Source organism: Pipistrellus hanaki (assembly GCF_964339955.1).
Source record: "Pipistrellus hanaki genome assembly, chromosome: 6".
In the NCBI taxonomy this organism is placed as follows: domain Eukaryota; kingdom Metazoa; phylum Chordata; class Mammalia; order Chiroptera; family Vespertilionidae; genus Pipistrellus; species Pipistrellus hanaki.
In genome coordinates this window covers 15,769,356-15,913,534 of record NC_140508.1, presented here as the reverse complement: position 1 = coordinate 15,913,534, position 144,179 = coordinate 15,769,356, and the positions used below count along the sequence as shown (strand labels likewise).

The following is a 144,179-nucleotide window of genomic DNA, read 5'->3' as shown; positions in this document are numbered from 1 at the left end:
TGTGGAGGACAGGCTGTGCCATGATATGACCACTGCCAGACCTTCCTGCTAGATTCCCTCCCAAGTTTTTGGCCTGTGTCACCAACACCATGCTCTTATTCCTGGTGTTGTTTTTTGGGTCACTGCTGTGTAAGAAGTGGAAGACACAAATATTTCCTAAGAGACTAATGTAAGAAAGAGATGTTTGTAGTCTTTACATTGAGGAGAACGGAATGGGAGCAGGGAACAGGCTGCAGAGACGGCTCCCTGCATAACAACATGATCAGCACGCCATAGCCACATCCCAATCGAAAGCAGAGCAGGGCCACTTGGTATGTCTGCATCGCAGCCTGAGGCTGGGCTGAGTTCTCACAGAGGATTATAGGAAGGGTTTGGTCTTGGAAGTCATCCCTGGCCACTTAGGACCCTGCACAGAAGCACATTATTTCTGCCACTCCCTGCCACCCCTCCTGCCTCGCCGTCCACTTTTCCAGAGCTTCAGGTTGTAGTTTGCAAAACCAATCCCAGGATCAGGGCCTTAAATTTGGTCAGAAATTTTGGGCTCCACTTTTGGCAAAGGACCATGGAAGTGGCCTTTGGTCTACTCCACAGGACATTCTGGTCCAACCCTGTGTTTTTCAGAAGAATTTGCTGAATTTACAATTGCTAGCTCCAGAGCTGATAGTGGCTGGGTGTGAGTCAGCAACTCTAAGCACAAAGCTCACATTCACTGGGACACATATACCCTTCACTTTAGCTACAGAATTTGTTCGTAATTTGCATTAATACTTGAGAAAAATCTTCTCTATATAGTTTTAGCCTTACTTGCTTTGGCTCAGTATATAGAGAGTTGGTCTGCAGACCAAGGAGTCCTGGGTTCGATTCTGATCAAGGGCATGTACCTCAGTTGCAGGCTTCTCCCCTGCAGGAGGCAATCAATTGATGTGTTTCTCTTACATCGATATTTCTCTCTGTCTTTCCCTCTCTATTCCACTCTTTCTAAACTTCAATGGAAAAATATCCTCGGGTGAAGATTAAAAAAAGAAAAGAAGATTAGATTTAGTTAGCCTCCGAGTTTCACTCATTACTTCCCATGGTGCAAGATGACCCGTGGTGGTTCAGTTAGTAAGAGATCAGCCTCTGTTCCGGATCATACTCCTGGACCACTGCTCTGGTGTTCAGGAAATCTCCTTGGTTCTGGAAACAAATGCAGATGTCTTGTCCTAGTACCCCTATTTCTAACACAGCCCATCTGCATACAGCCCCTAGGGATTCAGCTGTTTTTTGAAGTCATAATACTTAGAATTCTGTCCAACACCCAAAACAATGTGTCCTTTTGTTATACACTTTAGTGGTGGTTTCTGATCTCTGGGATGCGGGAGTCCAGAAGCCTGTGCGTCATCCCGAAGCCACTTAAGCCACATTTCCTGCCTCTTGGGAGTGTGAATGCCACATCTGTCTGGCCAGCTGTGGACACTCAGTGAAGGCACACATTTCAAAGAAGTGGAAACTGCTTGGAATCACAGCAGATCTGGGGTCTTGGGTTTCCTTTGTGTGGTTGAAACTCCCCATAAGCCTTTGGCCAGACTTTTTAGCAAATGACTTGGTCATCTTGGGACAAAGTCCTCCTCAACACGGGTTGTGACTTTTAATCACCTTGTCTAGTTCTCCTCTGTTTGATTCCTGCTGAGAGAGCCTCCAAGCTTCCAGCAACAACCCCAGGAGGTACAGGGCTGAGTGAGTGAGGTGGTGGTGACATCCCCCTTCAAACCTACCAGCAGGGAGCCACTAGGGTGGACACGGCCAGTTGTATGTTTGCCAGGGTCCTTATCAACCTCAGGAATATCCTCCCTGGATTTTGGCTTTACTGCATTTATATCCCCTCAAGAGAACGGACCTTGGCAGAAGCTGGTGTAGGGGGTCGGGGAGAGTCTATGTAATGCACGGGCAGGTGGTCTCCACACACCTATGAAGGAGTGAAGAGGATGCCCTAACCTCTGAGGAAACAGGGCAGCTTCAGGCAGAGAACCTGGGTCTGGATACCCCACAATCCCCCAGTTGTCCCTGGAGCACCCCTGTCTCATGCTCTTTCCCTCATTGAGCCAGGTCTGCCCAGAATCTGCCACACCTACGGCTCACTGTGCTCTGCAATCAACCAGCGTGCTTACAGTCCCTGAGCAATGATGTGCATTGAAATTATATATTATAGAGAAAACCTTTCTTTGTGTAGAAAAAGATATAAAATGAGTAATTTTTTTTACAAAAATAAGTTCATTCTGTAATCTATTTTTCTCACCTCGCAATTTATAATTTCTTAATTGGTACCTGAATATATTGCAAAAGACTCAAGCAAAATGAAAATGAGCAGAATCCCCTCCCGATGGGCATCACATTCACTTATGCCCCATTGGCTGTGATTTCATGCTGGTAAACAGTACTGCGGTGGACATCTTCCTGAGGCCTCTGGCATGCACTGATTTCTCCACAGTGGACACGGAGAAGTAGAACTCCTGAGTCAAAGATTGTGTGCATCCTCTACTTTAATAAATAAATCAAAATGTTCTCAAAATAGTTGTACTGATTTGTTCTTCCCAAATCAGAGCAGCTGTTTTCCCACACCTGCTAACATGTGGAATCATCACACATTTACTGTCTCCCAGACCAAGAGGTGAAAATTATTACTTCATGAATTTGAATTTCCCTGAACACCGTTGATGTTTACATTGGCTGGTGAGTTTTCTCTACATATATACCTCAGACATATCCTGGCCCTTATGTTGTTAGCCTTTAAAATCATTTTTTAAATTTTATTGTTGAAAGTATTACAGATTTCTCCCCTTTTTTTCCCACTGACCCCCTCCACCCCATACTCACTCCTCCCAGGTTTTCACCACACTAGTGTTTGTGGCCATGGGGTATATATATATATATGTATATAAATTCACCAGGTTAATCTCTCCCCACCACCCCTGTCTTCCCTCTGAGATTTGTCAGTCTGTTCCACGTTTTTATGTCTCCAAATCTATTTTGTTCATCAGTGTATTTTGTTCATCAGTGTATTTTGTTCATTAGATTCCACATATGGGTAACATCATGTGGTACTTGTATTTCTCTGATCAGCTTATTTCGCTTAGCATAATACTCCCCAGGTTTGGACAGTTACATGGAAAAAATAAAAATGAAAGTAGACCATTAACTTACACCATATACAATAATAAACTCAGAATGGATAAAAGACTTAAATGTTGATGAACAAAAACAGACCCGGAAGCAGGGAAGCATCTATCAGATTGTCAAACCTCAGAGGGAAGGTAGGGGAGGGTGGGGGGAAAGGGGAGAGATCAACCAAAGGACTTGTATGCATGCATATAAGCCTAACCAGTGGTCACGGACAACAGGGGGGTGGGGGATATGTGGGGAGGGGATTAGGGTGGGAATAGGGGGATGAAGACAATTATGTGATACCATAATCAATAAAATAAAATAAAAAGACTTAAATGTAATCCATGAAACAAAAACAAAAAAATTAGAGTAAGCCATAGGCAGCAAAATCTCAGACATCTCTCATAGCAATATGTTTATGGATACATCTCCTAGGGCAAAGGAGAGCAAGGAGAAAATAAACAAATGGACTGCATCGAAATAAAAAGCTTCTTCTACACAGCAAAAGAAATCATCAAAATGAAAAGGGAGCCCACTGTATGGGAGAACATATTTAGCAATCCAATGGGAGTTAATTTCCAAAATATATAAGGAACTCATACAATTTAACAAAAGGAAGACAACAATCCAATTTAAAAATGGGCAAAGAATCTAAATAGACACTTCTCCAAAGTGGACATACAGAAGGCCAAGAGATATATGAAAAATGCTCAATGTTACTAATCACACCCAAGAGAAGCAAATTAAAATCTTTTTTTAAAATTCTCAGCTGAGAATGTTTCATTCATTTTAGAAAGGAGAGAGAGAGAGAGAGAGAGAGAGAGAGAGAGAGAGAGAGAGAGAAATCTGCTGCCTCCTGTACACACCCCAACCAGGGAATGAACCGCCAACCTTTTTGGTGTATGGAACAATGGTCCAACCAACTGAGCCACACAGCTGGGAATAAAATAATTTTTGAACTATTTTAATAGCCTGTATTAAATGTGTATATCATGTAGGTATCATATAAAATGTAAAAAACTAGAAAAATAATGTCTTATAACTTTGCTTATAATGCCTTTAATCATAAGGATAAATATTTATTTATTTTTATGTAATCCAAACTTTCTTTTTTTCATAATAATTTTTATGGATTTGCTTTATTTATATCAATGTTACATGCATTCCAAATACAGACTGGTTTTTATACTTCTTTCTCAAAAATACATTCCACAAATATTAATAATATAAGATATAAGAAGGATTGAACTTTCTCCAAAGGTATATCTAAGTATTGTAATTGAATCGAAGTATTATTATTGAATATACCAAAATTCCCCACGTATTTGAAAAGCTACTTTCACCATATGCCATCATTATGTGGTATCGAATGCACGCATGCCAAAACCACATTGTGTTTGCTCTTTTTCCTCAAGTGTCATTTCTATTGGTTGAGCCCAATGCCTGTCTTTTATGGGGCCAATGTGCTCACCTATGCACTTGGGGATCCTTTCCCTTCAGCTGTTGTGCTGACTTCAGCCTGAAGCAGGAGCTGCACTGCAGGTGCTGGATGTAGTTGAGATAAGAATGCTGCCTTCTTCCCTCTGCTCCCTACTGGGTGTATGGGTGCCTATTGCTCTGTCCCTCGCCCCACAGTTAGTATCTCATTGAGGAAGAGGCTGACCAGCTGGGGCTTTCAGATGCAGTTTCCCACATAAAACTCCCTGAAGGACATGGGTGGCTCCACCAGCTTCTCGAACCTCTGAGCTGGGAACCTCCAACAGTTCCTACCTCCGAGGCTTTGCCCTTCAGAAAATGGTAGAGCTGTGGCTTCCTCTCTGCTTTCTCTCTCATAAATTCCTCAGAATTGCAGACCCAATGTCATTTTCCCACATATAAGAATTAAAGTTTGTTCTCATCACTCATGTTTTCGGCTTTGGATGATCCAATCTTCTCATCTGCTGGAACATGCAGCTCTGCATGACCATCACGTAGACTCCCACCTATATAAAGTGTAAAATGTATTAAACAGTGTATCCAATACATGTCAGTTCTGTTTTTAATATTTTAATCATTATCATGAACATCAGTATGCACATATCCTGGATCACTTGTTATTTCTAATGATAAATTCTTAGAAGGAAATTCACTGGGTTAAACTATACGGCTATGGGTATTGCACATGACCGTAGATATTACCAACTCATCATCCAGATTAGTTGCATCTGTTTGCATTCCCACCATCTGTGGAGAAAACTTTTCTTACACCTTCACCACTCAATTAGGAGTACCTCTTCACTTTATTTTATTTCTTTTCTGCCTAATGGGTTTGACCGAAGTCCAGGCCCATTCATAGACGTTCTGATGCATAGTCTTGGGGTGGAGGCAGTGGTGTTGATAAATGTTGAAAACTGGCACTCCAGAAAACAAAAAATAAAATCCCAATTTGTAGGGTTTGCTGATTTCTGTGGTGTAAATGCTCCCACTGTGGCCAGGTTACCAAAGTGATAGCACTGAATACAGTAGGGAAAAGATATGCAGAAGCCACCACTATATAGTATTCTGGCCACATAGACAAAAATAGTAACATTAAATTTAACAGCATAAATAATGGAAAATTTTAAAATAGAAAGTGATGCATGTGGAGTGATTGTTACCTTTGTTTTAATGTGGTTTATTAACTATGTGTTTATATAATTTACTTTTTTTAAATGCTTTTATTGATTTCAGAGAGAAAGGAAGAGAGAGAGATATATAAACATCAATGATGAGAGAGAATCACTGATGGGCTGCCTCCTGCACACCACCTACTGCGGATTGAATCTGCAACCCAGGCATGTGCCCCTAACCGGAATCGAACCCGGGACCCTTCAGTCCACAAGCCTTCTACACACTGAGCCAAACCAGCTAAGGCCAATTTACTTTTTAAATAATACTGTAGTTAACAACTGGCTCACAAGAATCCTAAAATGTGAATAGCTGTTTCTCCATGAGCAGATCCATGGGGGCTCCGGCATGCCCAGATGGGCCAGAACTGTCCTTAAACACACTGACACCATGTTCTGATGCTGCATCTGGGAGAGTGCAACACCCTCTTTCTGCTTTGAAACACCATAACCTCCACAGTACACAACACAGGACAAGGAGGCCACTCTGAACCAAGCAAGGACATACCTTCTCCCACAGCTGCTAGGGAATCTGGAGCCTATGCAGGCCAGTTCCTGTAACTGTGATGCCTCTCCCAGCTGCCCTTCCATTGTATGGTTTCTGGTAACTGTTAAGATCTGTCTTTAATGCGCCAAGTCCTTATGCAGGGGAGAATCTGAAAATAACCATATGCCAAGAAAGTGGCTTTATTTTCATGTGAGCAATGACAGAAAGCTAAAAGAAAAGCTGGGATGGCAGGGAAGATCACCACCTTAAAATAGAGGCGCCGTTGAAAATGCATAGAAAGTGCTGAACAGATTAAGCGCTCAATTCATGGCGACTCTGAGCGTCCTAGCTAGGGCTTGCTGAGGAAACGGCCACAGGTTAAAGTACCCAGCAGTGCGCATCCTCATGCATGCCACTCTGCATTTGCCATTAATAACAAGAACAACTTGGGAAAATAAATTTGAGCCTTTGGCCTTGGCAGCCTATTCCAAACATTTCCATCCTGATCTTTCACACAGTTCACCATCCTCTGTCACAGTGTCACTCATCACTGATAAGACCTGGGAGGCATTGCTGAGCCTGGGAGCATAGATTTAACGGACACAGAAACAGTTGCCTCTGGCACCAGTGAAACCAGCAAAGATGGGGGAGAAGGTGGGCCCAGCCACTCCGGTTTCCTCCAGGCCCCGCCCTTCCTCCAGGCTGAGCACAATGGGTACCACACTGATCCTAGGAGAAAGAAGCTCATTTCCAGGCTGGGCTCCAAGATATGCCTTTTCTGGCTCCTCCACGAGGCATGGGTCCCAGTGTCGGTCCAGGGGAATGCTGGCCACTCATCTCTGATAGAAAAATTAAGCCCTATCACTTACTAGGGCAGAAAACCCATCCAGTTACTTAAGTGAACAGCATTTCCATCTGGACAGCTTTTCTTCACATCCACATGGCCGACATCAAAGGCTGCAACCACACAGGCTTCGTGGTTTCTACAGATGTTTAGCAGAGCCTTACTTCATCTTGGTGCTCACAGAGCCCATGGCCCTAAATTGGCTACATTTCCATCCTCAGTCTACACATAAATAACCTGAGGCTCAGAGCAGCTGCTAAAGAGGTACAGCTAATTGTCAAAGCCTGGACTCGGATCCATGCAGGCTCAGCACTCCTTTAACTGCCCCATGCTACCTACTGAGCTGTTCCTATCCTGTGTGCCTTGGTCAGAAGGGGATACTGCCATCCTTCCCTGCGAGAAGGGTCCCACCATCATTCATGCTCACTTCACAAGGGTTACATCACAGGTTTCTATGACATTATACATATTTGTATCTGAGGATCAAGGGGCAGTGTTTCCCAATGAAGAGAACTTGGACTTGATCATATGTGGGATGCAAAGCTGGTATAAAAACCACAAATCAATTAGGTTGATACACTACATAAACAAAATGAAAGATAAAAATCATAAGATTATATCAATAGATGCTGAAAAGCATTTGACAAAACCCAATATCCATTTGTGATAAAACTCTCAGCAATGTGGGGATAGAGGGAACATACCTCAACATAATGAAGGCCATATATGACAAACTCACAGCTAACACCCAATTCAATTGTGAAAAGCTAAAAGCTTTTCCTTTCAAAAGAGGAATAAGACAAGGATATCCACCTTTACCACTTTTTTTTTAATATATATTTTATTGATTTTTGAAACAAGACCATTTTCTTACAACATACACAAGAGTAAAGATACTCAACATCAGTAATCATTAGCAGATTACTGATAGAAAAATGAGAGCCATCTAAATTAAAACCACAATGAGATAGCACCTCACACATGTCAAAATGGCTATACTATATATATAACATATATAACAAAAGCCTAATATGCAAATTGACCGAAAGGCAGAATGACCAGTCAGCAGGGGGCAGGGCCAGTGAGCAGCGGCACCAAGCCAGCCAAGGTGGGTGCCAGCAGGCAGACGGAGGGGATGGCAATGTGAGGGGCGGGGCAGGGAGCGGCACTCAGCTACAAGCCAGGCTGAGGGCTGGCGAGCACAGTAGTGGTGATGGGAGCCTCTCCCTCCTCCACAGCAGTGCTACGGATGTCCAAGTAATGGCTTAGGCCTGCTCCTCCAGGCCTATGCCATCAGTCAAACATCCCCCGCAAGGACTGCTGAACTACAAAAGGGCACAGGGTAGGCTGAGGGACCCCACCCCCACCCCTGAGTGCATGAATGTCGTGCACTGGACCTCTAGTCATCAATAAATCAACAAACAACAAGTGTTGACGAGGATGTAGAGAAAAAGGAGCCTTTGTGCACTGTTGGAGGGACTGTAAATTGGTGTAACTGCTATGGAAAACTGTGGAGTTTCCTCAAACAATTAAAAATAGGACTACCACCGAAACCGGTTTGGCTCAATGGATAGAGCGTCGGCTTGGGGACTGAAGGCACCCGGGTTCGATTCCGGTCAAGGGCATGTACCTTGGTTGCGGGCATATCCCCAGTAGGGGGTGTGCAAGAGGCAGCTGATCGATGACTCTCTCTCATCGATGTTTCTAACTCTCTATCTCTCTCCCTTCCTCTCTGTACAAAATCAATAAAATATATTTTAAAAAAAATAGGACTACCATATGATCCAGCACTCCCCGGCACCACTCCTAATTCTACTGTACATGTACCTATCTCCCTGTTCTCCCCGCAATAATCCAGTACTGCAGTGTTTCCCAAACTTCTCTCATGATGAGAATCACCTGGTGGAGTTGTTAAAATACAGATTCCTGAATCTCAGCTAAGAAGTGCTAAACTAGAATTTTTGGGAACATATAGGTAAAATTGTATACTTAACTTGTCACAGTTGAATCTCAACTAAGAAGTGCTAAACTAGAATTTTTGGGAACATATAGGTAAAATTGTATATTTAACTTGTCACAGTTATGTTCCCAAAAATTCTAGTTTAGCACTTCTTAGTTGGGATTCAGGAATCTGAATTTAACAACTCCACCAGGTGATTCTCATCATGAGAGAAGTTTGGAAAACACTGCAGTACTGGATGGGGGAAGGGAGGGGTGCGAATCCCCTTGGAGGAGCAATGCTGTATGTGTGAAGCTGTAGCTTCCTGGGGAAGTTTCCCAGGCAACCATGCTCATAATATCTGGCTTCCCTTTGCTCTCTTCTCTTTATTCATATCAATAACTCACTTGAAATAAATTTTGCTCAAAATGTGTTCTTTAAATGTTTATAAGAGAATGGGGCAGAGGCCTTTTAAGCAAGTGGTGTGAGTGAAAACAAAAACCAGGGAACCAGTTTCAGGAAAGGAAATCCTTTGGGAGCTGGGAAAGCAGTCATTAGGAAGAAGGGATTGGAGTCATGGGACAGACTGGAGGGGCCTTGGGCTCCGGGAGTCAGAGGAGGGTCCAAGGGACTGGACCAGGTGTCCTGAGTAGATCCTGGGAAAGGATCTGGGGTGTTTATCTAGGGCGTCACTTGAGATAAACTTTAACCATGTGGGACATTCAAGTAGTTGCTAGGAAAAAAGACTACACAAGCAGGACCAAGTGACAGGCTCTAGAGGGACCAGAAGCTTTAATTTACATTTTAAGTGTATGAAAAATAATTCAATTAACTGCTGGAAGAATTATACCACATGAAACAGATGCAGTTGCAAATCACACAGCTTTTTTATTACTCACACGAATTCCTGAGTGGCTAAGGGTACTAGCTTAGTTAGGGATCCCCTTGGTGCTGTTCTCTGGGGTCCGGCAGCTGGGCTGGGCTGATCCGGATGCAGGTGGCCGACGTTCCTCTCCCAAGAGCTTGGTCACATCTCAGTCAGGGATTACTGGCCATTCTTCTGTCATCTGTCAGGAAGAGGAGTGAGGAGCAACATCGCTTGCCAGACCAACAAAGGGACGGGCCTTTGTGATGTCTCAACAGGCGAGAATCATTGGCTGGCCGGGGTTCATATTTAAAGCTTGTTTGTACCCATAGCAGCCCAGGTGGCAATCAATGATTTACATCAATGCACATATGTTAATCTTAAACAAATCATAAAAGTGTTTATCTTGACAAGTCACCCTGAGTCAGTTAAAATCCTTTTCTCTGGTGTACACACACTTCAGGGCAGTGGGGAATTACACTTTAAGTTTTAAGGAAAGTTAACGCAAACATTTTAAAACTATTCTAATATTCTTTAAGCGTTTTTAAACATTTCTGTATTTTCCTACATCAGGAGAAGGCATGGTGACAGGAACAGCACAGAGAACTGCCGGGACATGGCTTCTGTGGCACTAACCCATTGCTGCAGGAGGCAGTGTTTGGTGTAAGCAAAGCTTTTTGTTTTCTTTCTTTGTTTTTCTTTTTCTTCCTAAGGGGGGTTGAGAAAACATTGGGTTGAGAGTGGGAATTGGGGAAACTGTTTATTCTGTGCAGCTCTGTACCATTTCCCAGCTTGCAGGCCTGTGCCAATAAAGTCAAGAGATTTAGGAAACAAAATAACTTACCTCAAAGCACAAAGATAGAGCCTGCAGGTCAGAGACAAACAGCCTTGCCCCTGGGGCTTCCCTCCTTCAGAGCCATTATCTTTTCCCTGGTTCCCTAAGCAATGTGGTCCTGCCATTCCACACCCTTTGGCCAGAGACACAGACGTCAGAGAGAAGGAACTTTGGTGCATCATAGGTTGGCTTTGAGGCAGCACATGCTTTACTCATATTGGCAGCAAAACATCGCTCCAGGAACAACCCGTGGGAGTGACACCACCTCTTTGCCCAAAGCCCTGAGGCGCCGTGCCTGAGCCAGCACTCGAGGGCCCTGGGGCTGCTCTGAAAATGACGGTTGCCAGGGCTACAAATGTTGCCCACAGTGCTGTCTGCTCCACCTGACAGCAGCACAGGCCTGTCAGGAGGGGCTCAGCAAAGGTCACCCGAAATGAGAGGCGGCTGTTGAACTGCCCTGGCCTGTGCCCAGACTGAGACTGAGTCAGTAAGTCACCAGGCAGTGTGCTTACGTTTGTTCTTTTCTGCTTGTTCCTGTCTGTTTTCTTCCTCATTTGCAGATCTCATTTCCCAACTTCGAACCTGAATCTTTTACATCAGCAACCAACTCGGTTTTTAATATATGAAACTTTTTGAAGTTACTCAAATAGGGAAATGGAAGGGTTTGGAGTATACCACCCTAAGACGTGACACTTTGGCATAATTATTTTGAGCTAAAGATTCAACAGATACAGGGGGAGGGAGTGGGAGGAAGAGAAGAAGGTTATAGGGGGAATTATGACAGTGGAGGGGACCTGACTTGGGGAGGTGAACACAATACAGTGTACAGATGATGTGTTGTGGAGTTGTGTACCTGAAACCTGTATAATTTTGTTAACTAATATCACCCAAATACATTCAATAAAAAGGAAACAAAAAATAAAAGGCATAGTCTATTATAATTGTTTTTGCTATCCCAGGTAGTTATAATTTCAGACATTTTTAGAAAACATTGATGTAGTATTATTTATAGTCTTGGGTTTTTTGGTGTATTTTTATGGTTTTAGAGAGCGATGGAGAGGAAGAGAGAGAAAGAGACAGAGAGAAAGAGAGAGAGAGAGAGAGAAAGAGAGAGAGAGAGAGAGAGAGAGAGAGAGATGAGAGAGAAACGTCAATTGGTTGCCTCCCGTGCACACCCCAACTGGAGATCGAACCCACAACCTGAGTATATGCCCAACCCAGCAACCCTTCATTGTATAGAATGGCACTCAACCAACTGAGCCACACAGGCCAGGGCTAGTTGTGGTTTCTTATGTCAATTTGCTATAAAACTAGCTACAGACAAAAAAAAAAAAAAAATCAACACACAGACAGAAGTTGTACTGGAGCTCCTCTTATCTGAATAAAATCAAAAACTTCTGAGAAATGAGACTAACGAGACTGCCTCAAATCCCTCTCCAGGAGGTTTTCCAACCAGGAAGCAGACAGAACGTTGGCCCCATGAGCCAGCAGAAGCCTGACTCCCCCCATTTCCATCCCACTGTGTGCTGTCCCTGGCAGCTAAAACCTCCCCTTGTCCTGTCACTCTCCACACAGCAGGACAGTGCTCTCATTAACTTCACTGGCCGTGGTGACACAACACTCACACTTTCAGGAACAAAGGTTTTGTTTTTTCCCCCTTAAAAGGGATTCCTACAATATCCAAGATTAAAAAACACCGCCTACTCAAATATTCCCTCCCCGGGCGACTCATTGCAGTGCCAACAACAGCTCTGCACCTCCCCACTCCCTGGCCTAAGGTGGCATCATTACCAGGGTCCATCTTAGCCAATGGATGCTATCTGAGCCACACGCCACTGTTGTTGGCATTGGTGGCCGGCCCTTCATGCAGCCCAAAAGTGAGTCTCCTGTAGACTGGGATGTGAGGCTGTCCAGCCGTTCTGATGGCGCCACATCTCTCCTATCAGCCTCACTTCACCAGACATTTCTACCATCAGAGGCTCTTTCATAGATTAAAGTAGGTCATCACCCTCAACCAAATGGCAGGACAGTGAATGAGAAAGATGGAGAATGGAATTTATTCTGTGTTCCAACCATGTGCTAGGCACTTAATCCTCCCACAGCTGGCCAGAAGTAACCAGTTTTCCCCACTCTACAGATTGGGAGGCTGAGGCTCAGGCAGGTTACATTTCTCACCAGGGCCACATTGCCAGTGTATGGAAGAGCTGAATTTAGAACTCAGATATGTCTAGCTTGTTTTACTGTGTTATAGCTAATTCATATCCACATACCTGTGGATAACTTGATTCACTAGAGCAGTGGTCGGCAAACTGCAGCTTTGAATTTTTAGGGGGGAAAAACCCTGATGAATAAGAGAGAGGAGAGGAGGTTTTGAAGAAGAAGGAAGAACTCTAGGAGTATGAGGGAAGAAACCTTGGAACACTGAGAAATATCTCAGGAAGGGTGTCTGAGGGACACAGAACAACCTGCTCCAAGAGGGGACTCATGGGGAGGAGAGCCGGTGCAAACCTTAAGAAACAAAAAATATCTGAAAGATAAAAATAAATGTAAAGCCAATGTTGAGCTGTGACAATTCAAAGAAGTTTTGCTAATGCCTCACATAATGGTTTCACTATTGTTTACATGAATTAGCTGTTGAACTAAAAGAGAATCTTTAAAAATTTAACAAAACTTCCAACATTTTCCACAGTGACAAATTAGGTCTAGCTCTTAGGTAAACACCAAATGTGTTCTGTTTGTGTAAGGAATATTTAAATAAGTACATGTTTAAAATGAAAACAAGCCCAGCCAGTGTGGTTCAGTGGTTGGGCGTTGACCTATGAACCAGAAGATCACTGTTCGATTCCCAGTCAGGGCACATGCAAGGATGTAGGCTCGATCTCCAGTGTGGGGTATGCAGGAGGCAGCCAATCAATGATTCTCTCTCATCTTTGATGTTTCTATTTCTCTTCCTCTCTCTTTCTCTCTGACATCAATAAAAACATATTTTTAAAAAATGAAAACATGTAGTTTCCCAAATTATATTATTCAGTTTCCCAATAAATAAAGATCATCCCTTTCATGTTAATGTGTCATGAGAATCTCGGTTTAGTCAGAAAATAGATTGTCAATCAAGTGCCTTCCCCTTTTTTTTTCTCTCTCTCTCTTTTTTCTTTTTTTTATTAAGGTATTATATGTGTACATATCTTACCATTGCCCCCACCACCCCACTCCCATACATGCCCTCACCCCCTGTGTTTTGGTCCATTGGTGATGCTTAAATGCATGCCTACAAGTCCTTCGGTTGATTGAAGTGCCTTCTTTACAGTCCCTGCAGGCACCAAGCTCAACAACCATACCCTTGTATTTCCCTAAAGGGATAAAGGAAATTTCAGGTACTAATGGGTTTCTGGGACTGAATGGCCCCTTTCACAGGATGGCCTATTAAATTTCTTATTTAAAATTTTTTTTTTCAGAATGTATAAGTCTGCAAGGATCTCAGAAAAAAACAAAATTATGTTCTTAGTCTCCAGACCAACTGAAGAAAGTATTAGAAAGCAGCTCCATATTCAGAAAGAAAGGGGTGTAGGGAGGAAGAAAGAGGAGTGGAGATAGGGGGAGGAAAGGAAAGAAAGGAACTCATTTGACTCCTCTCTTGGACATTATATGTGAGAATTCATATTAAAAAATTAAATAAGGAAATGTCAGTGGATTCTTTTAGATTTAGATATGCCAAATATTCAGATGTTTGACATTAGAGAACTAAATTAAATTTCTACTTTACTTATGGAGGCAGCAGTGTACTAGGAAAACTATAATAACATTAAACTTTTGTTGAGATTCCTGAAAAAAAAAAAAAAGTACCTTAGGCTGGGTTCTCTCAGAAAAGATACTGAGACAAGGATGTGGGGCAAGTAGACTATTTGGCAGACATCTTAGGAAGCAGGAGTGAGAGTGGGGACCTGGGCCTGGCTGAAAGAAAGTAAGAAATTACATGGTGTGGATATTGCCTTTGAGAGGGTTTTAAATCCTACAGAGAAAGTAAGTATAAGGGAGAAGAAACAAGGGACTGAACTTTAGAGGAGATGTGAACCATGATCAGGGAAGGGTTTGGGGGGACATCTGGAAGCCTTTCTCAGTGGCTGTGTGTGTAGACCACATCAAATGCTTTAGAGGTAAAAGAAAATAATTGAATTCAGTAGAACCAGTGACTTGGTGGTCACCAGGAAGTCAGGCTAGACCAGTTGTGTATATGTGTGTGTGTGTGTGTGTGTGTGTGTGTGTGTGTGTGTCTTGTGGTTGGTTGAAGAAGGGATTTCTCTATCCATAATTTGCATGAAAATATTCTTAAATGCTATTTAAGATCAACAAGTGACCTACCACACTGAGTTATATTCTTAAATTTCTTTTTTCAATATTTTTATTGTTCTTGTGGTAAAATACATATAACATGAATTTACATCTTAATCATTTTAAGCACCAGCATCCATCTCTAGAATTATTTCCATCTTGCAGATCTGAAACATACCTTTTAAACAATATCACACCCCCTGCACACACCCCATGACCCCCGTAACTACCTTTCTGCTTTCTGTTTCTATGAATTTGATTACACTAGTTTTCTCATATAAGTGGAATCATACAGCATTTATCTGTTTGTGTCTAACTTATTTCACTTAATATAATGCTCTCATGGTTCATTCATGTTATAGCATGTGTCAGAATTTCCTTTCTTTTTAAGACTGAATAATATTCCATTGTATGTATTATCACATTTTGTTTACTCATTCATCAATGGACACTTGGTTTGCTACCACCAATTGGCTGTCTACATATATAAAAGCCTAAACAACCATTATGACTGGTCTCTGTGATGCACACTGACTACCAGGGGGCAGATGCTCAATACAGGAGCTGCCCCCGGTGGTCAGTGTGCTCCCACAGCCAACTTCCATGGTTCTTCCCCCTCCCCAGCTAGCTGGCCCAAATAGGCCCCAATTGGTACTGGGTGAGACAGCCCCAATTGGCCCCAATCACTGGCCAGGCCAAGGGATCCCATCCATGCACAAATTCATGCACTGGGCCTCTAGTTTTAAATAATACTGCTATTAACATAGATGTACAAATACCTCTTTGCATACCTGTGTTCAATTATTTGGGGTATATACGCAGAAGTGGAATGGTTGTATCATATGATAATTCTCTGTTTAATTTTGAGGAACCAACAAACTGTTTTTTACAGAAGCTGAACCATTTTACATTCCCATCAAGAGTGCACAGGATTCTATTTTCTCTAAATATTTGTGAATACTTGTTATTTTCTGAGTTATTGTTTTTTTGGGGGTGTGTGTGTGTGTATGTGTGTGTGTGTGTTTGTTTATTTAGATAGTAGCCATTCTACTGGTGTGGGATGGTATCTCATTGTGGTTTTTAATTTGCAATTCATTAATGATTAGTGATGGAAGCATCTTTTCATGTACTTGTTGGCCATATTTATATCTTATTTGGAGAAATGTTTATTCAAGTCCTTTTCCTTTTAAATCAGGTAGTTCGGTTGTGTTGTGAAGTTTTAGGGGTTCTCTATATATTCTGAATATTAATCCCCTATGAGATGTATGATTTGCAAATATTTTCTTTTATTATGTGAGTTTCCATTTTTACTCTGTCTATAGTGTCTTTTGATGAACAAAATTTTATTTTATAAAGTCATATTTGTCTATTCCTTCTTTGGTGTTATATCCAAGAAATCACTGTAAAACCCAGTGCCATGAAGTTTTGCCCTGTATTTTCTTCTTCTAAGAGTTTCATAGTTTTAGCTCCTGCAATTAGGTGTTTGATCTATTTAAGTTATTTTTTATATGATATTAGATATGTAAATGGTATTTTTCATGAGTATATCCAGTTTTCCCAACACCATTTGTTTAAAAGACTGTCCTTTCCTCATTAAATAGTCTTGGCACACTATCAAAATAACCATATTTGCAATAGTTATTTCTAGACTTTCTGCTCTATTCAATTGGTCTGTATATTTGTTTTTATGCCAGTATCATATGACTTTGATTACTATATCTTTGTAGTAAGTTTTTTGTTTGTTTGTTTGTTTGTTTGTTTTTAATATATTTTATTGATTTTTTACAGAGAGGCAGGGAGAGAGAATAGAGAGCCAGAAACGTCGATGAGAGAAAAACATCGACCAGCTGCCTCTTGCACACCCCCTACCGGGGATGTGCCCGCAACCAACGTATATGCCCTTGACCGGAATCGAACCTGGGACCTTTCAGTCCACAGACCAACGCTCTGCCACTGAGCCAAACCGGTTTTGGCTGTAGTAGGCTTTGAAATAAGAAAGTGTGAGTCCTCCAGCTTTGTTATTATTTTTCAATATTGTTTTGGCTATTTGGGGCTCCTTGTGATTCCATGTGAATTTTAAAATTAATTTTTCTATTTCTACAAAAACAATATCATTGGAATTTTTATAGGGATTCATTTGAATATACCAGTCACTTTGGTTAGTATAGACATCTGTACTTAACAATGTTAAGTCCTCCAACCCATGAACATAGATGTCTTTCCATTTATTTATGTCTACTTTAATGTCTTTCAGCAATGCTTTATAGTCTTCAATGTACAAACCCTTTGCTTTCTTGGATAAGTAAATTCCTAAGTATTTTATTCTTTTAAATGCTATTAAAATTAAGTAAAATATTTTATTTAATAATTTAATAAATGGAATTTTATATTTTATTCAGTTTAATTATTTTTAAATTTTTCTTTTAAGATTGTTTATGGTTAGTATATAAAATTATTTCTAATTTAGGTGTGTTCATTTTTTATCCTGCTCCTTTGTTAAATTCATTTATTTATTCTAATAGCTTTCTATTTAATCTTTTAAGTTTTTTACATATAAAATTCTATTATCTATAAACAAAGACATTTTACTTTTTCCTTCCTACTTGGATAGCTTTTATTTCTTTTTCTTGCCTAATTGTTCTGGCCAGAACGTCTAGTACTATGTTGAATAGAAGTTATGAAATCTAGCATCCTGACTTGCTCGTTATCTTAGAGGAAAAGCTTGCAGTACCTTGACTATTGAGAGTAATGATTATTACGAGTTTTGTTATTTCAAGGTAATTTCCTTCCTCGCCTAGTTTGTTGAGTGTTTTTTATCATGAAATAGTGTTGAATTTTGTCAAATGCTTGTTCTGCTTCAATTGAGATGACCATGTGTTTTGAGTGGTTTTGTTTTTTGGTTTTTGCTTCATTCTTTTATTTTCCCTTTAGCACTGCTTTTTTATATATATATAGTTTATTGTTTTTTTACAGAGAGGAAGGGAGAGATATAGAGAGCTAGAAACATCGATGAGAGAGAAACATCGACCAGCTGCCTCTTGCACACCCCCTACTGGGGATGTGCCCGCAACCCAGGTACATGCCCTTGACTGGAATCAAACCTGGGACCTTTCAGTCCGCAGACCAATGCTCTACCACTGAGCCAAACCGGTTTCGGCTAGCACTGCTTTTTCTTCATCCTATATATATCCCTCCCTCTTTCTCTCTCTTCCCCTCTTTCTCTATAAAATCAGTTTTAAAATTTTTTCAAAGATAAGGTCATACTAGAGGAGGATGGGTCCCTAAATCAATGCTCTGCACCCTTATAAAAGGGAAAATTTTGACACAAAGACACACAGAAGCTTACACACAGGTAGAATGCCATGTGGTGGGGGAATGCTGAGGATTCCAGCGAGCTGGGGAAAGGCTCGGAACAGCGTCTCCCTCCCAGCCCTCAGAAGGAACCAACTAGCCAACACCCTGATCTCCAGTTTCCGGCCGCAGTTGGTCAAAGGATGTTCTGTTGTTTGATCCATCCGGTCGGTGGTACTTTGTTATGGCAGCTAGCAGCCTCATATATGGTACATTTATTTCAAAGAAAAGCTTTGTTTATGAGCAGGTTTATGGGATGTTGGCAAGCAAAATAAGCACCCAGTCAGTGCTTGGTCTCATTGAACCTTGACAATACCCCAAGTGTAGACAATTCGCCTCACAGGGCTCCACGTGAGAGACTCAAGATTTAGAGAAGCTCAAATGTCTCCATGGTCACATGGGTGTTGAGCAGAGTAAGGTCTCAAACCCACACTGCCCGACTGAGGGCTCATGTGCTGAACTGAGATGGGGACTTTTAAACATTCCTCATACCACTCAATGTGTTTGCTGCACATTACCAGCCAAAACAAAACAAACACAACAAACATAACAGCAAAGATGAGACCTTTCCCGGAAGCTGGAGAGGAATCTGCAGCCTCTACTTCCCATCCCCCTCAGCACCAGGGGCCAATAGACATGAGTGTTTGCCACATGCAGGCTGCTCTGAGGACCTCATGGAATTTTCTGCTGCATCTTCTGTGGCCTGGGATATGGGTGCTGTTATTAGTGTGTTTCACAGTCGCAGAAACCAAGGCCTTCAAGAAGCTGTTTCCCATCTCCTTCTGTGGAAATGAGCCCTCCAGAGAGGGGAGGAAGGTGGGAGGAAGGCTGGTGGCTGGGCAAGAATCCTTACCATGAAGTCAATTAATTACCTGAGGTGGGTGAGTGGATGCCAAAACCAGCAAGAAGAGAATAACCACGTGTACCTCGCTATATGAATTCATTGTTATCTTTAGGTTTTTCTTTGAGGAATAGAAAATGGTGCCCGAATAGGCAGCGATGTCGTGCACCTCCTCCTAGGGCCAGGCCAGAAAAGCAACTAAATCGGAAAACATCCACCCTGAATTAACAAATTAGATTTTTCCTTGAAATGAGGCTTTTCTCAAATGCCATTGGGAGACTGTTATGCCTTATCACAATGTGAAGAAATGTCATGTCTCTCCCAGCTCTTGCTCTTCAGAGCCGCTGTCGCTGGAAAAACCAGCTGTCACCATCATTGAATTTCTGACAGCAAGTAAAGCCTGATTACTGCTGTACATCAGCAAAAAGTTATTTCTTTTACCCAGCCTACTTAACCCGTTCGGCATACCTCCAGAGAGGCTGTTTGGTTTAGGAACTGTGGAGACAGTGGGAGAGAGACTGGAACTCACAGGGAAGTGGGCAGTGCATGCTGGGTGGGACACAACCTTGCTCCACGCCAGCGAAGCTGCTTTTCTGGTTCAGCTTTTATTAGCAAGAGACTTGTTTCCTCCCATCCCACCCACATGCAATGGATGCCAAAGGAGCATTTAAAGAATGCCATTTTATTGGATTGTGAATGGGTGCAGCCACTGTGGAAAACATGGTGGGGCATCAAGATATTAAAAGTAGGACCACCATCTGACCCAGCACTTCTGGGTATTTATCCAACAGAAAGGAAAATAAGGATCTCCAAGAGAGCTGCATCCCATGCTCATGGCAGTATTACCGCAATAGTCAAGACATGGACACAGCCTACCTGTCTGCAGGGGGGGAATGGACTCAGAAGCGGCAATGCACATCTCAGCACGTTATTCATCCAAGAGAAACAAGGAAAGCCTGTCATTTGTGACAACATGGATAACACTTCAGGCCTTGTGCTAAGTGACATAAGTCACACAGAGAAAGGCAAATACTGCATGCTATCACTTGTATGTGGAATCTGAAGTCAAAGTCATAGAGCAGAAAAGTGGTTGCCAGGACCTGAGAGTGGAGGAAATAGGGAGAAGACTCTAAAAGAGTAAAGAAAAAAAAGAAAGAAAGGAAGGAAGGAAGAAAGAAAGAAAGAAAGAAAGAAAGAAAGAAAGAAAGAAAGAAAGAAAGAAAGAAAGAAAGAAAGAAAGAAAGAAAGAAAGAAAGAAAGAAAGAAAGAAAGAAAGAAAGAAAGAAAGAAAAGAAAGAAAGAAAGAAAGAAAGAAAAGAAAGAACCACTCCAGGCACAGCAACTGGCCTTCCATGTTCCCAGAGAGTCAGACATTGCTGGGGGCTGCAGGAAGGGGAGGTTGGGGGGGCACTGGGAGCAGGGAACGGAAGAGCCCAGCCTGGCCTCCGTGCTGGCAGGCAGAGCAACACCAGGAACCTGAAGAAGAGACCAAGTAGTTCCAGAGAAGCTGAAGAGGCGAAGCCCATGGTGGGGGAAGGGATGCTGGGCCTCAGTGAGCCCAGCCCTGTTCACCATCAGAACTTCGTGCTGGTGTTTACACCTGTTCCAAAGGAGAAGTGTCTGTCAAATGAGAAAGTGAGCTGGCGGCTCCCTGTAGCTGCATAGAAGCCACAGGTCATTTGGACACTGATAGAGAAAATGGCAGCCCCTGCTTCCCCCCTCCCCCCCCCCCCCCCCCGCGCCCCCTCAGGCATAGCCTCAAAGTCCCCAGCCAGGAAACCAGAGGAGGAAAAAGGCTCCTGTCCCAGTGTCTTCTAGTCCCTAAGCAGGACACCAAGATGACAACCTCAGCCCCATAATGCTGCTCACAGACCTCCACCCCCAGGCTTGTTCTCGAGGTTCTCCTTGGAAAGCGACCTGATGTGGAGGAAAGGGTAGGGACCTTGGGGTCAGACCTGTGTTAAATGAACCAGTTAAGCTCTCCCAGCAGCATTTCTCCTGTGAGTAAAATGGAGCTCATTTCTCTCCTTTGCAGGGATGTGGTAGCAAATGAAGATACACATGTAAAGCACCTGCTTACAGGCAATACCATTATGTTCTTACTCATGCTTCCTTGTCTTGAGAGAGAAGCCCTGTATGCCAGGCCTGGCACCCTGGTCACTGATGTGAGAGGACTGTGACTGGAGCTTCTGGGAGGTTCTAGCATAGAACCTGGGTCCTAGGATAGAGCTGCTAAGTACTGATCTCCAGCTCAGACCTCCACCACCTGCCACCAGGTCTCACTGCAAGGCCCAGACCACCACTGGCATCTCCCTCAAAGACCCCTAGCCACTCCTCACACCCCCAAGGTCTTCAGCCAGGACTGATTCTGATCATCCACCAGGCCTTACAGGTCCCTTTAGCTCTTGGTTTTGCTCCCTCCGTTCAGTACCATTTTGTTGCCTCCACAGCCCTGGGCTGTCTCTACAAACAGCAACACCCTGTATGTGGAAATAAAAGTTAGAATGCCATGTTCTCATAGGGCTGGAGAGGACTTTGGCCTGGATAAAAGCCCTTTCCAATAGTGTTAATAGTAGGAATGAGGTAAGCCATGCTGCAGAAACAAACAACCCCAATATCTCAGAAGCTTAACACAGAGAGCTTTCATTTCTTGCTCACTTGGTTCTTCAGGGGGACTGTCCTTGTGCAGTGACCCAGCATTCAGGGGGAGGGTTTTATTAGCTCTTCCATCTCTACCAGCAGCCTCTTCCATGGCTGCCATAGTTGGGGGGGGGGGGGGGAAGGTTAATTGGGGTTTGATAGCCTGGGATGACTTCCACCAGACCATGGGCCCTCACCAGAAAGAAAATCAGAATTGGATGTCATACTGAGTAACATTTGCTTTCTGCCAAATGAAATTTTATACAGAACCCATAACGGGGTACTTCTCTGTTTTAGAGAGAAACAGGGGAGCATCCTCTTGAAGGCTCATTTCCTCCAAGAAGGACTAGCCTCAATCCTCCCCCCCCCCCCTCTTTCTCTCTCTCTCTCCCAGAGGCACAATCCCATGCCAGTCCACACTCACCCTCATTTGACACATTTGGAAAAGACCAGCAAAACTTAGGGCCTCCTAACCATCACACAGCCTCTTGTTGGCAGGATAGAACTGGAAACATCCCAAATATCTTCTGTGCTCTAGGACTGATCCATAGCATTTTTTTTAAGGACAAAAGAATGAATGAAAGCCTCCCCCATAATGGACTTTAAGCCAAATACTATGCATATGATTACACGATTTTATGTAAATTGTGATGCAGGGTGAGGAAAGGAAATATTATAGTATATCCACATCTTAAAAAGTCTTTGAAGTTCTCATTAATACTTTGAAGTTCTCATTAGTACTTTAGAAATTCATCTGATTTTAGAAAATGTCAAAGGAAAGTGCCTGATAGCAAGGGTTAAGTACAGAAACAAGGATTAATCTCTACTCATTAATAGGATGCTGAAGTGACCTTTAAACTAAATCAAAGTCATCTCGTTGAAGAGAAGGGATTCTTTAGGAAGTTCTCCCACCCACAGCTTCCACACTCACTCCCTTGCCAATGGAGCCCACGGGCCATCTCCCTACTCCCTTCATCCTTTCTCTGGCCAAGAATAGGCTGCATGTCCAGAGGAAGCCAAACATCTGTGCAAACTTGTCAGTCTCCATGGGGCCCAACTCAAACCCATATGCTTCCCTTGCAAGTGTCCTGCTTCTGGGGAAAGCATTGCCACTCCCCACACATCTGTCTCCCAATTCTACTGCCTGGTCCTCTGCAGCCCGCCTGTCTCTGCCCCCTGTCCCCTGCCCAGCCCTATCCTCTCTGTCCTCTCCGGCCCGGGGCTGGCTAGGCTGCAGTCAGGAGCCTCCTCTATAGTCTCAGTCCCTTACAACTGCTGCCAGACTCACCTCTCCACAGCCCTGCTCACATGAAGCTTCTCTCCCTTCCAAAGCCTCCTGCTGGGTCCCAGGCAGAGACCTCCTGCTCCCCAGATGTGCTCAGAACCATACACATATATAAGCATACACACAGGCACACACATGTATATACATACACTTATATACATATCTTATATAATAGAAGCCTAATATGCTAAGTGTCCAGTTGTCCGGTCATCCGTTCAACCAATCAAAGCATAATATGCTAAGGTCGCTCAACCGCTCACTAGGACATGCACTTACCACAAGGGGGCAGACACTCCGACCAGTAGGTTAGCTTGCTGTGAGATCCTGCCAATCCAGACTGAGCGAGACAGGCCGAACATATTCTAGAACCCTTCCCCGGTCCCTCCCTGGCTGGCCAACCTCCCACATCTCTCCTGAGCCCTGATCATGCACTGGTGGGGTTCCTCGGCCCTGCCTGTGCCCTTTCTCAATTCAGGATCCCTCAGGGGATGTCAGAGAGCTGGTTTCAGCCTGATCCATCAGGACAGGCTGAGGGACCCCACTGTTGCACGAATTCATGCACTGGGCCTCTAGTATAAACATACATACAGACACACACATATGCATACCCATCTAGGTGCACACATGCAAGGTCCTAGGTAAACGCCAGTTCTACTTGGAACTGTTGTATTTTATTTTTAACATTTTTTAGTAAGAGACAAAAAGGAACTGACATTTTGTGGCACCTACTAGGTGTAGGACACTGGACCAGGAGGTGGACATACATTCTTTCATTTCTCCTAATTTACATTTTTTGAAATTGAGTGGCTTTGACTTAATCCAGGTTTTTATCATGGGGAGCATCACTCCTGTGGGTTATTATATTTTTGGTTCAATGGTATTCTAGAATGAGTTTAATATTGTTGCTGTGGAAAACATGTTGTTTTGTGGTGTTGAAAGAAAAGAATTTCAAACATGACACGTGTGGAGAAGTTTAAATGTGATGGCAAGCTTTGCCCAAGCCAGTGTGCTCAGTGGTTGGAGCATCGGCCTGCACACCAAAGGGTCACAGGTTTGACTTCTAGTCAAAGGCATGTAACTGGATTGTAGGCTCGCTCCCCAAACCGTCAGGGTGCGTGCGGAGGCAACCAATCTATGTCTTTCTCCAATCGATGTCTCTCCATCTCTCCCTCTCTGTTTCTCCCCCTCCCTCCCTTCCACTCTCTCTAAAAGTCAATGGAGAAAATATCCTCACATGAGGATTAACAAACAAAAAATAAAAATAAATGTGATGGCAAGAATCTGTTGAGGTTAAGGGAATTAATACACCCTCAGAGATATGGAGGGTGGGCAGGCTCTACCAGCAACTCTTACGAGTTCCTATTAATCCATCCTCCATTTATTTTTTTGGTTCTTGGTTAAAAAAAAAAAAAAAAAAAAAAAAAAAAAAAAAAAAACAGGTGCCAATCAAACCATCCAACCCAACATCCTGATTCTACCCAGGCTTAAGTCAGGCCCTTTCCCCAACCAATCCCTTTCCTGGACCTACTAGGGTTCCACACCCTCTAGGCAACCCAGGTTTGCCCTGGCTGGTCTATGCCTCGCTAGGTCTTCCCCTTAGATCTCACTGCTCATGTCCAAAAGTAGAAACACCACCCCCTGTGCTATCTTAACTTTCACTGTGCATGTCAAAAAGTCCTGGAAAGTTATCTGGTTTCCACTGCACAGGTGCCCGGCAGAGGAATGTCCCTTTCTTCTCTCTCCGGGAATCTGGTACTGAGCCCGCAGCACCCCAGCAAGATTTTCCTGTCCACTCTTGGGACTAAGTCTCCTTCATGACAGTGCCCTAGTGTGTGAATGAGTCCATTGATGCTATAGCTTCCTAGGAATGCTGTCCTAAAATCGGCTTCTGTTTCCTAGTTTATTAAGATTAATGCTTGACTCAGCTCCTTAATTTATTAAGCTTAGCATTTGTTTCCCTTTGCTTCCTTCCTTATGTTAATAATTAGCTAACTAGCCCTAGATTATTTGGCTCAGTGAATAGACGTTTCAGTCTTCAGACTGAAGGGTCCCAGGTTCAATTCTGGTCAAGGGCACATGCCCAGGTTGTGGGCTCAATCCTCAGTAGGGATCGTGCAGGAGGCGGCCAATCAATGATTCTTTCGCATCATTGATGTTTCTATCTCTCTCTCCTCCCCTCATCTTTGAAATCAACAAAAAATAAAATTAATTAGCTAACTACACTAACAGTATGGTTGGAGGGAAACATCTTGGAGCTTCTTCCCTTGCGCCTTTCCCCAGTAGAGACCCTGGAATTAGCTGACATGGAGCTCCATCGAGAAGATCTGGTAATTCCCATGTCAGAAGGTTTTTTGCTACTGGGTCGCCTCTCTGCAATCTGACTGAGAGCAACGGGATTCTGTTCATCCTCCTGCTCCCGCCGAGACTGAGCATTGCCAGAAGCTGAGGGAGGCCCAGCTTCCTTTCCTCTCACCCAGTATGGGAGGGGGTGCCCTTTAGGCTGGAAAGGGAGGGCCAGTGACCCGTGGCCTTCCATGAGCAGGTCACCCACTTCCAGCAAGTCCTTGGCAAGAGACAGTGCCGCTTGCTAAACCCTGCTGCAAACTGTTGTTTAGCTAAGGAAACCATCTGTTCCTAACTCTGGGAACAAGCACTAAAATAAAAGTAAGACGCAGCCCATCCAAACAATCAGGACTGCTCTGGAAACACACTACTGTCTTTAACCCAGCTACTTGACCTCCTGTCTTCCGAAATATGGGAGGAAAATGCTTATCATGATAGTTTATTACACTTTCAGCACATTTCTCCTGCATAGAACTTGTTCCCAACCCACATATAGAGTTAGCTGTGATTTGCAAAAAAAAACAAACAAAACAAAAGAGAGAGAGAGAGAGAGAGAGAGAGAGAGAGAGAGAGAGAGACAGAGAGAGAGAGAAAGAGAGAGAGAGGGAGAATGTTCTGTGCCAATGTGCAGGGATGTGGGATGGGAGAACATACTGTGTCCCAGGTGGAAAACAGCCTGGGCATGGTGCCCCAGCCTCCAATCTATGGACACCTAACACTGCATTGGAGATGGACATCAAAAGCCCCTTCAGCTCATGAGCCCCATGTTTCTCATGGCCTCCCCAGGCCTCATCCCAGCCCACCCACCACCGTCCTTCTCATGGAGCTGCTCCACTGGGGGCCTCACAGTAAGCTTCCTGCCCAGAGGTGGCGCCCTCGCTCCCATAAAATTGTTTAATGTCTAATTAAATCTCCAGGGTCAGAGCCACAGGCTAAGGCCTCGTGGCTGAGTATGTTGGAAAGGAAAAAGATGTTGTCCAGACCACAAACCACGACTTTCCGAAGAAAAGGAAATTGAACGCTAATGGAAATGCCCCTTTTTCTATGAAAACCCCACTTCTTTTCTTAGGAAATGATCAACAGTAGCACAGTACAGGGTTCTGGCTAGGAGATTCACATGGTTCCTTAGCAAGCTCCCCAACGAAGTCTCCCCAGTTTTTCTTCAGTCCAGAACACCCCACAGGTAGAGGAGCTGAGGAGCTGAAACACCTGTATGGACTGGAGGTCTCTAACTTCCTGGGCACCTCAGCCCTCTTGCACTTCCCTGTGGCCATTCATGTCTCATCTGCCAACTGCCCTCTCTCATCCTCCCTGACATCAGAGCACCAGGCTCAATCTCTTCTGCTTGCTCTCTCGCCCCAGTCCATGTTTCATTTCCCATCCATATGTGACTCCCAAATTGTGCTCCAGTCCACCCCTCTCCCAAGCTCTGCACAAGCCTCTACCTTCCTGCTCAGCCTCCTCACACAGGTGTCCATCAGCAGCTCCAACACATTCCTCACTCTTACTCATCCCACTGGCCTCCCTCAACCCACCACCCATCATTTAGCAGCAACTCCATCACTGCTGCAGCTTGGTGCTATCTTGAGTCTTCTCTTTCTCTATGTCCAAGCATCACCACAACATCCACTGTGACCACCAACTCCAGCTCCATCCTCACCTTCCTGGATTCCTGAAATATTCCCCAGTTAGTCACCTGACCAAGAAGTCTAGACTCCTCCCAGCAACCCGGTGTTCCCCTTAAACTTTTCTATTCAAAGCCTTGCAATGATGCTAATTGTTTCTTTGGGGGAAAATCCATGTTCCACCCTGGCTGGTGTGGCTCAGAAGTTAGAGAGTCAGCCCACAAACCAAAATATTGTAGGTTTAATCCCCAGTCAAGATCACATACCTGAGTTGTCAGTTTGATCCCTGGCCCCATCAAAGCACATGCAAGAGGCAACCAATTGATGTCTCTCTCTCACATCAATGTTTCTCTGTCTCCACCCCCCTCCCTTCCCTCCTTTTCACTCTCTCTAAAAATCAATGAGGAAAGGTGAGGATTAACAAACAAAATGCCATGTTCCTTAGCAGGTGATTTGGCCCCATGTCCAAACTTACCTTGTTTCCCCAAAAATAAGACAGTGTCTTATATTAATTTTTTCTCCCAAAGTTGTGCCAGGTCTTATTTTCAGGGGATGTCTTATTTTTGGAGAAACACGGTATCTCCTTGCTTTCCCTTCTCCCCGCCTCCAATCACATCATGTCAGTCTTTGTTGACTCTCAGATAATGTAAGCAGGATCTCACCTCCGGGTCCTTGCTCAGCTATTCCCAGATATTTCCATGGCAGGCTTACTCCCTTCCTTCTGCTCAAATGTTACCTCCTCTAGGAAGCTGCACCCACAAGGTGTGATCCCTGATCTGCTGGTCCTTTATTTTCACCAACAGCATCTCTTTAATAAATGTAGTGGCCAAGAGAAGCCACCTCCTAGATGGGTCTTCCAGAGTGAAAGGAAATTTTAATTTCCCAAAATTCAAAGACAACGTGTAAACAATGCTTATCAGTGGGCAGTTTTTTCCTTCTAGTAATTCTAAGGAAGCCAGCTTCCCTGAAAACCCTCCAGTGAGGAGAGAAGCCATAGTACCGAATGGCACTCAGAAAATATGCCTGAGGCCTGCCCCTTATCTTTGGCTCCTTTGTGTCCACACAGCCTACTGTCTGTACTGCATTTTGTTCACGTGTCCCCTCTCATGGTCAACTGGTAGGCTCACTCTAGCTCAGGTTCATGTGGATTCACCTGAGAAGGGCCGTACATTGCTGTTTTGAGGGTCTGTGCCCTCCCTGGGAGTACGGGCCTTGCTCCTGCCCACAGAAACAGCCCCTTTGCTCCCCCTGCCTCCCTCTCTCCCAGAGCCTGAATGAAATACTTCTTGGGACTCCAACTTGCCATACTATCAATAATGTCTATGAAGGGTATGTCTCTACACAGGGCAAGTGTCTCCATAGCAATATTCACTCATCTTTCTCAAATATATTACTTCTTTTTTAAAAATATATTACTTCTGAACTAGAAGTGTCTCCAAACATATGAACCTTGTATTGTCCTAAAATCCCAGTAACTGGAGTATTCTTTTTCTTACTTTGCTAAAAATACTTACAATTCTTCTCCAAAGATGGAGAAAGGAGATGAGATGGCTTTGCATGCTTTTTAATTGGCTTGTGGCAGCAGTAAACAGTTTGAGGGCCACAATACTCTCTGGGCGTATCACTCCTACTATGTGGAGCCATACTAGGCTTCCTACAGATGAGGGGCAGGGGGCTTTCATGGGTTTCAGAGCCCTAGGAACCTGGCCTACCATGAAACTGTCATCACTTCACACTCCAACCACCTCAGAGGCCCAAACTTGTTCTGTGGTTCTCCTGTGTAAATGTTATCACCCCATCCTTTCCTGCTACCTCCCATTCATCTTAGGGTCTCAGTTTAGACCTCCCTGCCTTCATGCAGCCTTCCCAATACCCCAGGCTGCATGGGGGTGCATATTCTGTGCCTATCGCAGGCACGGTTTGCCCATACCCCTGCACCTGTTCTGAAGTGCCCTATTGAGTATCAATCTCATCACTCCTACCTCTATGTCCAGACTCTGAGCCTCCTGGGTCCAGGATGTGTGCCCACCACTGTAGTGCTGGCACCTGGCAAATGCTGGCAAGGGCATATTTTCAAAAAATGTTGAGTCCCCTAACAAAAACCCTCTGATGAACTCCCAGGCCACCCGTGAGCAGACAACACTCTAGGATGCTTACACCCCTTGGAAGGCTGGATTTCTCCTGACCAGGAGCTAGCTTCTCTGACTGGAGTGCCCAGAATGTCCTTCACAGACCAAGGCTCAGCCTCACATGCAAATACGTCTGCCCAGGCCCATTCTTCCATTGCTACACTCAACCTGGACCATGACTACATTGCTTAACACTCAGACACATTTTCCCCAGGAAACACTGAAGGCTTTCAGAATACTAGGTACTTCAATTCTCTGGGGAATTGTGTATTGTGAGGGGACAGGTGGGATGGTGAAGCATGATTCAAAACACAAAATTGTTCTTCCAGACACAAGTGGGCAAAGGTTGGTGCTGAGCCAAGGTTATTGCCTCTTCTAGATTTCTCAGAATGATGAGGCTAGTGTCAGACCACCCATATATCTTTAAGTGAAGCCAAAACAAATGTGAGAGTTGCCTTACATATGGTTGCCAGTAGGTGCTTTCCATGAGGTGAATTTCATTAGAGCTTACCCCCAAGCTCCTGGCTGGTCAGGCAGGGTGTCCACTGAATGCTGAAGCCACTAGACCTTGTCCACCTATGGAGCATCTCCAGCTACGTTGTCATATGTTTCATGGCTACCATGATTAATATCATGAAGGCTTAGTACCTCCAAGGAAGGTAAGTCTGGCCTGATGTCAAAGCTGCACATTTGCCACATGTTTTCTGGGCCTATTCATGTATTTTCTTTAAACTCTTGAAGAAATGACGCATGGGGCTGTCCTTATATGGCCTTTGACGGAAGAACTGTCTTCCTCAGAAGTCCAATTGTAAACCAGCACTCAGCCAGGAGATACAACACAGACAGCATGCGTCAATTGCTCACTTAGTGAACCCATCCATGAGAAAGTGCATTTTCCTGACCTCGATCCAAGCTAAGGCCAGATTATTCACTGCTACTCCAAGAAAGAACAGGGTCACTCAAGGCTCTTCCGGATCCTGGCTGACCCAAACAAACATGCTGCTCTTGGTGAACCCAAAACTCCTGCCTCTGCAGGATTGCTCCGTGGAGTTGAGTGTTTTCAAACTCCATGTCCAGGCTCGGTTCACAGTGGAAATTGCTCAAGACTTTTGAGCAAATTTGCAGAAAAACCAGGAGTCTGATCAGCACTAACGTTCCCATCTTAGTAACTCAAGTTCATCTAACAAGGAAGGTGTGCCAGGTGAGAAGCAGTATCCATCCCTCCAACCAACTTGCAAACTCAGTGATATCGCCCTGCTTCCTAAGAAAGCATTCTAAATCCATAACACCTTCACTAGTTATGAAGAGTGGGTATCTCGTTCACCTGTAGTTTCTTGACAAGTCCATTCTAGACCATTTCTGCATGGCCACTCACACATCCAAAGCCATACACTCCCATCTCCTTTCAGGCCTTCCCCACCACCAGGGGGTTCTGTTTGCAAACACAGAATCAGAAATTGGCTAACCCTGGCAGAAAGGCAAATTTAATGGATGCTTATAAAAGCCCCAGAATGGACATAAGTTTGAGAACCACTATCTTACGTGCTACTTTGGGGTCACTGATGCAGCTGGGAGGCTCTAAGAAGCCTTCCTGATTAATGACACCTGTACTGAGACCTGAGGATGAAAAGCATGGTCAGATGAAGAGAGGTTAGGAAGATCCAATAGATTCCTCCCCTCACCTCGGCCTCCTTCAGTTCTGACCAGCTCTCTTGCAGGAGGCTCTGGTAGCGATAGGGAACCAGATAGGCAGGCCTGTGTGACCTGAGGCAGCTGAGCTGTCTTGTGGAAAGAGCACTTCTTCGGGAATCAGGAGATAGATGGGAATTTTTGTTCAGAGCCCCAAGAATGAGACAAAACAGCTCTGGGTCTCAGGTCCTTCCAGATAAGGAAGTAGCTATTCTAACTTATGTCTTACTGAGCAGCAGAGAATTCAGGCTGTCCTCTGATTGCAGCTTCATAAAAGGATAGCCAGGTTTGCAGAGCAACCTGTTTCTTGAGCATCTAGAAAACCTAGCTCATATCCTAATGAACTTAACACTAAGGTTCCTGAGTCCTACAGCAATCCTAAGGCAGAGTTGCCCAACTCCCCTTTAGCCTGTCCCCCCAAATGTCTCTGGGCTTCAAAACTCTTAGGGTACAAAGATATATAAATGTGCCAATAAAATGGCTTCAATACTACCCTCCCCCCCACACACACACACACACCCTGAAGACCCACACTATCTGGACACTGGAGCAGGGTCTGGCCCTTATAAACTGGACTCTACAACTCTATATGCACACGGTCACTTGGTCCCCGAAGGCTCTCTGCCTTCACTCACATTCTACACAGGGATCTACTGTAAAGTGAAGCATTCCCCAGCTTTTGGCCTTACTCAAACTGGGTCCACATGACTGAGTTCAGATGTCATGACCTCTTCTCTAAGATCTGCCAATCAAATTCCTCCTTCCTCCCCTGGTTGAAAAACCAAAGCCCCAGGAGATCCAAGATGGCAGCCTATTAGATGGGAGCTACACACACCTCCTCCCAGGAACAAACCAAAATTACAACTTAATCACAGAACAAACATCCAGAAGAACCAACTGAAGACTAGCTGAACAGTTTTATAACCTAGGATTTTTTCCAAAGAAGCCACACCAAGATTGGTAGGAAAAACGGAGAACCAAAAAAGACTAGCCTTGTTCATATGGGCAGCAGCTTAGTTTCCAGAGAGATATCTCAGCTTGGTGGTGGTGGAGGGGGGGAGGGAGGATTCTTCTTGAGAAGCATGGGTATCAACCACACGCCAGACTTCCCACCTCAGAGCATCAGAACAGGGAAGAGGTACCCACATAACATCAGGATGTAAAAAGCAGTGACATTCTGGATGTCAGGGAGAGACAGAAGTCCTTAGAGACACAGGTACCCTCTTAAAGGATCAATGCACAAGATTTCATTTACAGACACTCATCCTGAGTTCCAGCAGAGGGAGGGCAGAGCAAACTAGAGTCCCATGAGGAGAGTCTGGAGCTTGTAGCTTTTGGAAGAGAGTGGAAGGAATAGCTTCCAGAATTCCTGTGCTCACTTATTCTCCCACTGCAGGTGCCATCTTTCCTGGGTGGATCACTCTACTCTATATGGCATCAGCCTGAGGGAATGCATGAGCCCCACCCTCTGGTCTCCCTCTCCCTTACTCTGGGGAACTTACACTCTACAAGGAGTCAGCTGCCTTGGCCAGGGTGTAGAGACTGAGCAGATTAAAGGAGGTGTTAATTACTGAATTGTATGGCTTTGAAGCAGGAGCCATTCCCCCTCACTTGCCTGGTTCTATGAAAAGATAAAGAAAATTGACATGCATTTAGCCAAACTCATCAAGAAAACATAAACAAAATTGACAAACCTTTATCCAGTCTCATCAAGGAACAAAGAGAGAGGGCCCAAATAAATAAAATCAGAAATGAAAGTAATCAAAGAAATACAAAGGACTGAGCACCCATTGCAATCTCCCTCCTGAGAGCCTGTTTGCGCCTTTCCTATCCACTCTCCCTCCCCGTCCCTGCCCTAGGCACCTTACAATTAGCTTCCTCACTCCCTTCCTTTATCTCTGAACTCATTTCCTCAGCCCATTTCTTCTAGGAATTACTTCTTCTACCTCTGTGATCTACCTAATAAATGTTCCCTTACATTTTAGGTCTTGGCTCTAAATTCTTTCCCAGCCATAGCCCAAGTACTGAGGTTTGGTCCAACCACATGGGTCAGATACCAGATGCCGTTCCCATAGCCTACAAAAAAGCATTGGGCAAGTTGCCCAAACATATAGTGACTCAGTTTCCCCATCTTTGTGTCATAGGGCATTTTGGCACCCAACACTGCCCCTGAGGAACCTTTCACCCCAGTGAATGCCCATGCGGGTGGTGTGAGCCAAGGTCAGTGTTATGGTTATATTAGTGTGATATTTTATTTATATTTTAAGGATTTAAAACAGTGTGAGAATAATTATTTGTGTGATTTAAAATAAGAATGAAAGAAAAAAGAAAAAAAAGAAAAAAAGGAAGATGGCGGCGCTGGGTAAACACTCCTAAACAGCCGCGGGACACAACAAGTCCAAGAAAAAACTATAAAACAAACGTCTATCTCCCAGCAAACAAACAAAAGCTGGCTGAGAGGAAGCCCTACATCTAGACTGAAAGAGAAAGAGGAGAATCCAGGGCATATGCGCTGAAAAACTGAAGTAGGAGGGGTGATACAATATGGGTTGGCAGAGGATCCCTACGCGCAGAGGGTGGTGCTTTCTTCAACCCGAAGAGAGACAAGCGATCTCTCTGAAATCCAGTTTCTGTGGAGAGGCTAGACTGTCTGCCATCTGGTCAGAAAGTGAGGCTGGCTTGCTTGCAGAGCTGAGATTGTTTACTGTGCTGTGGTGCGAGATGCAGGGAAACACGGGGACACCATCCCAGAGGTGGCCCGGCAGCCATTGCTGTTGGCCATGCCCCAGCCTAGTGACGCCCTGAGACTCCACCCTAGGACTCCACCCCTCACAACACATCCAGGCTACAGGCATCGAACTTTGCATATGAATGGCCCTCTCTGGTGCAGTTTAACAAAATTGCAACCTGGGGCAAACAGATCCAAGGAGGACAGGACTGTAGTTCATGCTAGAGCTTCTGCGACAGTACTGGCCTCACACTGTAGCTGAACTGTATCTCATTGAGACCCAGAAACCAGAGTTCTAGTGCACAGTTTCAATCCCTCACACCCATAAGTGACACATTCGGGAGTCGGTCTCAGTGATCACCAAAGCCCCACTGAAACAAGGTGTGTCTTCAGTGCAGCAGTTCTTCGCACAGCGGATCCTCACAGACAATTGACCTGGAGGTCAATTCCTCCAGTATACCAACAGCAATCAAGGCTTAATTACACCAAGACTGTGCACTAAGCCCACAAAGGGATATAGCAAAAGCGACCACCTCAAGGTAATTGGAGAAGCTGAGCTACTGATCCCTATAGGCCACCGACCACATAAAGCCACTCTATCAACACAGGGAGAGAACCAAAATGAGGAAACACAAAAGCATGACACGAATGGAAGAGATGGAGGAGAATAAACTAATGGATGACACACAGTTCAGAATCACATTTATCAATATAAGATTACTCAAGAATCTTCTAAAAACCGTTGAGAAACTTGATGAGACCTCCAAGAAGCTTGGTGAGACCTTCAAGGACCATACTGAGAATACCAAAAAAAAATGGAAAAGGACGAGCCAGAAATTAAGCATACACAGTCTGAAAAAAGAATATACAGAAACTCAACTATAGATCAACAAGTCCTAAGAATCAAACCAAAGAACTGGAATATAAGAAAGCAAAAATCATCCAATCAGAGAAGCAAAAAGAAAGAAGAATCCAAAAGTGTGAGGATAGTGTAAGGAGCCTCCGGGATGGCTTAAAACGTACCAACATCTGGGTTTTGGGGTGCCAGAAGAAGTGAGCAGAATATTGAAGGATTAATGGAAGAAATAATGACAGAAAACTTTCCCTACCTGGTGAAAGAAATAGACCTACAAGTTCAGGAAGCGCACAGGATCCCAAACAGGAGGAATCCAAAGAGGAATACACCAAGACACATCATAATTAAGATGCCAAGAGCAAAAGACAAAGAGAAAATCTTGCCGAAACCGGTTTGGCTCAATGGATAGAGTGTCAGCTTTGGGACTGAAAGGTTCCAGGTTTGATTCCGGTCAAAGGGCATGTACCTTGGTTGTGGGCATATCCCCAGTAAGGGGTGTGCAAGAGGCAGCTGGTCGATGACTCTCTCTCATCGATGTTTCTAACTCTCTACCTCTCTCCCTTCCTCTCTGTACAAAATCAATAAAATATATTTAAAAAAAAAAAAAAGAGAAAATCTTACAAGCAGTAAGAGAAAAACAACTAGTTACCTACAAGGGAGTACCCATATGACTGTCAACTGATTTCTCAACAGAAACTATGCAGGCCAGAAGGGAGTGGCAAGAAATATTCAAAATGATGAACAATAAGAACCTACAACCAAGATTACTCTACCCAGCAAAGCTATCATTCAAAATTGAAGGTCAGATAAAGAATTTCACAGACAAGAAAAAGTTAAAGGAGTTCATCAACACCAAACCAGGATTACATGAAATATTGAAGGGTATTCTTTAAGAAGAGGAAGAAGAAGAAAAAGGTAAAGGTAAAAAAATTATGAACAACAAAAAGGCATCAAATACATACCTACCAACAAGCGAATCTAAAAATCAAGAGAATAAAAAAAAAATCTGAAGAACAAAATGGACTGGTGAATATAATAGAATCAGGGACATAGAAAGGGATTGGACTAACAATTCACAGGGGGAAAGAGGTCTGAGGGGTGTGGGAAGAGATTGGATGAAAATCTTACACCTATGGATGAAGACAGTGGTGGGGGTAAGGGTGTGGGGTGGGGTTGGGAATCAGGTGGAGGGGAGCTAAGAAGGGGGAGGAGAGGAACACCTGTAATAATCTGGACAATAAAGATTTATTTTAAAATACATAAATAAATAAATAAATAAACAAACAAACAAATAAAATAGGAGTGAAAGCATTTATTTTTATGAGTGATTCATAGTTTAAGTGTGAATTGTATTTCTGATCTTATTCTGATTTTATTTTAAGTAAAAGAAATTATTTGAAATGTATTTAAGGCTTAGTATAAGTAACTCCCAATTTGTGTGACTTGAATCCATTTTGTAAAACTTAGTTTTAAAGTGACTCTGAGCCCCAACTGTGTGAACGCCCTAACATGTGTTTATCTGGAAAGTTGTTACTGTGTGAACGCCCTAACATGTGTTATCTGGAATGTTGAGAAGCGAGGCAAAAAGCACCTGGAGAACCCCGATAAGACACACTGAAGACCCATTGGTTACACCCAGAAGGAACAAGGGAACACCCAGAAATGGCCATAAAAGAAGGAACCTAGAGGCACTGGTCAGAGACCACAAGGGCTCCTCCACCCACCGTGTTCTCTCCGCTTCCTTCTCTCCCTGTCTGAAATACTGCGTGAAGCTCTGCCCGAGTGAGCTGTCACTCTGCCTGTGAGCCGAACCTCTGAGGCCTCGTTCCTGACCGTGACGCTGCAACAGTGTGTTCCTGTCCAGTGTGTGTGTCTGTCTGCGCGGATCTCCAGGTGACCTGCCTAGGCTTCTGGAAACCACCAGGACTCTGGTAAATAAACCGTGGGATTTGTGCATCTTAATATTTGTCTCTGTGTTTAGTTTATGCTCGGTCAAATTTAATCAAGTACTTTGGGCAAATCCATATAAGTCCAATCCTTTGGCTGAGGGACCCCAGTCACCTGTGCATACGTTCCTACCTGAGGGTGAGTTGGGGCAGTCAGCTTCCAGCCTGCCTCCTGATTCAAGGTACAGAGCCCTGTGCACTTTGCTTAAGGCTTGAGGCTGGCATCCTAGAATTCTTAATAATTTGGAACAAGGGTCCACACATTTTCAATCTGGGATTGTGTAATAAATTCTACCTGGGGCTTTGGTTTTTTGTTGTTGCTTTAAACTTTTTTTAATTTATTGGTTAATATGATTAGAGGTTTTAGGTGTACAATTCTATAATATGACATGTGTATATTGTATGTTCACCATCCCAAGTCTAGTTTCCTTCCACCACCATTTATCTATCCTTTATCCTCTTCTACTTCCCCCAAAGCCTATCCTTCCAGTAATCACCAAACTGTTGTTTTTGACTATGTATTTTTTAATTTCTTTATTGATTAAGGTATTACATGTATTTTTAAATGTTATTTTATTAACCCCTCACCTTTTCACCCAGCCCTGAAAACACTCTCTCCTCAGACAATTGTCAATTTGTTCTCCATCTATGGGTCAATTTCTATTTTGTTTGTTAGTTTATTTTGTTCATTAAATTCCATATACAAGTGAAATCATGTGGTAATTGTTTTCTTCTGACAGGCTTATTTCACTCAGCATAGTGTCCCTTACCTCCATGAGTACAGTCGCAAAACATAAGATTTCCATTTTTTATGGCTTTGTAGTATCCATTGTGTAAATGATCCATAGCTCTTTTATCCAGTCATCTACTGATGGGCACTTGGGTTACTTCCAAATCTTGGGCTATTGTAAACAGTGCTGTCATGAACATAGGGGAATATATTATTATTTTCAAATTAATGTTTCAGGTTTTTTGGATATATTCCCAGAAGTGAAATCACTGGGTCAAATGACAGTTTAATTTGTTGAGGTAACTTCCTACTGCTTTCCACAGTGGCTGTGTCAACCAATATTCCCACCAATAGTGCATGAGGGTTCCCTTTCTCCACATCCACACCAATACTATTGTTGATTTATTAATGATAGCCATTCTGACATGTATGAGGTGATATCTCATTGTGGTTTTAATTTGCACTGCTCTGATGATTAGTGACACTGAGCATATTTTCATATGTCTATTGACCATCTGTAAGTTCTCTTAGAGAAGTGTCCATTCAGGTCCTTTTCACACTTTTTAATTGGATTGTTTTTGTTTTTTGGTGCTGAGTTTTATGTTATATATAAATTTTGAATATTAAACCATTATCAAACATATCATATTCTCCCATTGAATGGGTTGATTTTTCATTTTGTTGATGAAAAACTTGCTGTGCAAAACTTTTTAGTTTGATGTAGTCTGTTTCCTGCTACTTTACTTAAGTTCATTGATCAGTTCTAGTAGTTTTTGGTGAAATCTTTAGGGTTCTTTATATTCAGTATTATGTCATCTGCAAATAATGACAGCTTTCCTTCTTTCCAAATTGGTTGCCTTTTAATTTTTTTAAAAATATATTTTATTGATTTTGTACAGAGAGGAAGGGAGGGAGATAGAGAGTTAGAGACATTGATGAGAGAGAGTCATCGATCAGCTGCCTCTTGCACACCCCCTACTGGGGATATGCCTGCAACCAAGGTACATGCCCTTGACCAGAATCGAACCCAGGTCCCTTCAGTAGCCAAGCCAACACTCTATCCATTGAGCCAGACCAGTTTCGGCTGGTTGCCTTTTAATTTTTAATCTTCAAATTTTTAATCTTGTCTGTTTGCTGTAGCTAGGACTTCCAGAACTATGCTAAATTAAAGTGGTGAAAGTGGACATCCCTGTCTTGTTCCTGACTTTTAAGGATAGCATTTGTAGTTTTTGCCCATTGAATATGATGTTGGCAGTGGGTTTGTCATACATAGTTTTTATTATGTTGAGGTATGTTCCCTCTATTTCCACTTTGCTGTGAGTTTTTCTCATAAATGGGTGCTGGATTTTATCAAATGCTTTTTCTGTGCGTCTGTTGATATGATAATGAGATTTTTATCCTTCATTTTATTTATGTGTTATATCAAGTTTATTGATTTGTGGATATTGTGCAGCCTTACATCTCTGGAATGAATCCTACCTGATCGCAGTGCATGATTTTTTAAAATGTATTCCTGGATCTAGTTTGCTAATATTTTATGAAAATTTTAGCCATCTGTGTTCATTAGGGATATTGGCCTATTAGTTTTCTTTGTAGTGTCTTTATCTGGTTTTGGAATTCGGATAACGTTGGCCTTATAAAATAAATGTGGGAGTCTTTCCTTCTCTTGAAATTTTTGGAATTGTTTGAGAAGAATAGGAGTGAGTTCTCCTTTGAATATTGGGTAAAATTCTTCTTTGGCAGTGATGAGAACAGCACCGGGTGTTTGTCTTGTGGGGTCAGGTTGGACCTTGCTTTGTTCAGTAACCTTGCACTTGAGTTCTGGCTAGGAAAGAATTCAGAGCGAAGATTAAAACTCTAAGAGAGCATTTATTTAGAAAATTATAGAGGTGGAAGAAGTGAGTAGTAGAAGAAATGGACTCAGGAAACAAGTTACAGAGGCAAAAGAAGGGTAAAGGTTCATGCCTGGGGAGGGGGGGAGGGGTGGGCAGTGGGCAGTGGAACAGGAATGTGCTGGGTCCTCTGTCGTAAGCGTTTTAAGGGTGAAGATACTAAGGAATCCAGGGGAGGATCACAATAGAATATTCATCAGCTTTTCAGGTGTGTCCTTTCAGGGTTGTAGTCTCCAACCCTGGTTGTAGGCACCAGCCAAGTGGAACATTTAATAGTCAATGCAGCTGGTCTTGAGGTCAGCCATGGCATTGCTTATCTGGTTTTGCTGCTTTTCTGGGCCTGGTGCTGAAATATAACTGAGGCCTAGATGTTATCTCTAGGAAGGAAAGATCAGGGGGTCCAAATCCCATGACAGTGATATGTAGGGGAGGAAAGGTTACCCTGGGGTGAGATCCTTATTTTCCCAGTTTTGCTTATTGCTAGGCCTCCGGGGCTTACCGCCATGGTGACCTTCTGTACCTGGCCCGTTCTCCTTGCTTTGTTCATGTCTAACTGCCTACCACACCCCCACAGGACAGATAATTCTGGAAGTGTGACAGGCACCTCTCACAGACACCAGTGAGGTGCTATTAGACTGCCCCCTCAGTCAGTGGGAGAGGGCTGTCCCCAACCTCAATCCTGCTCTTCTCCCATAAACTAATTTAAATGAGAGACTTCAGATAATATTTGTGTTGTGAAATTTATTAAAAGTGAATTTATTAAAAATTTAAAGAAAGCGAAGTTACCAAAAAATTAAAGCATGCACATTTATTGAAGAAGCAAGGCAAACAAATGTTTGGCTTAAGAAGCACAGACAAGCTCTCAGCTAATCTGAAGAGCAAGTGGGATAGGGGTTTGAGGTGTTGTATACCCTCCTGTCTGTAGGGGAATTATTTTATTCCTCTGCTAGATAGCATGGTACAGAGTAACTCTAAAGGTTCCCCTATTCCTTGTTAAGGCTTTTGCACAATTTACAAGAAGCACTTGGCAAGTTCATATAGGAAAACTGAAAACTGCAGGCTTCACAGTTGAACAAAAGGATGAGCTAGACTGCCCTCTTCTGTCCTCTCCTCCCTGCTGTTTTAACAGCATCAAGATGACTTGCACTTATTAGTCACTGTAGTCGTCTCTGATTAGTTTGAATTAAAATCACACACACACACACACACACACACACACACACACACACACACACACCTCCGCTCCTGCATTTTCTTGTGAGGAGAGGTTTTAACGCTTTGTTCTTAAATAAGGTCCTGCTATAAGTGGCCAGGAAATCTTTTTGGCTTTGTTTCATTTTCCTGTTTCAGTTTCCCTATTCCTCCTGCCCTGAAATTTGCCTAGCTTCTTACTGTCCCATAACAGAGGGACCTTCATTATTTTTCTACAATATTTCTGCTGTGTTCTAAGCCCAGCATGAAAACCCGCTCCCATCAGCCCAAGCCCTCCTGAGAAGCCACGAGAACAAAACACCTGATGCGTTTGCTCTGCAAACTGCTTGTATTTGAATTGATTCCACCTCAAACCTTTTTCCCATCTGCTCTACTTCTCTAAATAAGCAACAGTTAAGCTAACAAGTGGAAGAGTATAAAACCAGAAGGCTCTTTCCATGTTCTTGGTGCATCCAGCCCGCAGGCACCGCACCTGTCTGGCTGCATTCTGTCCAAGCACTGGCCAGCTGCACCCTTACCGCACCCCCACAGGGAGAGGATGACATAGATGGGCCCAGAGACCCCAGCTGCCTTGCTCTGCAAGCTGAGGCCACACAGAGAGCTGAGGAGGGTGGGGCCTTCTGGTTTTTATTAAGTTTCGGCAAGGCTAACCACTCAGACTTGTTCTTGTCTGCAAATTTCAGACAATCCTAATGTCCACCATGCTATGGATGGCATTACTCTCGAGAAGGAAGAGGAGAAGAAGACAGAGGGGATAAAATCATCTATCACAAAGCCCAGTCGTTGGCTTTCTAAAAGGCACCTGAAAATCAAATTATGGACAGTCAGGTTTACTGACAGGAGTGTTGAGTGATAGTGGCAGCCAAGCTGAATCAAGTTATGCTAGTATGCTCCTAGTCTTTCTCCTGTCCCTGCCCCACCCAGTCAGGCTTTGTTTTGTAAATATTGATTTTCTATCATGTTAAGTCCTTGGTCATCAGAATCAAAGTGGCCATAGTTTTCACATCATCACTTTGGTATGAAATCCTCACTTTTGGTTTTTCATCTTTTAAGATGAAGCCCAACAAGAGAGACTGATATCTGGGATTAACTGGGGAAAACTCACCTTTGCATTTCCCCCAGAAAATTAGAGACTGATGCACCAATTAAGTAAACCAACATGGGGTGATGTTGTGTGTCCCCCAGACGCCCCTTCATTCTTCAGCAGCTCAGGGTTGGCTGCCAAAGGTTTCACTGCTGAGCCTGCTTTTGCTGAGTCCCCTCACCCAAGGACAGCCACATTGTCCTAAGATCTTCTATGAGGTCCAAGTTGTCTCCCTTCCTATGCATATGTATTTCATTCATTCAGTCAGTCAATCAGTCATTGGTTCATCATTAGAAGAGGTTCCAATGTACGATGAGCCTGCAAAAATCTGGTGACTGTCAACGTAAGAAACATTCAAACCTGTGGAGAATTTTTGTGAGTTTATTTAAGCCAAACTGGTGACAATTGCCAGGAAGCAAAATCTCAATGGATGGAGATAATGCTCCAGAGAATGGAGTTATGCACCTTATTATATACATTACAATAAAAAGAGAAGACATAAACGGGTTTTATGAAGTCCATTCATGAGTAGAGAGGCAGAAGAAAGCAAAGCAAGGAAACCTCTAGGGTTTATATATGTCTATCATTTATAGACATATACAATACTTCTTTTTTTAATATTGATTTCAGAGAGGAAGGGAGAGGGAGAGGGAGATAGAAACATCAATGATGATAGAAAATCATTGATTGGCTGCCTCCTGCATTATCCCGGGGAGTGAGCCTACAACCCGGGCTTGTGCCCTTGATTAGAATCAAACCTTGGACCCTTCAGTCCGCAGGCAGATGCTCTATCCACTGAGCCAAACCAGCCAGAGGGACATATATTTCTTTTACATAAATGGCTACAGGATAGTTAACAGTCAATAATGAACTCAATAATGATGAGGGGATTTATTGTGTCTGAAGATTGGTGCCTGTGCTTTCAGGGCTCCAGAAAAAGGAAATTACTTGAACATTCCAAAGATATGTTACCATAGCTACAAAAAGACAACAGACTGGCTTACTTAAGGTAAAAATTGACCTTAGGGAAGATTTGTAGCCTAGGACTTGACTACCAACCATAAACTGCTTTTAGGTAAAAAGTTTTCATTTCAGGCCATTCTTTGTGGTTATTTTAGGTCTCTGAGTGTGTAAGGCCACCACACAGGCCTCCTCTGAGCTTGTCAGGTTTAGTATGCAACTTCTTTTCATCCATGTGACAAGGGTGGAGGATGAGGTGTGCAGGAACTGAAGGTGGGAAAGGAAGAAATAAGAATGTAATTAACCAGGTTGCAGACACACATTGAATATTCAGTAAGTCCTTGTTGGATTATTCATCTATTGATGGAAACACTTGTAAATAACTAAGGATTGACTGTGCAGAAGGCAAAACGGTCCTACTTTCATTTCCCCTAAACTAGAAGAGTCTCACAGAACTATGTCTCCAAAACCAGTTGAATATGACTTGAATGCTTCTATTTTACAAAATACATTTAAACCACAAATTTCCACCTCGCACTATTGAAATTTGGGACTGGGTAATTCGTGGTTGTGGAGACTGTGTGATTCCCGTATTATTTAGCAGCATCCCTGAATTCTACACACTAGATGGCAGTGGCACCCCTCCCACAGCTGTGAAAACTGAAGATGTCTCGGACACTAAGAAATGTCTTTTAAGGGGTAACATTGCCCCCTTGAGAACCACTGATTTAGAGTGACACCCAGAGGAAGTAAATATTTCTTCAGAGGTTGAGCTTCATCCTGTACACTGAAAAGTCACAATTTGATTCCTGGTCAGGGAGCACATCCAGGTGGTGAGTTTGATTCCCTGTGGGGGTGTGAACAGGAAGCAAACGATCTGTGTTTCTCTTCCTCTCACTCTCCCTTCCTCTCTAAAATCAATTTTTAAAAAAAATTTTTTAAAGAAGTAACAGAAAGATGGCACAACCTCTGGGACTGCCCTTAAAAGAGGAATTGTCGTGTCCCTCCCACACCCCTTCTTCCCCCTATTCCCTTCCCTTCCTTGGTTGGGTACACCTAAGGCTGCCACCGGGGATCAGGAAGATGAGGAAGGAGGATTATGGGATGGTGGAAAAGGAGGAACAGGAGACCTCCAGTTTATCTCACCTGCCCCGGGCTGTTTCAAGATGCTAATGCAACTTCTTTGTTAAGGCCCTCTTATCTAGGGTCACTGTTAGAGTCACCAATCTAGGTCGTAATGAATTCTGGTTCCAAGCAAACAGGTCAGGCTGAGGAAGAAGGGACACACAGATTCCCAGGAGCTTGGCCCAATATCCAGGGGACACCAAGATTCCTGGTTCCAACTCCCAGGTCAGGCAGCATAGTCACTGGGAACCCGGGGTTTTCCACAGCTCACACCCAAGGGAAATGGACAGTGTCCTCTCTCCTGTTGTACTGACAGTGGCAGCAGCTGGATGCTCTAAGAACCGAAGGGTTTAATCCCCCAGCTGCAGGGAAGTTTGTGAGCAAGACTCTCATCTGTCAGCCCTCCCTGGCACTGCCTCAACTGGTGAGAGCCATGGCAGCCCCAGGGCTGGCTGAGGAATCATGGGAATGCATCTTTGGGGCCCTGCTTCTCCCCCTGCTCTGCTCCCTGCCCTTCTTGCACAAACTTTGGCCCATTAATTCCATCTCAGGGACTCTCCAAGGGAACCAACCAGACAGACAGACAGCTCTGTGTCATAATGTGTTCGGAGCACCTTAAAACACTCCCTCCTTTCATCCTGCAAGACCCCTGTCCCACATAGATCCCGGAAAGGATCTGGGGCATTTATCTAAGGCGTCCCTCTTGATAAACTTTAACCGCGTGGGAGCTGGGGCATTCAAGTAGTTGCTAGTGAAGAGGCTACTCTATGCCAGCAGGACCAAGGGCAGGCTTAGGACATAAAAAACCAGAAGCTTTACTTTAAATTTTAAACATTATGCAAAATAATGCCATTAACTGCCAGAGGAATTACACCACATAAAACATATGCAGTTGCAAATCACACAGCATTTTATTACACAAATTCCTGTTGCTGCGGGTACAAGCTTAATTGGGGATCCTTGTGGTGCTGCCCTCTGGGGTCCAGCAGCTGATCCAGATGCAGGGGGCCGGTGTTCCTCACCCAAGAGCTCTGTCGCATCTCAATCAGGAGTTACTAGCTGTTCTTCTGTCGTCTGGCAGGAAAGAGGAGCAAGGAGCAGCATGGCTTGCCGGACTAACAAAAGGACGTGCCTTCGTGGCTATCTCGACAGGCGAGCATTGTTAGCTGGCCGGGATTTATTTTTAAAGCCTACTCCACACCCGCAGCAGTTCAGATGGCTATCAGTGAATTACATCAATGCATGCATGTTAATCTCAAACAGGGCGAGGGCTCCATGTGGTTAGGGAGAGTACATCACTCACACAAATGGTTATCTTGACAAGTCACTCTGACTCAGTTCAAATCCTTATCTCTGGGGTACACTCACTTCAGGGCAGTGGGGAATGTGTCCTCAATATAAATACTTTAAGTTTCAAAGAAAGTTAACTCAAACATTTTAAAACCTTCCTAATATTTTTAGGCATTTTTAAAAACATTTTTAAAACTTTTCTATATTTTACTACAACATCCCCGCAGAGGGAGAGTGTCACCCAGTGACAAACAGGCTTAACAGGGCAACGTCATGAAGTCCCGGTGGCGAAGATTCAGGAGGTCCATGTGGAATGTGGAGGGGCCGTAGGAGAGAACAGCTCAGGGAGGCAAAGGGCCAAGGGCCAGGATGTGCAGGAAGGGCCAGGTCTGGTGGAATGGCTTGAGCGAGGGTATCTGCTCCACAATAGGTGTTGTAAATACCCTCTTCTCCCCAGTGGGTCTCAGTAAGCTACCACTTCCAGACTTGGAAAGAAATGTGTTCAGGGAAGGGAAGGGGCAGACACAGGACAGGATGGTGGCCAGACTGGGGATCCCAGCATCAAGTGCATCTGCACCCAATGGCCCTATACCTCTGCCACCATCTGAGGGCCCCTGCCTCTCTCAGCTGGTCTTTGTGTGGGCTCTGCACCAAGAAGCACAGAGTCTTGCTCTGGGTCCCCCAGGCTACAAAGGGCTCCTGAGACTTTGTTTTCTCTCTTTTGGCCTAAGGGCAGAGTTGCAGCCCCAATCTCTAGATTAAAGAGTTCTCCTGTTTTTAGTTATCCCCCTTCTAACTATGGACAAAAGGGTCCACATGCTAACCTGACAAACTCAGGGGAGGCCTGCATAGCAGCCTTGCAAACTCAGAGACCTAATGTAACCACAAAGGATGGTCTGAAATTAAACTTCCATTAAAAGCAGTATGGTGGGTAGTTACATTACTCTTAGGAACTTGGGGTAAAATGGAGTTTCTTTCTCATGGGCAGAGGGACTTGGGACTGCAGTTTGAGCAGAGGAAAATTATTCAGTGGACACTTATGTTTCCTTCAAATGGATGCAATTGCAAAGAGTTTAGCCACCCTTAACATAATGTAATTTTATTCTTTAAATAATTTTAAGTTGTTTAATTTATTTTAATTTTAATAATTATTTTGAAATAGAATCTTATTGTGAAACCAGAGGGAGGCCCAGTGCACGAAATTCATGCATGGGGGTGGGGAGATCCCTCAGCCCAGCCTGCCAATCTGGGACCCCTCGAGGGCAGTGGGACAACCCTCTCACAATCCAGGACTGCTGGCTCCCAACTACTCACTTGCCTGATTGCCCCTAACTGCTTCTGCCTGCCAGCCTGATCACCCCTAACCATTGCCCTGCCAACCTGATTGATGACTAACTACTCCCCTGCAGGCCCAGTCACCCCCAACTTCCCTCCTCTGCTGGCTTGGTCACCCCTAACTGCATTCCCCTGCTGGCCTGATCCCTCCCAACAGCCCTCCCCTGCAGGCCATCTTGTGTCTACATGGGACAGCCATATTTGACCACATGGGGGCAGCTATCTAGTGTGTTGGAGTAATGGTCAATTTGCATGTTACTCTTTTATTTTAAGTTAAAGACAGTCCCTGCTTTCTCTTAGGGTGGAGGACAGAAGAGTTACTAAAAGGTAGGCAGAACCCCCTGGACATTCACTGACACCCCCCTTCTTCACTCCTAAAAGCCAGGCCCTCCAAAGATGATGGAGAATGAGGCTAGGAGGCTGGGGACCCCATTGTCATGCTGAGCTGTTCCTTCTACCCACTCATCAGTTTATCACTTTTCCCCATTCTACACTATTCATCCACTGCCGTGAAACCACCCCTGGGCTGAAGTTCAAAATGCCAAACAATTTACAAAAACACTAATAAAAGCAGCATTTTGAGATAGCAGCTCAGAGATTCCAAATAGCACCCCAAGTGTAAGTCCCACTGCTTTGGGAAGGCAGAGAACATTTCCTTCCCGAAGCTTCTAAGACTTTCTCCCAAGTGAAATAAAACACACACACACACACACACACAAAAAAAAAAAAAGCCCCTCACCACACCCACCTGTCAAGACACAAAAGATATTCTTAGACTTTGCAACATTTTCAAACGTTTGATCTAGAAATGGAACACTTTCCTTTCATGATGAGAAAAGCCCAACCAGCTGCAGGAAATAGCTCTTTCCAAAGCCTAGCTCACACTCATGTGGCAGTTGCTTTGAACAGCAACTCAGAAGCTAAGAGCAGGAGAAGTGCGGACAACTTCCAACAGGAGAAAACTATGCTCAATGGTTAGTTCTGAACTAATCATCAGGGAAGTGGAAAGGGATGTTTGGTTTTAATACTTTAAAACCACAAGAGATATAAGAGGTCCAGATTCTAGGTGTGGATTAGGAGGCATTTTGTTGTTGTTGTTAATGCTCCAGAGAAGAGCAGTTTTCCACCTTATTTTCAATGAAAAGAGAAGACATAAGTGGGTTACACGATATCCGTAGGTGATAAATTAGGGAGGAGGGACAAAGCAAAGCAGGGAATCCTCTAGGATTGGAGAAAAAGTAAAATGATAGACACATACAACTTTTACATAGGTGGGTGCAGGGTAGTTAAAAGTCAACAATTAACTCAATAATAGTAACAATGAGAGGATTTGTAGTCTCTGCTCTGGCATGGTTATTGTGCCCAGATGGGTCCAGAAAAAGGGAAGTTACCTTGACATTCCAACAGTATGCTATCCTAGATGCAAAAAGACAATAGACAGGCTCAATTATAGTTAAAATTGACCTTTATCTGGAAAGCTTCTAGCCTAGGCCATGACCACCTGCCATAAACTGCTTTCAGTGAAAAGGTTTCAATTTCAGGCCATCTGTTGTGGTTACTTTCGGTCTCTGAGTTTGTAAGGCCACCACGCAGGCCTCCCCTGAGCTTGTAAGGTTTAGTATGTGGCTCCTTTTCATCCACACAGGAAATTCCCTTTTCTTGTGACATCACAAGAACTCCACTTCCACTGTAACAGAGGAGACACAGAGGGAGAGCACCAATAACAAAAGGACCCCCTTCATGCCCTCAATCTTCAGGCAGGAATCAGTGTGTGAATGTTCAGGCTCCCCCACCCCCTTTCCAGCCCTCCAGGTGGACCCTGAGGTGCTGCTGCTCTGTGCTGAGTCCTGCAGGATCCTTGGGATCCGGAAGCCCACAGTGGAGCTGGCTGAGTAACCTGATAATATTCTACTCCAATGCCATTTCAATTGGTGGGCTTTTGCCCCACACCAAACAATTTTCAGACACCAGCTGGGTTTCCCACAATTCCACTCAAATCTGGCACTATCTACCTGGAGAAAGCATCAGTCAGATCCCAGAAGTCAAAGAATCTATCCCATAAGACTATCTCTGTTATGCCCAGATTTTGTGATCCCCAAAGACCACCAGGAAGCCGAGTCCGATGCAATAGCAGAAAGCCTGTATTCCATGCTAGCATGGTCCCACTTACACCAACAGCGGTGTGGCTGAAGAGAGCGAGGTCAACAGATCAAGGGTTTTATAGGGGTGGTGATGTCACTGCTTTGGCTGACCCTGATTGGTTGGGTGAGGGCTAGGGTCCAGTTACAAAATGGAGGATAGCTCTACCCTGCCACACAGTACAAAATGGAGGATAGCTCTACCCTGCCACACAGTACAAAATGGAGTTAGCCCCGCCCCACCCTGCCCTCTCATCTCCACTTCAAATGACAATCACAAGTCCAGGTTATCACCTGTGCTTCTGACCGACTGGCTATCAATTAGTTCTCATGATCCCCTCCTAGCATTTGATTCATCTGCTATGACAGTTTGGAACTCAAAGAATCATTTCACTTATTAGATTAACAGTTAAGACTTGTCAACACAAGAAATGTTCAAACCTATGGAGAACTTGTATGAGCTTATTTGAGCCCGTTAATGTAAGAAACATTCAAACGTATAGAGGACTTTCATAAGTTTATTCCATCCAAACTCGACAGATTAAGATAATGCTCCGGAGAATGGCAATTTTGCACCTTATTTTATAAATTACAATTAAAAGAGGAGGCAGATTTGGATTACATGAAATCCGTTAGTTGTAGATTTGGGAAGTAGGAGAAAGCAAAGCAGGAAAAACTCTGGGATTGAAAAAAAAGTAAAATGATAAATTCATACATCTTTTACATAAGGGGGGCGGGGGTGGGTGCAGGATAATTATTAACTCAGTAACAATGAGGGGATCTGTGGTCTCCGCAGAGAAGTGCCTGTGTGCTTCAAGGGGTCTGAAAAAAGGAAAATTACTTTGACATTCCAAGGATATGTTATCCTAGATGCAAAAAGACAATAGATAAGCTCAGTTAAGGTTAAGATTGACTTTTATCTGAGAATCTGGGAAGATTCTAGCTTAGGACATGGCTACTCACCATAAACTGTTCTTAGTTAAAAAGTTTTAATTTCAGATGAGCCTATGTGGTTACTTTAGGTCTCTGAGTTTGTAAGGCCTCCCCTGAGCTTGCCAGGGTTAATATGTGGCCCCTTTTCATCCACACACTCAAGAGCAGCCTGAAGAAAGAGACACATAGGGCAAGCACACCATCCTCCTCGAATCTCTGTGTGGTCACCAAGCCCTCCAAACCCTATCTAGTTGGTTTTATGGAGGATTCATTACTTAAGCATAATTGGTTAAAACAATGGTCATTGGTATTGAACCCAACCTCCAGCTCCCCTCCTCTCCTGGAAGGTACAGGGCAGAACTCAAGTTCCAGCCCTTTCATCACTTGGGTGCTTCTCAAAGCCACCTCATTAACATAACATAAGACACTTGATCCCTCTCAGCCCTTAGGAAATTCCTAGTGTTTTAGGAGTTCCATGCTAGGAAGAGGATAAAGACCAAACCAGTATTTCTTATGATAAATTACAGTAGGACAGCCACTTTCATCTAAATTCCCCACTCCTAGACCTGTGCTCCTGCACTTACCAAAATCAACAATTTGCATTGAATCCCTGCTCTAGATGCCCTTAATGGAGAATCCCAAATAAGTCTACAACACATGGAGTACTTTATGCACATTAATTCATGGAACCTACTTAGAAACAAAGAAATAGGATGGTCCTCTGGAAGTTAAAGGTCAGCAAGGCATTAATTGGCACAGACATATACAATGTCATCTTTAAGAGAAAAGAAAACTCACCCCTGCCTGGCTATGTCATTGAAGGGATTAAGATATTTCTCAGCAGTTGAAATCGGTTTGGCTCAGTTGCTAGAGCGTCAGTCAGCCTGCGGACTGATGGGTACCAGGTTCAGTTCAAGTCAAGGGCATGTACCTTGGTTGTGGGCACATCCCCAGGGGTTATGTGCAGGAGGCAGCTGATCAATGTTTCTCTCTCATCGATCTTTCTAGCTCTCTACCCACCACACTAGAAATCCCTCTTCCTTCCTCTCTGTAAAAAAAATAAAAATAAATCAATAAATATATGTTTTTAAAAAAGATATTTCTCAGCAGAGTGCAGAAATTCACAGAAAAGGGAGTGGTGAAATTCACAGGGACAAAACTGGGTGGTACTGGTGGAGGGCATTGTGCTCACAGCACTCAGTATGTGCCCTAGTGACACTTCCTTTTCTGGAACATAGATCTTCAGGCCTGTCAGCTCCATGCCATTTACTTCCGGAATCATATACCCACCATCTCTTCTTGTTCTGCTCTGTGACCTGGAGCCACCTCCCTGGGCTGCTGTGGCTCTCACCTCATCTGCTTTCACAGGGAGAACATGCTTATCTTGCAAAGGGGGTGTCCTAGTCCCCTGGGAGCTGGTTCTGACTATAGATAAACAAACTGACCCACCACCACCACCACCACCACCACCACCACCACCACCACCACCACCACCCCATACACACACAAACACAGCAGAAGCACAGTCTTGTACTTCACTTTCAGAAATCATAGGGAGTCGGCCTCAGGAATGTACTGAGTTCTTTGAGGTGGTGCCATCTGCTAAGGCCTTTGGAGTGGGAGGCTGTCTTCAGGGATCCTTTCATAGCAAGTAGCAAACGCACTTCATAGGGTTCATAGAGTTCAAAGGGAGGTATTATTGGCTGGAAGTTCTCTCCTGGACCTTCAAGAGACTCCAAGGAAGATAATGAAAAGAATTCTAGCTGGCTTGCTGCATAACAGACCACTGGGAACCTTAGGGGCTTCACAGGGCGACTGTCACTTGCTTCACCAACCAATCTGCACTTTGGGTAGGGCTTGGGAGGGAAGGTTCATTTCTGCTCTCTGCCCCAGCAGCCCAAGCCAGAACTGCAGCATCCATTTTTCCAAGGCAGCCCATTCCCACAACTCTGGCTTCTGGGACAGCTCAGCTGGCTCTCCACCCGGGTCTATCCATGTAGCCTGGGCTATGCACAGCATGTAGCAAGACTGGGTTGCAAGGACATGAGTACAGAGAGAGCCAGCAGAGGCTGTGTCTCAGAAGTTACACAGCATTGTTTCTTCTGAACGCTGTCTGTAAAGGGCCTCACACGGTCCCATAAGGCTTTACACCATCTCCTGATGAACAAGGTTCTGGATGAGCATATGGGATTGCAATATTTTTACGGCCATTTTTGGAAAATATAACCCACCACACTAAGAAATGAGAAACCAAGAGAAATAAGGCAGCCACTCTCCATAGCTTACAAGTGTGTGTGTGTGTGTGTGTGTGTGTGTGTGTGTGTGTGTGTTGTGTGTGTGTGTTTTACTCTAGCTCTTCCTCTCCTTTCCTCTCTCTAGTCTCAGGCTTTTCTCCTCAACTTCATTATCTCTTCTCTGTGCTCATAGACACACCTCACCTCTTAAGATTAGGGCCTCAGTTTCTCTTGCCTTCCCAGAATCTCCCCAAAAGGCAGGTCCTCAAATGACCTCCCAGAATTGTAGTCGAAGCTCACGCTGATCCAGCTGTAGCTCATGATTCTTTTATCAGGAAGATAAAAACAACACACATTTAGTTTTGGTGGTGATTAGAGGTACAACTGCCCAATCATCGCTATAGATTGCCTGGTTCCAACCTCTCCTGGCAAACAAATATTAGATCCTGTACCAGAAAACTATGTTGAAAATGAGAAAAAGCTCAGTCCTATGTTTACAGACTTAAAGATCCGAAAGTCGTCCATCTTCAGAGCTGCCAGAGGCTCAGTGTGACCAGATGTGGCCTTCTTCCTTGGATGGACGCCACACAGCAAATGGGACCACTTGCTTCGCTGCTGAAGCCAGGCTCATCTTCCAGAAGGTGGTCATGTGACTTGGTGACAAATCCTACCAATTTGTCAGTACACTTGTCCCAAGTTTAAAAGCCAATTGTTGGCAAATAAGGAAGTTGCTATCAATGCAAAATGTCAAAGCATATTAGCATTTTCTGAATGCTTACTTTTTTCTCTCTTCTTCCTGTGCTAAAACTTAGCACGTGTTGTTTCATTAGCTCCTCACGTCAACCCAAGAAGATGGCTGTTATTACTGTCCCCACTCTACAATGAGGTAGCCGAGCTTTCAGGAGGTTAACTCACTTGCCACAATTAGTACACTAAGTCATAGTAGCTAACTTACAATAGTACCATTATATTTATGCCCAATGTTAAATAGTACTTTAAAGAGGAATTAACTGGCTATTAAAACCAAGAGGCCCAAACTTCAGGGCTGATTTCTTTCCCAATGTGGTCATCAAAAGTTTGATTTCTCCTTATCTCTCCTGTCTGCCTCATCCGAAGGGGCTCCCCCATGAGGAGATAAGATGGCTGCAATAGCACCATCTACATATCACATGCCCAGAAGGAGAAATGGGAAAAGATCTTTCCCAAAACCTCCTGTGAAGTCCTTCTCCAGACTCAATGGTCCAAATAGGCCCACGACTACCCCAGAACTCAGGACAGAGCCTTAGAGCCAGGAGTGTCTCCAATCTCCCCAAATCAAGAACTATAAGGGAGGTAAATGCCAGGCTTGTTTCTAAGAGTAGGGAAGTGACTGTTAGAGGGGAATCATCACCATTAGAATGTTGTGGAGCAATGATTTGAACCCAGACCTGTCTGTCTATTCACACGGTATTTATTGAGTCTTTGCCATGGGTCAGGCACAATTTTAGATGGAGGCACAAACCATTCCTCTCACCCTCCTGCTATTGGCTCTGCTGGCTCTCAGGGCAAACGCCTTGTTTTCACAAGACCTTCACGCTGGACAACTGTCCTCCTAACCAGCTTTCCTAGGTTTGAAGCAGCTCTGTGGCTCCAGGCTGACCATTTAATTTTTCTCTCAGCTTCTCACCTGTGAAACTGGGAGTAATGACACCTCCACCAAAGTTATAAGAATGAATCCACTGACTCTGAAAAGAAATATTCCTGTCAGGATGGGCTCCTCCTGGCTACTTGGACTCAAATTCACAACCAGAATATGGCAGCCATTGCTGATCCAGGTCTCTCATGCACTGTAGAGGGCCAAATGGGAAGACATCTGGATATTCTTTAGATTGTTGCTGACTGGGCCCGGATATTGGCGGAGTCATGTCAGTTGCACTCCCGCCCTGGGCGTGCAGAGATGTTCTTAGTTCCTGGCTTGTGTTTGTCCAGGAGGAAGGATGGGTGGGACCTGGGCCCTCCCAGGCTCCTTGTTTTCCTGTGAGATCCCCCATGTGGATAAATAGATGTGCTGTATGGCTCAGGAGGTCATCAGTCCGTCTCTCCAGCAGAGGAGGTCTGCGACCCACCTGGGGCCCCACTTAAACCTATTTCTGCATCAACTCTCTTCATTTCTTTATTTCTCAATCCCTGGCTGCCTCTACGAAGAACCAATTTCATCTCTCTTTCCGTGCTGGCCACGGAGAAGGGAGATCCCCTGCCGTATCAGGCCCCCACAATGCACAATGCATCTTAGAGAGGCACAACAGGTCAGGCTGCCAAGACTTCTTGCCATTGGAGCCAACTCTTATAAAGAAGTTTCTGGAATCATATTTCTACCGAGATATGTCCTGTTCATTTGGAACAAGTGCTACATCTTCCTTTGCATCTTTACCAACCAATCAAAGCATCTCCATAATGACCAAGTGGATGCACGATTCTAACCAATCAGGACATTGCTAAGTGGACCGATTAAAATGTATAAATGTGGACTCAGCATTTGCATAGAAATAGACCAATCAGGGCACCAGGGCAGGGACTTTATAAAAGCGGGCCTCCCCTTTGGAGAGCCAGTGGGAGAGCACACCTTTCGGTTTTCACCCAAGCTGGGCTTCTCTGGTTTGAAAACAGTCTCTCCTTTTAACCCCAGCAGAGTGGGGACTCCTGTTGGCATTGGATTGGTGGCAGGGACCATCTGTTAACAAAATAAAAATGGCTTCGGTGGGAAACATGAGGAAACTTAAAGCAGTAGACATCCAACCTAGTGGGCATGTAGTACTAGTAAGTCAACTCTCATTTTCATTCCATTGATGCTATGATTTGGATTTCTGTACATTACATCCTAATTTTTTTGTCTCAGGCTTTATAAAGACATTTTAGTGTGAATACTGCTCCATAGATACTAGTTCACCCTCTCTACTCAGTCTACAACTTAACTTTTTATAATCCAAACTAGAGGCCTGATGCACAAAGATTCGTGCAAGAATAGGCCTTCCTTCCCCTGACTGCAGGCACCGGCTTCCCTACAGCACCCGGGACCCAGGCCTTCACTCTGTCCAGAGCCACCTTCTGCCTTCACTCAGGCTGTAGTCACCTACCACCTTCACTCTAGCCCTGCTGCCCTCTGTAGCTCCCTTCACCCTCTAACCCCCCTTATAGCAGGCATCCTGCTCGGGGCCGCTTTGTGCCTGAGCGTGTACACTGCCCAGAGGTCCAGAGTGGCTGGGGTGGGGTGGAATGCCTGCATCGTCCCCATGGTGACAACACAAGCATCTCAGCCCACCTGCTGCCATCTTTGTGTCAATTTGCATATCCTCTCCTTATTGGCTGTGGGCATCACTATTTTGTTGCAGAGTGATGGTCAATTTGCATATTCTCTTTATTGGATAGGATTTTCCTATTGTATTAAGTAAGTGGAAGAGGGGGACACCTACATTAGAGCCCACCAGTTTCTAATTTTGTCCTGAAATCTGAGCAAGGATTCTTTTAGGAATTCAAGCAAAGGTACACGATAGTGTAGGTAGTTAACAAGGTATGAATTGAATGCATGTACATTCTAAAGATGGGGCAACCTCGCACTCCTAGAGGGCCCCCACAGATTATTTGCAAGGAATTATTCAATCCCTCAGAGCAGTGGATGGAACTGAGAATCTTCTATCTGAAGTAACCAAATTTTTAAATTTATGCTGTAAACTCTAAATTTCCCAAAGCCCGTGCTAACTGGTTCCATTCTTTAAAAACAAACAAACATGTTTTTATTGATTTATTTTGTAGAGCAAGAGAGGGATAGAAACATCAATGAGAGAGAAACATCAATCGGCTGCCTCTTGTATGCCCCCTACTGAAGATTCAGCCTGCAACCCATACATGTGTCCTGAGGGGAAATTGAACTGGGACCTCTTGGTTCATAGGTCCACACTCAAGCATTGAGCCACACCAGCGGGGCTAACTGGTTCCATTCTACTGAGCCTGTTGTTTTAAACAAAAATCCAGTTAAATAAATAAATAAATAAATAAATAAATAAATAAATAAATAAATATCAGCTTAGGTCCCAGATTACCAGAAATGCAGCTAGTTTCAATGCTGGGAAAAAAAAAAAAAAAAAAAAAAAAAAAAAAAAAAGAATCAAAATATCAACCAGCCAAAACCGGTTTGGCTCAGTGGTAGAGGGCAGGTCTGCGAACTGAAGGGTCCCAGGTTCGATTTGGGTCAAGGGCATGTACAGTGGTTGCGGGCACATCCCCGGTAGGGGGTGTGCAAGAGGCAGCTGGCCGATGTTTTTCTCTCATCGACGGACGTTTCTAGCTCTCTATCTCTCTCCCTTACTCTCTGTAAAAAATCGGTAAAATACATTAAAATATATATATATATATGTCAACCAAGCTCAGACAGAGCTGGAGCCAGGCCGTTTTCCTAGCCTCTCAATTCACAGGACACAAGAAGCGAAGTTTCTTTATTTGGCATCCTTTTGTCACTTCAAGCTTGACCCACACCCTCAACCCTTGTCTCACTTTTAGTTTAATCCCCCATTTAATATAAATTGGTTTTCCTCTCTGTATTCTTTGGGACCAGCTCAGGTACTTGATCAGGTGAAGCTCCGCAGAAGTCCTGCGGACTTCACTCACAATCTCCGCGGGGTTTTCCTGGCGTCCTTGGGGTGCAGCCTGACTCCCCCTCTCCCAGACCTACCCCCTTCCCCCACATGCTATTGTAGCTCTGATTGAAAGCCTTCAGTTGGGTCACTGCCACTGCATCCAACAGCGAAGCTTCTGGTGAATGGGGCACTGGGGAGGGAGCCGCAGCACGCCTCTCACACATTGCCCATCCTCTTACTAAAGGACCGCCTCTTGCCGGAGAGCCCACCCACTTCCGCGTCCTAGGGCGGAACTTGGAGATTTTATCCAATCAGAAGTCCCACCAGCCCCTTGGGCGGGATTCTAGGATCCGGTTGGACCAATGAGAACTTCGGCGTAGATTGGCTGCCGACTTCCGGGAAAGCGCCTCTCCCGGAAGTCACCCTCTCCTTTGAGCCACTCGTAGGCGGAGCTAGCCCGCGAGCTCGCCGTGCCACTGGCTGGCACAACTGCCTTTCACGGCAGGTGGGCGGGCGCTACCGGGGAGCTCTCGTAGGCTCGCGGCACCGCGGGGCGGGCCGCGCGCGGGGCCGGTTCGGTCTCCGCCTCCGAGGTCCCGGCGCCCGGGCAGGGCCTCTCGGGAAGAAGAGGAGGGGCGGAGGGCGGCTCTTCCCGCCGCCTCCTCGGCAAGCGGCGGAGGGGCCCGCCCCGCGACCTCCGGGGGCCGGTTCTCCGAGTTGCTGTGGTCTGCGCGGGGGGCGCCCGAGGAGGACCGCCGCCGCCGCCGCCTTCGTTACCCGGGCTGACCGAGGTCGCCGACCCCGGCCTTCGCCGGCGCAGGTAGGTGACCGCCGGGCGGGCAGGCGGAGGGACTCAGGAGACCTCCCCCACGTGTGTCCCCCACGCCCTCCCTCCATTGTCAGGGTTTCGCCGGGGTTGGTCCCCGCCCGGGTGGCAGCGTTGCGGGTCTCTCTTGGGCTTTGGCCTGGGCGGAAAGCTGGGCAGTAAATTCGCTTGACGGCGAAGTGTTCGTGCACCGGAGCAGGTTTGGGTCCAGGAAGAGCGGGCTGGACTGGTTCGGTGGAAAGCCACTCGCCCCCAGCAACGAGGCCTGTTTCATCGCAGGTCTGGCCTCAAAGAGCGAGAGGGCGGGGACCTGGGGAAGCGGCGAGCTCCCGAGCCTCCTGGTCCTGCTGCTGCTCAGCCTCCTTTTCCCCGGTTTGATGGAGACCGGCCTTCAGCTGCGGCGGTCGCTTTGTTGATCAGCATTGGGGCGGGCACGTTGTTACCTGTGTTTGGAAAGACCACTTGCGGGACCCCAAAGGAGCTGGGAGCTGGGGTGGGGAGCAAAGGGCGTATCTGAGATCCATGTGATGGCAGAGGGGCTGAGATATGTCCAGGCGATGGATGTGGACCCTGCGAGGTTCAGAATTCCAGCAAGACAGAAACTTGGGCCCCTGAAAAGGATTTTCAAACTATAATAGCATCCGGGAATTGTGCTCTTATAGGATTGATTTCAAAAATGCAGGAACTTAAAAAAAAAAAAAAAAAAGCAAGTAAAAGGTCGGCATAATCTTGACAACATGTTTAAGGGCTACACAACGTTCTTATAAATGGTAAATTGGGAGTGTGCTTACTTTGAAGACCTTGACTAAACCTGTTTCATTTTTCTTGTTAAGTGTAATTGTTGCTTAGTGTTGCTCATACCCTCTCACCCATTTGTGGCGACCATTAAATGAGGTATTGCGTGCAAAGCCTGTAGCAAATACAGCTGAGAGTGTGGTGGAGGCTTGGCTTTAGGTTTATGGCGGGAGTGGGAAGACCAAGGTCTGCATCCGGCCCGGAACTGCTCATTCCTAGGACCACGCTACCTCCCAGCTCCTTACAGCTCTTTGCAGGAGGCAGAGGCCTCCACTTCTCTCAGCCCTGACTCCTTCCAGGTCCTCTGTGTAATCTCTTATGTATTTCATTTAAAAAGTTAAGGCCTGAAAAATTAAAAAAAAAAGTTTAATATTTAATTTTGTAAATGTAAGCATATCCACTATTTCAGTAATGTTGGATTCCTTTTTAGTGTTGGGTTCTTTTTTTAATCATGCAAAAAAGAACAGGGAACTATAACAGTTATACCATACTCCCGAAAACAAAAAAAACAAAAAAAAACAACAACACACAAATCATACTATTTCTTTATGCTTTTGGACTTTTTTTTTTCTTTTGAAGGAAAATAGCATCTCAGCTACAATTGAAATTAGTTTTGCCACTCTCATACCCCTCACCACCACCCCATTAGAATTTCTTTGATTCTATCTTGTCTTGCCATTGTGGCTTATAGGATTTACCTGGTGGTGGGCATTTGTGCTCACAAATGTTAGGTGTTCTCCATTCTCGTTCTCAGCCAGCTGCCAGGTTTGTGTTTTATAGCTTATCATGAGAGTTATGGCCATCATTTTGGTTCTGTCCTTGGGGCATTTGTTCTCTTACTCTCTTAAGAAACTTGACTTTTTTCTTTTTCTTTTTTTTTTTTTTTAACCCTTTTCGTCTCTGGAATGAACCCGTGAAGACTGACACCATCTGATAAGCATATGCCATCTAATTGGCCTCTATTGGGCCACTGTTCCCTTTAACAAGGTCCACTACCTTTACCCAGGATACATTTTGCTCACTTTCCACACACTCAGGAAAAACTGGCCTTCCATAGTCATGTATACCGTTTTATAAAATGAGATTTTTAAAATTCATAGTAATGGCTACTATTTTCTGAGAGGTAGGTAACTAAGCACTTTCTCACATTATATGCCACAAGTGGTAATCTTTCCATTTTAAGACGAGCAAACGGAGGTTTAGTAAGATTAGGTGTCAGCAGCCATTTGAGACCAGCGTCATCTCTCCATAGGATGTAATTGTTTTCCCGCCCGTAGAATGGGGGGATTGTTCTCTGTCAGGAGAGATGGAGTTTGGCATTCACCTGGGTTCTCTTCAACCTTCCTGCCCCACAGCCCGGCGCCCTCGGGTGCAGGAAGCACCTGGGTGGAGGCCTCCTTTGGGAGAGCCAGAGATGGCATCCGTAGACTTCAAGACCTACGTGGACCAAGCCTGCAGGGCCGCCGAGGAGTTTGTCAACGTCTACTACACCACCATGGACAAGCGGAGGCGCCTGCTGTCCCGCCTCTACATGGGCACCGCCACGCTGGTGTGGAATGGAAACGCCGTGACAGGACAGGAGTCCTTGAGTGAGTTTTTCGAAATGTTGCCTTCCAGTGAGTTCCAGATCAATGTGGTTGACTGCCAGCCTGTACATGATGAAGCCACGGCAAGCCAGACCACAGTCCTCGTTTTGATCTGTGGAACAGTGAAGTTCGAAGGCAACAAACAGCGGGACTTCAACCAGAACTTCCTCCTGACTGCCCAGGCCTCACCTAGCAACACCGTGTGGAAGATAGCAAGTGATTGCTTCCGGTTCCAGGACTGGACCAGCTAGTAGAGCAGGCGTCAGCCCCAGCTCTGGAGGGAAACATCTCAAAATGTGGGGACACCAGTTTCCTTTCTGTTGTTGTGGACTACCCTACCCAGGTGAACTCTGCATTTGCTCGAGTCCAAGGAGCCCCTTTATTTGTCATAGTTGCCTTTTCGTAGTACAGTTTTCTATTTTTCTACTTGTCCAGCAGAGACCCTGGTTCTGGAAATACTGACAAATAAATAATACTACAAGTGTTTCTTTCTCTTGCCTAATGTGTTTTCAGGTTTTCAGAGGTAGGTTAAAGGCAGTAAGCTTAGTAGAAGGCACCTGCGGAGGTGTGAGGGCCAGGGGCAGGCCCTGCCCAGGCGCGGGTGTGCACACAGGTGTACTGGAGCTGGGCTTCGCAGCTGTCTCCACCAGAATTCTTGCGACGCTTTGAAATTACCTTTGCTCATGCTACCCATCCCAGACTGACTGTACCCTAGTGTCTGAGGTATGCTGGGCATCAGCATTACAGAACTGGGTTCTTTTCCCATCCTGCTTGCCCTGCTCCGGCTCAGGGTCCCCTCCATGGCTCCCACCAGCTTCCTGCAACCCCCACCTGGTGGGGCCGGGCGTCTGTCCCAGACAAGTCTGAGAGGCAAAAGGCCCTGGGAGGTCCAGCCTGAGGGCAGAGCGCTGAGTGGATGGGAGACATGAAGGCTTCCTCCAGGTGGGCATTCCTGCCTAAACTCAGAGTAGTTATTCAGGAAATGCCAGAAATCAGGAAGCATCTAAATGGTCAGTTCTAAGATCACACACCGTCTGAGGCTGTAAGGTGCTCTATCTGGGTGTGCCCAGGAAGAGTGGGCCGTGTGAACAAGTCCATCCAGGCTTCTGGGCGTCAAGGGCAGGGTCAGGGCTGAGCCTGCCAGCCTTCTACACACCAGGCCAGGTGGGGAGCAGGGATCCTTGGGCATGGGGTCTGACCCAGACTCTGAGGCTGGCAGAGGTTGCCTGGCCTCACCCTCCCCGTACCTGTTTCCTTTGCCAGGAGCTTATGCCCAAGGTATCCCCAGGCTGATCTCTTGCCACCCCTGGAGTTTTTGCTCAAACTCACCTCCTCAGAACGGCTCCCAGAATTCACCTGCTCCTAGGTTCTGTCCAGGGGGTAAATCCTACCCAACTGTGGGGTAGGGGTGGGGAGGCAAGAGGGGCCAGAGAGGCATTCTTGGGGGTTCTGGGGTGTCCCAGAGGCCTGCATATATCAATCAGGGTTTTGGTCTTTAACTTGTTCCCATCATTCCTGAGATTAAGGACAACCAGGCAAAGAATTATTTGCTCTCACAATTAAGGGTAAACAATGTTTTCAGCAGCGTAGCAGTATTTTAAAACATCTTCTGTCTTTGGTAAGGAAAATACAGGATATAGCAGAATAAAGATTTGTGAATTTGGCTAATATGATGTCCATGCATTGTGCTAGTATTTGAACATATACATGTCTATAAAGCAAGATGTGTATGCTAGTACCCTGTTTCCCCGAAAATAAAACAGTGTCTTATATTAATTTTTGCTCCCAAAGATGCGATAGATCTTATTTTCAGGGGATGTCTTATTTTTTCATGAAGAAGAATACGGTACACATTCATTGTTAAATGAAAATAAAGGAAATTTATTACCTGTATACGGTACGGTAGTACGGTAGTTGTCAACACAAACCAGACAAACTGAATCCTACAGTATCAAGAATTTACTCATTTATTCAATGACAATCATGTCATCATCTTCTGGAACATCATCATAACAATCCAATTCCTGAATTTCCTGGTGAATTTCTTGTGACTCCATTTCTTTCAGAATCAGTGGACCAAATCTCTCATGTTTAGCAATAGCATTCTGAGACAGAGCCTAGGGGGGCCTTATTTTCGGGGGGATGCCTTATATTTCACTCAGAAGGAAACCTGTAAGTAGGTCTTATTTTCAGAGGATGTCTTATTTTCAGGGAAATACGGTAGTTTATTGTCTGAAATGGGGGATCAACGTGTAACTGCAGGGTTCTGAGTGAATTAACTATGAACCCAATAATGCTGGGTAACAAATATTTCCCAAATCTCAGCAGAAGCTTTTATCTCGCTTAGGTGACACTTGAAATTGTAGGTTATCTGAATACTCTTCTAGCTGGGGCTGAGTGGGTTCATTTAAAAAGCCTGACCTTTTAAGCCTGAGACTTGGAACTGGCACACTGTCACTTCCATACATTCCATTGGCCCAATCAAGTCACATGGCTGAGGTCAAGGTTAATGGATATGAAGATAGATGCCTTTTCTAATGGGAGAAGCTGAAACTCATGGAAAAGAGAGTGGACACGTGGGTGAAGAATGGTGACCATCATCGTCAATACAATCTATCCAATTCCTAAAGCATCAGGTAAAAAATGGGAAGGGCTTCCTTTAGGAATCTGACCTTGCAACTGACACCAGAGAATCAGGACCAGTGAATCCTAAACTCCCCAAAATCACGTGAAGATGAGCTTATTCTTAGATTAGGAAGCAGAGTCTGGTCAAAGCTGCTTTTAGAGCACATAGCCCCGGTGTCTTTGGGGATGTCCAGAGATTAGATGCTGCTTTGGCTGACCTATTTTCAACGGCATTTTACAGATGAGGAAATGGATTTGTGTTTTAAAAAGGAAAAGGGTGAGATTCTGTTAGGGACAGAAATAGAATATTGGGGACTAGCTATAATTATAAGAAATATTAATCATGCCGAAACCGGTTTGGCTCAGTGGATAGAGCGTCGGCCTGCAGACTGAAGGGTCCCGGGTTCAATTCTGGTCAAAGGGCATGTACCTCGGTTGCGGGCACATTCCCGGTGAGGGGTGTGCAAGAGGCGGCTGATCGATGACTCTCATCGATGTTTCTAACTCTATCTCTCTCCCTTCCTCTCTGTAAAAAATCAATAAAATATATTTTTTAAAAAAGAAATATTAATCATGCTTTGTTAACTATGATTATTTATTTTGTTCTGAGTAAAGAAAGCACTTTCTAACCTGGCTGGGAGTTGCAAGCAGGACCTGGGAGCTCACGGGAAATTCAGCCCATCTTCCATATCCAAGAACTGCCTTTAAGATTAACAACCTCATTGCAGAAATCAGAGGCGCCAGCCCTTTGCAAACCCCCCAGCCCGCATTGCCTATAAACTGCCCATTTTGCATACCCATTCTTAACCCTTTTGCCTACTTCCCCATGTAATCTTTGTCCTTCTACTCGAATATCAGCAGCTGGCTTTTGAGGGAGGGGGGTGGAGAGCAGATTTTTGTGGCTGACTTGCTATGCTCCCATACTGCCAGCCTTATTGGAATAAACACTCATTTATGATTCATCCCTGTCTCTACTGAATTGGCTCAAGTACTGACAGGCAGCCCAGACCCCCACTGATTGTCTGGTTTCACTATCAGATGGGCTTGCTCTTTCCGAAAAAAATTGGCAAAAACTACACACACACACACACACACACACACACATATAGTTAATTACAGTCTCAAAATTATGGTGAGTACATAAGCACTAACACATGTAGATCACTTTTCTGTGAAATTAAACTTTTCATATATACTTAATTGCACAAACAAGTAAAAACAGATAAACTAATTTGTCATTTTTTTAACATATGCACTCGGAAAATTTACTTTATTATATAATGGACTTTGGCTTTAATAGATACCTGCTTGCCCATATTAGTCAGTTATATAGAGGTTTTAATGTATATACATTCTAAATATTTAAAAATGACAAGTAACCTTGTGTGAAATAACTTGTTCTACTAATTTGCCCAAATTTAACGTACGTGCAGAAGCTCAAATAAGGTCTTGATTAATTCCAAACTTCCCTAAATATGCTAAATTTTATCTACTGCTACCTAATTTGTAGCACTATAGAGCCTTGGAATCCACGTATTAAGAAAATCGCCCACTAGGGGGAGACATCATTCCTCCACTAGAGCCCACTCTGTGCCGGGCTGCAGGGAGCCTGGCCTTGGTCCCCCGCGGCTGCTCTCCCCTCGCGGGGTCTCGGAGGTTACCCACCGGGACGCCCAGCCCGCAGCAATGGCCTTCTGGACGCACAGCGCCCTGCTGATGGCTCCCAGCGCCTCTGCGGGCCTGAGCGCAGGGAGGGGGTGGAGCAGAGCAGACCAAAGCTTCCAACCACGCACGTTGGCTTAGCAGAACATCAAATATCGAGGATGGCGGCTTATTTCATCACCCCTGAGGCCCACCCTCTTCCCTCGGGCTTGAGCTGCCCATCCAGCCCATGCTCCGCCATAGGGCTCTGGCCAGCCTTTGAAGGGCGTGGCCCGACCTGCCCCTCCGACCCTCCAACCCTGGCAGCTCAGGAGGAGCGGTGGGGTGGGTAGGATGGGCCTTGGAGCTGAGCAAGTTTTCTGTGCGCTCACCCTCAGGGCAGGGCAGAATTTGTCACAGTTATTTCCATTCTAATTTACTCATGTTTTTAACTTAGATCATTCCCCATGTGAAAGAATGTAGCCTTCTAGACCTGGTCGGGAGGGTCAGTTGGTTGGAGCCTGGTTCAATACACAGGAAGGTTGTGGGTTCGATCCCTGGTCAGGGCGAGTTTGGGAGGCAACTGATGGATGTTTCACATCAATGTTTCTCTCTCCCTTCTTCCCCTCTCTAATCAATAAACATATCCTCAGATGAGATACAAATAAAATAATGTAGCCTTCTTTTACTCATTATATGGTAAGCATTTCTCCGTCATTAAACATTTTCCCAGCTTTATTGAAGTATAGCTGACAAATACAATAGTATTTTTAAAAATGGGCAACCTATTTTGGTATGCATTTACATTGTGAAACAATTACAAGTTCCACTGAATGTTTTTAAACGTTATTCTAATGACTACACAATAAATCAGTGCACGGCTGTATCATAAATTAGTCAGTGGTTTCCTGGTGGGTGAACAGGTTGTCCCCATAGTACAGGACATGAGGGCAAAGCTTTATTTAGCAGTGGCTAGGTGCAGGACCTAAGGTCAGAATTAGCTCGACGTTTGATTCCAGCCGAGTTTTGCAAAACGGGGGTTTTTATTATAATTGCAAACAAATGGGTGGAAGGAAGCAACAGGCTTGGAGCTGAAGGATTCAAAGATTACTAAGGGCGTAAATTGTTTTCCACTGAGAAGCTGATGGGTCTTTGGGGGAAGTTGCATAATGACCAATCAAGCCAGGTGCGTGGCTGGGGGCTCCCGGAACAATCACGCAATCCAAGTAAAAGGATGTCCGCAACCAAGCAGGAGCCCGCCCAAGCCAGGAGGCTTTTTGTTCGCCATCCGCCAGCCCCAGGACTCCCGCAGGGCGCCTGCCCCTTCCCAGCACGTGTTGGAGGAGCGTGGCCCTCATTGCTGATGCCCCTCTGGGAGACTGAGACAGGCCTGGGCCACGCGCTGCACGCAAGCAGCTGGCCCCGCGGGCTAGCAGCCCGGACAGACCCAAATAGGACCACGCGCCCCCGCCTCTCACGTGACCTTCTGGAGCTGCCAGCACCGCCCTCCCCGCAAAGCCGCCGTTACTGCCTTCTGCGCAGGCGCAGACCTTGGCCTATGACGCAATGTCGCCTGGCTCGCAGGAAGCGGGACCCCAGTATACGTCGGACTACGCAACTCTGGCGGAACGGCCTTCGCGGGCGGACGTGCGTGCGTAGATCCTGACAGGGAGGGGAAAAGGCGGGACAGGGAGGGGAAGGGGCGGGACCGGAGGCGGCCAATCGGCGACGCCCGAGCTGGTGCCGCGCCCCGCCCAGCAGGCGGGCCTGCCCCGCGGGCCTGGAACGGCGGACGCGCGGCGGTGGCGGCGGAGGTGGCTGGGAGGTGAGTGCTCGGCCCACCGGCCCGCCCAGTCTCCGTCCAGCCGCTGTCTCTCGGTTGTCCGCGCGGGCCCGTCCCGGAGGAGCGGCGGGCCGCAGGGTTGCAGGAGCCGGGGGGCGGGCGCGGCCGGGCGTCAGAAACAGGCCTGATGGCGCGGGCCGTGTATGCGTGAGGGTCTGCCCGCCGCGGGGCCGTGTGTCCTTGGGAACCGTGAGGGTTGGAGGCCCCGGGGCGGGCGCTGTCGGGTGCGGTGCCCACTCAGGCTCTGCAGGCTGGGAAGCCGCGGGCTCCCTACGGGGAAGGGCGGACCTCAGAGAGCGGCCGAAGTAGGGCGATCGATGCCCGGCGGCAGAGGTGCTGCCAGGGTGCCGGCCAATTACCGTGGGCGATGCCGCTGCCCCCCAGGCAGAAATATTTTTGTTGCGTGGTCACTGCTTCCCATTCCCTGCTCGGGCAAAATGGGAAATGGTGCTCAGAATCCACTTTGACTTCCAAGTCACCATCAGGCCGCCCTGCTCAAGGGTCGGGTCCACACAAGTTTGGGGAAGTGGAGGGCTACTGGTGAGTATGGGCAGGAGGCTACGAGAGCCACCCTCTGCCATTTCTCCCAGCATTGGGGCTGGCAGTCCGTGTGTTAGTGGTCCTCCCCCCCCCCCCCCCCCCCATACAGCCTAGACTTAGGTTTGATCACTATTCTCAGTTTACTGTGGAGTCTCCTTCAGGTGACTGACTGCTCAGGTCCTGTAGATGTCCTTTCTGCTGTGAAATCTCAGAGGCAGCCGTTGTTCATGGTGGAGGTGGGGGCTGAGATAGAAGGGAGCCAGTCGTAGCCTCAGGTGTCATTCATGGGACTGGAGAAGTGGGAGAGAGAAGACTGGTTTTCAGGGAAGATGAAGAAAGTTCTGCTGTAGACATAAGGGGTCTGAGGGGCCATCTAAGATCTGGCTGAAGAAAGTTCGAAGGAAGGCGGGCACTTTGGATGAGTGGATGGAGATTTAGGAACCAAAGTGAACTTGGAAGAGGAGGGAGATTCAAGTGTAGAAGGTTGGGGGTGAACCCTAAGGAGAAAACATATTCAGGGAGTCTTAGGTGAGAGGAGGGCCAGCCAAGCAGAAAAAAAAACGACTCACGATGGTGTGGGGTACCAAAGAAAGCAAGGAGAGGAGACCTCGGAATGGGGTGGGGTGAACTCTCCAGTGCCCATGCTGTGGCCAGACACAGGGAGTGGAGGCAGCTCTTTGCATTCGGCAAGGCTGAGGTGAGGGGGGTGCTGAGCACATTCAGGGTCCAGAGTCCCACCAGGCTCAGGCTTAAGTCCCACCTCTTCCCGTTACCTTGTTGGTGCCTTCCTCATCTATGAAGTAGGGATAATAGCTCCTAGGCCTGGTGCATGGGAAGCAGATGACCAGCCAACAGGTCTCCGGTGTGGCTGTAAACATTGGACATGTTTGTACTCACTGAAGCCTGGAAACAGCCTGCCAGCCTTTTACAAAGAACTAAGGTTCAGAGAAGTTACTTGTTCAGTAAAAGCTGTGGAACTTGCATTAGTTCAGCAGAATAATGATAATTCAAACTGTCTGGTTTTTAGGGGTGTTGGAAATGGTCATGGATTGTGGACTGCATTTCCATGAAGTTTCCCCCAGGAAAGCAGTTATTTATTTATTTTTTTTAATATTATTTGGTTGTTTTCAAAGGCAGACATGATTCTCTTCTCAGGTTTGTTCCCAGAGAGTGAGGGCATGTGTTTGGTTTGGTTTGGTTTCCTGGTCAAAGAACTGGACATCGTTGTTGCCATAAGTCTATACACAAATTAGAAAGTGAACTAGAAAATTTACTGCTTTAATGTATTTCATTAATCATAGTTTTAATCATTCATGTTTATCCTTGGGGAAACCTTAGCAGTATGCTGTTTTTTTCACGCAAGTATTATCTTATGAAGGTACACCAGGACTTCGGAAGTTAAGGACTTCGGAGAAAAGTTAGGTTTAGGTTGTGAATAAGTTTATGTCATCTGAAGAACGGAAATAATCCTCATCCGTTTTTAATCCTTTTACCTCAGTAATTGCTTATGCATGAAATAATTCTTGTTTTTGTTTCCAAGGCTGTTTTTGGAAAGAAGAAACATGGAAAGTGGTGCAGTTCTGCTGGAATCCAAATCCTCCCCGGTGAACCTTCTGCATGAAATGCATCAGCTGCGCCTCCTGGGTCACCTGTGCGACGTGACCGTGAGCGTGGAGTACCAGGGTGTCCGCGGGGAGTTCATGGCCCACAAGGCGGTGCTGGCAGCCACCAGCAAATTCTTTAAGGAAATGTTCCTTAACGAGAAGACGATGGATGGCACTAGGACTAACGTCTACTTACATGAAGTGCAAGTTGTTGACTTTGCTTCATTTCTTGAGTTTGTCTACACCGCAAAGGTGCAGGTGGAAGAAGATCGCGTGCAGCGGATGCTGGAAATGGCTGAAAAGCTCAAATGCCTGGACTTATCAGAAACTTGTTTTCAATTGAAGAAACAGATGTTAGAGTCGGTGCTTCTGGAGTTGCAGAATTTCTCTGAGTCTCAGGAGGTGGAAGGGAGCAGTGGCTCCCACGGCAGCGTTACTTCTGACGCCGGGGCAAGCATGGCTGCGGACGGGCCCTTCCCCAATGGCCTCGTGGACTCCTTAGCTCCTCCAGGGCAGAGAATCAGCAACGGGACGCTGCCAGATCTGTCCCCAAGGAAGTCCAGAGAAAAACCAGACAAGAAGAAAGAGGGAGTGAAGCCTTCCTACCCTAAAGTCAGAAGAGCTAGTGGAAGGCTGGCTGGCAGAAAGGTGTTTGTGGAAATTCCCAAAAAGAAATACACAAGGAGACTCCGAGAGCAGCAGAAAGGTGCCAAGGAGGATGCGGGGGACTACAGGGGTACCCAGCACCCCAGCCCCGACACCGTGGGCACAGAGGCTGAGCCAGTGACAAAAAGTGAGGATTTCAGTGCCGGACCGGAGGTTGGGGAGGTGCTGCAGAAGGCAGGGCAGGTGGGGGAGGAAGAGGAGGTAGGCGAAGGGGAGGAGGAGGAGGAGAACAGGAAGAGCAACTTCAAGTGTACCATCTGCGACAAGTCCTTTCTGTACGAGAAGAGCTTCCTGAAGCACATCAGGCTCCACCACGGCGTGGCCACGGAGGTGGTTCACCGCTGCGACACCTGCGGCCAGACCTTCGCCAACCGCTGCAACCTGAAGAGCCACCAGCGCCACGTGCACAGCAGCGAGCGCCACTTCCCGTGCGAGCTCTGCGGGAAGAAGTTCAAGAGGAAGAAGGACGTCAAGCGGCACGTGGTGCAGGTCCACGAGGGCGGCGGCGAGCGGCACCAGTGCCAGCAGTGCGGCAAGGGCCTGAGCTCCAAGACGGCCCTGCGGCTCCACGAGCGCACGCACACGGGCCACAAGCCCTACGGCTGCACCGAGTGCGACGCCAAGTTCTCCCAGCCCTCGGCGCTGAAGACCCACATGAGGTGCGTGTGCCCGGCTCCGGCTGCCTGGTGCGGGAAAGAGCAGAACCCTCCCTGAATGTTTTTTTTCCAGAACGTGCCTTAATGTTCTTGAAACGCGTGTCAGAAATTGAGGGAGTTCTAGGATTCGGAGCAGTGTGGCTGCATTTCATTTCATGACTTGTTCCCTCTAAAAGTTTGGGGGCTGTTCTGAGATCCCATGGAATTCTTTCTGGGTTGAGATGTTAGGAGGTGGTCTTGTTCTACACGACGGAGGTCCCCTAGTGTTCCCATAGGCCTTGGGCTGGTGAGGACCCCCCAGCTCCTCCTGTCACAGTGCGGAGACAGGACCCGGAACCAGGGCGGCCGACGGCTGCTGCACAGGCCAGGTCCTGCAGGTCTTGGCTGGCGTGTCCTGCAGGCCAGGCTCCCCAACATCGGAGGAGCTGCTGGTGCACACTTCCCACCACACCTGATGCCAAGAACCTGTATTTTTCTTTTCTGACTTGATTTAGAATTTGGGCTTGTGACCTTCTGTGTTCCACAGTCTCAGTGATGACCTCAGTGAGATGACAGTTTTAGGGCTTTAGGCGCTTCTCTGATCACGTTTGATCTCTGGGCTTAGAAACTGTGCCATTGGCTAAACGCCAGAATTAGGATGGACAGTGTTTTCTGCTTAACTTTTGTACTGTAGGTGAGTGATACTATTTTTAAATACATTAAGGAAATGTATTTATGCTCAGTATTTATGCTTCCAATCCAGACAAGCAGTGTTCTACCCTATTCTAGATCTGCCCTCAAACTCGGGCTAGTCTTTGAGGCAGTCGCATGGCGTTCATCTTTTTACTGAATATAACAAGTTTAAAACCTTGGCTTCTTAGGAAGTGCTCAGTAAATCGTGGTTGATAGCTACTTCATACCAGTTGTGAAATTGTGGTTCTTCATAGTAATACTAGTTCCTAGGGTGTTTAGTTGATTATTCTGAATAAGGAAACTTTAGAGATATTACACAATGCTCTTTAGTGTTTTTAAAAATATGTCAAGGCACGGTCTCCGAATGGGCTGTACAACATAAACCCTGACAGGTGTGGGTGGACATTCCGTGTCTCACTGGGAAACATCTCAGAGAGTTGGCCTTGTGTGGATGTAGAGTTGAGGATGAAGATTATGGGTCTTTTCACCTTTCACTCCAGTCATTCTCATTAGGTCTCGAACAAACTATCTTTCAGGTTAGAGTGGAAATTGTATTGCAAAGTGAGGTTTGAGATACATCCTAAGTTACCATCTGAATGTTGTACTTTCAGAATTCATACAGGGGAAAAACCTTTTGTCTGTGATGAATGTGGGGCAAGATTCACTCAGAACCACATGCTGATTTATCATAAAAGGTGTCACACAGGTAAATACTCCTGCTGTTGTGATTGAATGTCTTTCCTAGCTGTAGAAGGAAACTGCAGTTTATTAATTTAGAAGTCGGCATTTACCAAACTACTGATTTAGCTTTCCCATTTAAAAAGTGAGCAAAAATGAATAAATAAAATATGCTTTGGTGATGGCCTTTTGCACACTTGGCAGTATGAACTGGCATGTGAGTCTTAGGTATCAAAAAGGTATGAAATAGTTCCTACTGCCTTAGCTCAAAATTCCATTTTCAAGAATCTGTCCTAAAGAGATTGTTCAGAATATGGGAAAAGCTCTATTTTCCTTCTTCTTGCTATTTCTAATAAAAAAGCATTAGAAACAACCTGATTGTCCAGTCAGTTTAGTAAATTGAAAAATCTACCCTCCCCTTGCTCACCCACTGGCCATTTGGGCTGAGGGCTCTGAATATTATGAAAAACACCTGTACTTGGATATTGATTTGAAAAGTACACAGTGAATCCCAACTATTTTGAACTTCCTGTACAGAAGACTAGAAAATAGCTATATGATATATTAAGGTGGTGGAATTATCTTACTTCCAGTTTCTAAAAAAATTGTGATAGGATTTTATTACATGAGGGACAAAATTTAAGTTTGCTTTATTCTGATTCAACATAGTAACCCTATCAGAAAACTATCATTTATGACACAAAGTATACAGAATCTGCTCTATACCATAGTTATGCTCAGTTCCTTATTTGCTTGTATTTTTAAATTTTTACTTCAAAACTCTGTCATATGATCCTTTAGTTCAAATGCAAGTGAGACAGACATGAGTCATTTAATGATATGAACTAACTAGATCGTAAAATGTAAGCAGAATTGGTGTTGAATGGATGCATAGGAGAGTAGAGATGAAGTCAGGTTACATTCAAGGATTTTTTTTTTAAATTAATCTTTATTGTTCATATTATTACAAATGTTCATTCCCCCCCCCCTCCATTGCTCCCCTCCACCAGGTTCCCACCCCACCCTCTGCCCTTTCCCCACCACATTGAGGGATTTAGAATCAATCATTTGATGAACATATTAATATATCCAGATTTCATTAAACCCAATATTTTTATATTGATGTTTGTGAAATCAGGGGTACACCTAATCAGATGAGTTTTATTTATAGAATTAAAAGATTCAAACTACACAATAAACGAGGGACTTTTATTCTGTAAAAGATCAATAGCAGTGCTTCTTCTTCGAGAAAAAAAAAAATCTAACAATTTATTTAAACAAGTTGTACAAATTTCCAAAATGTGAGCTGGCTGGCCTACCTCTTATTTCCTCTTTGGGATTTCCAAGTATATTTTACACCAACTTTCAGCAGAGAGTAAGCACCTTACCTGGTTAGACTTTATGACAGCAGGCTGCCTGCACTTTTGGAATTCATATGGACTTTAGAGATTGGGCCCACTCTTCCTGTGTTTCTTTGTCTCTATTATTTCTAACTTTTTGTTTCATCTTTTCATGTAGGTGAAAGACCTTTTATGTGTGAAACATGTGGCAAGAGTTTTGCTTCTAAGGAGTATTTAAAACATCACAATAGAATCCATACTGGATCCAAACCCTTTAAATGTGAAGTTTGTTTCAGGACTTTTGCCCAGCGGAATTCCCTTTACCAGCATATTAAAGTCCACACAGGTATGGCGGGAATGTCAACAGAGAAGGGAGTTCAGTGTGCCAAGAAAAATATCCCAAAGGTTTTTGACTTACTGGAGAACTTGGAATTTAGCTTTAGGACAAACTTTGTGTGTCATAATAGCATTTTAAAATGTTTAGTTTTTGGCTCTGAGAAACTGAGAAGGTATGGATATGTGAACATTTTGCCACTTGCAGATTAAAATCAGGGATAATCTATGCATATCAGTGCATATATACATGCATACAGATTCAGTTGTGGGACTTGGGAGTTTTATATTCCACTAGAAGCCGGATGCACAAAACTTAAGCAAGAGTAGGCCTTCCTTCCCCGGCTGCCAGCACCAGCTCCCTACTGGCAGCCACCCAGACCCAGGCTTCCCTCACGGCCGGCTTTTGTCTGGAAGGTTGTCAGGTCTAATTAGCATATCACACTTTTATTATTATAGACTAGAGGCCTGGTGCACGAAATTCATGTACGGGATGTGTCCCTCAGCCCAACCTTCACCCTCTCCAATCTGGGACCCCTCTCACAATCCAGGAGTGCAGGCCGGCCTGATTGACCCTAATTGCTTCTGCCTGCCGGCCTGATCATGCCCTAACCACTCCCCTGCCAGCCTAATCAAAGCCAAATTGTTCCCCTGCCCTCCCCTGCTGGCCAGGTTGCCCCTAGCCCCTAATTGCTCTCCTCTGATGCTCTGGTCACCCCTAACTGCCCTCCCCTGCTGGCCCAGTCACTCCTAACTGCCCTCCACTGCCAGCCTGGTCACCCCCAACTGCCCTCCCCTGCAGGCCTGGTTGCCCCCAACTGCCCTCCCCTGCTGGTCCTGTCACCCTAACTTCCTTCCCTCACCAGCCTGGTCACCCCTGCAGGCCATCTTCTGTGTTGCAGTGGCGGTCAATTTGCATGTTACCTCTTTATTATATAGGATTACTATGGAATAAGTAAAATTTCTATTGATGTAATATGAGCTACAAGTATGGATTTTGGCTCTTTTTTAGTGTTCAGGCAATAACTCTTGGTATTACAAGTATTCCTCCCTTCAAAAAGTTCATATTAGGCCATTTTATTTTCACAAGAGACCTACATTAATCCCAGTTTTCAATAATTAGAAAAAGTGTGACATGAACTTTCAGAATGTGGAGGATACTCTTCATTTTATACCATTGTGGCTTACAAAAGGTTTCATGGGAACACTACTTTGGATCATGGAAACCTGTGTAGAGGTGGTTTGTATCTGTCAGTTGACCCTCCACTGATCACCTTATGGTGGAATGCTGACACTTCCCAGTGGTATACAAACAGCATTATTCCACATTTTATTCAAAATTCTATACACCAGGCTAAAGAAATCAACCAGTTTTCCTCTCTTCCTGTCTCAGGGGAACGTCCCTATTGTTGTGACCAGTGTGGTAAGCAGTTCACCCAGCTCAACGCTCTCCAGCGTCACCATCGGATCCACACGGGGGAGAAGCCGTTCATGTGTAACGCATGTGGAAGGACATTTACTGACAAGTCTACTCTCCGGAGGCACACCTCAGTAAGCAACAGTATGGCTTTAAGAATGGCAAATTGCTGGTCCCTAGGTATGCAAAACCCTAGACAGTAAGAAATGCCTGGTATTCCTTATAGAAGACAGACAACAGGTATTTTCTTTCTTTGTCTGCAATGAGTACATTCATAGTGTGAATGAAGTAAAGAACCAAATCTTGAGGTCCAGGAAGGCACAATCCATGTTAAACACTTTCCAACAGTGACAGCAGTGGTAGAAAGATACTTGGCAATTAGTAAAAGACATTGCTGCAGTAGAAACTTAAAGTGAGGAGAGACTATTGTTTTAAAAGATGTATTTAATAAGTAACTAGAATTGGAAGATTTACAGATAATTGTTCAGACACATTTGGTGACTTTTGTGTTTGATTTGTAGGTTCATGACAAGAATACGCCATGGAAGTCCTTCCTTGTTATTGTAGACGGCTCACCCAAGAATGATGAAGGGCATAAGACTGAACAGCCTGATGAAGAATATGCATCATCCAAACTTTCAGATAAATTGCTGTCTTTTGCTGAAAATAACCATTTTCACAACCTGACCACAGTCCCAGGCAGCGTCTCTACTGTGCATGAGAATAGTTCTGCCAACACCGCCTGCAAGTCGGACAACTCTGTGGTGTCCCAGGATGCTCTGCTGGCCACCACCATCAGTGAGCTCAGTGAGCTGACACCACAGACAGACTTGATGCCCACACAACTTCACTCATTGACCAGCATGGAATAAGCTTGGAAGTGACCTGCTAAGTAGGCCCCATCCTGCATCTCGTGTGATAGAGTGTGCAAGGTGATGTATCAGGAGCCAAGAAAAAGAACCATCTGTAGGCAAAGAAGTGGGCATTGAAGAACGGTTTCTGATTTTCCACAATTTCTGATAACTTGCATGCTTTTAACAAAGCATTTTTGAAGCTTTTCCTTAAAAATCCTGATCTGCACAACCTCAACTACACTTTATCAACACATAAGGCAATTAACATAACCTCTCTTAATTCTGGTGTAGGCTGCTATATGCGTGAATCATTCTAATGCTTGTCTTGACATTTATGAAGCTTAACTATTTACCTTAATAGAGTACACAGCTCATGAACTTGCTTTTAATGGTCTCCTTAATCTTTCAGCTTGCATTATACTTCCAGGCGGGTGTATTTCTCTGATACTTTTAAGATAGTTTTCTACCAAGCTGAAATAAAACTGGGGCCACGTATTTTTAATTGTTTCTTTCCTGCCGAATTGAAGCAAATCAGATTTGCTCTAAGCACCCTTGAATGGAACTGAAAAAATGAATTACTGCATTCACTCCTTCTACTCCCCTAACCCCACACTAAATAAAGGGATGACAAATTGAACACCTACAAAATAGTTTACTATAGCCTCTACTCACAGTGTATGTGTGGCTAGGAAATTTGTCATAAAATAGTTTTTGAAATGAAACGAGGTTGTTCATTTTCATTCCTAAAAATCTGATAAGGTAAAAGCTGTCCTACCAAAGATTTTAGTAACAAACTAGTATTTTTCTTTTTGCAAAGAGGTACGAAAAATTAAGCAAGAGGCTTTAGAACAGAACACTTGAAACTCATGTAGTTATTTTACTGACGAGTAGCAATGAGGTGATTGTGGCTAACCTTAGAGCAGAGAATATTAGTATTTCTGCCTGGTTTTTCTGATTTAATTTTCGTGATTTTGCAGAAAAATCAGAACTTTCTCATGGCCAAATCGAGAGCTAGAAACAGGCATGTACATGTCACACATTTGTTGGGAGTATGCAAGCAGAAGGGACCAAAAGCCTTGCACACATCCTTGATTATGCCTTAAAAGTAGATTGTGAAGAACCAATACTTGTCTTAAATGCTCCTTTGGCTGTCTCATGCTGGATTTTACAATGAAGAGATAATTCTGCTGTATTTGCTAAGCTTAATTCTTGGTTCCAGTGGCTTTCGTATGTATTCGTGACTCATATATAACCCTAAGCATATTAATTTAAACACAAGTCTTTTGTTTACCAGATTTTCTACATTTTAATTTATTGACTTGCTGTGAAACACTTTAATTTTTGAGAAAAGTTCTGAGAGAAAGAACTTATTCATAAGTTCCAGGATGAAGACATAGCTGCGCCATGCCAGAAACTAAGGAGGGAAGACTTTCTTCCTATGTGCTTATTTTCTAGTTGGTGACATGTTACATACTAAAGCCACTATACAGTGTTTTAGGTGCTGACAACATGTCTGACACCTGCTCTTAAAGACAGCAGTACTTAACTACTTCAAATACAGTTATGACAACATATCCTAGTTGTGTTTACAGAACAACAGTAACAAAAAAGTGACTGCCACACAACGTTCTATTCTTGGTAAGAGAATGAATTGGCCAACTGATGTACTGTTTCATGGAGTAAAGTCATTTTAATGAGAAGGAATTTAAATAATAGATTATTTTGCTACCTACTAGAAGAATTTTTGTCTTGAATTCGTTTCTTTAGAAATTCTACCAAAAAATCGTTTACTGTTAATAAACGTTTGCTTTGTAAAACAGTTCTGCACGTCTTAAGTTTTTCCTCCCTTATTGAAATGTAGGCTCTGTAAACAGAAACAAGTATAATTTCCTTAATTTCATGGATACTGAAGTTTAAATTCAAGGTTATAGTCTTAGGCGTAATCTCTTTAGTTATAAGCATGTGGGCCGCACATTACTGCTCTAGGAATAAAAGGGCTGGTAGTAACACTGCCCTCTGCTTAGGTAGAAGTACCCTGTGCAGCTGGTGCTGTGGAGTGTAAATGGACAGGCTTCTTCAATGTCATGTTTAAGTTTGCATCGTAGAGACTTCAATGTATCTACTTGGTCGGCTTCCCACGAGGTAAAGCTGCCTCTAACAGAACTCTGAAAACTGGAAGACTCATCACTGAGGGATTTGTGGGATATGTACCCCTATTTCTCTTAATCCAAGTACAGCCTCCCAGGGTGAAAGCAAGCTACTGCCTCACCTGTGAGTCCTAATGCCGTGGTTAGGAAAGTGCCCTTGGTGCTGGCACTGCTTCTCCTAGAGCAGGGGTCCTCAAACTTTTTAAAGTGGGGGCCAGATCACGGTCCCTCAGAGAGCTGGAGGGCCGGACTATATGAACTACTAATTCCTACTGTAACACCTCGGCTGCGCTCACTGCCCAAAAAACCTGGCGGGCCGGATCAGACTCCTCTGCGGGCCGCATGTGGCCCGCGGGCCGTAGTTTGAAGACCCCTGTCCTAGAGCATCAGGCAGGCAGTTATGAGGTGATTTAGTGCCTTCCAACCATGTGTGGGAAATAGTCTCTGCCTGAACTCCAAAGACCTCTACAGCCTTTGGTTTTACCAAACTTCTGTGTTACAATTTGGGGAAAAATGGGTCATGTGGTGAGAGAAGACCTTTATTAAGGTAACTTTAAGAGAAATGTAGTTTTGCTATCGATGATAATCCAAACCAACAAATTTGAGTATGAATTATAATTTAATCCTAACCTGTTAAATTTTATACCTTGTCACCCAGGGGCATTTTTTGAGACAAAATGAGTGATTATTCCTTTAATTAAACTTGACAATGTGAAACTTGAAGTAACTACCGTGTTTCCCCCAAAATAAGACATCTTCTGAAAATAAGACCTAGCGCATGGAAAAATAAGACATCCCCTGAAAATAAGATCTAGCGCATCTTTGGGAGCAAAAATTAATATAAGACCCTGTCTTATTTTCGGGGAAACAGGGTATATTATTTTAGTGGCAGGAGGACATGCATGTGAAGGACCATTTATTCACATGTACTAGTGTCTAGATGGGGGCAGTATGACTGAGCAAGCTTCAAAGACAAGTCAGAGGACCAAACAGCATGCCACCTAGCCAAGCCCCAGAAACCACCCACTTACCTTGGCCCATTTTACAGGGGCTCTTACCAGGGCTGGCAAAACCAGGCTTTTAAGCCATCATTGTGGCTTCTTTCTGTTAGGAAATAATGATTGTGAGCTAAACCTTGAATGATAACAACTTCTCAGGATTCCTAGATTGGGATGGCCTGTTATACCATTCTTTTTTCAAAATTTAGTTTGAATTATCTTTAAGTTGTAAATACACTCAAAGACTATAACACTGCTCTTTGATGGGATGAGCTGATCCACAGTACCCCCCATGGCGCACTCTTCCTCCACAGAACTTGGGGCCTGAGTGGCAGGGGGTTCAGCCTTCCCTAGGGGCATGTGCTGACCCTGTACAGACATCTGCAAAGGTAAATGCCCACACTGCCAATGGAGTTGAGTGGCTTCATGGTTCCTTCATCCCCTCACCCCCCCAGCAGTTTTCTGTGAACCAATCCTTAACTTTGCAAGTGTCTGTAGCCCAACATTCCTTAAGGGGCAGCTGAAAGGGATGAGAACAGGTTTACAGTCACTGCAAACTTTGCAGATTGTATTAACAGACTAAAACCAGGGCTTCTTTTGTAAATTCTCAGCTTCCAAAACCTTTACAGTGCCCTGAATTTCCACCACGTAATAGACATTTTAACATAGTCAAACTTATATTTCAATGGATATACAAAGAGCCTAGAGAATATTAATGTTCACTGTCTTCAACTTAATAGGAACAAGTTCACGGAAAGGAAGCTATTTGTGACTTGTGTAGATTTGGGAAGCAAAGACCTGTCAAAAATATTACTCATAATTCCCATTTTATTTATTGTACAAGTTCACATAAAACACACATACACTTTCTGCTACGGTAGCTTTATGGTTAGTTTCTATGATACAATCCTCCACCGGAGAACACCAGTGACCGACTCGGAGCTTCCCAGGCTGGACTCTGCACGCACGCCACTGTTGGTGGGTCACGGGCAGCACGCTGTGCTGCCAAACCCTCCAGAGGAAGCCACAGAGGTTTGCATTTGAATATTTTAAATGCACAGCATCAGAGGAAACAGTAAATGCACACAATTTGGTTATAGTGACATCATCACACACAGTCACAACTGCAAAAATACTGTTTTCAAATCATTAAATAAAAAAAGGAACTCGCACAGCTATAAAAATGTTGCCACCGCTGATTTTGGCTATGAACTAACCCCAGATTTGCTAAAATACAAGAACTATAACATAACAGTCATTACATTTTGTTCATAAATAACATTCTCTAGATCCTGAGAACATACCTTGGGCCTCTGTGTCACAGCTACCCTACATTCAACAATGCAACATTTAAAGGAAGGTTTTGGATAGTTAGTGGGGTTTTCTCCCTCTCTTCCTTTCACCTACTAGCAAGTCTGTTCTAGTCATCACAGTTATTTTTACTCTTTCATGTGAAATATTTAAATGTTCTTAACTCAGGCACTGCTACCGTAGCTTATTTCAAAACGGCAAGTCTCTGACATCACAAAATGTTACCAATATTATTTTTTAAAAACCATACCTCTTTTTTAGGTGGGTTTGTTAAAGAATCATGATAAAGCTAAATAGAACTGCCTTAAAGCATTTAGTTTTTACTTTTAAGTGGTCAGACCAAAAGGCTCTTTTAAAGAGTGGAAACACACTTTGTAAACTAGTGATGGAAGAAGCATGTAAACTAGTGATTGCTGGGATTTACATGTTCTCCAGATGGGCAGACCTATGGCCAGAGGACACGGGCTGCAAAAGCACCCCCCACGCCTCACTTTCACAAAGTGCATCTGGGAAAAAGCTCGTTACAAAAGCACAGTTGGATGGTTGTCGAATTTATTAGATAAAGCAACAAAACCCCATTTTCTATAATATTTTCATAAGAGAGTCCAATAGGAAATCAAGTACCAAACAAGCTCGTTCCAAATCTGTACTGTAACAGCCAGCTTTAAGAATCCCTGACTTTCGAAGGAAAAAATAAATCCTTATTAGATTACGGGGCCCAACGCCAGCCTGCCCGTGTCTTCAGGTCCATTCCCTCGGCCTTCAGAGGCTAGTACGACACCTTCCTCTCCATCAGCCCACCTCGCACACATCGCTCTCAAGGACAGCCAGGAATCCACACAGCCACCTGGGAAACAGCCGCCACAGCTGGGCCTCAGCTGCCCTTTTCTTTTTCTGCCACTTTCTCCCTCACCCCAGATTAACCCATTCATTCACCATCCCCAAACCTTCTTCCTCACTGAGCTCTCTGTCTGGGCACACTCTACGAAGCCTATTAATTCCAATTGAGGGCCACCCCAAAATGAAAATATCATTTAAATACTAGTTACTATCTAACATAACATGGGAAATTTCATTAATGAGAACAGCACAAGTTAGAAAAATACACAGGCTATATATGGCAACAAATGTACATCAAACGTAAATCATTTAAGCCTAAAAATAGGCACAGAGGAGCTCTGGCCAGTCTCACGCAGTGGTTAGAGCGCACCAAAGGGTCATGGGTTAGATTCCTGGTCTAGAGCACATACCTGGGTAAGTTTGATCCTGGGCCCTGGTTGGATCACGTGTAGGAGGCAACCAATTGATGTGTCTTTCTCACATCGATGTTTCTCTCCCCCCGCCCCTCCCATTCAGTCTCTCCCTAAAAAAAAATCAATGGAGAAAAATATTCTTGGGTGAGGATTAACAAAAAAAAAAAATATATGTACAGAGGAGATTCAAAAAACAAGACCACATCTAAAGTACAATGTCAGCATGTATTATAACATAAAGGGTAGGGATCAAGTTCATAAATTAATAGAGCACTTATCATGTAACACAAAAGGATAGAATTCAAAGTTCAAATACAAAAGCTAAAACAATCCCATCAGCTAAGAAGAAAATACAGTCTCCTGAGAAGCTAGTTGGAGGCATATAGTAAACCTCTGTACCATATACACCCTACCTAACCCATCATGGTCAAAAAATAAAGTTAGTATTGAAACCCTTTCTCAAGCTTTGACTTCTAATCTCTGGGCCCTAATGAGGATGTGCATGACTGTGGCATCAAGGCAGGCATCTCAATGTGGGAAAGAGTATGACCATGAAAGTAAAGAGAAGGGGTGTGCCAGTTACAACACCTTTATGTGAATATAAAGAAAGGGATTTCCCCGCCAACTAAAAGTGGAAACCAGGTCTAGGAAAAGGAAAATTTCCATTTCTCACAGATTATATATATATATATATATATATATATATATATATATATATATATATATATATATATATATGTTTGTGTGTGTGTGTGTGTGTGTGTGTGTGTGTGTGTGTGTGTATAAATACAAAGCAGTCAAACCCACCTTGACATTCATCCACACACATAAGCAAATGTAAGAGATGCAGGCAGACCTGTGTTCTGAATTTTCACATGCATGTTAGCATAGGGAATAATATCAAAAGCAGAAACTGGTCATTAGTATCATCAAAAAATCACAAGATAACAACAACAAATTTACAATAAGGAAAGTCATCAACTGATTCCTAACAACCACCCTAAACTAAACACATACACTTAGAGAATACATCCAGATGCAAATTCACAGAGTATGCAAAGCATCGATTAGAGCAAACTGGGTTAGATACTCAAGTCCAAGAAAAAGGACAGAATATGTGGCAAAATTAAACATGACTGCAAATATCAAACAAGAATAAAATTCTGAAGCAGTACTCAGAAAACTCTGGGGACTCTGGCAAGCATGAAATAGCCACTCACACCCACAATATGCACGGGAGATTCTTTTATCCATTTGCTTTACAGGGATATAAACATGGCGAACACACAGGCATTGTTTAGTTCATGTGCAACAAAACTAAGCCATTAAATGGGCATCCCATAAAGATCACGTGGCCTTAAGAGGAACTAAAAAGGAGTTAGCCGCATGCCACAAAGACATATAAATGTTTCACTTTAGGTCTCCGTCTCCTTCTCCATCCCCTTGGATAGACTTTTTGATACGAAGCAACATGGTAGTAAGCCACTGATCCAAGCGAGATATTGAGTCAAATTCCTTCACCTAGTTTAAGGTTAGAGGAACAGAAATTAGTCTATGGAAATGCAATTGAAATAAAGCAGCTGTTTAAATTTAAATAGTGATAATAAACCCACTTTCTTTATTTAAAATTATTCATTCCAGTTCATAACAGTCATTAAAAATTATTTTTTCATTATTCTCTATTTTGATGGCGCTATTAACAAGTTTCTGTGCTTTTTATATTGCTCTGTATATAACAAGTGATGACAAAAATCCCTAACAGCCTTTATAATTGGAAAAAGAGCACTATTATTATGACAAAGGAAATGGCAAAAGATAGGAAAACAGAAGATAAATGAATATAAAGAAAAAAATCTTCCATTTGTTATGCCAGGAATATAGTAAACTCTCACTGCTTTGTTTTTATATTTTAAAATATACTGAACTGATTTTACTTTACACTTATTTATGGAGCATATTATTTTCAAAAGAAAACATTCAAACAGCAAATTATAACAGTATATGGTGTTTTTTCTTTCTTGAATTTGCCTTATAAATTTACCATGGTTAATGAAACAATATAATTGTATAGGTTTGAAGGATATATAAAAAAAAAACAAAAAAAACAAACATGACTGTTGGAAAATACAATTAGGTATGCTGCAATAATGTTCAAATAAACGTTCACATTTACAAAATGAAAAGAAGAAAAAGTTCATGTAATAAACCTTTGAAGTATGTATTATATTTCAAAGACATAACTTACTGCTTCAGTGTAAGCTTCACTGTTCTGTTCTTCATGAGCTTCTAGAAGTTTCTAGTAACATAAATATGGAAAAATTAGTTTGGTAAGCTAAAAAAGTTCCATCTGTGAATAGAGATACTTTAAACACAGAAGTAGCCTTAGTATCACATTAACTGATGTTGCAAATACTTCATAAAATTGGAGAAATATTCAAGTACAAATAAAGAATTACCCAAGCCCTGGGTCCATAAATGTGCTAACATTTCTGAACTGCCTGCAGAACACACACTAAGTCCCTGACTCTCAGTGGGATTTGAAACCCAATAGCAAAAGTAGGAAAGGCTCTTCCGCGGATTTATCATTCACTTCACACCCAGTTCCACCTGCAGCAAAGGCTTTTTCTTCAAAGTCCTAATATTACTTACTTTCAATAATTTACATTCTCTTGAATCAGTAAATGCTGGAAACATTTCCTCATATTTCTCAAGAGCAAGCTGAGAGAGAAAAAACACTGGTTAATGTCTGACTCAGTAATCCAGGAAACAAAGCTTTGAACATTCTTTTTTTTTTAAATGTTTTCATTTTTTAAACATATTTTTATTGATTTCAGAGAGGAAAGGAGAGAAAGAGATAGAAACATCAATGACGAGAGAGAATCAATCATTGATTGGCTGCCTCCTGCACGCCCCCTTCTGGGTATAGACTTGCAAACCCGGGCATGTGCCCTTGACCAGAATCAAACCTAGGACCCTTTGGTCCACAGGCCAATGCACTATCCACTGAGCCAAACCAGCTAGGGCTGAACATTCTATTAGCTTCAGCAAGACTCATCTACATCCTATTTAATTGTATAAGTATGTATTAAACTCATCAAAATCACAGGAATCCTATCTATTTTGATTTTCAATTTCAGTTAAGAATCTATTTCTAAACCAATTTTCCAGAATAGGTTCCTGTAGAGAAGATGTTGTAAACCAAATCTAATTCTTGCCGGGACCGGTTTGGCTCAGTGGATAGAGCGTCGGCCTGCGGACTGAAAGGTCCCGGGTTCGATTCCGGGCAGGGACATGTACCTTGGTTGCGGGCACATCCCCGGTGGAGGGTGTGCGAGAGGCAGCTGATTGATGATTCTCTCTAATTGATGTTTCTAACTTTCTATCTCTCTCTCTTCCTCTCTGTGAAAAATCAATAAAATATATTTTAAAAAATAAGTAAATAAATAAATAAACAAACAAACAAATCTAATTTTTAAAACTCTTAAAAATAAACAGGTGTCTTATTTATTTATTTTTTTAAGGTACCCAGTTTAGTCTTGCAACTAACAAATATCACCCAAACCAAGTAATATCAAGAACAAGAGTACCGGAATAAGGCCCACTCTCATGGGTAATGTGCAACAGTACACTAGTACTGAAGGACTGACCATACCTTGGCATTCAACTCATCGACTATGAAGTGACAGAGGGCTGCTTTAAAGAAGTAATCCTTTGCACTGTACTTCAACAGGGGATTATCCATGGTGTTTGCCCCAACCTAGGCAGAGAAAGCAGTTAGATGTAAAAGGTTTGTTTTATTTGCTTTTTTAAAAAATTGAATTTATTGGGATGATATTGGTTAATAAAACCATATCTACAGGTTTCAAGTGAACAGCTCAATAAAACACATCTACATAGCACATCATGCATTCACCACCCGAAGTCAAGTCTCTTTCCGCCCAGTTTATCCCCCTTTGTCCACTTTTTCCTCCCCACATCCCCTTTCTATCTGGCTATTACTATATTGTTGTCCATGTCTATGTGTCATACATAATAAATTTTTTTAAAGGTCTGGCTTCTTACATTAGGCAAACTAATTATCATCTATTGCCTTTAGAAAATAATTCTGTATCTTACGTTAGTTTAGCTATGAAATACATTCTTTTAATGCAATAGTATAACTAGAAAATTTTACTAGAAGAAATAATATTGAACACATAAAATGCTAACCACTTAAAAATGAACTCAGAAGACTATGACCTGTTGGAAGATGGAACAGACATCCTTTCCTCTATTCCCTAAGTATGACTAAAATCCGCCGTCGTTTTATATGAAACAAATGTAAAGCTGAAAGGAGAAGAGAAAACTGTAGACTGATAGGGACCCTGAGACACAACAGAAAACATGACAGTGAATTCCCTGGGTTTTCTTTTTCTTTCATATATTCCTGACTTTTTATAGAAAAAACTGGCATAAAAGTCATTGGATACAGAAAAAAAGAAAAAAAGAAGAAAAAAAAAGACTAGATAAAAGTTTGCTGTCTCTAGCCAAAGGACTAAGGAAGAGGCAGTTTAGCAATAGTAAGACAGAAAATGTTTAGACAACAAGTGCTCTATTCTAGCCAAATACCACAAGAAAACTGTGGCCTTAACCTCAGTCAACTCATCAAACGCCAAAGAGGAAATCAAGATGTCCATCCTTTCGAGACTGCAACGAGGAGCCCAACATTCCTGCCGAGGTGACTTGAGAGAAGGCCAAGAAGGGCCTTCACCAGCTAGCAATGAGCCCACTCTTTCCCCGGCAGCTGAGGCAGTGCAGCCCACAGGCAGCTCGATTTCACGTCTGCCCAGCAGAACCTGGTATTCTCATCTCCCAGCAGGCATGGTTTCAGAAGAGGCCGAGTGGAGGGTTATGACTTTCACCATCAGCTGGCAGTAACAAGGACAACCCCACCATGGAGGTGGTGGACAGCAAGCAGGAGCTGAAATGAAACGAGGGCCTACCCCCCAGATGTCAATGGAGGCCAAGTGGGAAGCCTCCACCTGGCAGTAATGAGGCAACACACCCTTCCCCAGCCAGAGCAATGTCACAGAAAGCCAGCTGACAGCGAAGGTTTAAGTAATAGGGTTAGGGTTAGGGTCAAAATGTTCAGTTTTCAATGCAAACTTACTCGCCACACAAAAAAAGGGAACGATCTTAAACTGAATGAAAAAAGACAACCAACAGATGACAGCTCTTAGATGGCAGAGATGTTAGTATTACATAACAAAGGTTTTGAAAGAGACCTCATAAAAATGCCTCAAAATAGTAACACAAAAACACCTGAAAGTAAAACAAAACAAAACAAACAAACAAACAAAAAAGCAAAATCAACATCAATAAAAAAGAAATCCAAAACAAAAAAACCCAGAAGACAAAGAAGAACCAAATGGAAATTTCAGAATGGAAAAACACAAAACCACATAAAAAGTAGATTGGCTCAACAGCTGAATAGGACAGATGAAAGAATCAACAAACTGGTGAAAGAACATTAGAAATTAGTCTCAACAACAGAGGAGACAAACAGGAAAACAAAAAACAATAAACAAACCATCAGGGACCTACGTGACCATGAAATGAGGTCTAACATTAGGATCCTCTGAGACCTGAAAGGGGAGGAGAAAAAGAGAGCAGCTAAAAATATATTATAAGAAATAATGGCTAAAAATTCCCCAAATTTGGCAAGAAGCAAGAGCCTACAGATTCAAGAAGTTTAGTGAAACCCAAACAGGATAAAAGCCAAGCTATCTATGCCACACCACATTAACTTCTGAAAACTAAAAGTTAAAGAAAAAAACTTGAAACCAGAGAAAAATAACCTCTTATTTACAGGGGAAAATCAATGTGAATAGCAGCCAACTTTTTACCAGAAACCACAGTGGTCATAAGTGGCACTTTTTCAGGTCCTAAAACAAAACAAAACAAAACAAAACATCAACCCAGAATTGTATACCCAAGGAAAATACGCTTCAGGAAGGAAAAGAAAATCAAAACATTCCCAGATAAAGGAAAACAAAAATGTATGTTGCCAACAGACTTACCCTAAAAGAATGGTAAAAGGATATTTTTTAAGCAGAAAGGAAGCAATAAAAGACTGAATCTCAAAACATCAGGAAGGAAGCAAGAACACAGCAAACAAAATGTGGTGAATACAATGAGCTTTTCTTTTCTTTAGTTTTCTAAAGTATGTTTGATGGTTGAAGCAAAAACTGTGGTTATAAAAGTATGTAAAGAAAACATTTAAGAAAATTATATATTGAACAAAGAGTAAAAAGAATGGTAAGATTTTTATATTTCACTTGAAGTAACAAAATGAAGTCCCCATTAGCCTATGATAAGTTATACAAATGTAACAGCTAGAGCAATCACTAAAAAAGCCATACTAAAAAACACTACAGATAAGCCACCCACCGGAAGGCAGGAAAATAGAAAACAGAGAAATGTAAAATAACATAAATAGAAAACAAATATAAAATGATAAACGTAAACCTTAATATAACAATAATTATAATAAATGTCTAAATATGCTAATTAGCAAAGTGAATTAAAAAGCATGACCTAACAATAAACTGTCCATAAGAAACTCACTTCAATTATGATACAAGAGGCCCGGTGCACGAAATTCATGCATGGGGAGGTAGGGGGTGTCCCTCAGCTCAGCCTGCACCCTCTCCAATATGGGACATCCTTCTCACAATCCACGACTGCTGGCTCCTAACCGCTCACCTGCCTGCCTTCCTAATTGCCCCTAACCACTCTGCGTGCCAGCCTGGTAGTCCCCTAACCACTACCCTGCTGGCCTGATTGACACCTAACTGCTTCCCTGCTGACATGATTGTCCCCAACTGCCCTCCCCTGCTGGCCCAATTGCCTCCAATTGTTGGGCTGAGGGGACTGGGGACTCCAGCTGGATGAGGTGGGACTGGGGGACTCCGGCTGGATGAGGTGGGACTGAGGGGGCTGGGTGCCACCATCTTGTGGCTATATGCGCTGCCATCGTGTGAGAGTTTGGCAGTCAATTAGCATATCCCCTCTTTATTGGCTTGGTGCCACAATCTTGTAAGAAGATGATGGTCAATTATCATATTCCCTCTTTATTAGATAGGATAGGCTGGTCAAAAGAAAAAGACATATATAAGCATTAATCAAAAGAAAGCAGAAAAGGCTGTATTAATATCAAACAGAGTAGACTTCAGAGCAAAGACAATTACACTATACAGGATGGGGCAAAAGTAGATTTACAGTTGTTCATATGGAAAATAATACAATAATTAATAAAGAGTAATACAAGAATAAACTGTGTTTTGCATACTCACAACTATAAACCTACATTTGCCTCACTTTGTATAATGATAAAAGTGTCAACCCACCAAGAAGACAGCAATCCTAAACATGTATGCAGCAAGCAGCAGAGCAGACTGACAGAAATGAAAGAAGAGATACACAAACCCACAAAAAGTGCAGACTTCAACACTCCAAGCTCATCAATGGATAGCTCTAGAAAGGAAAATTAGCAAGTATACAAAACTCAACACCATCAACCAAGGAAACCTAATTAACATTCATAGAACATGCAACCCAGGAACAGCAAAACTACAGAACATAGGCCAAGAAAGACCATATGCTGGGCTATAAAACCAACCCTGACAAATTTATAAAAATTGAACCCACAGAGTGCTTTCCAACAACAGTGGAATCAAACTAGAATTCAACAACAAAAAGATACCAGGAAAATCTCCAAACACTTAAACTTCCCAACACATTTTTTGGTAGTATTACCTTGCTACCAAAATCAGACAAACACATCACAAGAAAAAAAGTAAAGATCAGTATTGGTATACCTTATGAATATAAATGCAAAATCCTCAACAAAATATTAGCAAAATAATTTTGGCAACTTGTAAAAAATTAATACAGTTAAGGATTAATTTGTCTAAAGTGAGGTCTGGCCTTTGTCCATGACTCCTGGGTGGTAATTTCTAAACCCTTCAAATGTCCTGCCTGATAAGAGTCAACCACATCTACATGACTGACCCCCAGTAAAAACTTCAGACACTACATTCATTGAGCTTCCCTTGTTGTGAATACTCTATGCATATTTTCACATATTGTCAGGTGAAGTAAGTGCTGTCTGTACAACTCTACAGGGGAGGGCAACAGAAAGTTCCACACTTGGAACTCTGGACCTTACCCTATGGCAGGCACCTCTTACTTTAGCTGAGTTAAATTTGTATCCTTTTTATAATAAAATGTAACTGTGAGTATAACACCTTTCATTGAGTTCTATGAATCCTAGAAGATGTTCTTGGAGTCCCCTAAACGTTGCAATGACCAAAGAAGATTTGTCCCAGGAATATAAGGTTGGTTCAACATATAAAAATCAATGAAATATACTATCTTAGAAGACTTAAAGGAAAAAAGCCCCACCTGATCCTCTCAAAAGATGCAGAAAAAGCACTTGACAAAAGCCAATATCCTTTGATGATAAAAACAGTTAAAGCAGGAAGAAAAGAGAACTTCCTCAAACTAACAAAGGACATCTATCATATTAAGAAACCCACAGCTATCAATATACTTAATGGTGAAAAGCTGAAAGCTTTCTTCATAAGATGGAAACAAGGTGAGGATGTCTGCCCTTGCTACTTCTATTTAAGATTGTGCTGGAAATTCTAGCCAGGACAAATGACAAGAAAATGAAGTAAAGGGCATTCAGATTGGAGAAGTTATGAAACTATCGCTATTGCAGATGACATGATTTTGTATATAAAAAAAGAAACAAAACAAAAATTAGAGCTAATAAGTTAAGATTGCAGTATATAAAACTAACATTTAATAACCTGAAAAGGAAATTAAGAAAATAATTCCATTTATAATAGAGTCAAAAAGAATAAAATGCTTAAGAGTATGTTTAACCAAAGAAGTGCAAGACTTGCCCACTGAAAACTATAAAACATGGAACAAAACTAAAAATCTAAATAAATGGAAAGGCACCTTGTGTTCACAGACTGTACAACTTGATGACAACATTTTCCAAATTGGTCTATAGATTCAATGCAATCCCCATAAAAATCCTAGTTGATTTCTTAACAGAGATTGACGAGCTGATCCTAAAAACTCATTCGGAAATGCAAGAACTCCAAACAGTCAAAGCAATCTTTACAGAAGAATTTGGCCCTGCCTGGTATGGCTCAGTGCTAGAGGGTTGTCCTGCACATCGAAGAAAGGTTGCAGGTTCGATTTCCAGTCAAGGGCACATACTTGGGTCCAGGTTCGTTCCCTGCCCTCGCTGGGTGCACATGCAGAGGGCAACTAATCAATGTATCTTTCACAACAATGTTTCTCTCTCTCTTCCCCCTTCTCTCCCTTATACTCTCTCTAAAAATCAATGGAAAAATAATCCTTGGGTGAGGATAAATAAACAAACAAACAAAGTTCCTTGGAAGACTCTCACATTTCCCACTTCAAAATTTACCACAAAGCTACAGTAATCAAACAGTGTGATATTGGCATAAAGACAGACATACATATCAATGGATTAGAACAGAGAGCCCAGAAATAAACCTTTGCATATCGGTCACTTTTCAATAAGGTACCAAGACCATTCAATGGCAAAAGGATGATGTATTAAACAAGTAATGGTGGGAACACTGAAAATCTACAGGTAAAAAAGAAAGAAGTTGAATCCTTAACTAAGACCATATATAAAACATTAACTTAAAATAGACTGAAAAACTAAAACTATAAAACTCTTAGAATAAAACATAGGAGGAAAGCTTCATGACCTTGGGTTTGGCAATTTCTTGGATAACACATGAAAAACACAGGCAAAAAAAATTTGACTCAAGAAAAATTTAAAATTTTGTGTATCAAAGGACACTAACAACCGAGTAAAAGGGCAACCCACAGAATAGGAGAAAATATTTGCAATCACTTATTTAATAAGGGATTAATATCCAGAATATATAAAGAACCTCTAAAACCCAATACCAAGAAACAAGTAACCTGTTTAAAAAATAGGCAAAGGAACTGAATAAACATTTCTCCTAGGAAGATATATGGATGACCAATAAGCACATGAAAAGATACTCAACATCACTAATCATTAGGGAAATGAAAATCAAAGAAACATTGAGAGACTGCTTCATACTCATTAGAATGGTTCTCAAACAAGCAAACAGAAAACAAGGATTGGTGAGGATGCAAAAAACTGGAACCCCTGTACACTGCTGAAAGGATGGTGAAATAGCGTGGCAACTGTGTAAAACAATGTGGCAGTTCCTCAAAAAGTTAACACATGTCCCAACAATTTCAATAGTAGGTATATAGCCAAAAGAACTGCAAACATACCTTCAACAAAAACTTGAATACAAATGTTCATAGCAACATTATTCATAACTAGAGGCCTAGTGCACGAAATTCGTGCAAGGGGGGGTGTCCCTCAGCCCAGCCTGCACTCTCTCCAATCTGGGCCCCTTCGAGGGATGTCTGACTGCCTGTTTAGGTCCAATTCCACTGAGCTGGCTCCCTACCGCTCACCTGCCTTCCTGATTGCCCCTAACTGCTTCTGCCTGCCAGCCTGATCAATCCCTAAATGCCCTCCTCTGCCATCCCCTGCCAGCCCAATTGCCCCTAACTGCCCTTCTCTGCCAGCCTGGCCATTCCTAACTGTCCTCCCCTGCCGGCCTGGTTGCTCCCAAATGCCTTTCCCTGCTGGCCTGGTAACCCCTAACTAAGCTCCCTTTCCAGCCTAGTTGCCCCTAACTGCCATCCCCTGTTGGCCTGGTTGCCCCCAAATGCTCTCCCCTACAGGCCTGGTTGCCCCTAACTGTCCTCTCCTGCAGGCCTGGCCACCCCCAACTGTCCTTCCCTGCAGGCCTGGTCCCCTCAACTGTCCTCCCCTGCAGGCCTGGTTGCCCCCAATTTCCCTCCCCTGCAGCCTGGTCCCCACCAACTGCCCTCTCCTGTCACCATCTTGTAGTGGCCATTTTGTGTCTACATGGTGGTGGCCATAATTGACTACATGGGGGCAGCCATCTTGTGTGTTGGAGTGATGGTCTATTTGCATATTGTCTTTTATTAAATAGGATAGCCCTAAATGAAAATAACCCAAATATCCATTAGTTGATAAATGGATAAACTGAAATATTACTCAGCTTTGAAAATGAATGAAGTATAGCATAAGTGAACCTTGAAAATAAATTTTACTAAGTGAAAGAAGCCAGTCACAAAAGGCCACATACAATATGATTCCATACATATTAAAGGCCTATAATCAGCAAATCCACTTAATCAGACAATAGATAGTATTTCCAGGGACTGGAGGAGAGAATGGGGCTTCTTTTGGGGATAAAAATGTTTTGAATTAGGAAATGGTGATGGTTATACATTCTTTGCGAATATACTAAACACCACAGACATGGTACTCCTTAAAAGGATGAATTTTATAATGTGTGAATTAGATCTTAATAAAAATAAAAATTAAATTTATAAGTAAAAAAAAAAAAGATTCAGAGTAAATTCTGCTGGAAGTTGAACAGACAGCAGTAACCTCACCTGCTCGTAGATCTCGATGGCTTTCTGGTATTGCTCAAGCTGGGCAGCATATGCTGCCACCTTTAGCAGACACTTGTTAGCTGAACTGAAATGAAGAACCAGAGCAAAGTAAGCAACAAACAGAGAAATAAAAAGACACCCAGTACTCTTTCATTTGGTACGGTACAGTACACTTCGCTAACAGAGTATAGCAAAGATTTATCTTTTATCACACTTAACAAAAATCCATTTATTTATGTTAAAAGTAATACTTGCCTGTTGGATTCTTCTCCTTTGTAATAATCAGCCGATTGTTCATAATGTGCAATAGCCTGAAAACACACACACATCTTATTCAAACTACTTGTTTAAAGAGTTGCATTTAAAAAACTACACTTGCATGGGTATTTTTTCTTATAAATAAAACTATCCCAACGGTAAACCTTTCACAACTTGGCCTGCTTTATTCAGGGAACACAAAAATGCATGCACCTCTGGAAGCCTGGCAGCAGACTGCTCGCTGTCCATCAAAATCTCTTATCGCCCTCCCCCATGGCAAATTCCCAGCTACCACCACTTCGCCAGCCTGCACTGCAGTTAGAGCAGCTATGAGACCTATTCCTTCCAATGGAATATAAACAAACATGCTGTAAACCACTCCCAGGCGTGGTCCATAATCTGACTCTGCATCCTTCTCCAGGCCTCCTCCCTTCTCAGGAGCCAGCATGGCAATAAAATAGCCAAGTCTAGGGTGACAAAGGAATCCACAAGCTAAAGGTGGCAGGACTTTTGTCAGCCTGGTTCCTAACTAAATACAAAAGGCAGAATGGACCTCAAACCCCATGCCCCACCACTGCCAAACGCAGAGCAGCTCTGCTGGATTGTTATTTCTGAGATATGAGAAGCCTATTCAATTTAGATTTAAGGTTTGCTAAAGCAGCACACATTATCCTCAATAATAACCTAAGTGTCACCTAGATTAAAGGTCTTGTTTTCACTCTAAAATGTGTGGTGCTTAATTAACAGTCACGTGGAAAAGAAAGAGTGCAGGCTGAAAAGCTAGAAGCTCTGGTCCTGTGGGACACAGATTAGGTGAAATCAAGCACATGACAACTCAGAAGGCAAAGCACTGCAAGCTGCTCTTTCTCTTGAGAATGCCTGTGCCTTTCCCTACCCCCGTGGTCTTTCCCCAGGACTCCCTCTCTCCTCTAGGGCAGACTTAGGTCTTCCCGCCTCTCCTTCCTCCTGGTACATTTGCTTTGCCTTTCTTATTCCTAAGGGCCCTTCTTTTTGCCTCTGTAACTTGTTTCCTGAGCCCATGCAGTCCAGCTGGCTCACTTCTTCCAGGGCTCGCTTGTTCTACCTCTGTCACGAAATAAACTTTGCTTGCATTTGAAACACACACACACACACACACACACACACACACCCCACATGCCTATTGGAGCTGGAAACAAGGGAAATAAGGTCTATGGAAAGGGCCAGATGATAGTATGCACTATTTTTTTAGCCAGGTTTTATAAGGAAAAAGAACTGAAGGAATTAGCTGGTTCATGAAAAGAAACAAAGTCCAGAAATAGAAAAAAATTGTAAAGGTCAATACAATAAGGGCAAGAGGTAAGTATAAACAATGTTTTAAATTATGGGTCAGAAACACTTTTCTGTAACAGACCAGGTAATAATAGGCTTTATGAACTTTGTATCTCTCTTTGTATCTCAAGAGCCAGATAATAATAGGCTCTTGAACTTTGTAGCACAAAAGCAACCACAGATGATGCATAAATGAAGGACTGAGGCTATATGCAAATACACTTTATTCAGGGACAATACAATTTCACTTTAATTTAATTTTTGTGTTATGAATGCTTTTCCCTCAATGATTAATGAGTCAGAAAACCATTCTTAGTTTCCAGACATACATAAACAGCTGGTAGATTTGTAGATCCCTGCCTTCAAGGTTTTTCCGGTAAACTTAAAAGAAACCTGTGAGAAAATCAGATTGCAGGTGCTGTCTACCAGTTCAATGGCTTCGAGGCAGTTCTAATGAGTTACGAGAGGCTCAGGGACAGAAAACACACAAATAAAATATAAGAGGTTAGGAACTGTGTTAGGAAACACTCTGGTGTGCTTATGGGCACAGGGGACTGTCTGGAAGCAAACAGACCTGGCCCATAAAGCGTATGGTCCCCTTTCCTGCAGGTGGTAATGGTTATAACCAAGAATGCAGAGCCACAGGCTGAAGGGGGCAGAGCCAACATTAGCCTTGTCTGGACTGCAGTTTTTTTGTTTTTGTTTTTAAAAAATATATATATTTAATTAATATTTCCACAGAGAGGAAGAGAGAGGTATAGAGAGTTAGAAACATTGATAAGAGAGAATCATCCATCAGCTGTCTCTTGCACACCCCCTACTGGGGATGTGCCCGCAACCAAGGTACATGCCCTTGACCAGAATCGAACCTGGGACCCCTCAGTCCGCAGGCCGATGCTCTATCCACTGAGCCATATCGGTTTCGGCTGGACTGCAGTTTTTAACAAAACTGATCAGTTTTTTCTTTTTTTCCATTACCATACCCTCCTATACCCTCTTCCACCTCCACTCCCCGCCCTCTCCACCCTCCCCAGCCGTAATCTCCATACTGTCACCTGTGTCCATGATTTCTTTCTTTTTTTCCCTGTTTTGCTCAACCCCTTCCACCACCTCCCTCCACCCCCCAAAGCTGTATGCCTACTCTCTACCTATGAGTCTGGACAATTTTGTGAAAAATAGACACTTCTGTGTGTGAATGATCATGTTTTGGGTCTATTTATTTCAGCCACTTAGCTTATCCCAGTGGTTGGTAAACCGTGGCTGGTGAGCCACATGTGGCTCTTTGGCCACTTGAGTTTTTAGCAAAGGCCAGCTTAGGAGTACCCTAATTAAGTTAATAACAATGTACCTACCTAGATAGTTTAAGTTTAAAAAATTTAGCTCTCAAAAGAAATTTCAATCATTGTACTGTTGATATTTGGCTCTGTTGACTAATGAGTTTGCCGACCAATGGCCTACCCAAACTAATATGCTCCTCTCCACCAAATTTTCTCAGCATTATTTAAACTAGAGTTCTAATGCATGAAATTCATGCATGGGTAGGGTTCCTAGGCCTGGATGGCTGGCAGGGCCAATCTGTGGGACGACTGGCAGGACGATTGGGGGGGAGGTCCCCCGCTGGCACCCGCCTTGGCTGGCCTGGCACTGCCTGTGCACCAGCCCTGCCCTTGCCCCCACCACAGGTCGCCCCCATCTGCAGAAGTTGACCAATGGGGTGATTGAGGGCCTGCCCTGCCCCTTGCTGCCGCAGGTTGCTTCCCTCTGCAGGGCGACCAGGGGGCCCTGCTAGCACCCGCGTTGGCTGGCCCAGGGCCTGTGGGCTGGAGGCAGCTCCTGAATTGAGCATATGCTCCTTGGTGGTCAGCGTGCATCATAGTGACCAGCCACCAGCCATTCCGCTGTACTGTTGATTTGCATATTAGGCTTTTATTATATAGAGAAAATGGGAACAATTTAAATGGGTAAGTATAATGAGCTACCTTGCTATGATTAAAAGTAATGGATAGAACATTCACTTCGGGAAGTTCTTTATGAAATCTTAAGTTCTTTATGAAAGCCATAAAAGAATAGGTACACGATAGTCCTCTCTTTACAAGTACATAGGTTGAAAAGAGTTGGGTTGAACTACCATGTTTTCCCGAAAATAAGACATCCTCCGAAAATAAGACCTACTTACAGGTTTCCGAGTGAAATATAAGGCATCCCCCGAAAATAAGGCCCCCCCTAGGCTAAACATGAGAGATTTGGTCCACTGATTCTGAAAGAAATGGAGTCACAAGAAATTCACCAGGAAATTCAGGAATTGGATTGTTATGATAATGTTCTAGAAGATGATGACATGATTGTCATTGAATAAATGAGTAAATTCTTGATACTGTAGGATTCAGTTTGTCTGGTTTGTGTTGACAACTACCATACTACCGTACCGTATACAGGTAATAAATTTCCTTTATTTTCATTTAACAATAAATGTGTACCGTATTCTTCTTCATGGAAAAATAAGACATCCCCTGAAATTAAGACCTAGCGCATCTTTGCGAGCAAAAATTAATATAAGACACTGTCTAATTTTCAGGGAAACAGGGTATTTTGGAGGTTAAAAAGACAAAAGAGGCCCAATGTTTAGCCTAATACTTATTAAATAACAATACTGGTTCATCAAAAAGTTCATATAACTGTGAACTTCAGCTCGGTTTATTATAATAAAAGAAAAATTTCAATTTAGTTTTTAATAATGCTAATTAAGCCAATAATAAAAAAATTATGGTTTTCCCAAGTTTTGACAGAGACTGAAGTTGAAAGGAGAACTTATCCACTGGCTTAGAGCAGTTTCAGAGTAAACCTGTTGACCACGGGTTATACTGACATTCCACCTAGTTTGTGGAGTTTTAACTGGTAGTGAAACTTATAAAGCATACGCAGAACATTTCACACTAGAAATCAGCCCACTGTAAGTTACAGTCCCAAAGACAATAATATAAGAAGTAGAACACAGCAACCAACAACAGTAGCACCCATAACAGTAAACCCAGAAACCACCCAGCTGACTATCCTGTGCGTAAGTGGCACGCCACAGGGGTCACAAGCCTCCCTGGGAGAGCTGGGCCAGTGGCACGGTGCTGGAACACATGGTTCCTGAAAGGAAACACAAGGCTTTCTAGGACTGCACCATCGTCATTAAGGCAAATGCAATTCCCAGGGTGCACTTTGTAGGTAAAACAGCTTTAAATATGGGATCAATTCTTTTAGAACACATACCCCCAGACAGGACTTAACAAGAACTGGACACACTACACATAACAGTAACAAACAGTACTAAATCAGGTCCTCTAGGGACTTAAGACAGAAATGAGTCATAATTCCTCTGGACCATTTAAAAAGGACCTATTTATTATTTGGTTCCATGTTTCACTTTGTGAAGTCAAAGAAATAATGTGAATTTATGAAACTTCACTGTTCACTAGCTAAAATCTGTGAATGAATCAGACAACATATTAAAAGGAAAGAAATTCATTTGTCAGAAACCAGATATAAAGTACTTGTGTACTTAGTTTAACTGATTTTTTCAAATAAACTTCACACACCAACCAAAATCTGATAGATCCACCAGAAACTCGAAGACAATGTTTCTCAACATAGGATGCCAAACATCAGAGAACACAACAAGCTAACCTGTGTGTGCCGAGTAATATTCTTAAATTGCTTTTTTAAAAAGAACACAATGAAAAAAGACCAGCTCATAGAATGGCAGGAACACTGTGAGTAGTGAGCAATGGAGGTTTCAGAAGCTGTGTGGCAAATCATCAAATTTTTTTTATAAAGAAAGAAAACAAGAGTGCACCATACGTCATTTTATCCACCCTCAATGTTGAGGAAACCCCTGTGGTGAAGTGGTTGCCAACCCCAGTCCCTGACAGCAGAGATGACACAGAGCACTTCAGGCTTCCGCCTCCAGAGGGCTCTTCTGACCACTGTGGACAGGAGCCGAGGCAGTGGCTTCAGCTGGCAAGATGACACATGAGCGCTCATCTCCCCAAGACCGAGGACGCCTCGGAAAGGACAGCGAGAGGTGCTGAGACTTGGGAGTTCTGAGGACAGTGCCCACAGAAACTGCTCACAGGTTGGATGTGGAGAAAGAAAAGGCAAGTATGCCTGTGGTCTGGAGGGGGAACATCAGGAGAAAAGGAAGGCCAGGTCAGGACTCAGTCTTACACACGCCTGCCTTGAGTTTACAGTTGAGAGGTTGGCAGTCATGGGGACGTAGGAATCTAAAGCTCGGGGAGAGGTCTAGGCTGCAGTCAGCTCTGCAAGTCCTGGGATACAGCCGATACTTAAAGTTGTGATGCTGAGTGAGTACACATAGACATATCGAGGGAGCAAGACGGAGAGAAGACGACAACCCAACTCTGGGGTCACACTATAGGGCGAGAAGAAGAAAAGGAACTAGCTAAGGAGTCAGGAAGAGAGTGCTCAGTGAGGTGGTCAGAGAACCAGGTGGGAGACGTGGTCCAGAAGCCAAGAAAGAAATAAAACAAAGGAGAGGAAGAGTGACAACTGGCCAATGCCAGGGCAGGCACGGGGAGTGCCACAGCCACCGAGCTAGGAGGCAGCTGGAGTCTTTCAGCTGCTTAGTGCTCATTAGCCTGAGAGTGATGATCTGGTTCACACCTGTTCCATCGCAGCACTCAGGAGGACAGTTTTACATAAACATTTGTCTCCAGTCTGAGTAGAGGCAGCCTCTGAAGTGTGGCCAATGTGTTTTCCTCTCACCACGGTACACTCCAGCCCTGCAGGAGATCCCCTGACAGCGGGAGACAAGAGAGTGCTGGGCCAGCTTTGCGTAAGCTCCACTCGTTCCAGCCTGAGTGAGCAGAGGCAGTGTAACCATTTGAGTCCTAGTTTTTCCATAGCCATAGAGCTGAAATGTGGTAAAATTCATGGCAAGCTACCAAGGACAATGTTTGGAAAAGAGTATTTGCTCAATAAGTGTTTCCTTCTTCCTCTTTTCTTCTGCTACTAGAGACATAGTACCTTGTTTTATTGCATTTGCTAATACTGCATTTTCATCAACATCAAAAAATCATCCAACCAGCAAACAGATTAGGACTTGCCGAATGCTCAGGTGATAGTTTTTTTTTAAGTAATAAAACCTTTTTATTAATAAATGTATATACACTCTTTTAATAGACATAATGCTACTGCACACTGAACAGGCTACAGTAGTAAATATGTATATATATTTACTTAATTAAATCCTCACTTAATGTTGTCGGAAAGTTTTACAACCTAAAGTTAAATGACATAACATAACCAATTTTACCATAGGGCGATTAATATACAGAAGAGTTACTAGTGAGTTCCTACAGAATCTCATCATTATAATGGAACAACGCTGAACAAACGATGTATACTAGGGTGTGCTGTATAGTGGACACATAACTTTCATATGCACTTGCACACTCACATGTGTGACTCTCTTTATTGTGCTTTTCACTTCATAGTGGTGGTTTGACACCAAACCCATAATATCTCCAAGGTATGCCCGTATAAGTCACCACATAAAGAGCCAGGCTTGAGGGAGGCAGACATGTGGCCAAGTTCGTGTTCACCTACCTTCTTCCCCAGGTTTCAAAGATATGTAACTGTACTTAAGCTTCCTTCCCAGGGCTACAAAAGCCTCAGCAAAAGAGATGAAGATTCTAGCATGAATCACATAAGCAGACACAGCAAGTAAATCTTAACTAGCTCTCGCCTCAGATCCTTACTCGGGAAAACAGTTTCTCTCCTCCTTAGCCACCAAGCCCCTAAAACTTCCCCGTGTAGTCATGCCATTACTGGTCACTCTACTCCATTCAACTCTGCTGGAAGAGGAGGAGTCCCTGGAGTCAACTCCCTGCTTCACACCAAGGTTAAAAAAATCTGACCCATTGCTTACCTTCTCGATGTCTACAAGTTCAGTCTCATAAATCTCAGCAATAGTGATGTGGTGTTTGGCTGCGATTGTAAACCTTCCCTGGGGGAAAACAAAAAACAGAGTTACATTCCTGTTTTACCTATTTTAATGCCACCAGTTTAGGAACAAGATAAAAAAAAAAAAATACAACTCTAAGCCATGTCAAGGAGTCCACCCCACAGTTACTCAAGCAAGGTAATGTCTTACCATGTCTGTGTAAATGTCGATGGCTGCATTTAAGCAGTTGATAGCCTCTGAAGCGTAGGCATTTAAGAAAAACAATGAAAAATCCATTCAGTCAAAGAGGGTTCAAGTGAGCCTATTTTCCTAGCTGCTACCAGAACATTAAGGAGGTCCGTTTGGGGCAGAAGGTGGGCATATTAGTTAAAGAGAAACAAACATGAATCACACACAAGTCCAGGCCTCCTCAGCATACTCCAACTGGAGCTAGAGTGGTTCTGGCTTGGTTACTCTAAATCTAAGTGGGGACTCCATCCAGGGGAGAGACTGCATTATAAAGCAAAAATGGGACTGTCATCAACACCACACAAATGTAAATGTATTCTTCAATGACATTATATCGTATATACATATTAATTCTGGAAGAAAGTTCTCTATAAGAAAGACACTTCAATAGGCTACTCTTCATGCAGCCAAAATCAAAAGCACTTTGAAGTCCCTGTTCAGAAAATTCTTAAGTCAACATTTTGTACAATATTAAAGATATTAACGTTTGGTCTACTAACATACACACAAAGAAATAAAAAAAATCTAGTAAGTGACAGTGTTAATAAAGTATATTCTTTTCCCAAAAGTTAGGCTGTGTTCAGAACCAACACTCCATCACAAAATGATGGCATTTGTAATTCTGGCACTGTCCGACAGCTCCACATTTATTGCTTCTAAAAAAGAAGTGGCAGAGTAAAAAAGCCTACCTGAAAAAATCAGAAAGTAGATGAAAAGAAGGTAAAAGCTATTTCCTCCTAAACTATGTAAGAAATGTGAATTCATTGTCATTCCTTTAAAACTACAGAAAGATATAGAGAAAAATAAGCTATCTATAATCCCCCTCAAACCCACTCTTCATTTCCAGTATTTTCTAGATGCATTTCTATGTGCACAGACTTTATTGTGAATTTGAGATCTCAATTCTCATGTGGTTTTTCAGTTACCATGTAAACATTGACCGGGTCACTAAAGACTCTCTGAAATGAAGGATTGTAGTAACTGCATCATGTTCTACAATACTGTTGTATTATAACTTTATCATTTCTTTTTTCTACTTTTAATATACATATTTGTATTGATTTCAGAGAAGAAGAGAGGGCGAGATGGAAATATCAAGATAAGAATTACTGATTACCTAGTTGTCTCTTGCATGCCGCCTACTAGGTATCGAGCCCACAACCCGGGCATGTGCCCTTGACCAAAATCAAACCTGGGACTTTTTAGTTCACTGGTTGTGGCTACCATTCTTATCTCATTGCTCATTAGGCTGTGTTCAGTTTTTCACTTTTGGGAAAAAACCATGGTCAATTTCTACACAAAAGCCCTTGAAAATATCTTATTTCCATATGATATAATCATAAAAGTTGGAATTTCTATGTTAAAATGATTGCTAAAAGAAAAAAGAGAAACCCCATAGCTACCAGTGCATGTGTGAGGGAAGAAATTAATACTTTTAATTATTAAATGTGAACTCTTCTAACTAAAAGAAATATAACATTTGCAAAATTTTACCACTTTAAATATCCAACTTTGCTCTTTCCTTAAAACAAATACTTTGAAAAACACTTTAATCAGTCAGATGAATACTGTGTAAATAAGTTGATTTTAACCAGCAGATACTGCCCTGACAGGGTAGCTCCGTTCGTTAGTGTTGCCGGGATATGCTAAGGTTGCAGGTTTGATCCCCGGTCAGGACACATATAAGAATCAACCAATCCTATCTAATAAAAGAGCAATATGCAAATTAACAATCACTCTGATACATCCACAAGCCAATCAGAGCAAGTATGCAAATTAACCCAAATTAAGATGGCTGCAGCCTCAGAGAGCAGGAGGGAGGCTTGGGTTTCCCTGGCAATGGAGGAAGCCAAGCTTTCTGCACACCCTGGAGGCCCAGGCCTCCACTCAAGAGTACAAAGTTTCAATTACAGAAGGTAAATAAATTTCAACAGAAATGGTGGCAGCCACTGAGCTGGAAGAGCAAGAGGCTAGGGTTGCCCCAGGTGATAGCCTAGGCATCCACTCCAGGCTACAAAATTTCAATTATAGAAGGTAAATAAGTTCCAATAGAAATGGTGGCAGCCACGGAGCAAGCAGGAGGCTCAGCTCTGCTCCAGGCTACAAAGTTTCAATTGTAGAAGATAAATTCCAGATACCAGGGCCTACACTTGGGTGGGGGTGGGGGTGGGGCGTGGATGGCCTGTAAACCACCACAGGCCCCTAACCCAGGCCTTGGGGTCCCCCCCCCCCCACCGCCTCCGCCCTAGAGGAACCCCCACCCTGATCTGGGACACTATTCAGGGCAAACCAGCTGGCCCCCACCCATGCACCAGGCATCTATCCTATCTAATAAAAGAGTAATATGCAGATTGACCATCACTCCAACACACAAGATGGCTGCTCCCATGTGGTCAAAGATCCTGCTTCCATGTGGACACAAGATAGCCACCACAAGATAGCCAGCAGGGGAGGGCAGTTGGGAGGGACAAGGCCTGCAAGGAATGGCAGTTGGGGGCAATCAACCCTGCAGAGGAGGGCAGTTAGGGGTAACCAGGCCAGCAGAGGAGGGAAGTTGGGGACAAACAGGCTGGCAGGGGAGTAGTTAGACATCAATCAGGCTGGCATGGGAGTGGTTAGGGGGTGATCAGGCTGGCAGGCAGAAGCTGTTAGGGGCAATCAGGAAGGCAGGCAGACAAGCAGTTGAGAGCCAGCAGTCCTGGATTGTGAGAGGGATGTCCCAGATTGGAAAGGGTGCAGGCTGGGCTGAGGGACACCCCCAACGCCCATGCATGAATTTCGTGCTCCGGGCCTCTAGTGAATATATAAATAAGTGGAACAGCAAATTGATGTTTCTTTCTCTCTCAAAAACAAACAAACAAAAAAGCCCCAATATCCAATACTCTAATTTCCCATTAACTGGATCTTAAAATGTGCTAAGTATTTAAGAGTAAAAGAACATGGGCATTTCCTCTAGTAAACAATATTCATAAAATTAGGACATAATAAGTCTTAGATAAAGTTAAAGCTAATTTCTAAAAAGTTCTCCAAAATGCAACATAAATGAAGTTTAAGAAAATGCTGTTAAGCAATTAAACCACCAGGTTAAATTTAACATATCTTCTCTTCATTAAAGCTGCAAATGATTAAACAACAATTCTTAAAAGTTACCAAAATCTCTATTATTCCAAAGTACAAAGGTTTATTTTTATCAGCGCTCTAAAGGTCCAGCAGTATAACCTGTGAAAAAGGTTACCAACTTCAGCCCTACCATCCTAAGAGCAGCGATTTTCAACCTTTTTCATCTCATGGTACACACGAACTAATTAGTAAAATTCTGTGGCACACCAGAAAATATAGTATATTTTTTGCTGATCTGACCAAAAAAAAAAAAAAAAAGTATAATATTGATTCATTCACACCGGACAGCTATTGCTGCGTTGGCTATTGTCATTTTTAAAATTTGACAATCTAAGGGAAAAGAGCACAGTGCCCATAACTAAATTGTCAAGTATTTCATGGCTTAATAAAAATTATTGTGGCTCACCGGTATGCCACGGCACATAGGTTGAAAATCGCTGTCCTAGACAGAGGTGTGTCTTACCGTGAGGGTCTGCCTTTTTGTAAGCGTTCCCAGCATCCACAAAGCTGGTGGCAGAATCATGTTTGCTCTGAAGCTGCATATGGAGTTTGGCTGCCTGACAAAATGCATTTCCTGCAGCTGAGGAAGATAAATTAGTACAATTAAACAGAGAGGAACAAGTATGCCTACAGAAGAGCCCATGCCCTGAGTGCTAGAAAGTTCCATGCCACTGAAAGAAGTATTCCAGTCGGAAGCACATGGAAATGCAATCAATGCCTCTTAGTCAGAATCAAGTCAAACAGTGAGAGAAGCTTCTCTCAGCCACAGAAGACCTCCCAAGTGGGCCCTAGGCTATCAGTTTCCATTCAATAGCAACAGCCTAGTACCAGGCCACTCAATGTTATCCCACAGCGCATCCTGAACACTGACTGGCAGGCTGAAGCTACTAATGTTTGAAGAAAGGTAAAACACTGAGATCATCTTTCTATCTTACAGCGTCCCCTAGACTTAGTTGTAATTGTTGAAGAAATTGCTAATGAAGGTTTCATGGACAAAGAAAGTTTCTCAAAGAGTGATAATTACGGTAGGCCTTCAATTGTGGAATCCAAAGTTTTTTCTTAAGATCTGGAATAGGGAAGTAAGTACTAACAGGAATGGAGAGGAAAGGGTTTATTCCACCAGGAAAAGCACAATTAAGAATATCACAAAACCTTTTGGTATTAAAAAAAACAAAAAAAACACAATTCAAAACCATACAGAAAATAGAATGAGATACCTAAGTACCCACTGCTGGTATTTCTGGGCAAGATTGAAAGTGTGCCCATGAAGTATTTAACCACCAGCATGGAAGAGAGAACCCTGCCCACCAGGCTTTAATGCTTCCTGGATGAATCATGAGGGGCTCCCAGAGGAGGGGCCAATGCCACTGCAAGGTTGTGGGTAGGCCCCTGAAGTACCTGGGCAGCAGCTAACTTCTAAGTGACAGTTCAGGAACGTATCAGCTAGATGTGAGCTTTGATGGGCTCTGCCTCAGAAGAGTATAGTCAGAACGTGGATCTCCCAAGTAAAGTGCTCAGACTGGCTCCAGTTCCATGTGTTGGTCATTATCCTTATTACATGCAAACCTACCCTACAACTAATACCAGTAGTTTGGTATGTCTAAATGTCACCACTTCCTTTATAACCTACATCTTTCCTCTTCTACCAATAACTTCATTTTCTGCAGTTTATCTATGCTGACTGTCCCAGAGCCACTGATGGTCCATCTTTCCTCGCTGAGTATAATACCACGACTCCAGGCTCTCTAGGGCTGGCTCCATTTCCCCAGATAATATTAAGTGTTTTGATTTTATCTTTTCATGCTCCAAAACTAATTGCTGGCTTACTTTTTCACTGAGCACTCATTCTAATCACTGCTAATAAATGCCAGCTCAATTTCCCCAAATTGAAAAGTGTATTTAAAGGAGCAGATATGACTAGTCATACAACTTCTCAAGCTAAATTTCTTCACCTGTAAAACTGGTCTAACACCTGCCAGGATGATCTCTCAAAAACTCAGCATCAATCAAATTAGATTAATCTTTATACGTTTTAAAACTAGAGATGCAGTGGTGTTATGATAACCACCACTGCCACACAGAAATAATTTCATAGAATCTAATATTTAGCTATTTATTACATGCGTATCCTGAGCATCTACCATGTTGCAGGCACCAGTCCAGGTCCTGCAGGTATAGCAGAGATGAAACACCCTGGATTTCTATGGTTTGCATTCTAGTGAGGAGACAGCATATAATAAAAACACATACACAATATAAATTAGTAAACATTTTTTCTATTAATTTTGCTAGGTAGTGGATTGCTGTCTTTAAAAGGATTGACCAGGGAAGACCTCACTGAGAAGACAATATTTGAAGGAGATATAGAGAATCGGCTACACTATTTTGAGGAAAGAGTGCAGGAAAGGGCTTTGAGGAGGGAGTCGGATGAATGAGGGGAGTGGGTAGGAGATGAGGTATGAGATAGGAAGAGTCAGGGATCAGAGATCAGGTAAGTCCTAGAAGGCCACTGTTAAGGACTTTAGCTCTTATTTGACTTAAGCTGACGTGTTTGAACGGAATTACTTAGGTGGTTCATAAAAACAGACTAGAAAAAAATGCAGAAGCTGAGAGATCAGAGTAGGCAAGAGATGATGGGGAGGGTAAATACAAAGCCTCTTTAGATGTATTGATATTAATGTAAATAGCCTCTCTCAAATGGAATTTCCTTAGGTTTATCTGATCACCAGATAGAATAAGTGGTCTTTTTTAGATAAGAGCACTCTTTCTTTACTATTACTGCAGACCAAGGAACAAAACAAAAGATGTAAATGTTAAGATAATATTCTCTTCTTCTTTTTTTTTTTCCCAGTACTTTAAAATTCAGGCATAAGTGTATTTTGAAAATACATAACATGGCCTTTTTATCTAGAACTAAACCTACAAAAAATCTTGTAAAGCCAGAAAAAGACCTTTCAGATTCATCTAGTTTAACAGCATTTTTTTCATTGAAATGATTTTTAAAAGCAAATGGGCAAACCAGCCTTAAACTTACAGAAAATTCTGTGTCAATTATCTATAATAATCTGTTATAATAAAAGCATAATATGCTAATTAGACCACACAGCTGGAAGACCTTCCGGACACAGCCAGAGCTGTGAGAATCAAGGCAAGCCTCTGTGGCTGCAGGGCGGAGCCCCTTGCACGAATTCGTGCATCAGGCCTCTAGTATCTTAATAAAGCTGAGGGTGGAAGAAATAGGAAATGGGAAATGAACTCGTAGAGGGCAAGGACCCCAATGTAGGCCAGCGTGCAGAGAGCATATCCCTGTTCTGGTTGAAGGCCATCTTCAGTTCACTAAAGAAATGCCCCTTTTTCTAGGGACAGGGATAACTTTGTTTCTCAAGTAGCGTTAGAAAGAAACATCCCCTCTCAGACCAATGAAAATAATAATTGTTGATTTTGTTAGGTGTAATTTCACTGGGTAGAAAGCATGACTTTAAAACATGACAATAAGTCTGTTGGGGAATACATAAGTAACGCTCCTATTGTCACATTTCTCAGTGGAACCACAATCAATTATCACAGAGTTGTTCTCAGAGCAAGAAGTAGAAGTTCTCTACTAATGTTTTTGAAAAGAAAAGTAGGAATTTTTATTTATCTGATTTGTTTTCTTTCTTTTTTTTTTTTTTTTTAAATATATTTTATTGATTTTTTACAGAGAGGAAGGGAGGGGGATAGAGAGCCAGAAACATTGATGAGAGAGGAACATCGACCAGCCGCCCCCCCACACTCCCCACTGGTTTCATTGAGTTTTACTACAACTTTCAATCTTTATGGCAATAGATTTATTTGAGTATATTAATAAGAAGCAAAAATTACAGTTTGATCCTGTCAGGACATATTTGAGAGACAACCAATCTATGTATCTCTCATATTGATGTTTCTCTGTCTCTCCCTTCCTTCCTCTCTAAAGTAAAAAAAAAATACTAATACTTGAGGAGTGGTTTATAGAAACTAAAACAGACCTAGTCCTTACGTTTAAATTTTATATCAGGATTTCAATTTGATTCACTAAATCAAGGTCCTTTAATCCCAGTTCATGGTGTTTGCACCAGTGATTCAGCACTGACACCTGGCTTGAGGCCAACAGTCTTATTCTCTAAGGGGACAGAAGTCATTTCCTCCTTCAAAATGACTTTAAAAGTATCTGCCTCAAAAGCAAGCAAACAAAAACTGTATACATACCACTCCAATTTTTAGCCATCTTGAACATATTTGCAGCTCTGGTATACATTTCACAAGCCTCTTCTATTCTTGTGTTTCCTCTGAGAAAAATTAAAAAAAAAAAAAAAGAGATTAAGTTTTTCTATAATAACCATCCATATCCCTAATGCTCAAATAATAATTATTTAATGAGCACATACTATGTACCAGCAGTATAGAATCCTAACAGCTGCTTAAAGAGGATACTCTTATTCCTATTTTCCAGGTGAGGAAACTAAGGCAAACAAAAATAAAGTAGCAAGCCCAAGGTTACATAGCAAGGATGCCACAGAACTGAGACTCAAACACTGATCTGGCTGACCCCGGATCTTCACCCTTAATCAGAGTCCTCTCCATGCATGCAAATTAAAGTTTATATCAGTCTGAGAAATCAGAAGTACCTTTTTCAGAGGAGATTAAAATTTGAAGGATAAAGACATCTTTACCAAGTTAATTTCTAACAGTTTGGCACGATGTTTATTTAGATTAAAAATAAAAACAAAGCCTGAATCAAGAGCATATAAGAGTCGCACTGCTCTGTGGCTAATACTACCTGTCAGCTGTGGCAGGGAGCAAGCCCTTCCCCAGTGTGGAAGGAGCCTTTGGGTCCTGCCACTCACTGGTGTGGAAATGCGTTTTCTAATATCCTTAGAGGAGGGAACTCCACTGCTGCTTTCAGAACATTTCGTTCTAGAAAGTTCTTCATCTCATTACAGCTCATTACATTGAGGAACAGTTTTAGCTGCTTAGAAATTTCTTCTCACATAAAGATCAAAATAATACTCTATAACTTCCACCAATTTTCAAAATCAACCAAATTAACCTTGTTTTCACTAAGCGCAGGCCCCTCAATTAAAGATTTTCCTCTATCTTATCTATGTTATAAACACAGAATAAAACCATGACACAGCAGATTGTAACTGTGCAGTACACATGATGAGTAACTGAGAGTGAAGTATGGACAAAAGCACTAATAGCTCTAGCCAATTTGGCTTAGTGGATAGAGTGTTGGCCTGCGGAATTAAGTCCCATGCTCAATTCCAGTCAAGGGCACCTCCCTAGGTTGTGGGCTCAATCCTCAGTAGGGGGTGTGCAGGAGGCAGTCAATCAATGATTTTCTCTCATCATTAATATTTCTAGCTCTTTCTCCCTCTCCCTTCCTCTCTGAAATCAATAAAAATATATATTTTAAAAAGACTGAGAGACAAGAAAGGTCAGGGCTGACCACAGTGAGCATGATATGAGGATGAATGAGGGCCTCTGCATATGCCAGGAACTCCAACAAGCTTCAAACTCCAGCTTACTGGTATGCAGTTCACTGCAGTTTGGCTGATAGGCCCAGGTATGAATTATACCTTAGACAACAGTAACTACTAACCACCTGACTCTAGGCTAGTTCTTTAATTCTTAGAGCCTCTATTTTTGCATATGTAAACTGAGGATAATATTATCTATACCTCTGAGTTATTATGAGGATCAAAAGAATCCATAATAATTGCCATTGCAGGACTTGACCCAGAGTATGTACTCAATTAATACCATTATTATAATTGGATTTATGTACTGAAGGCATTAAATCCTTTAGGGATGTTTGTGCATCATCTGTACTAATAAAAGGGTAATATGCTAATTAGACAGGACATCTTCCAGACATCCTTCCGGATGTTCTTCCGTACAAAGCCACGGTGGGGCTGAGGTAGAGGCAGTTAGGGGCAGTCAGGCAGGTAGGTAGTGATTAGGGGTGATCAGGCAGGCAAGCGAATGGTTTAATTAAAATATACTTCATCCTATTTAGGGGTGATGAGGCAGGCAGTCAGAGTAGTTAAGTTAGAGATGATGGGGCAGGCACATGAGTGGTTGGGGCAATGAGGCAGGCAGGCAGAGAGGCAGTTAGGGGTGATGAGTCAGACAGGCAGAGGTGGTTAGGGGCAATAAGGCAGGCAGGCGAGCAGTTAGGGGTGATCAGGCAAGCAAAGTGGTTAGGAGCCAGTGGTCCCAGATTTCGAGAGGGATGTCCAATTGCCGGTTTAGTCCTGCGGGACTGAGCCTAAACCAGCAGTCGGACATCCTCTGAAGGGTCCCGGATTGCGCAAGGGTGCACGCAGGCTGGGCTGAGAGACCCTCCACCCCCCATGCACAAATTTCATGCACCTCTAGTTATTCATAATATTTTACAAGTAGAAACAACCAAAATGTGTCCATCAACTGATAAATGAATAAATAAAATGTGGTATACACATACAGACATATAATTAGACAATAAAAAGGAATTTAGTCCTGATACATGATATAATGTGGATGAACCATGAAAGCATTATATATTAAGTGAAAGAAGCCAGTCACAGAAGAGCTCATATTGTACAATTCCACTTTTAAGGGAATTGTTTTAAGGGCAAATATTCAGAGTTCAAAATCAAATAATGCAACTGACTGTTATCCAGAGACCACATAGTGAGGTAGAAGAGTCTAGAAAACAGAAACAAGTTTCTGTGAGGGAATCTACATTATAAAGTGGATATAGTGTATATAATGATACTAAATTGACATTAAGAAAGCTAAATTGGGCCAAATTGGCTATTTTTTGGTATTATGGTATCTTAACCTTGAAGAAGAAAACACTTTACCACCACGAAGAAAACAGTGACCAGCCTGAGCAAGAACCACCAGCACCAACCCCACCACCAAGCAGCCAGTGACTTTCCCCTTCCCTCCAGTTCCTGGGGCAAGGCTGACCTCCCTCCTCTTTCTGACCATGCTTATTCAGGATTATTCATGGAGATCAGTGTGTGCTAGCAAACACAGGAAATAACGTTCCTGCCCTTAATGCTAAGGAAAGAACATTAAACTTCAGGTTAGAAAAAACAGTGTCCAGCCCCCACCCGTGTTACGCTGAGGAAGCGTGGTCACAGCCATATGTTCCACTGACATAGCGAGCTGTGTCTTGAGTCCTTGAAGGCAGCCTGTGAGTCCCTGCCTCTTCACTGTGCCATCCTGTTCCTTCCCATTTAGAGGACTGGCAGGGAATCAGCTCAGGAAAATTACAGGCCCATTATTTCAGAGAGCTCAGATGGTATCTACACCGCAGATAAGTCATTTGTGTATTTGTTTTTTACTTTTATTGATTTCAGAGAGGAAGGAGAGGGAGAGAGATAGAAACAACAATAAGAGAGAATCACTGATTGGCTGCTTCTTGCATGTCTCCCACTGGGGATCGAGCCTGCAACCCCAGGCACATGCCCTAGATGAGGAATCCAACCCAGGACCTTTCAATCTGTAGGCCAATCTCTATTTATTGAGCCAAACCAGCTAGGGCAAGTCATTTGTGCTTTAAAAACCAATTGATCATCAAATAATCTGAAGTCTTGTTTTTGCCATGTGAAACTAAATAAAGAAAACCTCATTTAAAATGGAGCTGGAAAGCCCTGGAAGAGGAATATCTTCCCCACCCACGCACTGGGGGAGCCGGGCCCGGGGCTGGGCCCCAATGATCACCTGTGGAGCAGGTAAGGGGAGGGCCACAGACCAAGGTGGGGTGCCAGGCAGGGCTGCGGGGCTGTGAGGCTAGGGGCATGAGCTGGGGCTGTGAGGCTGAGGGCTTGAGCCAGGCCATCTGGAGGGACCCCACCCATGCATGGTTTGTGCACCGGGCCTCTAGCTAGAAATAAAAAAATTAGAAATAAAATATTTAAAAACAGAACCCATTAGCCCATTAAGAGAAATACATTATAACCTAGAGGGTTTATTCAAGAACTACAAGGACAGTTCATTATGAGGAAATCCACAAAGTAACATTTTAATTACAAAAGAGAAAAATCATGTTTTCCTCCACAGATACTGAAAAGGCCTTAAAAATGTAATTTCATTCAATACCTAATAAAAACATCCGTTAAGACAGGAATTGACAGATACTTCCTTACCATGAAAAAATATATACTTCAACCAAGAAAAGTAGTGATATATTAGATTTTAATTAAATACCGTTCTTACAATAATCTCTATTTAAATACAGAAATAGCTAACATTGGAGGAGGATCCAAGATGGCTGCTCGGGTATACACCTAGCCGCAGCAGCTCACAACAATTTCAAAGGAATACAACTAAAATGTAGAGTGGACATTGCCCAGAGCTACAGGTAGTCGACTGACTGAAAACTCTACAATAGGAAGGAGGGAGAAAACCAGAAGGAAAATCAGAGGAGCTGAAAAAAAGCCTAAGGTACGGAGACATGCTGCGCGCTCGCACGCACGCGCGCACGGAGAGGTCGCAGCCGGAGAGGAGGAGAGGGCTGGGTGCTGCCTGGCGTTCCCTAGCAAGAAGGAAATAGAACCCCCAGCCTGGGCTGAACCCCCGAACCGGCAGCGCTGAGCCCCAAGTTATGTGCCAGACCCTGGGGACCCAGGCTCCGGCAGGGGGAGACAATCCCGGGGGACGGCGAAATACGGGGCCCCCGGAGTCGCGCGCACATGGCGCGCAGAGGACTGAATGTTGACTCTGATGCTGGATTACCCTAGCCGGAAGAAACAAAGCCTCCGGCGGCAGCTCTGAGCCTCAGTCCAGACCTCCCCGAACTCCAGGTCTGGGCCAGTCCCTGGGGACCCAGGCTCGGGCAGGGGGAGACGGGGCTGTGAGGTGGAGTCCTGGGAGCGCGGCGAAAGGCCGAGCCCCCGGAGTCGCGCACACTGTGCGCAGAGGACAGTCTGTTGACTCTGATCCTGGACTTCCCTAGTGGGAGGGAGAAAGAAAGCTTCAGACTGGAGGAACGCCACGAGGAGCAGGAGCCCCTGCCGGACACCGGCCAGCTGGGCGCCAGCAAGGAGCCGGGCGACGGGGCCCCCAGTGGGGGGGGTGCCCCTGAGCCTTCGACTGCTGAGCGCTGGCAACGGAGCCAAGGACGGGGACTGCTTCCTGGGCGGCGCCGACCCCGGCAACAGGCTGGAGCAGCGCGGGAGCCCGCGGAGAACAAAGGGGTGCCACAGGCCAACCTGCTGAGCTCCCAGGACAAGGAGGAAGAAACCAAAGAAGTTCTCAATGTGAAGAAATCAAGTGAGAGCAAATGATAGTAAAATTACTTAAGAAAGAATACAAAGAAGATCTTGAAAAATCAAAGACTAAGTCAGAATTCAACGCACCAGCCAACATTGCAACATAAATGCGTTTTGTTGTTTTTTTTAAAAAAAGAAAAAAAAAAGAAGAGAAAAAAGGGACAGAATGTTGGAACAGCGGCGACCAGGCCTAGAGTGGCCAGGCACAAGGCAGTGGCAGCTGGGCCCGGAGCAGCAGTGGCCAGGCCCCAGAACAGCAGCAGCCAGAACAAGAGCATCAACGGCCAGCACTGGAGCAGCCAGACCTGGGGCAGTGGCAGCCAGGCCTGAGGCAGAGGCGGCCAAGCCCAGGGTGGCCAGTCCAGGAACACCCAGACACGGAGTGGCTGGGCCCGGAGAAGCCCGGCCCAGAGCAGCCGGGTTGGGAGCAGCCAGGCCCAGAACAGCAGTAGACAACCACGAAGAATCCAGGCTAGGAGCAGCCAGGCCCGGAGCAGCTGGGTCTGGTGTGGCCAGGCCTGGAGCAGCGGCTGCCAGGCTAGGAGCGGCCAGGCCCGGAGCAGCAGCTGCCAGGCTGGGAGCAGCCAGGTCCGGAGCAGCCGGGTCTGGTGTGGCCAGGCCCGGAGCAGCGGCTGCCAGGCTGGGAGCGGCCAGGCCCGGAGCAGCAGCTGCCAGGCTGGGAGCGGCCAGGCCCGGAGCAGCCGGGTCTGGTGCGGCCAGGCCCAGAGCAGCGGCTGCCAGGCTGGGAGCGGCCAGGCCCGGAGCAGCCGGGTCTGGTGCGGCCAGGCCAGGAGCAGCGGCTGCCAGGCTGGGAGCGGCCAGGCCCGGAGCAGCGGCTGCCAGGCTGGGAGCGGCCAGGCCCGGAGCAGCCGGGTCTGGTGCTGCCAGGCCAGGAGCAGCGGCTGCCAGGCTGGGAGCGGCCAGGCCCGGAGCAGCCGGGTCTGGTGCGGCCAGGCCAGGAGCAGCGGCTGCCAGGCTGGGAGCGGCCAGGCCCGGAGCAGCCGGGTCTGGTGCGGCCAGGCCCGGAGCAGTGGCTGCCAGGCTGGGAGTGGCCAGGCCTGGAGAAGCGGCTGCCAGGCTGGGAGCGGCCAGGCCCGGAGCAGCCGGGTCTGGTGCGGCCAGGCCCGGAGCAGCGGCGGCCAGGCTGGGAGTGGCCAGGCCCGGAGCAGCCGGGTCTGGTGCGGCCAGGCCTGGAGCAGCGGCTGCCAGGCTGGGAGCGGCCAGGCCCGGAGCAGCCGGGTCTGGTGCGGCCAGGCCAGGAGCAGCGGCTGCCAGGCTGGGAGCGGCCAGGCCCGGAGCAGCAGCTGCCAGGCTGGGAGCGGCCAGGCCCGGAGCAGCCGGGTCTGGTGCGGCCAGGCCCGGAGCAGCGGCTGCCAGGCTGGGAGCGGCCAGGCCCGGAGCAGCCGGGTCTTGTGCGGCCAGGCCCGGAGCAGCGGCTGCCAGGCTGGGAGCGGCCAGGCCCGGAGCAGCCGGGTCTGGTGCGGCCAGGCCAGGAGCAGCGGCTGCCAGGCTGGGAGCGGCCAGGCCCGGAGCAGCCGGGTCTGGTGCGGCCAGGCCAGGAGCAGCGGCTGCCAGGCTGGGAGCGGCCAGGCCCGGAGCAGCGGCTGTCAGGCTGGGAGCGGCCAGGCCCGGAGCGGCCGGGACCGGAGCAACCGGTTCCAGAGCAGCCGGGTCGGGTGCGGCCAGGCCTGTAGCAGCAACAGCCAAGTCCAGAGCAACTAGGTTGGGAGTGGCAGTGACCAGACCCGGAGCAGCTGGTTGTGGAACGGACCAGAGCAACAGAGGCCAGGCCCGGAGCAGCCAGGCCCGAAACAGCTCGCTCCTCGCCTGTACCTGCCCACGGCTGCCTCTCAGACATGGCTGGAAACTTTTGCGGGAACTTGAGGGTCTGCTGAATCAAGTGATGAAGGCTTAGATCTGGATGTGTTGAGTTAGTATAGCGCTGGGGTGTTGATCTGTAAGTGCCTTGGGTGGGGCCTGGATGAGGCTGGTTGACCTATTTGGAAATGTCTTTTGTGTGAAGTGTATCATTGGGCATGTGGAGGTATTATTGATATGAGATAATGCTAAGTAACAGATTTACTATCTGAAAAGGGATTTACTATCGGGGAAAGGGAGGGAGGAAGAGACTGAACATAAACTGTGCACCTATGGATGAGGACAATGGGGGATGGGGAGGGGGCGGAGGGTGGGGTGGGAACCTGGTGGAGGGGGGAAGAAATGAGGAACCTTTGTAATAATATGAACAATAAAGATTGATTAAAAAAAATAAATAAATAAAATAAAAAAATAAAAGCAAAAAAAAAAAAAAAAAAAAAAAAAAAAGAAATAGCTAACATTCAGAAATTCTCTTACTAAGTTCCTTACTGTGAACTCTGTCAGTCACTGAAAAAAATTTTGAAGGTATAATTACTGATTTTATAATTATTGATATAAATTATAATTACTGATTTGATAATCTAATTAATCACAAATTAAAAGCATAAAAAGATTATAAGGTCTTATATAAGTAGGATAATCCTCTATCTTGGTTGTATGAACACCCTTGATTTATATCTATTTTCGTGATACCTCAAAAATATCACAGTTTGGCCAAGGCTGTGGTTTCAATACTTGACCAGGGCACATGCAAGAAGCAACAAATGGAACAACAAATCTGTATCTGTCTGTCTGTCTCACTTCCTCTCTCTCTCTCTCTCTCTTTCTCTCTCTCTCTCTCTCAAATCAATCCATCAATCAATCCTAGTTTGGACAATACGTTCATGGTCTCACTATAACCCACAAAAATAGGGAAATACAATCATATATATATTTTAATCCTTACCAGATCCTATTTTCCATTGATTTTTAGAGAGAGAGAAATATCAATGTGAGACAAACACATCGACTGGTTGCTTCTTGCATGTGCCTGACCAGGTCCTGGGCAGGGGAGGAGCATGCAACCAAGGTATGTATCCATGACCTGAATCGAACCTGGGACCCTCTGGTCCACAGGCCAAAGCTCTATCCACTCAGCTAAGCTGACTAGGGAGGGAAATATTTTTTTTTTAAATTTGAAGTAGAATTGCAGCTTTACATATTATTTACAAATAAAAAGTAGTATTTAGAAAACGAGAATTAATTTAGTATAATCAGGAAGTAAAGGAGATAATGCAAGGCCATGTAAGCTATGCTAAATTCATCATTTTTAGCACAATTGATAGATATTGTCTAAAATTAATAAATCAGCCCCCCTGGTGTGGCTTTGTAGTTGAGCATCAGAATATGAATCAGGAGGTCATAGATCAATTCCTGGTCAGGGCGCATGCTCAGGCTGCTGGCTTGATCCCCAAGAGGGGGCATGCAAGAAGCAGCCAATCAGTGGTTCTCACTAATCATTGATGTTTTTCTCTCCCACCCTCTCCCTTCTTTTCTGAAATCAGTAAGAAATATATCCTATCTAATAAGAGTAATATGCAAATTGACCATACCTCCGTTATACCCAGAAGCCATACCCACCAGCCAATCAGGAGTGAATATGCAAATAAGCCCAAACAAGATGGCTGCAGCCACAGAGAGCAGGAGGGGAACTTGGGGGAATGGAGAAAGCCAAGCTTTCCGCCTGCCCTTGCTGGCCTAGGCCTCCACTCAATGCTAAAAAGTTTCAATGATAGAAGATAAATAAATTCCGCCAAAACAGATTTGGCTCAGTGGTAGAGCATCGGCCTGCGGACTGAAAGGTCCCAGGTTCGATTCCGGTCAAGGCCATGTACCTTGGTTGCGGGCACATCCCCAGTAGGGGGTGTGCAAGAGGCAGCTGGTCGATGTTTCTCTCTCATCGATGTTTCTAGCTCTCTATCTCTCTCCCTTCCTCTCTGTAAAAAATCAATAAAATACGATATATTAAAAAAAAAAAGAAGAAGATAAATAAATCCCAACAAAAATGGCAGCAGCCACGGAGCTGGAGAGAGCAGGAAGCTAGGGTTGCCCCCGGCGATGCAGGAAGCCAAGCTTTCTGCACACCCTGGCCAGCCCAGGCCTCCACTCTAGGCTACAAAGTTTCAATTATAGAAGATAAATAAATCCCAACAAAAATGGCTACAGCCATGGAGAGAGCAGAAGGCTTGGCTCCACTCCAGGCTACAAAGTTTCAATTATAGAAGGCAAATAAATCCCAGATACCAGGGCCTCCGCTTGGGTTGCTGGGGGATGTGGCCAGCCTGCAAACCACCACAGGCCCCTCGCTCAGGCCGTCCCACTCCCCAAGGGAACCCCCACCCTGATCTGGAACACCCTTCAGGGCAAACCAGCCAGCCCCCACCCATGCACCAGGCCTCTATCCTATCTAATAAAAGAGTAATATGCAGATTGACCATCACTCCAACACACAAGATGGCTACCCCCATGTGGTCAAAGATCCTGCTTTCATGTGGACACAAGATGGCCACCACAAGATGGCCAGCAGGGAAGGGGTGTTGAGAGGAACCAGGCCTGCAAGGGAAGGCAGCTGGGGGCGATCAGGCCTGCAGGGGAGGGCAGTTAGGGGTGACCAGGCCAGCAGAGGAGGAAAGTTGGGGGTGACTAGGTCTGCAGGGAAGGGCAGTTGGGGGGGACCAGGCCTCCAGGGGAGGGCAGTTAGGGGCAAACAGGCTGGCAGGGGAGCAGTTAGGCATCAATCAGGCTGGCAGGGGAGTGGTTAGGGTGTGATCAGGCTGGCAGGCAGAAGCTACTAGGGGCAATCAGGAAGGCAGGCAAGAGAGCAGTTGAGATCCAGTAGTCCTGGATTGTGAGAGGGATGTCCGACTGCCCACCAGGATCAGGCCTAAACGGGCAGTCGGACATCCCTCGAGGGGTCCCAGATTGGAGAGGGTGCAGGCTGGGCTGAGGGACACCCCTTCTCCCCCAAAAATGCACAAATTTCGTGCACTGGGCCTCTAGTTTAAAAAAATAAAAAGTCACTTCTAGGGAGTAATGTTTAGAAGAGAGAAAATTCAGGGAAATTTTTACTTTTCAACTGAAATCTTTCTGTATTCCTTGCATTTTTCTACCCTATATAGCTACTATATTTATAATAAACAGATTTTTAAGTATAACATAGAAGTGACATGAACTCCCTTTCATGTTGTTGCCTTTGCTCTTGAGAACCAGACAAAAGAGTAAGAAATAAATAAAAATAAAAATCAGCATTTGTATTAGCATTCACACATCCTCTCCACCAATACTCACTAAGTGCTTACTGCATACCATGTGCTGAGTGACTATATATAGAGCAAGAGCATATGGGACTTTTTTGACCATCTAAAATGGAGTCACTGTCAGCCATGACAGTTATGTCAAGTGCTATGTCAAGACTAAGGTAAGGGGCTGTGACAGGAATGCCCTTAGGAGGGGACTGGAATGACCAAAGTCACAAGTCTAGATACTTGGATAAGGGCTCCATCTAGACACCAATATGAGTGGGACCTCCACCCCTTAGCCTATATAATAAAACCCTAATATGCAAATTGACCAAACGATGGAACAGTCACTCAATCCAAAAGCTGCCCCCTGGTGGTCAGTGTGCTCTCACAGGGGGAGCACCACTCGGCAGAAGTCGGGCTCATGGCTGCCGAGTTCAGTGGCAGTGGCAGAAGCCTCTCCCGCCTCTGAGGCAGCGCTAGGAGCAATGAGTCGAGTGGTAAGGAGCAGCAAGCAGGCAGGTGGTAAGAAGTGAGGGGTCCCAGACTACGAGAGAGATCCTGGACTGCGAGAGGGCGTAGGCTAGGCTAAAGGAAACCACTCCCCCTCCCCATGCACAAATTTCATGCACCAGGCCTCCAGTGGGCTATAAAAGCTCAGAGCTCTAACCACCCAGTCCTCGAGCTTGGTACCGTGGGTCATGCTCAGAGCCCTGCCAGACTTCCACTCCACTGGACATGTGCCACCGCTGTAGCCACCTGGCTTGGGAATGAGACCCGCCTCTCCACCTGTGATGCTGCCAGTGACTAGGACTTGGGTGCCAGATACTTGCTCCGCTCACTTCTGTTGCATAAGCTCCCACTCTCTGTCTCCGTTATGTGTGTGATTCTATTGGCTTTTTAGGGAGGTCTCCCCTAATTAACCAACCAGTGATTCCTTTTCCCTGCTCCCTTGTTCACCACAGTGAGGTATGCCGCAGTAATAAAATAAGACAGTCTCCCTAGGCCTAGGGGCTTACATTCTAGAGCCACACACAACCACTGGGTTATCCCTACTTTTTATAAACAAGTAATAAAAGCATAATGTGCTAATGAGACTGGACAGATGAACGACCTCCCAGATGACCTTCCGGACAAAGCCAAGGCTGCGAGGGCTGAGCTTCTTGCACAAATTTCGTGCATCGGGCCTCTAGTGAGAGAATAAATGGTGAACACTGCAAAGATGCAAACAGAAAAAAGGCCAATCTGATGTGCACTCTGCAGTCTAGCCCCAATCTGGTCTCCTTGTAACAAGATGGAGAAAAATGAGAGGCCTTAGCCATCCAAAACTATTTTACTGTCAAACCCAGGTTAAACGAAGCAGTTCATTTAGAGATCATTGTAAGCCAGGGTGGGGAACCTTTTTTCTGCCAAAGGCCACTTGGATATTAATAACATCATTTTCGGGCCATACAAAAGTATCAACTTAAAAATTAGCCTGCTAAATTGGTCAAACATTTAATTAACTCAACCATAATGCCCTGGTAGGGCCAGACCAAGTGATTTCACAGCCCAAGGGCCAGATGTTCCCTACCTGTTCTAAGCAGTTCATAAGATTCTGAATTGGAATTTAAAAATCAAGTACCAAATTCAATAGCTCACCCCTGGAAACACAGAAAATGAAAACACTCCTCTTTTGCAGGCAGTTTTGCTATACTATGGTAACCCATTCAGAAAGAGTTTTAAGTTAATTCCACAACTACAAAACACATCACTGCTGAACTGGCAGTCAAGAAGAAACACAAAATACCACTCACTACTGGTTTCTTGTGAAGGCTGTATCTCCTTGGCATCTCTTTTTCTTTGGGAGGGAAAGGAACACTGCCATTTCTAAAACAAGCATGGGACTTGTGCCTTGCACACAAATAATACATGACTGATTTTTTCTTGGGAATATACAATGCATAGTTTCATTTAATTTTACTGAAAGCCACAAAAAGGAAGAGCTGTAGAATAGTTCCGAGGACACAGTATGGCCACAAATATGGGTGGTGGATAAAGAATGCGTGAAGAAGATGAACTCCTAATAAGGTTTTCATGTGTAGTTAAGACTCAGTACACGATGTAAAATATCTGCCAAACGCTGAGCACATTTTAATGGCTGCCACATCCTCAAAACAGCATCACTTGTCCCCTTTAAAGCACGGGCTGGGCCCCAGCCAGGTTTCTTAGTGGTTAGAGCGTGGGCCAGTGGACTCAAGGGTCTTTGGTTCGATTCAGGCAAAGGCATGATCCCCAGTTCCTGTCCGGCTGCAACCGATCATATCTCTCTCTCTCTCTCCTTCCACCCCTACCCCGCGCTTCCACTCTCTAAAAATCAATGGAAAAAATATTAACAACAACAAAAAATTTGATGATTACCAGCCAAGGAAAAATAGATGTTTCTTTCAAGACAAAAAAGCCTTTAAAAAAAGGCTTTTTCAAAAGCCTTTTAGGATTAATGACAAGATTTGGCCTAGTTTCACAAAAACAATAATTCAGCACCTCTTTAAAAAATGTAATGTGTTCCCCGAAACAAGCATCGAGTGCTGTCATGCTTTTTTTTCTCCTGCCAATTACAAATTCTCTTCCAGGGAAGGACATCCTGGCTTGAAATATGCTGTGGCATTAAAACATCTCCTGACATGAGACACCAGGACATACATTTTATCTAAATAAATTTTCAACGTTTTCTGAATCAGAGAAAGGCGCTACCATCTGGTGTTAGCACCAAGTGTTGGGCAGGGTTCCTAATGCATTTGTGGTCACTTTTAAAGGGGAACAAACTTAAAATTCATTCTATTTCAAACTACACATTACATGAGGAATTTTGAACCCGGCTGGGATACATGCCCTCGGAAAGGAAAGGTTCTTGAGGACAGGAAGCCTCGTCTCTCTGTATCTCTGCAGCCCACACTGCTGTGCACTGCGTGGAGCCTGCATTTGAGCAGTTCCCGGGGATGTGTCAACCACGTCAAGTGCTATAACCTGAAGAATGAAGCTGGTAAAACAAGCAGATTCCAAACTGAACTTGTACAGAAATAAAACGACGTCTAATAATGCAATTGAGTATGGGCCGCTTGCCCTTCTCAAGAATAAAAAATATGCTCCTGGTGTCAGGGCTCTTCACTTTTTCAAAAGGGAAAAAAACAACAACAAAACCCGCGATAGCTCTGCCTCTCTAATTCTAAACAGCTGAATCATTCACATATTCAACTGCCCGTAATCCTTCCAAGAACTGTCAATGCAGGCTTTGCTTTCTGGAAAGCCCGAATCTAAAACCATGGAAGAATTACTGGAAATGAAAAGTGACTCCCAAACGACCGCTAACTTAAACAGGAGCTGTGTTATCCTAAATCAAACAGGAGGCCCTGGCAATTACATCGATCTCTGGTGAAGAAAAAAATATATATATTATGCCGAGAAAACATTCGTCCATCCAACGAGAGTATTTATTTATCAAATGTCTACTTGGCGCAATGAAAATGGGCACCGAGAAGTGGGAGAGGGGTGCTGGGGGCCGTCTGCCCCATCGCGGGGCGCATCTCCCAGCCAGGACTCCCCGGGGCCCCCTCGCGCCGACGCCACACAGGTCTCCCCAGCTACGCGGGTTCAGCAGGGGCGACAGGAACTAATCCGCCCAGGCACTGCGGTGAGGGCCAACGCACACCCCTGCTGCCGCGGACCCGCAAGGCCGTGGGATCCTCACACCAACGTGCCGGAGAGGACATAGTGGGACAAGGGAGTAGGGTCAGTGGGCCCTAGAGAATCTCTAGAGAATCTCGGGAGGGTGCGCTGGGGCTGGAGGCCCCGGGGGCTAAGGATTTTAGAGGCCGGGTTGTGCAGAGGTGTAGGGGCCCTAGAGGCTCCCAGAGGGACGCGTTGGGAGGCAGTGGACCGGGGATGGGCCTGGGATGGCGACCACCCCTCGGGACGCGCGCGCCCAGACGCTCACCCAAACAGCCCCCGGAGGAAGGAGTGGGAGGCCTTAAGTCGCTTTTCGGCATCCGCCATCAGCTGGACTGCCTCGCGCTCCTTCCCTGCGTTGTCCATACTTCCCAGCGCCGCCGCCACAGCCTCCTCTGCCGGCTGGGTGCGCCTACCACGCCTTCGCTCCCTTCTTGCAAGGCAGCGAGCGCAGGCGTGGTGAGCGCAGGCGTGATGCGCACAGCAAGCCGGGACTTGTAGTCCGGGACCCACCCTGGAGGCGGGAGCGCAGGCGCGGCGCGTAGGTTGTTTCTGCTGGGGTCAAGGACAGTTCCCAGGGGGGTGCAGAGCCGGCCAGGGTTGGGGTCGGATCTCCCTGACTGCTGGCGCTGGCAGTGGGTTCCTAGGCCAAGGTGAACTTTAATCCTTAAAGTATGCGGGAAGTGGAAAATGACCCCTGGCTTCCAGAAAGATCACCTTAAATACTCTGCATTATTTTGGTTCAGGAATTCCTGCTCAGCACAACTGACACTTGGCCAGAGGGTGGATGAGATACCGGAATCACAGAATGGAATGCTCAACCTACAGTCTAGTTTTGCAAAAGGAAATCCAGGGCAGCCACACACAAAAATAACTTCATTAATTGTGTGATGTCCATTTACCTACTCACCCACCCAATAACAGCTGGCAGAAAGAGCCATTTTTACCTCAAGAGCAAGACATTTAAGAATGTATCATTTTTCCCAATACAAGTTCAGAGTTATTTTTCAGTCTCCCCATATGTGGTTCTCTCTTGCTTGATTGTAATTGAGTTGCATATATGCAATAAATACATAATTCACTATTTTTATTGACTGATTTTTTTTTCAATGGATGTAAGCTATTGAGCTCTCTTTATCCTTTACATAATGTTTTCCATTGGCAGTGGATCTCCTGGGACACACTTTCTGACTTCCAGGAAAAATTCTAATTTCCTAGGAGAAGTATCTATAGATAGAAGCCATTGTCTGCCAAAGATTTAAAGGACTGTTCCAGAGGTAGTTTTTTTGTTTTGTTTGTTTGTGTGTGTGTGTGTGTGTGTGTGTGTGTGTGTGTTGTTTTTAAATACAAAGCCTAGTCTAGATTGTTTACATTTGGCAATGCTAAAGCAGAGGTGGCTAGGCAAATATAAAGATCACTGCCAAATGAGAGCTTGTGACAATTTCAAACTATTAATCAGTACACTGTGGTCCCTGCCACACATGTATCTCAGACAATGCAGTCTGCTTTATGAGAGCAAGGCAAGAAGGCCTAAACCCCTAGCAAGATAACTAAAGCAAACGTCCAAAAGTTTATGCATTGCAGTGTTATCTGCAGGGAGCTCTCTGTGTACCTACTACCAGTTGCTGGGGGGAGAGGAGGAGTGAGCTTCTTGTGATATCATGAGAAAGGGAATTTTTTGAGACTAATATGAGAGGATGAGATATTACAGAAAGTTTTATTTCTGTGGAATTAAATCCCTGAGTTTTCCAGGTTCCATTTTCCTTGGTCCCACCAAGGAAGAAGTCCGGCTTTGCCTTTAGCAGGGCTGGGATTAAAGCCATTGCCCAGAGTTTCCATCCCATGTTGGGGCAAGTCTAATCCAGCAGGCTAGTTTAGTGTGTGTTCCCCGCTGCAGTCATCAGTCCATTGCATGTGGGGTCTGCAAGTGCATCTGCCATGGAGCCTCTGGGGCCACATGGCTATGGAGGAACATGGGCACATGTAAGAGAGTAACAAGAGAGTGAGAATTCCTTTGTTTTGGGATTATATATCCTCAAATTTTCTTTTTCTTTTTTTTTTTAATTTATTTATTTATTTTTACATATTTTCTTGATTTTTTTATATCCTCAAATTTTCACAGGCTTGCAGTCGTGCCAGTCCTTCTAGCAAACGATTTCTGTTGCCAAGTTTGACTGACAGGCACCTTCCCTACGTCACCTGACTTTACTGCAAATGTGTCCATCTCCCCCTCCCCTAGTGATCTTTGGGGAGTGAGCCAATGATTCCCTGGAGGGGGTCTAAAGTTTCAGCTTCCTGGTGAAGATGCTCAGATGGCTGTGTGTATAATGTCTGCTCTACCCTTTTGCTCCTTTCCTATTATTAATAATTAGTTTATTACAACTATATCAGCTGGACTCCAAAAGTAGAAGGAAATCTCAGATCTTCCAGTAGAGTATACTTACTATTATGACATGTATTATTCTAACTTATGTACTTTGAGGGCAGGAAATTGGGGGTGGCAGTAAATGCAGGAGTAAAGAGGAAAACTAAAAAGAACAAAAAAGAACGTAAGCACTTGAAAAACAGAGCAGTCTATGAGTGAGGCAGGATAGTAAGAAGCTAGGAAAATTCTTTGATACGTGGAATAGGGAAACTAAGAGAGGTACATGGCCAACAGCTTACAGCCAGCTAGTAAGTCACAAAACCCTACCTTCCATAATCAAGGACACAAGAGTAAATGGTTTACACTTCACCTTCCTAGCCAGAGGGTAAATAGCTTAAGTCATCCTAATCAAAGAGATACATATTGGAAGTCCAATTAGCATCATTTGCCAACCACATATAAGGAGAGATGAAATTATGGGAATAAATCTCATTTTGGTGTCTCGCATAAAATTGGTGAATATTGTATGAGATCTTCCCCCGAGACCTCCCCTACACCCCCAGTCTTTAAAACCTTCAAGACAAAGGACCCAGGCAAAGCTCTCCCTCCCAGGAGCATGCCCACACCTTTCCCTTTCCCCTCTTCTCTCCCCACCCCCCAAGGCATGCATCTCCTAAGGTACCCCAGGAGACTAGCAGCCAGAGGAGCAATGGGCAGTGGCAGCTCACCCCTGGCTAACCCCTTGAACTTGTCTCCAAAATGCCTTTTCTCTGACTTTACAATGAGCTGACAGAAGCCTCACCTTGGCTCACTTCTTTCCTGTAACATTTCTAGAGAGCCAAAGCATCCCCGCCTCTCTCTCCTGTTGCTTTTCTCCTAGGCTCTTTCTTTTCACTGTCCCTAGCTTTAATCAAAGTACTGTCTACATCACCACTCCTTATGCTGTGAAATCTCTCCTGCATGAAGTCTAGAACTCACACACTATGGCTGGCCAGAGAGGTATGCCTGTTCTGGATGGTCCCTGACCAATAACATGGGGATTTAATGGAGCAATACCTCAAAAGCTCTGAAGTGCAGCATCAGTATGGTGATTAAAACAGTTCCCAAACTTGGCTCAATGTGGAAACTCTAAAGAATGACCAAGAAATTCTTGGATTCCCAAGTCACTAGCTTTTTGTATCAGGATCTCCTAGCGTTGGGGTCCAGGGAATGTGCATTGTAAGAACTCTCCACAACTGTGCTAAAACATATAATTCTAGATCCTCCCATCTAGTCAGCTGGAAAGGCAGTGGAATGGACTGCCTTCTCTAAATTAGAACTTGTGATTTAAGGGTTTCAGGGATATATATTGGAATTCCCTCATTCTCTCTCTCTCTCTCTCTCTCTCTCTCTCTCTCTCTCTCTCTCTCTCTCTCTCTCAACTCCCACTATCCTCCAGTCCACACCCAGAGGCTATGTGAGCAGAGGTGACAGGGCAGAGAGACAAACCTGAAAGAGTGAGACCTGAGGAGAGGAACAGATGAGGGATCTGAAGGAGTTTGAGAAAACAGCAGAAGCAGGAAAGACACTCTGACCTCCCCATACCCTTCTCCTTTGAAAGGAAGAGACAAATGTCCCCTGTATAAAGTGCTCTCCCAGTACCAGAAGGAAGGAAAACATCTTTATCACTAGAGGTGGGAAATTTAGCGCCATGAAGGTTTTAGAAACAAACCTTGAGACTTCTTTACCACTTATACCCCTCCCTCAAACTCCGTTGTCTTGTCAATTCTTTACAAATCCGTTTCTTTGTCTACAGGCATACAAGCTTTCTGTTCTGATCACTTCTTTGGGCTGCCATTTTCTTGCCAGGTCTCCCACATAAACGTAAAAATTCAATTAAATGTGTGTTTTTCTCTGATTACTCTGTCTTATACCAGTTTAATTCTTAGGCCAACCCAGAGACCCAAAGAGGGTCCAGGAAAAATTATCCCCTTTTATAAGCAACACCCAAACATTAGAAATCAACTTCCTTTTTTGAAAAATGTTATTTTTAATTTTTCAATTACAGATGGCATACATTAGATCCAGGTGTACAACATAGTTATTTTACATTTATGTCATGAATTAATCACCTCAGTGAGTCCAGTACTCAACTATACTATACATAGTTACTCTAATATTATTGACTATATTCCCCATGCTGTACTTACAGCCCTGTGACTGTTTTATAACCAGCAATTTATACAATGTAATCCCTCCCCCTTTTGCCCTCACCCACCATGGCCCCTCCCACTTGGCAACATCACAACTGCAGGATTACATTTGAATAAGCAAAGTTCACAATGGTTCCTCCCTCACAAGGAGGTGGGCTTACCTCACAAAGCTCTGCTGGGGTCATACTAAGATAGCCCAAGCCAGTGCCAGGGCCTGCAGGCACAGTGAGATCCAGCAGGCAGAAATCAGTGGTGAGTAACTAACTGGCAGGTGAGTACAGAGAACCCCTAGAGAAGGATAGGAAATAGTTGATAGCTGGATGAGATAGTTGGAACCCAAAGTAGGTAAGTAGAATGTCCCTGACCCTGTTCCATGCCCCTGATTTCTTATATCCCAGTTCAAATATGTTCTCCATAAGCCTTTCCCTATTTCCATGAATGGTGTTCCTCTGTCCAATATACCAGGTCTTACCGCATAGCACTGTAGAGGTCTGTTTTGGGTTTTTTCTTCCATTGTAGGTGTAAAGGCAGGGAGAAGGTCTTACCCATTTTGGCAGGAGTTTAGACATTATGCCTGTCTGAAACACCAAAGAACCAAATGGGGTGGGAAATGACCTGATCTGAGAGTAGGTTGGGCAGCCACGCAGAGAGAGTTCTCTGCCTGGTCCTTGTGTCCAGTTGTGGGCAGGGTGTTGAAAGAAAGAGGTCCAGGTCTCAGTCTCTGTTTAAATGCAGGCAGCTTCTCCGGGAAAGTCTGCGTTGGCAAGGGCTGTGGATGAGCAGTGAGCCAGTCTGAAGGCGCAGTGGATAGCAGGTTTCTGAAGCTGCAGGCATGGGAGCTGAATGCTGGAGAAGCCTTCTGTTGTTGTTGGCTGCTCTGGTCCTGACGGCCAAATTGGATCGCTTTCAAAGGTGGGAAGGCTTCCAGGAGAAGTCCAAAAGCCAGAAAAACATGAATTCAACACTCAAATTCTTCATTGAAAACTACAACAATGTGAGCAATGACACCTACTTATTTCAAGTAGACAAGCTACTTCAAAGTTATATGCAGGTTTGTATATTGGTTTCTCTGAGTGGGTACTCCCATTCTTGCCCATTTTTTTGACATTGAATTTATTGGGGTGACAATGATAAACAATATGATACAAATTTCAGGTGCACAATTCTACAACACATCATCTGTATACCGTATTGTGTTTTCACTACCCCAAGTTAAGTCTCCATCCATCATCATCATTTATCCCCACCCCCCCATACCTTCCTTCACCTCCTCTATTCCCCTCACCTCAGCAATCACCACACTGTTTTCCATCATTACTTTTTCCATCAATACTTTTTCTAAATATCTTCCCGATTTTTTGCTCTCTCTCCTCCTTCTGGCACTCCTATGATGCAAATGCTGGGTCCTTCTTTGTCTTTTGTTATAGCCTTTGTTTTCTCTGTTTTCTATTTTGCTTAATCCTTCCACCCCCACCCGAACACCACCACCCTACCCCTCCCTGAACTATCTGCCTACTCTCTATCTCATCTCTATTTTGCTTGGTAGTTCAATTTGTTCATTAAATTCCACATATGAATGAAATCATATGTTACTTGTTTTTCTCTGACTGGCTTATTTCATTTAGCATAATACCTTCTAGGTCTATCCCTGTTGTTACAGTTGGCAAGATTTAATTCTTTTCTTATGGCTGAATCATATTCCATTGTATAGATCTTTATCTTTACCCATTCATCTATTTTTTTTCTTAATATATTTTTATTGATTTCAGAGAGGAAGGGAGAGGGAGAAAGATAGAAGCATCAATGATGAGAGAGAATCATTGATTGCATGCTCCCACTGGGAATCAAGTCCACAACCTGAGCATGTGCCCTGACCAGGAATAGAATCATGATCTCCTGGTTCATAGTTTGATGCTCAATCATGCTGGTTGGGCTATCCATTCATGTTTGATGGACACTTAAGTTGCTTTTATATCTTGTCTACTGTAAATAATGCTGCAATAAAAATATGAATGTGTACATTCTTTGGTTTAGTGTTTGGGGTTCCTTTGAATAAATACACAGAAATAGAGATGTTGGGTCTTTCCTTCTCTTTTGTTATAGCCTTTGTTTTAAAGTCTATGTTTTGGTATAAGTATTGCTACTCTGCATTTTTGTTTTGTGTGGTTTCCATTTTCATGAAATATCTTTTTCCATCCCTTTACTTTCAGTCTGTGTGTGTCTTATTTATTTTATTCATTATTTATTATTTAATTTTTTTTGAGAGAAGAAGGGGGGGGGAGAGAGAGAGAGAGAGAGACAGAGAGAGAGAGAGAGAGAGAGATGGAAACATTGATGAGAGAGAGGTCTCCTATATATGGCCTGACTGAGAATTGAACCTGCAACTTGGGTATGTGCCCTAATCAGGAATTGAACCCACCACCTTTCTGTGTACAGATGATGCTCCAACCAACTGAGCCACACTGACCAGGGTTGTGTGTGTCTTTTGATTTGAAATGAGTCCCTTACATACATACAGCATAAATAAGGGTCTTATTTTGTAATCTATTCAATCACTATATGTCTTTTTTTTTTAAATTAAATTATTATTTTTGTACATATACCATTGCCCCCCCCCAACTATATGTCTTTTGATTGGTGCACTTCATTCATTTGTATTTAACATAATTGTTGATAGATACATATTTAATGCCATTTTATTACTCAAAATTTAATCTTTTTTTCTTTTTCTCCTTAAAGAAAACCCTATAAAATTTCTTGTAAAACTGCATTTGTGGTAAAAACTCTTTTAACTTTGTCTTGTCTGGGAAGCTCTTTATCTGTCCTTCAATTCCAAATGAAAGCTTTGCTAGGTAGAGTAATCTTGATTGTAGGTCCTGGTTTTTCCCCACTTAGAATATTTTATGTCAATCTTTTCTGGCTACAAAGTTTCTGTTGAGAAATCAACTGACAAACTTATGGGAGTTCTCTTATAGGTAACTAACTACTCTTCTCTTGCTGCCTTTAAGATTCTCTCTTTGTCTTTAACCTTTGGCATTTTATTAAGATGTGTCTTGGTATGGGCTTCTTTAGGTTCATCTTGTCTGAACTCTGTGCTTCCTGGACTTCTATGTCTATTTCCTTCACCAAGTTAGGGAAGTTTTCCATCATTATCTTTTCTAAATAGCTTTTCAATTTCTTGCTCTCTCTTCTCCTTCTGGCATCCATATGATGCAAATGTTGGTATGCTTGAAGTTATCCCAGGAGCTTCTTACCCTATCCTCATTTCTTGGTTTCTTTTTTCTTTTTGCTGTTCTGATTGGGTGTTTTCTATTTCCTTATATTCCAAATTACTGATTTAATACTCTGCTTCATCTACTTTACTCTTGATTCCCTTTACTTTATTCTTCATTTTGTTTAGTGCATTCTTCATTTCTGCTGGTTCTTTTTTTATTATTATTTCCCTGTCTTGTTTATGCTGTTGAAGGTCTCATTGAGTTTCCTGAGCATCCTTCTAAGCACTGTTTTGAACTGCATATCTGGTAACTTTCTTGCCTCCACATCATTTAGTTCTTTTTCTGAAGATTTCTCCTATGCTTTCACTTGGGACCTGTTTCTCTATCTCCTCATATTGGCTGCTTCTCTGTGTTTATTTCTATATATTATATAAAGTTGCTATGTCTCCTAGACTTGGTAGAATAGCCTAATGTAGTAAGTGTCCTGCAGGGTCCAGGGACACAGCCTCCCCAGTCATCCACATTGGGTGCCTTAGGTGTGGCCCTTGTGTGGGCTGTAGGCACTGCCCTGTTGTAATTGAGCCTTCATTGATGTTGGCACATCACTGGGAGGGATTGTCTGCAAAGACTGGTGACAACTACAATGGGGGAGTTGCTTGCTGATCCCATAAAGCAGGACTTTCTTCAGTGGGGCTTTGGTGTTTGCTGAGGCTGCACCCTTAGTGTGTCACTCATGAAGGTTGGTGCATTGTAATATGGCATGTTATGAAACTGTCTACCGTGTGCACTGGCTCTGGAACCCCCTGGAAAGTGCAAGGTCAGCCACCACCTATACCTTGCCTGGGCCCACCCAGCATGAGCTACAAAGCGATCTGCAGATGGTTGCTACTTTTCCTGGACTAGTTGTCCAGAAAAAGCCAAACTGTGAACCAAGTCTGGCTGCCACTAGTGCTGGCCTTGAAGCCACTTAGCATTATAAACAGGGTATGCAGAAGCCAGATACTGCTTGTTTGAAAGATTTTAGGAAAATCTGAAGCATGAGGTCATTTGTATGGAAAAACCACTGGAAACTGCTTGAATGGGCCCCAAAGTTGGGGAATTACCAGGGCAGGGTTAACAGTGTTAGCCAGGTTGATGGAGACTTATTGTAGATATGGTGCCTGACTAACAGCTCTTTGGGCAAAAGGCTCAGAAAAGGAACAATACCTGCCAGCACTTCTGTCTGGGAGAAAGCTGCTCCTCTAGCTTTTGTAGTTAAGATGTCCCTCTTGATTTTTAACCAGCACATATGGTTATGGAACCAGTTCGTTTCATGTCTCCACCCTTCCTACCAGTCTCAACATGGCTTCTTCTTTATATCCTTAGATATAGGACTTACGTGAAGCTAAATTTCAGGCATCCTGAATAATGGTTGTTCTATAATTTAGTTGTAATTTTTTATGTGGTCTTGGGAGGTTCCCAGTACCGCATTTACCTGCAGCACCATCTTGTCCAGACTGTTTTGTCTAACAGTCTAATTTGGCAAAATATAAGTGTTCTCTGTAGGTTCCCCTCAACAACAGTAGTTCAATGTCCAGGGCTATAAAATTTAAGCCTAGACTTTCTAAAGCTGTTTTCTATAGAACACATATGTCAAACACAAGGCCCGCGGGCCAAATCCAGCCCGCCAGGCCTTGCAATGTGGCCTGCACCGCGCTGTCATCACTGCACTCCGCTGTCAGTTTATGACATTGTCAGTTTATGACTGTTCAGTAAACCATTCGGCCCACGATTTAGGCTGGATTTTAGATTTTGGCCCCTTCTCTGATTGAGTTCGACACCCCTACTATAGAAAATGAATTGTACGGAGGGGTGTTTGTTTGTTTGTTTGTTTGTTTTTTGTTGTTTTAGCAGGAGGAGACCAAGTGAGGGAAGGCTAGGCTTCAATCAGATCAACTCTTATTTTTTTTGTGTAAAAATTTCTGGTACTAATTGTAGGATGATAGAGGATGAAAAAAAAAAAAGTCGTTTGAAAATCACTTTTGTTTGTCTAACCTCTCCCCAAGGTCAGATAGTAATGTTAAAAACAAAAATTTTAACTTCCATGACTGAAAGTTTAAAAGTGCTAGCCAGAAAGAAGATTGATCTTGAGGCATGAAGTCCAAATCCCCAGCACATGGTTTGAAGGAAAAGGCACATATAATTCATTGTCTTGGACTCTGCAAGCATTTTTATACATCAAGTGGGAGAAGGGGAAAGAAAAATTTACATTAGCTATAGGCAAAGTGGTGGGAGAAAGCGGGGCCAGCTCTGAAGTAGGTGCAGAGTCTGCAAAAAGAAATGCCCATTCCTGTTGAAGGGCTGTGGGCAGCATTATGGAAAGCCCACATGTGAACAATAAGTGGAGCCTCCTGGAGTTTGATGGTTCCTGGCTAAAAGACTCTGTAGAAACAGCCAACTGGAAATCAATTCGAAATTCCAACAAAAGAAATGTGAGCAGTCTTTTGTTAGTTGACCTTCAGCCATTAACAGATGAACAGTTCTGTCTCTTTTCTCTCACTCTCTGACCTCTGTGATTTAATTTAGAACATCTCAGAATTTTCCCCTTGTCGGTAAAATATGCATTTTGGGTCAAAGGCAATACTACTTCTTAGTTCAATTATGTAGTATTGAACTAATAAAAAATTAATAGACTAGAACAGTGATTTTCAACCTTTTTCATACCATGGCACACATAAAGTAATTAGTAACATCACGTGGCACATCAAAAAATATATATCTTGCCTATCTGACCAAAATTAGGTGTAATTTTGATTCATTCACATTTGATGGCTATTGTTGTGTTGGGCTCTGTCATTTTTTTTTTTTTTTTGACAGTCTAATGGAAAAGAAATTAGTGCCTTTGACTAAATAGACAGGTATTGTATGTTTTAAAAATTCTTACGACACACCAGTGTGCTTCTTGTGACACATGGATTGAAAATCACTGGACTGATTAGAGAAGAGCAGTGGGAATGGGAGAAAACAACCAGAGCAGGGGGCAGAGAGGGACGAGCAGTGTTAACGAGACACAAACACAAATGGGCCTCATAGTCCTCAGCTTGTTCTTTCTCATAGCTCACCCTTGCCACAAAATGGTGGCTTGTTAAAGCCTAGATAGGACATTGAGGTGACTTGGCCACAAGGTGGCAGCCCTTGACCAAATTTCTTGTGGAAGTTAGCTTGTTTGCCTCTTGCCTCTTATCTCAGGAGGCCTGTCTTGTGGAATCAGTTCATTGTCATTAACAGTTACATCTGACAGAGTTGTTTGTGAGTAAACGTATGATGTCATTCAAATGGTTGAATTGACGGAGTGAATATACCTTTCAGTAGTCGGGTGACCTGGGGCAGGGATCCCTGACCATCCCCATACCGGTTACAGCATCATGGCTGTGTTTTTTCTAATACCTCACAGAGGGATACAGGAGGTGGGCACCTTCTGAGTTTGACGTCCAGATGCTCCTAATCCTGGGATTTTGGTCCAGGGCCATCCTTACTTGCAGCCTCAGTTTACTCACTTGCAAAGTAGGCAGAAAAGAGTGAGGCAGCATTTATGAAAAAACTTGTATTGTTATAATTATTCCTATTATTATTTAGCAGTCAAGTCTTATAATGAATAAGAAAGCACTACATTCACTGGAATGTCAGTTAAATTTAATGCCCATATTTTAGTTTCTTCATACATGCAGAATGTGCTGAAAGTCAATGCGACAGCACTTGGCACAAGCCCTGAAAGCTGCTAAGACTAGGATGAAACTGTCCCTTCGTAAAGAAGCCAGGAGCCCTGCATCCTGAGGTTCTTCCCTTAGTTGTGGGGACCACCAGGGTGCTGGTACTGCCTTCAGGCCTCCTCCCCAGCTACACTGCACACCTTGAGGCGCTTTTCTCTCCGGCGGTGTGAGCACTCTCTCCCTCTATCACCACTCCAGGGAGTACAGCCTTCTTATGTGGTTGGCCACAGAATTTGGACAAGGAAGCAGGACCTTCTAGGAGCTTCTCCCCTCCCCAGGCAGAACTTTCTAGTGACTAGTCCACACAGTTACTGGGAAATTCAGCCGTTTCCAACACAAACCATGTATTAGTTTTACCTCTGCATGTAGGGTTTACCTGCCACCAAAGTCTTTTGCCCTTGCATCTTTGGATCTTGCACTTGAACATGAGAACTACAAGAAAACAAATCACAACAACAGGAAGTGGCTCTTGTGTCCTTTCTTGAGGAAATGGGCACTATTATTCTCATTTTCTCAAAGAGTAAACTGAGACTCAGGCAGGTGGAGGGACTCTTTTTGCTCAGATAAAGTTGGCAAGGGATAAAGCCAGAACTTGAGCTCAATTCTTCTGTCTTCTGTTCTGACACCTCCTAACTCCATTGCTGCTTTAGAGTAATGTTTCCAACACTTGTTAAGACATTTAATAAATCGTAGTTATGTAGTTACTTTGAAATGTATTTTGTGCATTCAGTGAGATGCATGCTTCTCTTAACCCATGTAACAACTCCTAGAATAGGCATAATTATTATCTATACTCTGTCAGTGAGGAAACTAAGGCTGCTGGGCTCAAGGTCACAGCATTACCGTATGGAGAACACATGCTCCAAACCGGTTAGACTCACAAGCTTATGGGTTTTTTTTAATTAAATATTTTAATGTTGACATTGTTGCAGATGTTCCCCTTCCTCCCCCACTTTGCCCACAGGCACCTGCCTTGGCCTTTACCAAACTATTGTCCGTATCCATGTTTGTGTCCATGGGGTTTGCATATATGTGGTTTAGCTAATTGCTTCACTTTTTTTTTTTATCCAGTCATCCACATCCATCTCCTCTCCTGCAGCAGCCAGTCTGATCCACATGTCCATGCTTCCAGTTCTCTTTTGTATATCACACTATTGTGTTCATTAGATTCCACATCTTAGTGAGATCATATGGTATTGATCTTTCTTTGACTTAGTTAGCTTAGTATAATACTCTCTAGGTCCATCTATACTTTGCAAAAGGTAAGAGTTCCTTTTTTTTTCTTTCTTTTCTTCAATGTAGGATTTCATTGTGTAAATATACCATAGCTTTTTTATTCACTCATCTGCTGGTGGGCACGTTGGCATAGATATATGTCCAATCAGCTGCACTTCCAGATCTTGGCTATTTGTAAATAGTGCTGCTGGTATTGCTCAGCCTCTCAGCCAAGCACCTGCTCCAGAAGGCTCCCCTTTCCGTGACTCCCCTTCTCTTATCAGTCTCTACGTTGCTTCTTCAGTGCTCCTAGATATATGTCCAATCAGCTGCACCTCTCTTGGCTATTCAAATTGATTGAGAAGTACTTAAACTGTAATTCCAGTCCTTGGCTGGGAGCAAGGGTGCGTAGCCCAAGTTACACTGCAGCCCTCTTGAATCCTCATGTTTTGAGCTGTGTTGCTGACCGCCTTCCATCAGGTTGGCTGGGAAGGAGAGAAGGGAAGGAGGACATGGCTGGAGGGGCTGGGAGAGCAGAGGGATGAGGTGTGACTGGCTCTATCCATTCCGAGGACCATGTGTGCAGACCTGGGGGTGCTCTGGCACTGCCAGCCAGCCAAGCTCAATCTGTTGCCTTCTTTGTCTGAGGATGCAGGGGGGAGAGGTGTGACCCACCTGTGCCTGTCGCAGCGAGTGCAGTGCAGAGCCAGGGAATGGGTTATGCTCATGCTGTGCACTGACCAGTGGCCTTAGTGCCACTGTGCATCCTCAGGATGGAGGGAGAGGAGGCCATGCTTGGGTGGGTGAGCCAGATACAGGGATGTGGCTCCTGGGGCTTCCTTTACATTCTAGCCTCCTTTGGAGAGAGCCAGCAGCTGGATGCTTTGACTCAAAACTAACAGTGCTATTGCTTTTCTGTAGCTGACAACAGGAGTGGAGTATCTGGCCACCGTCAAGATTAGCCGGACCAAGTGCAAAAAGAACAGCACAAAGATTCATTCGTGCCCCCAACAAAGCGAGAAGAAGTTGAAGAAGGTGTGTGGTGGCTGTCATCTGAAAAGAGACTCCTAATCGAAGGGAGAAAAGTCAAAACTTTAAACGTTAACACAAATTGGACGTTGACAGCTTTTACAGCTGTGTGGACTGGGGCATAGCCAGGGCACAGCCCCATGGCTGCTGAAACCACCCAAAGTGCTGGGGGTAGGAGAGAGGCCCTCTAACTGGACAGTCTCCCCCACCCTGGGCATGGCACCGGCCTGGACCCTGGCCTCCAGACTCCTGGCCCACCCCCAGCCTTCAGTGAAAGCAGCATTTTTCTTTCTGCGGGGACCTTGTTCTGTCATGGCTTGCACTCTCCAGGCCCCTGAGGATTGTTTAATTGCCTCCTTGTCTTCAAGAATTTGCTCACTCTTTTCCTGGTTCCTCTTGGTGACACCACCTACTGGCAATTATGAGTCTCCCTGTGCCTGAGTGCATGTGCCTGGGGTCTGGGGTCTGAGGAGGGCTTTCCGGTTGTGTTTGCTCCAGCTCCCAAGTAGCTGGGCAGAGGGAGCCCCAGGTGACATTCCTGTTCTGGGCCTTAAACCCCACTTCCCCCTTCAGATGGCTAAGCAGATCCTCCCCACCCACATGGCCAGGTGCAGCCTCAGCCATGATTCTCAACTCCCACTGAGGGTCTCAGGGCAGGAGATTTCCCTGAAAGCTGATTGTGTCTTTCTCCTTCCACAGAGTTTCATTTGCGATTTTTTGATATACACTGTGCCCTGGATGAACTATTACGAGCTTTGGAACAACTCCTGTCAGGAGGCCTACTAGTAAATGGGTTTGTGCAAAGATCCTCGATGAAACCTTAGATGGCTGTGCTGTGCATTTTCTTCTGGAAGGACCTCATCCCCCTCAGCAGGGTCTCACTATACATACACCTACACATGTACACACATATGCACTAACTCTCACACACTCACACAGCGCGCACACACATACACATACACTCACATAAACCCAAGCACACATTCACACACTCTCACTCACATTCACACTCACTCATGCACACAGACAGTGGTCTTTAGAGGGCTGGTTCAATTTGAGCAGGAGGTTGTTACATATTTGGATGAATCTCATAACTTTTTCTACATCAGCCCGTATCTCTGAGGCACATCTTGACCTCTGACCCGAGCTTGAGGGAGCTCTGTTTCTTCTCAATGCACATACAACTCCGTGACTGACACGTGCCTTTTTGAGTGTGTCCATGATCGCCTAGACCAACACTCCCCGCGCCCCCCCTCCTCCCCCCAGTATCAGATTCACTGGAAGGATTCCCAGGACTCAGCATAGAACCATACTCATGGCTGTGGTTCATTATAGTGAAAGGACACAGAGCAACATTTGCAAAGGGGAGATGAGCCTGGTGGCTTTATTTAAAACCCTGAATCACGCTATTGGGTGATGCTTATTCTCCACTGCTAATTGCCATTCATGGAAGAGGAGCCCCTTACATAGCATTCCTGCTTTTGCTGTCCTCATCACTTCTCTCCAGGAGAACTTAATCGAATTGGCCTATTTGGGAAGAAAAAACTGGGCATTGTAGTCCAGGTCCTACTCTTTCCCACCGGGGACACACATTTTCCTTGTCAACTCCAGGAGAGGAATCTCTCTGTGAAGAGACTTGCTCTGGTCCAATATCGCTGATGATGGGCGTATACTGAGAATGTGGGGGTGCGGGGGGGGGGGGATAGGTGCGATCCACCTGTCCTGTCACAGCGAGTGCAGTGCAGAGCCAGGGAATGGGTTGCGCACATGCTGCGCACTGACCAGTGGCCTTAGTGCCACTGTGCATCCTCAGGATGGAGGGAGAGAAGGGGGCCATGCTTGGGTGGGTGAGCCAGGCACAGGGATGTGGCTCCTGGGGCGTCCCTCTCCATTCTAGCCTTCCTTGGAGAGAGCCAGTAACTGGATGCTTTGACTCAAAACTAACAGTGCTATTGCTTTTCTGTAGCTGACAACAGGAGTGGAGTATCTAGCCACCGTAAAGATTAGCCGGACCAAGTGCAAAAAGAATTTGGTATTAGAAAGTGCACTTGCCTATAAAAATAAGGTACATCTCCCAACTTAGTCCTTATCAGTAACAAAGGTCTTTGAGCTTTTGTAGTTAGTTATATTATTTCTCTGTGTTTTGCATTTTATTTTATTTTATTTTAAATATATTTTATTGATTTTGTACAGAGAGGAAGGGAGAGAGATAGAGAGCTAGAAACATCGATGAGAGAAAGTCATCGATCAGCTGCCTCTTGCACACCCCCTACCGGGGATATGCCCGCAACCAAGGTACATGCCCTTGACCGGAATCGAACCCGGGACCCTTCAGTCCCCAAGCCGACGCTCTATCCATTGAGCCAAACCGGTCTCAGCTGTGTTTTGCATTTTAGACAAGAAAGAAGATACTCTTTATTGGACCTCTCAGGGATGCCATCATAGGCCATATTTGCCAATATCTGTTGGCTTAAAGCTTCTTTCCTCTTCTCTCGTCTTTCCCCTTTCTCCGTTTTGTTTTAATCTAAAGAAACCTCCTGGGTGTGAGGATAGTGTTGAAGTTCTGCTATCGTGCAGGTTGTGGAGGCTATCAGGCCAGAAATTATTCATGTCATCTCATTTGGACCCCAAAACTGCCCTGCCCAGAAGACCTTCAGATTATATTATTATGAACTGAAGAATTTGGGGGGAAATGGAATTTTACACATTGAGAACATTCAGAGAACAGGCGGACAAACATTTATTTTCTGTACAGGGAATTACTGCGTATTGCAGGATACTTCCACATAGAGTGACCACAGGTGTGTGCTCCAGGACACCTAGCCATTGGTGCAATTTTTACGCAGAGTTTTGTACTTTTCAAACCAGGGAACAACAAACACTGAATAAAAGCACTCAATTTGCTAAAAAACAAAAAAACAAAAAACAATATTTTAAAAAGATAACATGTAAGGTGGAAATTTTAAAGGGGAAAGAAGAGGATATAATACTTGTGGATGGTTTATTCTTTATTGTGACTTTAATCACTTGATAGTATTAGAGTTGAGGTCATTCCAGAAAATGTCCTTTTATTTGTAGTTAAACTTTGAGACTAGAAATAAAGTGTCCACCCTGCATATATTCACTGACTGTTTTCCCTCTTCATTTTTATTCGTGTTGTTTACTTCACACTTTTTCTTACTTGACCTGTACTGGCTTCATCAATCCATCCATCCATACATACATACATCCTCTCAACCATCTCCATCCATCCTATTTCCATTGACCAAGCCTTCCTTTCTTTCACCCAGATCATCCATCTTTCTTTCCTTCCTCCCATCCTTCATTTATCCATCCATATACTCATTCATCACACCCTCTTTTTCTCCCTTGCCCCTATTCTCTCCCAAGATGTTCTTTTATTTTTTAACTTCCTTCTTCCTCCATAATGAAAAATCAATAAATAAATTTTGCATATTATAATTTTTTAGTGTCAGTTTGTTTTCCTGCTCTTCATTGGAAAGTCCAGGCTGGGGGATGTGGTGGTGGTGGTGGGAGGCTTAACTATGCATTTATATTTTTCCTAAAATAGAAATCAGAATACTAATTCTACCAATTAGTCATATCAATAGGATCCTCCAATTTTACTTTACTGCTATCTTCAATTACTTTGTTAATAGATTTCATGATCTCTAGGGAAGAACTAAAAAAGTCTATTTTGCTAGATTTTGAAGAATTATTTGTGATGAAAGTACAGAGAGAGCTCTTGATCACACATTTCTACATTGAGAACACCCCAGACCATTATAACTGGGGTCACCATATAATTGATGAACCACCATATAATTGATGAACCAGGACATACATGCTGTAAGCAAATGGAGATGGCATTAGAGATGACAATAAGAAGCTAAGTGCAATCAGGACTATTACAGGCAGGGTGGGACATAGGAGCATCCTCATTCTAACTCATTTGGGTAAAGAGAAGTGATTTGAAGGGCCTATGGGCTTTGAGACCTTCAAGGCCCTATGCAAGTTGGCCCATCCTGACTGCACACTGCAGCTATGAATGTCTGGCCAGCCTCCCTTGGATGTGACAACACTGGGTGGGAATGAAGTGTGTGTGTGTGTAGGGGGGGGGGGGGATTGGAACTAAGCCACTGCTGGGGGAGGTGGCTCCTCAGCAGATCACACACAAACAGGTTTGACCTCCCTTACCCCAACCCACTCCTATCACCCATTAAACTATCTCTGAACTCATTTTCTTATCTCCTCTCCCATTTTGCCTCCAACACTGCTGGACAAAAGGGACAGAGGCCAGTAGCCCAGTGGTTTTGTGTTAACATCAGGCTGATATTCAGAAATTCATCAGGGCATACCAGTGAGGTCCCCCTGGCTGCTGAAATAGCTAACTACTTCCTTCAGCCCCAGAGTGTTCCCTGGAGCTCAGCCACTTAGCTTCCCCCTCTCAACCCTTTCGACTGCCCCATTATTTTTCCAGCAATGAAGAGCCGGACCCACCAGGCAGGATCTGGGCCACTCTCACCTTCACTGCTCTGTTTTGAGAAAGCAGGTGTTTGTTACCCTGATTCCTTTTTAAGCAAGCTCAACTATATCCCCAGTAATTCCACCCCACATTATTCTAAAGCCACAGGCAAACCCTATTAAAAAGGAGTTGACCCTGAGTTAAGGTGTGTTCACCCAGTACCTTGTAAAGCTTCCCTTCCTGAAAGCTGCAGTTGTTGGCCCCCAGCCGTTGACAGGTGGTCCGCCGCATCTCGAAGTTCATGTGGTACTCCATGTGGTCGGTCATCTGTGGGAAGCAAGTGGCAAGGAGAAAAAAGGATTTCTTCTTCTCCATAGCTTCTGGGGGTGGGACCTCTTTCCCGTGGTGCCAAAGGGCAAAGACTCCATCCTGGATAGAGTGGTGGGTCCCTCTCTCCCCAACCATCTGACTCCCATGCCTCTTTTTTGTCATTTGAGGATAACTCACTAGAAACCATTCTGTGGGCAAAGCCACCCATTGGAAAATCCAAGTGATGCCAATTATACCTCTACAGGGTCTGCAAACTTTGTCTACAAAGGACCAGAGAGCAAACATTTAGCCTTTGGGGGCATGTGGCCTCAACTCTGCAATTACAGCACAAAAGCAGCCCACAGGACAGGGCACACATGGTGTGGCTGGGAACCAATAAAATGAAACAAATTATAGAGGCAGCAACAGGCAGATTTGGCCCTTCGGCCACAATGCACACTGACTCTGGAATTGGGCACCACTTAAGCAACTTTATCAGTGAACTTATGTGTCTCTTCAAATGCCCACTTCACATTAAATGAGGCTGAATTTCATGTGAATGGACTTGCCCCAGAATGTCAGCAGCCCCCTGGCACAGGGACACGGGGAAGAGAGGGGAGAGGAACCCCACTGACCAGCTTCTTGACCTTCAGGACACGCACAATCCGGAAGTTGTACTTGTCATCACTTTCCTGGTTGAACTCATTGGTCACGTACTCCAAGGTGGCTACCACGTAGGGTATTGATGCAGCCACTTCATGGACACTTATAAAGGTCTTCTTTGCTTGGTAGGTGAAGGCCACCAGGGCCACCAGAATGGCCAGGAGAAGCTGTGGGGCCTGCCTAGGTCTAGCCATTGCCCCGCAGCTCAGGGAGCCTAGGAAGAGCTCCCTCCACGTCCTGGTTCCCAGGGACCCTGACTGGCCTGGCAGATTTAAGCCCATCCATGGTGGACGCCCACAGCTCTCCTCCCCATCTCTTCATCCACAGCTGAACCTGATGAGCAGGGGAGATTGTGCAATGGCTGGCAAGCTCACTCTCACTTCCTCCTACCCTTTTGCATCCATTCATGTCTTTTATTCATACACCCATCTTCTCTTTTGGGGGTTGCTCTCTCAGCAACACCCCCTCTCCTCCTGCTGCCCCAGCATTATCTGGGTGGAAGCCAGGCCAGGGGTCTCTGTTCACTGAGCTCGCCTCAGTTAGGGATGTGGGATGTCTGGAGCGACAGGAAGCACTTGAGACACAGGGGACACTGATGCCAGGGCAGTGGGGCATGAACAGGTGAGCTGGGTGAACACCACCACATCCTTCCTGACCTCTTGACCTTCCCTCTGATGTTTCTTGTCATCCCTCTCCACTTTACCTGGCCAACCGGGATACAAGCTTTCCCTCAAGCCCAATCCTTGGCCTCTTGTTCTGTGTCAATAATTCTTAACTTTGGGAGGCCTGGGCCCCGTGGAGAAGCTGATGTCCCCAGAAAGCAGAGGGTGTGCCCTGTATGGGAAGCAGGCTCCGCTTGCAGATGTAGTCAAGCTGTGGCTTTATTTTCACTCTCTCCTGTCCCTTTGGATGGGCACAGCCATGCCGTTTGTCTCCTGGGACCTTTTAAGACACTCTCAGACAGTGCAGATGGCCCAGCCCCGCAATGGAGATACTCCAGGTGGTCAGTAACCGCTCCAGACTGTCAGAGCTTTGAACCTCCTGGAGGTCTGCATGTGGGAAGAAGTAATTGCTTCCCTGCTTCCCCATCTACTCTGGCTGCTCTCCCTCCACCATCTCACAGCCCTGGGTTTGAGGACCTTCCTGGTGCTGGTTCTAGCGAAGTGAAAGGGGACTGGAAAGTTTCTACGGGCTTCAGCTTCAGTGCTCCCCAAACCTGGTGGAGTTTTAAAGCTGACTCTTCTGCTGGTGCCTTCCTGGCTCTCCCCTAACCTCCACTGCTAGTTAACCCGCCCTCCTCCCCCACCCCAGCTCTCTTGGCAGCTGTGTTAGTTTCTTCTGATTGCCCTATCAAGTTACCAACAACAGTGGCTTAAAACAGCACACATTTATTATATGATCTCACAGTTTTGGAGCTCAGAAGTCCTAAAATCAAGGTGTTGGCAGGGTTGCATTCCTCCTGGAGACTCTAGGGAAGGACCTATTATCTTGTCTTTTTTTTTTTTTTTTTTTTTAACATTTGTCACAAACCATAACAAGCTGCATTTGATTTTCCCCCCTCCTGTTTCAAAAAGCTGTTTAGGATTTTGCAGTCTACCAGGGTCATTGTTTTCTTTTCTTTTTTTAAAATATATTTTATTGATTTTTTTTTTTTTTACAGAGAGGAAGGGAGAGGGAGAGAGAGCTAGAAACATCAATGAGAGAGGAACATCGACCAGCTGCCTCCTGCACACCCCCCACTGGGGATGTGCCCGCAACCAATATACATGCCCTTGACTGGAATTGAACCCGGGACCTTTCAGTCCGCAGGCCGATGCTCTATCCACTGAGCCAAACCGGTTTTGGCTCATTGTTTTCTTTTTTCCCCCCATCACTATTTATACCCCCTATTCCCTCTTCCACCCCCTCTCCTGCCCCCTGTAAAACACCCACCATTTTCATTCTCTGATTTTGCCTTCCTGCCTTCTTATGGGTTATGCAGACATTTTTTGGGGGCATTTCATTTCAATTTATCTAATGTGATTTTACCTATATCTTTTGTATAGTTTTTCATTGATTGCTCTATGGATGGTAATACACATTTCTAACCTTTAAAGGACGACTTAGGATCATTATTTCATTACTGTAGGTGGAATGTAGAAATCTTACCATAATAGATATATCCTTATGCTCCCCCCATTTATGTTAGAATCATTTTACCTATTAAATTATATAGACTGAAAACTCCATAAAATGTTTGATTTTTGCTTTTAACCCTCAAATATACTTTATAAAGTCAAGAGGGGAATAATTGTATATTATGTTATTCAAAGATTTACAGTTATGTTGTTCTCTTATATTTCTGGTGTTCCAGGTTAACTTTTGGTATTGTTTTTGTCTGTCGAAGAGTTTGCTTTAACCCTTCTTTTATAGCTGGTCTGCTGGCAATGAACTATCTTAACTTTTCTTCATATGATAACATCTTTATATCACAGTCTACTTACAATTTCACTGAATATGGAATTCTGGTTTGGCAGTTCTTATCCTTCTGTAATAACACAGGTTCTTTGTCAGAAGCAACACAATATTTTCCTGTTAGTGAATACGGAGACTTGGGTCACAACCCTACACTAGGATACACCTATTCCATTTTTGTCTCCCAGGGCTGGGACAATACCCTGGGAGTATTGTCCCCACTTTGCTCATGAGCCTAGGGGACTGCTATACTCCAGTTCTGCTTTTAAAAACTTATTTTTATAAATAAGTTTTACTTTAAAGGGATCTTAAATGTACAGAAATATAGTTGCAAAGAACTTTCCTCCTGAAACATTTGAAAGAAAGTTGATGACATGATGTCTCATTACTCCAAAAATGTCGGTGAGAAATTCCTACAAGCAAGCACACTCTCCTCCCTGACCACAATGCTACCCGTGGGATCCAGGGCATAAATGTGGAGGCATCCATCCCTCCTGCTCTATCCTCAGACCTGGTCAAGTGCCAATGATCGGTCTGCCTCCCCAGGCTCAGCCAATGATAGACCATCAACAGTGTGTTGCTCTGAGGATGCTCTGTGGGCTGGGGAGGGGGAGGGCTTTCCAGAATAAGGAGCCTTTTCTTCTCCCAACCGCCCCTATAACAGAAGGATGCACAGTCGTGGGTTACATTTGTTCTCCCGTTCTTCCGTCTGAAACAGTTCTTTAGTCTTTCCTTGACTTTTATAAATTTGAGACTTTTGAAAGGTTTTTATATTATAGAATATGGCATTCTTGTCGGTGCAGAAACCTAGCCATAGGTCTGTCCTGGTCTGTGCCCATTGTCAGTCTCCGTGAATGCACCTCCCACATCTGCTCAAAGCCTCAGCCCAGGCTCCACTCCCCGGGGGAAAGGACGCTCTGGCCTCTCCGTGGGTGCCTTGCCAGCTGTCTTGGTCCCTCTCAACATCTGAAATAGTAACAATCAGACCAGCCGAGCTAAGGAGTAGGAACGTCCCAGTAGCAAGCATGTTCATGCCCTGGTTTATCATTCCAGGGTCAAGGTCAGAGGCGTGGGATGAGATAGGAGAGCAGAGGCCTGGGGGCTGCTGTCTGGGTTCTTTGGGCACTTGAACAATGTTAGCCAGATCTCTGTCTTTTCCAGCACACACATTTCCTTCTAGAAAGGTTTCCTCAAACACCCACAAAAATGCTTTGCCAGATGCTGGGGAAAAATTCCTATCATTTCTCAAATGATGAAATCATGACATTGAAGCTGGATCCTGGTTCTGATCTAGGGCTAAATGATTGAGGAAAGGCTTTCCTTTGCACCATTTAAAAATTTTTTTGCTACCTAGACATACTTTTCAGAGCTCTCAAGAGAATAAAACTTGCTGCTAACAGCCAGTAACTCTGCTGTGTTCTGCTTAGTTTTGATGGTTCCTTGGGAATGAATGATCTCAAATGTGGTACAGAAACTGGACATCCATCTGGGCAGGCCTTAGATGTTCTGAGACGCGTGACACAGCTTTGAGAGTGGCCAGTAGTGCTCTTGACAACACTAATGCTGTAGAAGGAGCCAGCACCCCTCAGGCTAACTGGGGGACTGGAGGAGGCATGGCAGGTGGAAGTCGGATTGTGTTTGGGGAAGGTGAGCTCTTCCTTTCTGCTCTTCCTGCTGACAGTGGGACACCAAGAGGGCGAAGACAATGGCATTATGGGAGCAACCTGCCCTTTAGAAGCACAGGCTTCTTTCTTCTAAGAAGCTAAATTTTCTGAGCCATGATGATTAGTGATGTTGAGCATCTTTTCATATATCTGTTGGCCATCTGTATGTCCTCTGTGGAGAAATGTCTGTTTAGGTCTTCTGGCCATTTTTTTTTTTTTTGGATTGTTTATTTTTTTGGTGTTAAATTGTATAACTTCCTTATATATTTTGGATAATAACCATTTTGGATGTATCATTGGTAAGTATCTTCTACGATTCAGTAGACTGTCTTTTTGTTGTTGTTTATGGTTTTCTTTAGTGTGTAAAACTTTTAAAGTTGGATATAGTCTCATTTATTTTGCTTTT

At 44.1% G+C, this 144,179-nt stretch overlaps 5 protein-coding genes across 8 annotated transcripts; 3 read left to right on the top strand and 2 right to left on the bottom strand.

Moving 5' to 3' along the window:
* Positions 1 to 36,269: 36,269 nt before the first annotated feature.
* On the top strand, positions 36,270 to 59,754 carry NXT1 (nuclear transport factor 2 like export factor 1). Of its 3 annotated transcripts, XM_084887022.1 has the most exons (3): positions 56,613 to 56,881; positions 57,167 to 57,318; positions 59,038 to 59,754. In XM_084887022.1, exon 3 carries the CDS (start codon positions 59,097 to 59,099, stop codon positions 59,517 to 59,519), a length of 423 nt encoding a protein of 140 aa, XP_084743148.1. In that variant the 5' UTR covers positions 56,613 to 56,881; positions 57,167 to 57,318; positions 59,038 to 59,096; the 3' UTR covers positions 59,520 to 59,754. The 3 variants fall into 3 exon arrangements, with proteins under 3 accessions (XP_084743147.1, XP_084743148.1, XP_084743146.1); XM_084887021.1 differs by lacking the exons at positions 56,613 to 56,881; positions 57,167 to 57,318 and adding an exon at positions 36,270 to 36,503; XM_084887020.1 differs by lacking the exon at positions 57,167 to 57,318.
* Positions 59,755 to 65,398: 5,644 nt separating this feature from the next.
* Positions 65,399 to 75,956, top strand: GZF1 (GDNF inducible zinc finger protein 1). The gene is made up of 6 exons (XM_084887010.1): positions 65,399 to 65,917; positions 67,458 to 68,846; positions 70,127 to 70,221; positions 71,712 to 71,879; positions 73,260 to 73,417; positions 73,805 to 75,956. Exons 1-6 carry the CDS (start codon positions 65,745 to 65,747, stop codon positions 74,153 to 74,155), a joined length of 2,334 nt encoding a protein of 777 aa, XP_084743136.1. The 5' UTR covers positions 65,399 to 65,744; the 3' UTR covers positions 74,156 to 75,956.
* Positions 75,957 to 78,094: 2,138 nt separating this feature from the next.
* On the bottom strand, positions 78,095 to 120,903 carry NAPB (NSF attachment protein beta). 2 transcript variants are annotated; one of them, XM_084887015.1, is made up of 11 exons: positions 120,722 to 120,896; positions 106,533 to 106,612; positions 102,769 to 102,885; positions 99,147 to 99,193; positions 98,922 to 98,999; positions 91,673 to 91,728; positions 91,418 to 91,502; positions 83,499 to 83,603; positions 82,496 to 82,564; positions 82,092 to 82,142; positions 78,095 to 81,367 (listed from the first exon to the last, which is right to left on the bottom strand). In XM_084887015.1, exons 1-11 carry the CDS (start codon positions 120,817 to 120,819, stop codon positions 81,257 to 81,259), a joined length of 897 nt encoding a protein of 298 aa, XP_084743141.1. In that variant the 5' UTR covers positions 120,820 to 120,896; the 3' UTR covers positions 78,095 to 81,256. The 2 variants fall into 2 exon arrangements, with proteins under 2 accessions (XP_084743141.1, XP_084743142.1); XM_084887016.1 differs by lacking the exon at positions 99,147 to 99,193 and having other exon boundaries at positions 120,722 to 120,903.
* A 4,939-nt stretch (positions 120,904 to 125,842) lies between these two features.
* Positions 125,843 to 135,004, top strand: CSTL1 (cystatin like 1; the record flags this gene model as incomplete). The annotated part of the gene is made up of 3 exons (XM_084888409.1): positions 125,843 to 126,061; positions 134,111 to 134,224; positions 134,918 to 135,004. 3 exons carry the CDS (start codon positions 125,843 to 125,845, stop codon positions 135,002 to 135,004), a joined length of 420 nt encoding a protein of 139 aa, XP_084744535.1.
* A 2,033-nt stretch (positions 135,005 to 137,037) lies between these two features.
* CST11 (cystatin 11) lies at positions 137,038 to 139,849 on the bottom strand (the record flags this gene model as incomplete). The annotated part of the gene is made up of 3 exons (XM_084888407.1): positions 137,038 to 137,121; positions 138,906 to 139,010; positions 139,628 to 139,849. 3 exons carry the CDS (start codon positions 139,847 to 139,849, stop codon positions 137,038 to 137,040), a joined length of 411 nt encoding a protein of 136 aa, XP_084744533.1.
* Between the last annotated feature and the right edge of the window lie 4,330 nt (positions 139,850 to 144,179).

Bases quoted from the DNA above. Each gene is read 5' to 3' on its own strand.
- NXT1 (XM_084887021.1), top strand. From the start codon at position 59,097: ATGGCATCCGTAGACTTCAAGACCTACGTGGACCAAGCCTGCAGGGCC.
- GZF1 (XM_084887010.1), top strand. From the start codon at position 65,745: ATGCCGCTGCCCCCCAGGCAGAAATATTTTTGTTGCGTGGTCACTGCT. The intron at 68,847-70,126 runs GTGCGTGTGCCC...TTGTACTTTCAG, and splicing joins GCGCTGAAGACCCACATGAG to AATTCATACAGGGGAAAAAC. The intron at 70,222-71,711 runs GTAAATACTCCT...CTTTTCATGTAG, and splicing joins TCATAAAAGGTGTCACACAG to GTGAAAGACCTTTTATGTGT.
- NAPB (XM_084887015.1), bottom strand. From the start codon at position 120,819: ATGGACAACGCAGGGAAGGAGCGCGAGGCAGTCCAGCTGATGGCGGAT. The intron at 99,000-99,146 runs GTAAGACATTAC...GTTTTCCCCCAG, and splicing joins TCGACATTTACACAGACATG to GGAAGGTTTACAATCGCAGC. The intron at 83,604-91,417 runs GTGAGGTTACTG...TTCTCTGCCTAG, and splicing joins CCATCGAGATCTACGAGCAG to GTTGGGGCAAACACCATGGA.